Genomic DNA, 142,472 nt, shown 5'->3' on the forward strand with positions numbered 1-142,472 from the left:
ACAGGTTATATGAACCTGTTTTTAAAATACAAAAATGTGAAATTAACAGTTATCTTATCAGTATCAGCCATGAGAATCAATTTATCAGAATCAGCTGAATAAAATCCACATCATGAATCTCTAACACGGACACACAGTCAACGGAAATCAGAGAAAAAGAGAGAATTTCTGATGTTTCCTTGAAACTGGACTTTATAACCTTTACTTCTTTATATATTCTTACATTGTTTTTTATTGGTAATGAAAATCCCAACAGATTGTCTTTGTTTTGTCTCACAGCTTTTTTGTCTCTTTTAGTGGACGGTGGTCTGCAGGAGGTTTCAGATGAACATAAGATCAGTCTGAGGAGGAGATGTGAACGTGTGACTGAAGGAAGTGATGAAACAGGAAGTGAAACCCTCCTCAACAGGATCTACACTGAGCTCTACATCACAGAGGGACAGAGTGAAGAGGTTAATACCCAACATGAGGTGAGACAGCTGGAGACAACGTCCAAGAAGGAGACCCTCCATGAGACTCCAATCAAGTGCCAGGACATCTTTAAAGTCTTACCTGACCAACAGAGACGCATCAGAGTGGTTCTGACCAACGGCGTCGCTGGAGTTGGAAAAACCTTCTCAGTGCAGAAGTTCACTCTGGACTGGGCAGAGGGTTTGGAAAACCAAGATGTCAGTCTGCTGATTCTGCTTTCGTTCAGGGAGCTGAACTTGATCAAAGATGAGCAGTACAGTCTTCTCAGTCTGCTCCATGTTTTCCATCCAACATTACAGAAGGTCACAGCAGAGAAGCTGGCTGTCTGTAAACTTCTGTTCATCTTTGACGGCCTGGATGAAAGCAGACTTTCACTGGATTTCAGGAACAAGAAGGTTGTGTCTGATGTCACACAGAAGTCATCAGTCAACGTGCTGCTGACAAACCTCATCAAGGGGAATCTGCTTCCCTCGGCTCTGGTCTGGATAACTTCCAGACCTGCGGCGGCCAATCAGATCCCTCCTTCATGTGTTGACAGGGTAACAGAAGTACGAGGCTTCACCGACGCCCAGAAGGAGGAGTACTTCAGGAGGAGGTCCAGTGATGAAGATCTGTCCAGCAGAATCATCTCACACATCAAGACATCCAGGAGCCTCCACATCATGTGTCTGATCCCAGTCTTCTGCTGGATCACTGCTACAGTTCTGGAGGACATGTTGACTACAGAGCAGAGAGGAGAGCTGCCCAAGACCCTGACTGACCTGTACTCACACTTCCTGCTGGTTCAGACAAAGAGGAAGAAGAAGAAGTACCATGAGGGACATGAGACGAGTCCACAGGAGCTGACGGAGGCTGACAGGGAAGTTCTTCTGAAGCTGGGGAGGCTGGCGTTTGAACATCTGGAGGAAGGAAACATCATGTTCTACCAAGAAGACCTGGAGCGATGTGGTCTGGATGTCACAGAGGCCTTGGTGTACTCAGGAGTTTGTACAGAGATCTTCAAAAGAGAGAGTGTGATCTTCCAGAAAACAGTCTACTGCTTTGTTCATCTGAGCGTTCAGGAGTTTCTGGCTGCAGTCTACATGTTCCACTGTTACACCAACAGGAACACACAGGTACTGGAGGACTTCCTGGGGATATACAGAGACTCAGGCCGTGGAAAGAACTTATCTTTGGATGAGTTCCTGAAGGGAGCCATAAAGAAATCCCTCAACAGTAAAAATGGCCACCTGGACCTGTTTGTCCGCTTCCTTCATGGCCTCTCTCTGAAGTCCAACCAGAGACTCTTAGGAGGCCTGCTGGGTCAGAGAGACTCAGGAGGCCTGCTGGGTCAGAGAGACAACAGTCCAGAAATCATCCAGAGAGCCATCAACAACCTGAAGGAGATGAACAGTTATAAGATCTCTCCTGACAGAAGCATCAACATCTTCCACTGTCTGACGGAGATGAACGACCACTCAGTACATCAGGAGATCCAAGAGTTCCTGAAGTCAGAGAACAGATCAAAGAATAAACTCTCTGAGATCCAGTGCTCAGCTCTGGCCTACATGCTGCAGATGTCAGAGGAGGTTCTGGATGAGTTGGACCTGCAGAAGTACAACACATCAGATGAGGGACGACTGAGACTGATTCCAGCTGTGAGGAACTGCAGAAAGGCTCGGTAAGTCCAGATGTGATTATCAACATTATAAAGCAACAAAAAGCTGAAGCCTTCAGTATTAAAGAGACTTTACACACATGAACAATATAAAACTTCTACACTGTAAAAGTTTTCTTCAACTAGAATTAAAATAATAATAATGAATACAAATGTTTAATAATAATAATAGAAATAATTCAACATGTGTTAAACTACAAATATCTACAAAAGTCATTTTTTGTGTTTATAGTCATCAAGTCAGTGAAACAAGTTTCTTCTGTCGTCTTCTGTCTTTCTTTGGGTGATGGAGGTTTGATACAAATTCAGCAGGTGTCATAAATGGATGGTTTCAGATGTGAAGTAATGTTGACAGTTAACGGGGGGGTTCCGGCAAGATGGCGGACTGTGTGGACACGCTGTGAACAGCTCCGAGTAGCAAAACCTCTAAAAATATAATTATGGACTCAACGCTCACGTAATATAGATTCAAACTTCACAAAACAGCTCCCGATTGATGTAATTATTGAAGCTAAAGACATTCAGCCTCTGTAAGTAACGCTAACCCCCGAATTCTTAGCAACTCGTCAAGCCAAAAACTACATGGCTAACGCAAAAGCTAAAGCTAGTCCTAACGCCCGTGCTCTCCTACAACATGACTACTGCGACTCAGCAAGCATGGAGACAAACGCCAAAGGCACCAAAAACTCTCTGACATCACCTGCTAAACCACCAGCCTCGCAGAAAAGACAGAAAGTGGAAGAGAACACGCCCGTTGGTCCACATACTGGAGCTGTCTCAAATGATGCCATCCTGAGTGCAATCGGGTCACTTAAAAACATGATGGAGGAATTTAAAGAGGATCTGAAACAAAATACAATCACTATAAACAGCATCACAAAGTTGGTTGAATACAACTCAGCTGAAATAAAGGAATGCAAGGAAAAAAACAAAGAATTGGGGAAAGAAATGAAACAACTCAAGGAGAAAAACACTGAGCTGGAAAAGAGAGCTGCAGAGTTGGAAAGGTACAAAAGAAGATGGAACTTGAGACTCAACGGCCTGAAGGAGGAGAAAGAAGAAAACACATGCCAGATCATCAAGGACATTGTCGGGAAAATTGTGCCACACTGGAAGGAGAATATGGATTTTATCATAGACTCTGCATCGTCTTGGCCCATACAACGCCATCCGTCCACGTCAGATCATCATGCAGTTCACTGCAAGGCACTTCAGGGATGAACTCTGGTGTACCACCAAGAATCATTCCATCTGCAATGAGCTCAACATCCGCTTCACTGAAGATCTCACCAAAGAAGACAGAGAGGCACGAAAAGCTGTTTGGCCTAAGATCGAGCAAGCAAGGAGAGCAGGACTCAAGACTATGTTCCGAGGCCCACATGCCTTCATTAATGGACAAAGAGTCTTACCTTAATTCAGGTAACACATGAGTCTTGTAATCCCAAAAATATATGAGTTTTGAGGAAAAAAAAAAAAAAAAGTTTCACACTCAGGTTTTGCTACTTAATGGTTCGTATCCTTAGATAAAACCTATTCCTGTTTTGTTAAAAAAAGAGAGTGAAAGTTCAGTTAATTCATCTCTTTTTTTGTTCTGTATTAAATGTTACAGTTTAAAAATGACATTTCTCTATTATCTGTTAATGCAAGGGGTCTAAGAGACATAACTAAAAGAAAGAGTTTTTTTTATTTTGCAAAGGGAAAAGCGTTAATATAGTTTTTCTTCAAGAAACACACTCAAAGATAGATGATATTACTTTCTGGTCTAAGCAATGGGGAGATGACATTTACTTCAGCCATGGCACTTCAAGATCAGCAGGGGTCGCTATCTTACTTAAAAACTTTAGAGGTCAAGTTATCTCTCAGATGGCAGATGCCAATGGTCACTGGTTGTTTCTTATAGTAACCCTTGATGATCTCAAACTCATTCTAGTCAACATATATGGATACAACGGGAACACTGAAAATAAAAACCTACTGGAACAAATTTCTCTACAATTAGATAATATCAAATTAACTCACTCTACGGATAATGTTATTATAGGTGGTGATCTCAATCTTGTCCATGATGAATTCTATGATAAGTTCCCTACCAGATTCTCGGCCAGTCACCTAAACAACGGAATATTTAAATTCTCGTGGTTCAATTCCAATTATAAATCCAGAATTGATCACTGGTTAATTGCAAATCACTTACTCTGTTATGATCTCAGCTCTGATATTTCTGCTGCTCCACTAACTGATCACAGTGTTATCTACTTGTATGTTAAACCAAACAACAGAAGAAACTGTTCAAATAAATACTAGAAGTTTAATTCCAGTCTAATTAAAAATGATGATTACTGTCAAATGATTAAAATACTAATTAAAGAAATTATAAATTCAGAGGATATAACAACTCCTGTTAAAAAATGGGAATTAAAATAAAATTCGTCAAATTACCATTTCATTCAGTAAACAAATTAAAAAAGACCTTGAGAAAAAGGAACTAAACATTATCAAACAATTAAATTTATACAGCAACAAACTCAACCCTACTGAAGACGATAAACAGAAAATACTTGATCTTCAACCTAAATTAGACCAAATTTATATTCAAAGAGCATGAGGGGCCTTTGTCAGATCCCGTGCTAGGTGGATAGAGGAAGGGGAAAAAAACTCATCTTATTTCTGTGGGCTAGAAAAAAGAAGACAAGGGAAAAATGACATCAAATCCTTGATAATACATGACGTAGAAATTACTGATCCCCAACTAATTTCCTCAGAAATGCTTAAATTCTATAAGCAGCTATACAGCTCTAAATTGTCTAACGAGGACTGTCATGCCTTTTTGAATGATATAAGAAAATATACTCCCAAGGTTGAGGAAAATTTTAGACAAATATGTGACGGCCAAATAACAATGACTGAACTGGACAAAGTAATTGGTCGCCTCTGTCTTAACAAGGCATCTGGATCAGATGGCCTCACAGGAGACTTCTATAGGCATTTCTGGGAAGATATTAAGAAACTGTTACTTCAGGTCTTCCAAGAAATATTCGAAACTTGCACACTTCCACCTACAATGAGGCACGGGCTTATCATTTCCATTCCTAAGCCTGGCAAAGATCCCAGACTCATTGAAAACAGAAGGCCAATTACTCTCAGAAACTCCGACTATAAACTACTTACCTACATCTTTACCACCCGTCTTCAGCTAGGAATCTCAGATCTTATAGCAGAAACACAATCTGGGTTCTTAAAAGGTAGATCAATTCACAATAACATAAGGTTGGTTATGGACATTATTGAATATAGAGATCATATTGAACAAGATGGATTTCTCCTCTTTTTAGATTTCTACAAAGCGTTTGACTCTGTAGAGCACAAATTTATATTCCGAGTGCTTGAACTCTTAGGGTTTGGTGCCAAATTCAGGAATTTAGTTGGTGGATTATATCAAAATGTCAATAGCAGTATCATCCTACCCAGTGGAACCACCCCCAGTTTTAATATTAATGTAGGGATTCCACAAGGTTGTCCCATTTCACCATATTTATTCATATTAGTTACAGAAATGTTATCGATTTACATAAGAAATTGTAATGATATTAAAAAACTTAACGTCTTAGGCACCGAGGTTGTCATCAGCCAACTAGCTGATGACACAACATTGTTTTTGCAAGATAAAGACCAAATTCCAATAGCAATTGAAAAAATCAAAATATTCTCCAAAGCTTCAGGTCTTAATCTAAACTTAAATAAATGTGAATTATTCTCAATCCATGAGACATCTCAAAAAGAAATCTATAATATCCCCATTAAATCAGAAATTAAGTATCTTGGAGTCTATATCACAAAGGACCAAAAACAAAACCAACTCTTGAATATAGAAAAAAAAATAAAAGCGAGTAAAGCCAAATTAAATTCATGGCTCCAGAGAGACCTCTCAATACTAGGCCGAATCTTTTTAACTAAGATGGAATTCCTATCAAGATGCATTTACCCAGCCTACTCAAATGCTATTCCAAGTAAATTGATCAAATCCATTAACCAAATAAACTTAAATTTTATATGGAGAAACAGGCCACACTATATGAAAAAAAGTAATATGGTGAAAGAATTCAAAGACGGTGGGTTAAAAGTTATTGACTTTGACTGTCTCAATGGAACTTTAAAAATAAATTGGATAAAATCTTGGATCAGACATAGCAACTCGTTTTGGTACTGTGTTCCCAATACTCTATTTAATAAAATCGGTGGTTTGAAATGTCTTCTCATAGCAGACTTCTTAGATAAATTACCCATCTCATTATCAGAGTTCCACAAACAAATACTCTTATATTGGAAAATGTTATTTGTACATAATTTTTCACCCCACACTACCATGCTATGGAACAATAGATACATTCTACACCGAAATAAATCACTATACTATCAGGATTGGAATGAGAGAAATATATGGTCTATTGTTGACTTAATGGATATCGATGGTAATCTTTTGGACTATCAACAATTTTGCCTTACACATAATTTCAATCCCTCTAAATCAGACTTTACTAAACTCCATAAAGCACTTCCTAAGGAATTTGTATTTTTAACAAAAAATTTATTGGTCCACCAACCGATAACACCACAACTAGGGTCATTAGCAATAAAAGGAATGCTAATCATGGATAAGAAATGCAATAATCATTTCATAAGAAGTTGCCTCACGGAAAATTTATTCCCTGGCAGACAAAACAGAAATGATATATTACATAAATTTGATCAAAAATCAACCAACAAATTACGAACAATGTTTCTAAAATTCCCAATACCTCCCAAAACAAAAGAAACTCACTTTAAAATTATGAATGACATCTACCCCTCAAAGGATCTACTCAGACGGCGATTTAATATAGAAGACAACCTGTGCACCTTTTGTGAAAATAATAATTGTGAAACGACGGACCATATATTTTTCTCAAGTAACATAACACAAACATTCTGGGGTAATATTCACAAATGGATTAAACAAAAAATTACAGCATTTCCACAATGTATTTCTCTAGATTATGTTACTTTTGGAATGATACTACCAGATAAAAACAATGAACTCTGTTGCAATGTAATTTTATGTCTTTCCAAATTTTTCATTCATAAGAATAAAGTTATGAGATCATCCCCTAGATTTGCTGTTTTCATAAACGAATTTAAATTGTATTTAACATCTCTTAAAACATTAACTGGTTTGAAGGAACAAAAATTATATGATAACTTAAAGAATTTCCCACTGATATGACTGTTTAAAATGCCTTTTAAAAAAAAAAAAAAAAAAAGAAAAAAAGAAAACCCTTGTAAATTTTTGCATTGCATAATTTATTTTTTATTTATTTGAGTTATTTTATGTCTCTGTTTGTTGTTGTTCTTCCCTGTTTTATTTTTTTTACCTTGATTTCAAATATTGAATTTTGTATTGAACTGTTTTTACGATGTTTGGTATTGTAACTTTGCCAACTATAAATAAATTAAAAAAAAAAAAAAATGTTGACAGTTAACGACAGTTTACAGCAGTTTACGGCAGTGATGTTTTTACGGGGAGCATGTATTTTTTGGCGGTTAGTTGTGAGACCCCACTGCTGGCTGTATGTTGAGGTGTGTCAGTGAGAGCTGAGAATAAAGCTGATAAAACGGAGAAAGCCTTCCCTCGATCATTCTACATGGTGTCAGAAGCGTTTCGACGCACGGTGAAGAAAGACTAAAAGACGTGCAACGATATGGCGAAGTTTAATCCCCCAGCGAACTTTCCCTTTGATAAGCCGACGGAGTGGTTGGACTGGAAGCAGCGCTTCGAGCGGTACAGACTCGCTACTAAGCTGCATAAAGATGAAGGTGAAGTGCAAGTGAGCTGTCTGATCTACGCGATGGGCAGCGAGGCAGAGAACATTTACAAGTCGTTCACATTCGCTGAAGATGAGGACGGTAATGACTTTGCCATAGTGATGGGGAAGTTTGACGACTACTTTTTCCCGCGGAGGAATATTATCCATGAGCGGGCATGTTTTCATCAGCGAGTCCAGCGGCCAGGGGAAAAGGCGGAGTGTTTTATCCGAGCCCTGTATGATTTATCGGAGCACTGTGAGTTTGGTGCGACGAGAGAGGAGAACATCCGCGACCGCATTGTTGTCGGGATACTGGACAGAGAGCTCTCCCGCAGGCTGCAGCTGATGGAGAACTTGACGCTGGCGCTGACGATACAGACCGTCAGGCAATCGGAGGAGGTCGCAGCGCAAGTGAGTCTGCAGGGGGACACAGTTTAAGTGGAAAAACACACACCGGAAAGCACAACACCAACAAAAAGGCAGGTCTAAAGACAGAAAATGGGGAGAAAAAGATAAGAAATGTGGACGGTGTGACAAAGCACAACATAACAAAGATGAAAAGTGTCCTGCAGAGAGAGCCACATGCCATAACTGTCATAAAGTTGGACACTGGGCGAGAGCATGCCGCAGCAGCAGATCAGTGAATGAGGTGTCAGAGACTGTCGGGGCCGGGCAGACATCTTACTTTCTGGGCTCAGTGAGTAATGCCGATGAGACAAATGAACAGTGGACTGTGCAGCTACACATGGATTCCATTCCAGTGCAGTTTAAAATTGACACAGGAGCTGATGTCACTGTCATAAACGGAGACACCTTCCACACATTCACTCCTGAGAGGACGCTAGCGCCACCCGACATCCCTCTGGACAGCCCTGGAGGAGAACTGGTGTGTCTGGGCCGTTTCAAAGCTACAATCAGGCACAAAGAAAAAGATTACCCCCTCACAGCCTATGTGGTCCGTGGATGCCGAGTCAACAACCTACTCAGCCGAAGCCTATCAGTAAGGATTAATCTGGTGAGGCGAGTGGATGAAGTGAGGCCCGACACCAGTCACCTACAAGCCTACGGTGAGCATGGCACATTAAAAACTGAACCAGTCAAAATTGAGTTAAGAGACGATGCTGTACCGTATGCTGTGCATGCTGCTCGCCGTGTGCCCTTTCCCATGCTTCAGAAAGTAAAAGACGAACTGAAAAGGATGGAGGACAACGGGATCATCGAGCCGGTCACCCAACCAACTGAATGGTGTGCACCCATGGTCCCAGTTTTGAAAAAGAACACAGGCAAAGCCAGGATCTATGTGGATCTGACAAAACTGAATAAGTCAGTTAAAAGGGAGCACTACATCCTGCCAGTCCCAGATGAGATAACAGCCAAGTTGAGCGGTGCGACTGTGTTTTCTTCTCTGGACGCTGCCAGTGGATTTTGGCAGATTCCACTGCATCCAGACAGCTGCAAACTGACAACATTTATTACGCCATTTGGCAGGTACTGCTTTAAAAGACTACCTTTTGGCATAACCAGTGCACCGGAGATCTTCCAGCGGAAGATGCTCGAGACTCTTGAAGGACTGGAAGGCGTGGAAGTCTTCATGGACGACATCTTAGTGTATGGGACTTCAATGTAGCAACATGATGCGCGGCTCGAGAAGGTGCTCCAGCGCGTCGAGTCAGCAGGTCTGAAACTCAACAGAGAGAAATGCTCCCTCCGACAGAGCCAACTACGCTTCCTGGGTCATCTTATTGACCAATCAGGGGTCAGGTCCAACCCCGACAAAGTTGAGGCCATAAGCCAGCTACCTCCACCTGAAAATGTGCAGGACCTCAGAAGAATCCTGGGTATGGTGAACTACCTTGGGAGGTTCGTCCCAACTCTTGCAACAGTAGGCCGACCACTGTATGAGCTCCTGAAGAGCAAGAACGTCTGGTCCTGGGGACACTCTCAGCAATCAGCTTTTGAGGACATTAAAATGATGCTGACCAAGGCTCCAGTTCTTGCCTTTTGTGATGTCACACGGCCCACAGCTGTATAAACACAAATCAGCTGTTCATCAAAATAAGACACGTTTACGTCACAGTCATTTGGACACTTGTGTCCAAAAACAGCAGTTTGTGTTTCCTGATGTTGTTCAGGAAAACTTTGACATGTGGACAGAAGGAGCTCAAGTTTCAAACCACAAACCTTGTGATCAGTGACTGACCAGCTGAGCTGCAGACGCTCAGGTTCATGTGCTTTGTCACTTTATTTTTATAATAAAGAGTCAGATTTTATTATTCTTTAACTTTCATATTCTCTGTCATCACAGGTTTAATAACTGTGGACTCTCAGAGACTCACTGTGAAGTCGTGGTCTCAGCTCTGAAGTCCAACTCCTCCCATCTGACACATCTGGACCTGAGGAACAACTACCTGTATGATTCAGGAGTGAAGCTTCTGTCAGCTGGACTGGAGAGTCCACACTGTCGACTGGAGACTCTGAGGTCAGTTCATGTATTTTGCTCTTGTACAGTGTATATCTACCAAAATGAAATCCACAAGAGAAGTTTTAAATTTCCTTCAGTTCTCTTGTTTTCTGGGTTTGTTTCAGCACAAATCACAACAGCTCTTTTTTAAAGTTTGTCAGTCTGAACAGTTTATCTGTGAATTTAGTCTGAAGTCAAACTGGATTCATGTTATTAAGGAAACTGTAGGATTTATCCTTCAATGTGCTGCCAAATCAAATCAACATTTATCATTTTTGTTCCATGTGAGACATCAAGAAATCAAAAAAGTCAAACAAGTTCAACACATGTTCAGGAATGTCTTTTTATACAAAACCTTCACAACACAGTATTTTACTGGAACTGATACATAAACACACACACACACACACACACACACACACACACACACACACAGACAGAGTGTGTGAAGCACTCTTTTTATTGACTTTCATTTTGTTTGTCAAACTGTAGATTGTTTATTTGTACGTTTGTGTGTCTGTTGTATCTCAGGTAGTTATTACAGGGATTTCATGCTATATTTGATGTTTTCTTTTTATGTCTTGTTTGGGTTTATGGTCTTTAGTATTAATGATGTATTGGCAGGTTTTGTTATTCATAGGAAAATATGAGCAGTCTTCAAATGTTGACTTTGAATGTTTGAGGGTTAAATTCTCCTGTAAAAAGACTAAAATGCTCAGAATATTTCAAATAAAAGAACGTTGAAATGCTTTTGTTGAGGAAACCCCCTTCAAATCTGTTGATATGAGCAGATTTCAGAACAAACTGTAGATGGTGGCAGTTTTCTCTTCTGCCCCGACTAAGACCAAGGTGGTGTTGATATTGATTAGAAGGAAGTTCAATTTAACATGAAGAGCTTCTGGTTCAGATAATGAAGGCAGATTTTATCATGTCATTTCTGTGTTAAACAGTTCCAAAGATTCAATATATGATTCTAATGATTTTCACATCAAACTCTTTGACTCAATTAAATGAACTTTGTTAAACTTTTCAGACGCCATCTTGATTCTCGAGGGGGATTTTCAGCTGTTAGTCGAGCCTTATATTGACTCTACTCAGCTCTGCTCCAGCTTCACACACACTTTCATCTTTTTGTTTATCATCCTTTTTAAAAGATTGAAATGTTGTAGATATCTGGTGATTATTACATCCTTCCACCAATGACACTGTTTTCTCCTCACGTCATCGTTCGTTCTCTCGTATTGATGATTTCTTTGTTTCTCCATCACTTGTTAAATAAACCTCCAGAGTGACGGGACGTCATCTGCTTTTGTCTGACCCTCTCCTATTATCTTTTCTGTGGAAAACTTCTTGGGTTCAGTCAAAGTCAAAAGATGGAGATTTAACACGACTCTTTTACAAAATAATGATTTTCTAACTAACGTTACTGAAAGAGTGAGTGACTTCATACAAGACAATCGTCAGTCAGAAGTCAACCCATACATACTCTGGGAATCAACCCCGTGTCATAGAAGAGGAGTTTGCATCTCCTTTTCTTCGTATCTGAATAGAATTCATCAAGAGAAACTCGAGGAATCAGACCAGGAAATAAGTTTTCTTGAATCCCAACAAAAGTGAAATTATATTGAGGACAGGCAGAAATTCTTATCTGCTGCAAAGTCGACTTACAGATCTCTTTCTTCTGCACAGGCAGAATTTCTTCACTTCAAAACCCAAACAAAACACTATGAATATGCAGAAAGTTAAAACAATCAGAACGTCAAGCTTCTATAGACTGTATCAAAAACATTCATGGTGTACTATGAACACTTCCATCTGAAATTAATCATATTTTTACTTCTTTTTATTCTAATTTCTACAGTTCTGAAGCTGAGAAGTGCTGGGACAGCTGTTAAACATGTCTGTAAAGTTCAGGACTTGATGAAATAAATTTTTATTTGATAAAGTCTGATTTATTTCATATTGAACATTTTGAAATTGTACAGAAAACATGTGTCTGTATTTTTCATCAAATGACACATGATTGTTTGAATGAGAAGAAACAGAAGAGAATGAAAGTGAAAGTAACAACATGTCTGATTTGATGATTATTCCAGACTGGTCTGAGATCAGCAGCATGTTATTAATGTGTGTTGACATGAATAGGTGTGTGAATGTTGTGCTGACATTTGGATGATGTGTGTAGAAGGCTGACATTATGATGATCCACAATAACACAATGACAAAGTCACTCTGCTCATTTTAGAGAAAAGTTCATTGATTAGGACATAGTAATGTTGAGCTGCACATTTAAAACCTCAACACATCTGATTGGATTATAAATGGATTTTTATCTTCTTCATTTATTCTTTATTCAGATTGGAGAACTGCAGTTTGTCAGAGATCAGCTGTGCTTCTCTGGTCTCAGCTCTGAAGTCCAACTCCTCCCATCTGACACATCTGGACCTGAGAGGAAACGACCTGAAGGATTCAGGAGTGAAGCGTCTGTCAGCTGGACTGGAGAGTCCACACTGTCGACTGAAGACTCTGAGGTCAGTTCATGTATTTTGCTCTTGTACAGTGTATATCTACCAAAATGAAATCCACAAGAGAAGTTTTAAATTTCCTTCAGTTCTCTTGTTTTCTGGGTTTGTTTCAGCACAAATCACAACAGCTCTTTTTTAAAGTTTGTCAGTCTGAACAGTTTATCTGTGAATTTAGTCTGAAGTCAAACTGGATTCATGTTATTAAGGAAACTGTAGGATTTATCCTTCAATGTGCTGCCAAATTAAATCAACATTTATCATTTTTGTTCCATGTGAGACATCAAGAAATCAAAAAAGTCAAACAAGTTCAACACATGTTCAGGAATGTCTTTTTATACAAAACCTTCACAACACAGTATTTTACTGGAACTGATACATAAACACACACACACACACACACACACACACACACACACACACACACACACACACACACACACACACACACAGAGTCAGGTGTTTGAAGTTTGGTGTCTGATGTTTGACCAACGACAGGCGACACTTCAACATGTGATATATTTTCTAGATTCTCAGACTCTTTAATTTTCATCAATTTACAGACAAAATGAATTTTTTTGGTTGTTTAATTTTTAACTTTATATTTTTAATTGATGACACTGACTGATACTGTGATTTAAATGTGTGATTCTTTTGGAATCTTATTTTTCCTCTCAACCTCTGGTTTTATTTATTTATTTATTTATTTGTTTGTTTATTTATTTGTTGTATAATGACACAGTCTTCCTTGAAGAATCTGATATGACGGTGAAATAAATTGATTATCTGATCCCCTCCTTCTCTCTTCCTCCACCATTTAAAGTGTCATCATTAGTGGTTGGTTAACAATATTTAACAGTGGAGTCGAGGGATGAAGTGGAGCTGCTGGGTTCAGACACAACAAGGAGGGAATAGAAGGAAACCAGACCAGAAACAAACACACAAGATCATTTAGACAAACTGATTGATTTGAATTATAGTCGTATGATTGAAAGATCTTCCTTTTTCTGTTAGATACTGAAGATATTGATATTCTCAGCTAAGTTCTTTCTACTTTATGTTTTTTTCTTCCTTCTTTTTTTCTCTCTCTCCTTCACTCCTAACCTCCATCTTATTATCCTCTAATTAAGGAACACTTATATTCTATATGAGGGAAAGGTGATTATATATTCAGGAAAAAGGAAGACTGGTGAAAATAATTAATAAATTAAATGAAATCAAGTCTTCATTTAGTTTTTTGTTCTTTTTCTCCTCCTGCTTGTCATTTTCTCTGGTTTTTCTCTTCATTGTGTAAAACAAGTTCAGACTGAGCGTCTCCAGCTTCTATCAGGAAACTCTGGCTTCCTAATATGATCCTTCTCACAGTCACTTTACAGGAGCTTTGACTGATGCTCTCCTGACATACTGACTCTTTTTATTGACTTTCATTTTGTTTGTCAAACTGTAGATTGTTTATTTGTACGTTTGTGTGTCTGTTGTATCTCAGGTAGTTATTACAGGGATTTCATGCTATATTTGATGTTTTCTTTTTATGTCTTGTTTGGGTTTATGGTCTTTAGTATTAATGATGTATTGGCAGGTTTTGTTATTCATAGGAAAATATGAGCAGTCTTCAAATGTTGACTTTGAATGTTTGAGGGTTAAACTCTCCTGTAAAAAGACTAAAATGCTCAGAATATTTCAAATAAAAGAACGTTGAAATGCTTTTGTTGAGGAAACCCCCTTCAAATCTGTTGGTATGAGCAGATTTCAGAACAAACTGTAGATGGTGGCAGTTTTCTCTTCTGCCCCGACTAAGACCAAGGTGGTGTTGATATTGATTAGAAGGAAGTTCAATTTAACATGAAGAGCTTCTGGTTCAGATAATGAAGGCAGATTTTATCATGTCATTTCTGTGTTAAACAGTTCCAAAGATTCAATATATGATTCTAATGATTTTCACATCAAACTCTTTGACTCAATTAAATGAACTTTGTTAAACTTTTCAGACGCCATCTTGATTCTCGAGGGGGATTTTCAGCTGTTAGTCGAGCCTTATATTGACTCTACTCAGCTCTGCTCCAGCTTCACACACACTTTCATCTTTTTCTTTATCATCCTTTTTAAAAGATTGAAATGTTGTAGATATCTGGTGATTATTACATCCTTCCACCAATGACACTGTTTTCTCCTCACGTCATCGTTCGTTCTCTCGTATTGATGATTTCTTTGTTTCTCCATCACTTGTTAAATAAACCTCCAGAGTGACGGGACGTCATCTGCTTTTGTCTGACCCTCTCCTATTATCTTTTCTGTGGAAAACTTCTTGGGTTCAGTCAAAGTCAAAAGATGGAGATTTAACACGACTCTTTTACAAAATAATGATTTTCTAACTAACGTTACTGAAAGAGTGAGTGACTTCATACAAGACAATCGTCAGTCAGAAGTCAACCCATACATACTCTGGGAATCAACCCCGTGTCATAGAAGAGGAGTTTGCATCTCCTTTTCTTCGTATCTGAACAGAATTCATCAAGAGAAACTCGAGGAATCAGACCAGGAAATAAGTTTTCTTGAATCCCAACAAACGTTAAATTATATTGAGGACAGGCAGAAATTCTTATCTGCTGCAAAGTCGACTTACAGATCTCTTTCTTCTGCACAGGCAGAATTTCTTCACTTCAAAACCCAAACAAAACACTATGAATATGCAGAAAGTTAAAACAATCAGAACGTCAAGCTTCTATAGACTGTATCAAAAACATTCATGGTGTACTATGAACACTTCCATCTGAAATTAATCATATTTTTACTTCTTTTTATTCTAATTTCTTCAGTTCTGAAGCTGAGAAGTGCTGGGACAGCTGTTAAACATGTCTGTAAAGTTCAGGACTTGATGAAATGAATTTTTATTTGATAAAGTCTGATTTATTTCATATTGAACATTTTGAAATTGTACAGAAAACATGTGTCTGTATTTTTCATCAAATGACACATGATTGTTTGAATGAGAAGAAACAGAAGAGAATGAAAGTGAAAGTAACAACATGTCTGATTTGATGATTATTCCAGACTGGTCTGAGATCAGCAGCATGTTATTAATGTGTGTTGACATGAATAGGTGTGTGAATGTTGTGCTGACATTTGGATGATGTGTGTAGAAGGCTGACATTATGATGATCCACAATAACACAATGACAAAGTCACTCTGCTCATTTTAGAGAAAAGTTCATTGATTAGGACATAGTAATGTTGAGCTGCACATTTAAAACCTCAACACATCTGATTGGATTATAAATGGATTTTTATCTTCTTCATTTATTCTTTATTCAGATTGAGGAGCTGCAGTTTGTCAGAGATCAGCTGTGCTTCTCTGGTCTCAGCTCTGAAGTCCAACCCCTCCCATCTGACACATCTGGACCTGAGTGACAACAACCTGAAGGATTCAGGAGTGAAGCTTCTGTCAGCTGGACTGGAGAGTCCACACTGTCGACTGAAGACTCTGAGGTCAGTTCATGTATTTTGCTCTTGTACAGTGTATATCTACCAAAATGAAATCCACAAGAGAAGTTTTAAATTTCCTTCAGTTCTCTTGTTTTCTGGGTTTGTTTCAGCACAAATCACAACAGCTCTTTTTTAAAGTTTGTCAGTCTGAACAGTTTATCTGTGAATTTAGTCTGAAGTCAAACTGGATTCATGTTATTAAGGAAACTGTAGGATTTATCCTTCAATGTGCTGCCAAATTAAATCAACATTTATCATTTTTGTTCCATGTGAGACATCAAGAAATCAAAAAAGTCAAACAAGTTCAACACATGTTCAGGAATGTCTTTTTATACAAAACCTTCACAACACAGTATTTTACTGGAACTGATACATAAACACACACACACACACACACACACACACACACACACACACACACACACACACACACACACAGAGTCAGGTGTTTGAAGTTTGGTGTCTGATGTTTGACCAACGACAGGCGACACTTCAACATGTGATATATTTTCTAGATTCTCAGACTCTTTAATTTTCATCAATTTACAGACAAAATGAATTTTTTTGGTTGTTTAATTTTTAACTTTATATTTTTAATTGATGACACTGACTGATACTGTGATTTAAATGTGTGATTCTTTTGGAATCTTATTTTTCCTCTCAACCTCTGGTTTTATTTATTTATTTATTTATTTATTTATTTATTTATTTATTTGTTGTATAATGACACAGTCTTCCTTGAAGAATCTGATATGACGGTGAAATAAATTGATTATCTGATCCCCTCCTTCTCTCTTCCTCCACCATTTAAAGTGTCATCATTAGTGGTTGGTTAACAATATTTAACAGTGGAGTCGAGGGATGAAGTGGAGCTGCTGGGTTCAGACACAACAAGGAGGGAATAGAAGGAAACCAGACCAGAAACAAACACACAAGATCATTTAGACAAACTGATTGATTTGAATTATAGTCGTATGATTGAAAGATCTTCCTTTTTCTGTTAGATACTGAAGATATTGATATTCTCAGCTAAGTTCTTTCTACTTTATGTTTTTTTCTTCCTTCTTTTTTTCTCTCTCTCTCCTTCACTCCTAACCTCCATCTTATTATCCTCTAATTAAGGAACACTTATATTCTATATGAGGGAAAGGTGATTATATATTCAGGAAAAAAGAAGACTGGTGAAAATAATTAATAAATTAAATGAAATGAAGTCTTCATTTAGTTTTTTGTTCTTTTTCTCCTCCTGCTTGTCATTTTCTCTGGTTTTTCTCTTCATTGTGTAAAACAAGTTCAGACTGAGCGTCTCCAGCTTCTATCAGGAAACTCTGGCTTCCTAATATGATCCTTCTCACAGTCACTTTACAGGAGCTTTGACTGATGCTCTCCTGACATACTGACTCTTTTTATTGACTTTCATTTTGTTTGTCAAACTGTAGATTGTTTATTTGTACGTTTGTGTGTCTGTTGTATCTCAGGTAGTTATTACAGGGATTTCATGCTATATTTGATGTTTTCTTTTTATGTCTTGTTTGGGTTTATGGTCTTTAGTATTAATGATGTATTGGCAGGTTTTGTTATTCATAGGAAAATATGAGCAGTCTTCAAATGTTGACTTTGAATGTTTGAGGGTTAAACTCTCCTGTAAAAAGACTAAAATGCTCAGAATATTTCAAATAAAAGAACGTTGAAATGCTTTTGTTGAGGAAACCCCCTTCAAATCTGTTGATATGAGCAGATTTCAGAACAAACTGTAGATGGTGGCAGTTTTCTCTTCTGCCCCGACTAAGACCAAGGTGGTGTTGATATTGATTAGAAGGAAGTTCAATTTAACATGAAGAGCTTCTGGTTCAGATAATGAAGGCAGATTTTATCATGTCATTTCTGTGTTAAACAGTTCCAAAGATTCAATATATGATTCTAATGATTTTCACATCAAACTCTTTGACTCAATTAAATGAACTTTGTTAAACTTTTCAGACGCCATCTTGATTCTCGAGGGGGATTTTCAGCTGTTAGTCGAGCCTTATATTGACTCTACTCAGCTCTGCTCCAGCTTCACACACACTTTCATCTTTTTGTTTATCATCCTTTTTAAAAGATTGAAATGTTGTAGATATCTGGTGATTATTACATCCTTCCACCAATGACACTGTTTTCTCCTCACGTCATCGTTCGTTCTCTCGTATTGATGATTTCTTTGTTTCTCCATCACTTGTTAAATAAACCTCCAGAGTGACGGGACGTCATCTGCTTTTGTCTGACCCTCTCCTATTATCTTTTCTGTGGAAAACTTCTTGGGTTCAGTCAAAGTCAAAAGATGGAGATTTAACACGACTCTTTTACAAAATAATGATTTTCTAACTAACGTTACTGAAAGAGTGAGTGACTTCATACAAGACAATCGTCAGTCAGAAGTCAACCCATACATACTCTGGGAATCAACCCCGTGTCATAGAAGAGGAGTTTGCATCTCCTTTTCTTCGTATCTGAACAGAATTCATCAAGAGAAACTCGAGGAATCAGACCAGGAAATAAGTTTTCTTGAATCCCAACAAACGTTAAATTATATTGAGGACAGGCAGAAATTCTTATCTGCTGCAAAGTCGACTTACAGATCTCTTTCTTCTGCACAGGCAGAATTTCTTCACTTCAAAACCCAAACAAAACACTATGAATATGCAGAAAGTTAAAACAATCAGAACGTCAAGCTTCTATAGACTGTATCAAAAACATTCATGGTGTACTATGAACACTTCCATCTGAAATTAATCATATTTTTACTTCTTTTTATTCTAATTTCTTCAGTTCTGAAGCTGAGAAGTGCTGGGACAGCTGTTAAACATGTCTGTAAAGTTCAGGACTTGATGAAATGAATTTTTATTTGATAAAGTCTGATTTATTTCATATTGAACATTTTGAAATTGTACAGAAAACATATGTCTGTATTTTTCATCAAATGACACATGATTGTTTGAATGAGAAGAAACAGAAGAGAATGAAAGTGAAAGTAACAACATGTCTGATTTGATGATTATTCCAGACTGGTCTGAGATCAGCAGCATGTTATTAATGTGTGTTGACATGAATAGGTGTGTGAATGTTGTGCTGACATTTGGATGATGTGTGTAGAAGGCTGACATTATGATGATCCACAATAACACAATGACAAAGTCACTCTGCTCATTTTAGAGAAAAGTTCATTGATTAGGACATAGTAATGTTGAGCTGCACATTTAAAACCTCAACACATCTGATTGGATTATAAATGGATTTTTATCTTCATCATTTATTCTTTATTCAGATTGTGGGACTGCAGTTTGTCAGAGATCAGCTGTGCTTCTCTGGTCTCAGCTCTGAAGTCCAACTCCTCCCATCTGACAGATCTGGACCTGAGCAACAACAGAGACCTGAAGGATTCAGGAGTGAAGCTTCTGTCAGCTGGACTGGAGAGTCCACACTGTCGACTGGAGACTCTGAGGTCAGTTCATGTATTTTGCTCTTGTACAGTGTATATCTACCAAAATGAAATCCACAAGAGAAGTTTTAAATTTCCTTCAGTTCTCTTGTTTTCTGGGTTTGTTTCAGCACAAATCACAACAGCTCTTTTTTAAAGTTTGTCAGTCTGAACAGTTTATCTGTGAATTTAGTCTGAAGTCAAACTGGATTCATGTTATTAAGGAAACTGTAGGATTTATCCTTCAATGTGCTGCCAAATTAAATCAACATTTATCATTTTTGTTCCATGTGAGACATCAAGAAATCAAAAAAGTCAAACAAGTTCAACACATGTTCAGGAATGTCTTTTTATACAAAACCTTCACAACACAGTATTTTACTGGAACTGATACATAAACACACACACACACACACACACACACACACACACACACACACACACACACACACACAGATTCAGGTGTTTGAAGTTTGGTGTCTGATGTTTGACCAACGACAGGCGACACTTCAACATGTGATATATTTTCTAGATTCTCAGACTCTTTAATTTTCATCAATTTACAGACAAAATGAATTTTTTTGGTTGTTTAATTTTTAACTTTATATTTTTAATTGATGACACTGACTGATACTGTGATTTAAATGTGTGATTCTTTTGGAATCTTATTTTTCCTCTCAACCTCTGGTTTTATTTATTTATTTATTTATTTGTTGTATAATGACACAGTCTTCCTTGAAGAATCTGATATGACGGTGAAATAAATTGATTATCTGATCCCCTCCTTCTCTCTTCCTCCACCATTTAAAGTGTCATCATTAGTGGTTGGTTAACAATATTTAACAGTGGAGTCGAGGGATGAAGTGGAGCTGCTGGGTTCAGACACAACAAGGAGGGAATAGAAGGAAACCAGACCAGAAACAAACAGACAAGATCATTTAGACAAACTGATTGATTTGAATTATAGTCGTATGATTGAAAGATCTTCCTTTTTCTGTTAGATACTGAAGATATTGATATTCTCAGCTAAGTTCTTTCTACTTTATGTTTTTTCCTTCCTTCTTTTTTTCTCTCTCTCTCCTTCACTCCTAACCTCCATCTTATTATCCTCTAATTAAGGAACACTTATATTCTATATGAGGGAAAGGTGATTATATATTCAGGAAAAAGGAAGACTGGTGAAAATAATTAATAAATTAAATTAAATCAAGTCTTCATTTAGTTTTTTGTTCTTTTTCTCCTCCTGCTTGTCATTTTCTCTGGTTTTTCTCTTCATTGTGTAAAACAAGTTCAGACTGAGCGTCTCCAGCTTCTATCAGGAAACTCTGGCTTCCTAATATGATCCTTCTCACAGTCACTTTACAGGAGCTTTGACTGATGCTCTCCTGACATACTGACTCTTTTTATTGACTTTCATTTTGTTTGTCAAACTGTAGATTGTTTATTTGTACGTTTGTGTGTCTGTTGTATCTCAGGTAGTTATTACAGGGATTTCATGCTATATTTGATGTTTTCTTTTTATGTCTTGTTTGGGTTTATGGTCTTTAGTATTAATGATGTATTGGCAGGTTTTGTTATTCATAGGAAAATATGAGCAGTCTTCAAATGTTGACTTTGAATGTTTGAGGGTTAAATTCTCCTGTAAAAAGACTAAAATGCTCAGAATATTTCAAATAAAAGAACGTTGAAATGCTTTTGTTGAGGAAACCCCCTTCAAATCTGTTGATATGAGCAGATTTCAGAACAAACTGTAGATGGTGGCAGTTTTCTCTTCTGCCCCGACTAAGACCAAGGTGGTGTTGATATTGATTAGAAGGAAGTTCAATTTAACATGAAGAGCTTCTGGTTCAGATAATGAAGGCAGATTTTATCATGTCATTTCTGTGTTAAACAGTTCCAAAGATTCAATATATGATTCTAATGATTTTCACATCAAACTCTTTGACTCAATTAAATGAACTTTGTTAAACTTTTCAGACGCCATCTTGATTCTCGAGGGGGATTTTCAGCTGTTAGTCGAGCCTTATATTGACTCTACTCAGCTCTGCTCCAGCTTCACACACACTTTCATCTTTTTGTTTATCATCCTTTTTAAAAGATTGAAATGTTGTAGATATCTGGTGATTATTACATCCTTCCACCAATGACACTGTTTTCTCCTCACGTCATCGTTCATTCTCTCGTATTGATGATTTCTTTGTTTCTCCATCACTTGTTAAATAAACCTCCAGAGTGACGGGACGTCATCTGCTTTTGTCTGACCCTCTCCTATTATCTTTTCTGTGGAAAACTTCTTGGGTTCAGTCAAAGTCAAAAGATGGAGATTTAACACGACTCTTTTACAAAATAATGATTTTCTAACTAACGTTACTGAAAGAGTGAGTGACTTCATACAAGACAATCGTCAGTCAGAAGTCAACCCATACATACTCTGGGAATCAACCCCGTGTCATAGAAGAGGAGTTTGCATCTCCTTTTCTTCGTATCTGAACAGAATTCATCAAGAGAAACTCGAGGAATCAGACCAGGAAATAAGTTTTCTTGAATCCCAACAAACGTTAAATTATATTGAGGACAGGCAGAAATTCTTATCTGCTGCAAAGTCGACTTACAGATCTCTTTCTTCTGCACAGGCAGAATTTCTTCACTTCAAAACCCAAACAAAACACTATGAATATGCAGAAAGTTAAAACAATCAGAACGTCAAGCTTCTATAGACTGTATCAAAAACATTCATGGTGTACTATGAACACTTCCATCTGAAATTAATCATATTTTTACTTCTTTTTATTCTAATTTCTACAGTTCTGAAGCTGAGAAGTGCTGGGACAGCTGTTAAACATGTCTGTAAAGTTCAGGACTTGATGAAATGAATTTTTATTTGATAAAGTCTGATTTATTTCATATTGAACATTTTGAAATTGTACAGAAAACATGTGTCTGTATTTTTCATCAAATGACACATGATTGTTTGAATGAGAAGAAACAGAAGAGAATGAAAGTGAAAGTAACAACATGTCTGATTTGATGATTATTCCAGACTGGTCTGAGATCAGCAGCATGTTATTAATGTGTGTTGACATGAATAGGTGTGTGAATGTTGTGCTGACATTTGGATGATGTGTGTAGAAGGCTGACATTATGATGATCCACAATAACACAATGACAAAGTCACTCTGCTCATTTTAGAGAAAAGTTCATTGATTAGGACATAGTAATGTTGAGCTGCACATTTAAAACCTCAACACATCTGATTGGATTATAAATGGATTTTTATCTTCATCATTTATTCTTTATTCAGATTGAGGGGCTGCAGTTTGTCAGAGATCAGCTGTGCTTCTCTGGTCTCAGCTCTGAAGTCCAACCCCTCCCATCTGACACATCTGGACCTGAGCTACAACAACCTGCAGGATTCAGGAGTGAAGCTTCTGTCAGCTGGACTGGAGAGTCCACACTGTCGACTGAAGACTCTGAGGTCAGTTCATGTATTTTGCTCTTGTACAGTGTATATCTACCAAAATGAAATCCACAAGAGAAGTTTTAAATTTCCTTCAGTTCTCTTGTTTTCTGGGTTTGTTTCAGCACAAATCACAACAGCTCTTTTTTAAAGTTTGTCAGTCTGAACAGTTTATCTGTGAATTTAGTCTGAAGTCAAACTGGATTCATGTTATTAAGGAAACTGTAGGATTTATCCTTCAGTGTGCTGCCAAATTAAATCAACATTTATCATTTTTGTTCCATGTGAGACATCAAGAAATCAAAAAAGTCAAACAAGTTCAACACATGTTCAGGAATGTCTTTTTATACAAAACCTTCACAACACAGTATTTTACTGGAACTGATACATAAACACACACACACACACACACACACACACACACACACACACACACACACACACACACACAGTCAGGTGTTTGAAGTTTGGTGTCTGATGTTTGACCAACGACAGGCGACACTTCAACATGTGATATATTTTCTAGATTCTCAGACTCTTTAATTTTCATCGATTTACAGACAAAATTACTTTTTTTTGGTTGTTTAATTTTTAACCTTATATTTTTAATTGATGACACTGACTGATACTGTGATTTAAATGTGTGATTCTTCTTTAATCTTATTTTTCCTCTCAACCTCTGGTTTTATTTATTTATTTATTTATTTATTTATTTGTTTATTGATTTGTTGTATAATGACACAGTCTTCCTTGAAGAATCTGATATGACGGTGAAATAAATTGATTATCTGATCCCCTCCTTCTCTCTTCCTCCACCATTTAAAGTGTCATCATTAGTGGTTGGTTAACAATATTTAACAGTGGAGTCGAGGGATGAAGTGGAGCTGCTGGGTTCAGACACAACAAGGAGGGAATAGAAGGAAACCAGACCAGAAACAAACACACAAGATCATTTAGACAAACTGATTGATTTGAATTATAGTCGTATGATTGAAAGATCTTCCTTTTTCTGTTAGATACTGAAGATATTGATATTCTCAGCTAAGTTCTTTCTACTTTATGTTTTTTTCTTCCTTCTTTTTTTCTCTCTCTCTCCTTCACTCCTAACCTCCATCTTATTATCCTCTAATTAAGGAACACTTATATTCTATATGAGGGAAAGGTGATTATATATTCAGGAAAAAGGAAGACTGGTGAAAATAATTAATAAATTAAATGAAATCAAGTCTTCATTTAGTTTTTTGTTCTTTTTCTCCTCCTGCTTGTCATTTTCTCTGGTTTTTCTCTTCATTGTGTAAAACAAGTTCAGACTGAGCGTCTCCAGCTTCTATCAGGAAACTCTGGCTTCCTAATATGATCCTTCTCACAGTCACTTTACAGGAGCTTTGACTGATGCTCTCCTGACATACTGACTCTTTTTATTGACTTTCATTTTGTTTGTCAAACTGTAGATTGTTTATTTGTACGTTTGTGTGTCTGTTGTATCTCAGGTAGTTATTACAGGGATTTCATGCTATATTTGATGTTTTCTTTTTATGTCTTGTTTGGGTTTATGGTCTTTAGTATTAATGATGTATTGGCAGGTTTTGTTATTCATAGGAAAATATGAGCAGTCTTCAAATGTTGACTTTGAATGTTTGAGGGTTAAACTCTCCTGTAAAAAGACTAAAATGCTCAGAATATTTCAAATAAAAGAACGTTGAAATGCTTTTGTTGAGGAAACCCCCTTCAAATCTGTTGGTATGAGCAGATTTCAGAACAAACTGTAGATGGTGGCAGTTTTCTCTTCTGCCCCGACTAAGACCAAGGTGGTGTTGATATTGATTAGAAGGAAGTTCAATTTAACATGAAGAGCTTCTGGTTCAGATAATGAAGGCAGATTTTATCATGTCATTTCTGTGTTAAACAGTTCCAAAGCTTCAATATATGATTCTAATGATTTTCACATCAAACTCTTTGACTCAATTAAATGAACTTTGTTAAACTTTTCAGACGCCATCTTGATTCTCGAGGGGGATTTTCAGCTGTTAGTCGAGCCTTATATTGACTCTACTCAGCTCTGCTCCAGCTTCACACACACTTTCATCTTTTTGTTTATCATCCTTTTTAAAAGATTGAAATGTTGTAGATATCTGGTGATTATTACATCCTTCCACCAATGACACTGTTTTCTCCTCACGTCATCGTTCGTTCTCTCGTATTGATGATTTCTTTGTTTCTCCATCACTTGTTAAATAAACCTCCAGAGTGACGGGACGTCATCTGCTTTTGTCTGACCCTCTCCTATTATCTTTTCTTTGGAAAACTTCTTGGGTTCAGTCAAAGTCAAAAGATGGAGATTTAACACGACTCTTTTACAAAATAATGATTTTCTAACTAACGTTACTGAAAGAGTGAGTGACTTCATACAAGACAATCGTCAGTCAGAAGTCAACCCATACATACTCTGGGAATCAACCCCGTGTCATAGAAGAGGAGTTTGCATCTCCTTTTCTTCGTATCTGAACAGAATTCATCAAGAGAAACTCGAGGAATCAGACCAGGAAATAAGTTTTCTTGAATCCCAACAAAAGTGAAATTATATTGAGGACAGGCAGAAATTCTTATCTGCTGCAAAGTCGACTTACAGATCTCTTTCTTCTGCACAGGCAGAATTTCTTCACTTCAAAACCCAAACAAAACACTATGAATATGCAGAAAGTTAAAACAATCAGAACGTCAAGCTTCTATAGACTGTATCAAAAACATTCATGGTGTACTATGAACACTTCCATCTGAAATTAATCATATTTTTACTTCTTTTTATTCTAATTTCTTCAGTTCTGAAGCTGAGAAGTGCTGGGACAGCTGTTAAACATGTCTGTAAAGTTCAGGACTTGATGAAATGAATTTTTATTTGATAAAGTCTGATTTATTTCATATTGAACATTTTGAAATTGTACAGAAAACATGTTTGTATTTTTCATCAAATGACACATGATTGTTTGAATGAGAAGAAACAGAAGAGAATGAAAGTGAAAGTAACAACATGTCTGATTTGATGATTATTCCAGACTGGTCTGAGATCAGCAGCATGTTATTAATGTGTGTTGACATGAATAGGTGTGTGAATGTTGTGCTGACATTTGGATGATGTGTGTAGAAGGCTGACATTATGATGATCCACAATAACACAATGACAAAGTCACTCTGCTCATTTTAGAGAAAAGTTCATTGATTAGGACATAGTAATGTTGAGCTGCACATTTAAAACCTCAACACATCTGATTGGATTATAAATGGATTTTTATCTTCATCATTTATTCTTTATTCAGATTGTGGGGCTGCAGTTTGTCAGAGATCAGCTGTGCTTCTCTGGTCTCAGCTCTGAAGTCCAACTCCTCCCATCTGACAGATCTGGACCTGAGCTTCAACAACCTGAAGGATTCAGGAGTGAAGTTTCTGTCAGCTGGACTGGAGAGTCCACACTGTCGACTGGAGACTCTGAGGTCAGTTCATGTATTTTGCTCTTGTACAGTGTATATCTACCAAAATGAAATCCACAAGAGAAGTTTTAAATTTCCTTCAGTTCTCTTGTTTTCTGGGTTTGTTTCAGCACAAATCACAACAACTCTTTTTTAAAGTTTGTCAGTCTGAACAGTTTATCTGTGAATTTAGTCTGAAGTCAAACTGGATTCATGTTATTAAGGAAACTGTAGGATTTATCCTTCAATGTGCTGCCAAATTAAATCAACATTTATCATTTTTGTTCCATGTGAGACATCAAGAAATCAAAACAGTCAAACAAGTTCAACACATGTTCAGGAATGTCTTTTTATACAAAACCTTCACAACACAGTATTTTACTGGAACTGATACATAAACACACACACACACACACACACACACACACACACACACACACACGAAGATGAAGTGCACAGTGATCCAACACATCTGCTTCTGCTTCCTTTACTCTGTATTGATCCTTTTTGTTGATCAAAAATAGTCAGTTCCATCATCGCTGTCATTAGAGGCTCAGTAATGTGTGTAGTCCCTTTTAGAGGGATGCAGTTCTCTGCAAATATCAACTAAATCAAATTCTTTAAGTGTTGTCTTGATCATTTTAGTAACATGGTTGGTATTTTTCTTGTTGTTTGTTGTATCTAGACGACTATTCAACACAATATTGAAGTCACCCCCACATATTAATATTCTGTCCATCTCTAAAATTATCTTATCAAGCAGGGTGTTAAAAAATGTTTTCCACTGTTAAGTGGGACATAAACATGAAGCAAAGTCACTGTTTTGTTTTCCAGTTTTCTTTCACAATAATAAATCTTCCTTCCTTCTCACTGATTTCTTTAGTAGATTCAAATGTCAGTGAGTTGTGAGCGAGTTTGGTCGCTCCTCTTCTACAACCATGACTGAATGAACTGTAGATGTATTTGTGCAGCCAAACCTCTTGAGCTTCTCACTTTCCTGCAGAGACAAATGTGTTTCTTGAAGTATATAATCTGTGATTTGTTCTTCCTTAATTTAGTCATTACTTTACCAGGTTTAACAGGGTTATTCAAACCGTTAACATTTAACCACAGTATCTTAATATTATACTCTTTCATTTCTATTTATTCAGTCGTATTGCAATCCAGACCCAAACATGAAAAAATAGATGAATAATGGAACATCAGTGGAACACTGAACTTTGTGACTTCTGAAGAAAAGGATGTATTTTTCCTTCCTTTATGTTCCCTGTTGGTGTGAGGAGGGTAAAGTTCCTCAACACTGTAGGGCTCCTCCCTAGTAGTGAACAAATACACACTTATACTAGACATGTCCAACATTTAGCTCAAACTTAAACCACTTCCTCCATCGCTTTCACAAACTTACAGGATTAAGTCATAAGTCTTTTAAGATTTGTGACCCAGAGTTAGAATCTTCTCAAATCGTTGTCCACAACAAAAAAACACACAAAAAAACAAAACATAGTGTGATCTTTGTCATTGTAAATAAAACTATAAAGAGGCACAATCTTAAACGTTTTGTATTTCATAAAGCACAGATTTTTACATCTTAATCCAAATTGATTGGTGACATTCAAATTTAATTTCCATAGATGGTTCTAATAACTCAGATTATACCTCTGTTTCATCATGTGTCTCTTCCAAAAAGAGATGCATGTTTTAGTTTTAACTCTGTGGGCCTCGTCTGAACTCTGAGCTTCTCTCTTGCACGCTGAGCTGCACTGTCTGAAGCGTTGGTGTGTTTCCATGGCATCAACTTGTTCAGTCGCTCTTCCACGGTCGTCACGGCGCTCAGCCTTGTGTGATTTGACTAAGGCTAGCTGTTACGTTAGCTTCACCTGACGCTGATTCTTCATCGACACCATCTCCTCTCTGTTCAGCAGTCTTGGCCACATCTGAGTTTTCTTGTGTTTTATTCATCTTGTCACTCTTATGACTCCTTTGCAGTTTCTCTGCTCTCATACTTCAGTTGAAATGGTTTCAGTTCTATTTATATTGATGGGAGGTTCTTTTAAAACCCGACTATGAGGAGCTCACAGCTACACGTCCATCTTGCTGTAGCACCAAACAGGAAGTCCCTGAGCTACAGGATCTCATTTACACCTGAGATTCATAATAAGATGTTCACACCACTGTAATGTCTCCTCTCTGTCTCTACTGTTACTGGATTTAATAAAACTATCAGGATTTTCTATTTACAACTAATAGAACCACACACATACAGCATTAATAGAATCTAAATGTAAAGATTCACACATGGCATCGTCTCGTGTTGCATCATAACGTATCGTATCGTGACACGACTAAATCGTATCGTACTGAATCGTTGGATTTTTAAAAATTTCTCAGATGTATCATCTGGTTGAACTTTTATCGAGATACGTATCGAATCGTGTCAGTCAGTGAGATACACACCCCTAATGAATAGGTGTGTGAATGTTGTGCTGACATTTGGATGATGTGTGTAGAAGGCTGACATTATGATGATCCACAATAACACAATGACAAAGTCACTCTGCTCATTTTAGAGAAAAGTTCATTGATTAGGACATAGTAATGTTGAGCTGCACATTTAAAACCTCAACACATCTGATTGGATTATAAATGGATTTTTATCTTCATCATTTATTCTTTATTCAGATTGAGGTGGTGCAGTTTGTCAGAGATCAGCTGTGCTTCTCTGGTCTCAGCTCTGAAGTCCAACCCCTCCCATCTGACACATCTGGACCTGAGCTACAACGACCTGAAGGATTCAGATGTGAAGCAGCTGTTTGATCTTGTGGAGAGTCCACACTGTCGACTGAAGACTGTGAGGTCAGTAGAGGGGCGGAGTCAGTCCATGCTGGTTTCAGCAGTATTGAAGTAAACACAGTTTGAATCAAAGTAAAGATCCAGTATTTCCTGTTTTCCTCAGTGAAGCTGTGAGAGGAGAACGGTGACAGGCTTCAGGATCTCAAAGTCTTTGTTTCAACACTAAACAATTGATCAGATCATCTTTGTCACAGATCTCAGATCAGTCTGACTGAAGCCTGCAAATCACTGGCTCTTATTTCATAGAACCGTGGTTACATTTAGTAACCATGTGGTCTTTGTACAGACCAGAACCTGCTGAAGTCCAGGAACCACAGCTGATGATTTGTCTTCAGTCTTTGTATGAACATGTAGGACCTTTAACATCATAAATATATATATCTGTCCATGTGTCTGTAGTTTTGTCCAAATATTTTGAATATTCACTTGTTTATCATGTTAATATTTGAAAAGTAGATGAAATATTCAAAGTGAGACTCTGGTTTTTAACAGCTTTGAACTCTAACAGCAGTAAATCCATCATTAAAGTGAGCAGTGAATGTCTCTGTGTTTCTGCAGTCATGATGCGTTCAGGGACTCTCAGCAGGTTATTTCCACTGTGTACTTGAGTGAAATCTGCAGAGTCAACAGACCTGATGGTCTGTGAGCTTCCAGCTCAGTGTGTCGACTCCAACAGGTTAACATGAGAGCTGAAAGGAAGCAGCTTCGCTCCACAGCCGCTCCACTTGTGCTCTGAACAGGACTGAAGTCCTGCTGCTCTTTATACTGGATGTGATGAAGAAGAGTCTCTGTAAACACTGATTTATGACTCCTGCTGTCTCTCTGCTTCTCTCATCAGCTGGGAATCATGATCTCAGTCAGAGTGATGATGATGAAGGAGTTTGTGTTGAGAGGATCAGCTGTGTCCTGATGATCCACAGAGGTTGAAGCAGCAGCAGCTTGTGTGTGGAGAGACTCTGACTGGGCCGAGTTACTGGGAGGTGGAGTGGAGAGGAGAGCTTCATCCAGCACTGACTGACAGACCAATCACAACCAGTGGAGACGACTGTCAGTGCTGCAGTCCGACCTGCTCTGAGATCCTCCTCCAGATGTTGGGGCCCTGGGTACTTAGTTCCACTGTTCCCCTCATTACTGCGCCCCTGGATTCCACAATAATAGAACCAAATGAAAGAGTGCGTTCATCCAGTCCCAACATACATTTAGAAGTGTGGAGGACAGAGCAGGAATTACAGCACAGACAACCAGTCAGTGCTGTGGCTGCCCCGGAGTGTGGCTGTAATGCTCCTTCTAAAATTAACTCCCCACACCACCAGTTTGACACGTCCTGTTCTCAACTGGACCTTAAAGTTCAAAGAAAACTACAGCAGCAAATAAACAAAGTCACGTTTCCCAGCGTCTCCGTCGTCACACTGGACATCAACAGCAGCGCGAGTCTCCCACTGCCTCAAATATATGTCAACATTAACAGCTAACCTGCTAGCTAACATTAGCTAAGCATTAACGTTACTGCAAACAGCGTATATGGACCTGACTGTCTGTCTGAGCCTGTAGACATGTGAGCTGAATGCAGTCGTGTCTTCAGTCTCCTGATGCATTTGTTTTTATTCTGACAGAATCAAAACAGTCACATGATCAACTTACTTCCTGTGGCTTCAACAAATATGAACTCTGCTGTTTGTGTTTTTATCAGCTATTTGTACATTACAGATAAAAGTGGAGCAGCTGTTTGTCACTTGTGTAGTTTGAGGTTCAACATGCTGAGTCATGATAATCATGAGATAATGATGACTTAACAAGGTGGTAACGACTCAGCGTGAAGCTTTACTCTGCCGTGGAAGATGGTTTTCATTTGCTGTCTTTATGTTGCAGACGCCTTGTTTTGAAATCAGCGACACATACGGTGGATTTGCTCCACATGTGGCCGATCAGGCAGAAAGTTTTCAATGTAAAGTTTGACAAGTGAAAACATTTTGATGCTCATATTTCCTGCAGCATCAGTGAATCACAGTTTGATGTGTGAGCCTGCTGCTTTTCACATGACATGATCAACACAGACACATAAAGTCGACCTGTGGAGCTTTTTCCCCTCAGAAATCAGTGTTGAAGCAGTTGTTCATGTTGTGGAGCTCCTGCTGGAGCTGCTTTCTGCCACCAGATGGCGCCGTTTCCTCTCAACTGCTGATGTTGACGCTTTCTGTCTTCATTTGGCAAAAATTCAATGTCCTCATCATTTAGTTCAACTGGATTTAAAATGTTCAACTGGCTTTGAAATTCAACTCAGCACACAAGTTCAAACATTAAACCCTGATTTAATCAAACTGGAGGAATTTAAATAATCACTGATGATGATGATGATGATGATGATGATGATGATGATGATGATGATGATGTATTTGTTCTTTCTATTTCTTCTCATATTTTCCATTGATTGCTGTTTTTATATGAATATATTGCTGGTATATATTGTAGAATAAGGCCCATATTTACTTGTGAACTTGCTGTTGTATATATTTAGTTATTATTGTTCTATGATCTCTTTTATATATTGTAGTAGAACGTCGATATTTTGACAGACTTGTTCTTTTTCTATTCTTGTCATTTCTCTGTGCTTCTATATGTTTGTATTGTTGAATGGGAGCAGCTGTAACGTGACCAATTTCCCCCCCGAGGATCAATAAAGTATTTGTGATTGTGATTGTGAGCTACTTTGTTCTGGCAGCTTTCAAACCTGTGACATGAACACGACTAAAATCCATCAACATAAATATCAAGTTGAGCTGTGAATCAGGAAGATTTGACATTTGATCAACGTCTTCAAATCCACTTTTCTCCTCATGTTTCCCCTGAAGGAGCTTTAAGGGTGAAAAAGTGCTGCAGCTGGATTCAAGTCAAACATCAAAGCACCGTCTTTGTTTTCTTTATTTCCACTGGTGGAAAGTATCCGAGTACATTTACTCCAGTACTGTACTGAGTACATCCACTTGATGCTCCTGTTTACTTCTACTGCAGTAGATTTCAGAAGGAAATCTTCAACTTTTGACTCCACTACATTTATTTAACAGCTGTAGTTCCTGGTTACTCTTCACATTCATATTTTAAAAACAAAACATGTCGTCAGTTTATCAAATATGAAGCTTTAGTTTAGATCAGGGGTCTGCAACCTGCAGCTCTGTGTGAGTTTGGCAAGAAATTATGCAGAAATGTTATCAGTTATTTTAATTTTCATTTATCGTTGTTGTAGGTCCATGAAGAAGTTGAGACAATTCAAAATTTTAAGGCAAGTCTTAAAAAAGTTTTGCAAACTACTAATATTTTGTTGAGATAATTTACTTTAATTGTATTTTTAATTCATTCAAGTGAAAGTGAATGATTGTTAAAATTTCAATATTTTCAGTTAAAACCACTTAATTTTCAGGCATCAAAATAAAGACAAATCAGCTTCACAGCTGTTTCTATTCTTTTGAGTATCTAAAATTCAAAGATTGAAGTTTATCTACAGAAGAAAAGTAAATTATCTCAACTAAAGATTATAGGTCAGCAAAACTTTTTAAAAAGAGTTTGAGTTGAGTTTGTCATCAATCTGGCAAATATTTTTCTACTAATCAATCAGTTGTTTGCTCCATAAAATGTCAGAAAATGTTGATCAACGTCCAAGATGACGTCCTCAAATGTCTTTTGTCCACAAGTCAAAGATACTCAGTTTACTGTCAGCGCACAGACGTTTGCTCCACCTGGATGTATTTTAACTTCTTTCACAAAAGTTAATTAGTGAAAATGAATATATTGATCACGTTACATTTTGCCCCCTGATCATGTTGTAACAGACCCCGCCTGTCCAGAACCAAACACATCATCAAAGACTGTCCACACTCTGGTAACCAGCTGTTTGACCTGTTGACCTCCAGCAGGAGCTGCAGGTCCCTAAAAACTCGGATCACTGGACTCATGAACAGTTTCTTTCCCAAAACTATCAACACCTTAAATCAACATTTAAAACATCAGTGTGTAATAATATCATTTATTTATTCATTTATTTAATCAGTGTCTTTTTTCAACCTGAATGCACCTCACAGAATGGAACTCTGTTGTATTGTTGCATAATAGAATGACAGTAAAGATGTTCTGTTTTTATTTTTGTCTCCAGGGTTCGGATCAGTTGCAACATCTGACTTCTTCCTTTCAGATAAATATTGTGAATGATATGTCATATATAACTGTCTTTAAACGGCATGAGTTATTAGCAGATACAAGTTAAATATCTAAAGATTTGGTTGGTCTAGTGCAAATAGTTTCTGAGTAACTGAGAGAAATACAAAGAAATGTTGCAATCGTCCCCAGTCTCCCCTATCTACAGTATGCTTGGCAAAAAAAATAATACTGATAAAAGATTTTACTTTCTTGTCTGAAAATCTGCTCCTGTGAGCTCAAAAACAAAAGAGGAGTTTATGGTATTGATGATGTCACCTCAGCTCTTTTCTGATTGGTTGAACTGACAGTGTTACAACTAACCCGGTGTTACAACACTTCCTGGTCTCCCCTAACTAAAACTTCAGTCATTTTTTCTCTCTCTCTTTTTTTCTGTTGGTTCATGTGAGTTTTGGGAATCATGTAAAAACAAGATGATACATTATCTGAGTTATAAATCATACTTATAAAATATTATAGACATCATGTTATATGTGCATATTATCTACAATCCATCTATTACTATGATATATATGTGTGTGTATATATATATTTGTATATATGTTCACATACATATGTAAGATGTCACTCATTCTTGAGAATTGAGACAAAATCATATTTTGACTTTAATTCTTCAATTATGTTGGAAAATATTTGGCTATTAAACCTTGTAACAGGCCAGACTCTTCATGACTACATTTTTATTTAATGTAATTTAACATATTTTCTTTATTGTCTGACGTGCATTCTGTCTGGGATGAGTGTGTTTTATGGCACAGGGGCAAGTTTAGAAAAATATATTGTAATTTATATATACATCTATATATGTATAACTAATATTATATTATATTTATATGTTTAATCAAATATCTTGGATCCTGCAGACAAGGAAGCTCCTCATGATGCATGGAGGGTTTCATCTCAAGTCCTGCACCCTGAGACTGCACACTGAGGGGAGCGAGGGAGGCCGGGGACTGGTGAGCATCTGAGCCGCTATCCAGGACGAAACAACCGAGATCCACGAATATATCAGGAAGATGGTCCCCGAAGACGAGACACTCGGTTTATACCTCAGGCAGAAGGAACCCATGAAGCATGATGGAGGGACGAGCCTCTACACAGCATGTACCACCGACAGATAGAAGAAGAGACTGACTGAAAGACGGGACAGAAGCACTAATCATGGCAGCACTTTCAGATCCAGACTGACAAACTGGTGACGACTGACCAACCAGACATCGTGCTGATGGACAAACAACAGAAGAAGGCAGTGATGATGGATGTCGACAGCAACATCAGGAAGAAGGAACACGAGAAGCTCGAGAAACACCACGAGCTGAAAGAGGAGCAGGAGGAGATGTGGGCAGTGAAGGCAACAGTGGTTCCAGCGGTGGTGGGAGCACTGGGAGGAGCTGTGACCCACAAACTGGGAGAGTGACTCCAGCAGATTCCAGGTTCACCATCAGAGGGCGCTGTCCAGAAGAACACAGTCCTAGAACTGAGAGAACCTTCAAACTGTCAGGACTAACTGTCTATGAATGTATATATAATATTATATTAACAAATTACATATATGTGTATATATACATACATACACACAGTTTTTAGTATTATACACATTAAATGCCATTTTTTCTATTTTATATACATATATTATACATACACTTTTTATAGTATTATACATATTACATATTATAAGATATGCATTTTATATATACATATATATGTATATAATTCCACTTTCATTTCATTAGTATTTATTTTTAGTACTCACTGTTTTGCCACCTGTTCTTTAAGATTAATAAAGTTTATCTTTTCTCTCTTGGATATTAAACCTTGTAAGGGACCAAACTCTTAATGATTATGTTTTTTTATTAAGTGTAATTTTACATATATTTTTTAAATTGTTTGAAGTTCATTCTACATATTACATGTATATATGGATATATAATATTATACACTTACATACTATGCATATTTTTCACTATTATAAACATTACACTTTTATATTATACTTCATTTATATAGAATATTTTTTTAATATTTTATTCTATTTTCATTCCATGAATATTTATTTTTAGCACTCACTCACCATCTGCTCTTTAAGATGAATAAAGTTTCTCTTCTCATTTTATTTTATAATAAATGTGATTTACTCTCAGTTACATTCCTCCACATGTTTATTTATCTGTAAGGTAAGACACCCTGAAGCCACTGAGGCACTAATGAAAAGGCCGTGCCACCTGTCCTCCTCCTCCTCCTCCTCTTCTTCTTCTTCATCCTCTCCCGCCTCCTCCTCTTCCTCCTCTTCTTCATCATCTCCCTCCTCCTCCTCCTCTTCCTCCTCCTCCTCTTCCTCCTCCACAAAGTGCAACAGTGCGGCAGCTCCGGCAGCGAGCAGCCGAACATGGATCCTGAGCAGCGGCAGACTGAGGGCGGACCGGCCGCTCTGGTTCCATGAAGGAGAAACACAACAAACTGCTCCGCTTCTCTGCCGACTTTCATGGCGTGTGTGTGTGTGTGTGTGTGTGTGTGTGTGTGTGTGTGTGTGTGTGTGTGTGTGTGTGTACCGACTTTCTCTCCATAGAGTTTCACTGAGTTTACATCCGGGTTTTTTCCCTAGGCAATGGGAGTCGCAGCACCGCCGTTCCTTAGGCAAAGTGAAATAAATTCGCCGCACCGACACAAAAAGTAGTCCGCTTTTCGAACACACTGTGTGCGCGCCTCGCGCCGCTGATCGGCTCGATTTAACGAACTTTAACAACAAGTCGGACGCATATCAAACGGTTTGAGGCGGATAAAGACGCGTTGTTTGGCCGTGTGAGTAGTTTTTGTGCCCCTTCCTCCAGCTCCGGAGCGCAGGGATCTGTGCTGTGCTGAGGCTGAGCTGAATGAGATTGAAGAAGAGTTCTTCTTGTTTTGTAGCTTCAGTTTCTCTGTTTTTTACACAAATTTACTCAAACTAAATATAAAATACAGCAACAAAACGCAGGTGTGCGGGCAGGAGTCGGCCGGGCTGTTTATGTGCCGTTATTCCACCGTGGATCGGCTTCTTATACATATATATTTAATTAATCTAGAGGAGGACTGCTGCTGAGTAAGTGCACATTGGGCTTTTTAATTTCATAACTTTAATTTTCTGTGCAGTCAAAGTTGGCTGCAGTGTGTGTGTCGCTCGGTGTTGGTGTGTTTGTTTGTGAGCAGGTGTGTGAGGCTGCAGCCGCCGTGTGTGAGCTGTGTTCAGCGGAGCTCCTCTGTGTTTCTGTGTGTTTAGCTGCTCTGTTTCTTATTCTAGGAGTTGATATTGTGGAGGACAAGGGGCCGATAGAACTTAGAGCCACCGACGGCTGCTGCTCGCTGTCAGGACTCTGAAAGATGGCGTCTGTGGGGACTGTTCCTCTGTCAGTGTCTTTATGTGCGTCTCTGTCTGTCTCTCACCTCGTTATTTCTCTTTGATGGAAGTTATCAGCGTGGCTGCTAGCGTTAGCCACCGCAGCTAACAGCACGGTTAGCATTAGCGGCTAACTACAGCTAACGTTCTCCACTTGTTCTGTGGAACATTTTTCACCGCCGCACACGGAGCAATGTCGGCTGTCGGTTTGATGATTTTAGCAACGCCGAGAGACACTCGAGAGTTTACCGCGCTGTGAGCTGGCAGCTCCGGTGAATTTATAAGGACAGACGGCCGTAGAGGGCTCATAAGGAGGTTATAAAACATTTATTTCAGCGCCGAAACAAAAACACACTTTTCAGTATGTGAACTCCCGCAGCAGAAACACTTCACGGCTCTCATCTGGAAAACCTCCATTTTAGCTTCATTTCTCGGTTTTTCGGGGCCTCTGCAGCGGCATGTGATGCTGATGGAAGTTTATCCAGACAACTTCATGTCCCACCCAGGGAGCAATTACTCCAATTAACCGGCGGCGTTTACATACTGCTGGGCCACTGATGTAAAGAAGCACCACAGAGAGGCTGCTTATAAAACGGTACGTGTGATTAAGAGGCACTAAAGCCGCGTTTACACCCAAAATACCCAGAACTTTTAGTCCCAGGAACTACTTTTCAAGGGACTAGAACTGCATTTCGACTGATAGAACCACAAAGAAAAGGCAGATGACTCCAGTGATGTATGAAAAGGCAGCAGCTGTTTTTAATCATCATTTTTGGGAGCGTTATTAAATGTGGCCACCAAATATTTCATGTAGGTGGCCTCCAGGTTTTATTTCTACACTGTGAGCCCTCACCATCACATCGTTAGAGTTTGATCTCAGTTTTTTTGTGTTTTTTATGTTGGTGTGTTTTGGTTTGGATGAGATTAGCAACACAGAAAAACACCTGGACAGACAGACAGTCATAGTATGTTAATAAGAGGGTTATAAAACATTTATGTCACTGCCAAAGTAAAAGATACTTTTAAGAATTTCATCTCAAAAATTAGGAAAATTACATAATGTCATGAAAAATCAAAGGCTTCTTTTACGTGTCAGTGTTACGAGCATTTGTTTTGACAGTAACCATGACCCGATGGCTACCAGACATTTAATGCAGGTGGCCACCAGGTTTTCTCTCCACACTGTGAGCCTTACAGTTCAACAGAAACATCCTGACTCAGTTCAGCATGTTACAGGAACAGTCTGGCTTTATGTCTGTGTGTTGGTTTGGATGATTTTAGCAACACAGAGTGTGAGGAGGCTACTCTGATGAAGGACAGACGGCCGTGGAGGGTTAATGAAAAGTTTATGAAAAATGTATTTCACCACTAAAACAAAAACACACTTTTCAGAATCTGAACTCCCGCAGCAGAAACCGTTACCTGAAACATTTCACTTTCATTTCTTGCTTTTTTGTTGCCTCTGCAGTTAGATTTAGGGCCACTTATTTATATTTGTTTATTTATTCATGTTTATTTAACAGGAACAGATCATATTAATGAGGATCAATGTGTAAAACATGATGTAAATTTACCAGAGTTAGCAAAAATGCTAATATAATATTGATATTGACATAAGTGTTGTATTTTCCTGGTTTTTACAGCTTTATTACAGTAAAGTGATTTTATTTTCCAGACTTTTCTAGCGTTTCTATTATTTGTCTTTACCTGCTACATCATTATATTGATATTGCTGATGATTATTGATCAGAAATATCATGTTCAGACTTTGTGAAAACATCTTCATCCACCCCTATAATATAATCAATAAATATCAATATCAAGATGTTTGGTCAAAGTTATTGTGGGGTTGTATTTTGTCCGTATCCAGACGACTTCAAATTACTCCAGTTAACCAGCGGCTGAAACAGCAGAGAGGCTGGTTTTTTTTAAACATGTTTCAGAGGCACTGAAAGAACCAGTCAGTCAGTCAGTCAGTCAGTCGGTGACCTGCTGCTCCTCCTCATGTCTCCTGTCTCTGCTCACACAGGGGGACAAAGTACCTCAACAAATACTACTGTACTTTAATTACAGATACTTTTACCACATGTAGCTGGCAGTACTACTGTACTTATACTACAGATACTTTTACTTCTTGTAGCTGAGTACTTGGCTGATACCACATTACTTTAATCCCTGTGTTTATGCTTTATAATCAGTTTATAAACATGTAATAAATGTCTAATAACACACTGTAATGTTGTAATAAGCAGGTCTTAGTGTTGATGAATGTTTTGTTAACATCTATAACTGCTCCTGTTGACGGTCATATGTGTTTTCTGCTGTGTGAATGATAAAAAAATGTGTCTTCATAGTTAAAATGAACAAATGCTGTACCTTCATAAACACAAACATGTCCTGTCTGCTGACAGCAACATTATAATGTGTTATAAACCATTTATGAACCATACATTACAGAGTGCCTATGAATGCTGAGCAGAAGAGTTGAAGTAAAGTGTTGACACACCGTTTATTAATTATCAGGAAGTGATCAGCAGCAGCTGAACTCACTGTATTAATGTCAGACAGCTTCATGTGCTGTTTGATAGTTTTAACTTCAAACTTTATGAGTTTACTTTGAAAAGTGCTAATATTTATATTGAAGTGGAGTAAAAGAACAAAGTTTAATAAAACGTAAACTCTGTTACAGTTTCACTATCTTGGATTGTAACTCTGATCTGTGATGGACTGTAATTAAGTTAATTCATTGAAGTACTAATATTATTAATATTTTGAGATTTTTCCATTTTCATGTCACTCTGTACTTCTTCAGATCTCTGAGGGATATTTTGTATTTTTTACTCCCCCACATTCATCTGACAGCTTTGATTAGTTTACAGATTAAGATTTTTATACACAAAACACATGAAGAGTTTATAAAACATCATGTTTCTTTATAAGTTAAAATACCCAACAGTTTATACAAGCACAGCTGAGACCATTGGTTCATTAATCAATTAATTATCAACTATCATATTTCCTGTAAAAATACTGAATGGTTCCAGTTTCTCAGATGTGAAGATTAGCTGCTTTTCCTTTGAATGTTTGATATAATTTTAATATGTTTGTAATAATGTTGAGTTCTGGACTGTTGATTGAACAAAACAAACATTATGACGGCGTCACTTCATTGTGATGCCGTTTCTCACTATTTTCCAAATCTTTACAAACTTATCTCAGTCATTTAAAGTTAGCATTGAGCGACATAACAATAACCAACAGCTAACTTTGGCTAAACTACCAGTTAGCTATGAATTATAGAGAGTCCATAGGTAAACGGCAGCTATAGCTAAGAGTTAGCTTGTTCTTAACTGTATGAACTGTGGAGTTTGCAGCTTATAGCTAACAGCTAATTAGCAGATGGCTCCAAACTACGGTTCATACAGTCCAGTTAACAGTTAGCTTTAAGTTCATAGAAAAATGATGGTTATAGCTAACATTTAGCTACACTCAACTGACTGTTTGAATGCCTCTAACTGCTAGCTTGTCAGTTTTTGGCTAGCTAACCCAGCTCTTGCCTAACAGACTTCACAGAGAAGAGACAGCTAACAGTTAGCTAATGTAGCACTTGGCTCCATGCAGCAGTTAAAAGTACAGAATTTAGTGACTTTATGAACATCCATACAGATAAGACTATAAATCATGGCTGCCCAAAGTGTGGCCCGCTGGCCAAACGTGGCCCGCCATGAAGTTGGATTTGACCCACCAGATGTTTCAAGTGAAAAATAATTAAATTCTGAGGTCTTTAATGATGTAGGATCCTAAACTGATCACTTAAGATGATTTCTTATTGGATCTAAACTTCTTATCACGGGCTGCGTTTCTAACAGTGTGTGGTTGTTATGTCTTACAGGGCAGCACTGAGGGGTGGAGTCCAGTCCCACAGCCAGGTGGTGAGTCCTGTCAGCTGATTTATTCAAATAATAAAGTCATTTTACATGTAATAACAATCGGTGAATTAAAAGTTGTATGTAACTTAAATTATAATGATCATTTAATGCATTGGTTCCAAATCTGAGGTCCAGGACCTCCTTAGGGGGTCGCCAGAAATCCCAGAGGGTCTGTAAGACTTTGTCTCCTCTGAGCTCAACTACAGTCACAGTTTCAGGGTTTGTGCATCTTTTCCAAAGTCAGATTTAAGCACTTTTTAAGTTCTTTTTAATGTAATCCAGCTCCTTCCAGCTGTGGTCAGTAACATATTCATTAACAAAATCATTATTTCTCCTCTTCTTCACATTAAATCAGATGTTATTGTGCTTTTATCAACCAAAGTTATGTTTTGTGGTCAAATTCTATAGACAGAGACAAATTAAAGGAAAATACGACAAAGTTTCATGTTTCTAAATGTGTCACCTGTCTGTCAGACTTGGTTTCCTTTTTCTTTAACTGATAAACTAAATGTTTCTTGATTTCTCTATTTTTCTTATTTTAAGTTTAATTTTGTTTCCTTATCCAATGAACGGCTCGACCACACAAAACAATGTAAAATGAAATGCAATTAATGCCATTTCTAGACTATTGATTGAATACATGTTTAATCAGTTAAGTTCTTATTTGATAATTAATCAATTAAACATTAACTTCCTGTACATTCTGGCTCAGCAAATATCTGATTTATTTTATTTCTGTCTGGCAGCCATTAATAATCAAAGTAATGTGATTATAGTTTTGTTTTCATGTTTCCTTCGATACAAGTAGAACGTTCTCCGAGGAGAAAAGGTTGGGAACCACTGATTTAAAGGACCAGTGAGTCAGATTATCAGAATATGACAGAAATGTAATATAATATTAATACAGATGTTTTCATGAGTGTTTAATCACCTGAAAATAAGAATAATTGTGATGAGCCCTTTAATATCCACAGAGGGAGTGACACCGCTGTGTTTCTACAGTGGCCCAGAAGGGACAAACTAAACACTGGCTCAGCCTTTTGGTTTTACACAGTTTGTGGGGGAGTCAGACGAGGTGTTTGCAATCTGCAACCTCACCACTAGACGCCACTAAAACCTACATACTGGTCCTTTAATTCATCTGGTTTTAGTGAAGTTACATTTATCTTATTTATCCGTTTCAGTCGGATGATAATAAAGTGACGTAGCCCTTTATAAATATGATATAATCATGACATAAATTGAATAAATAAGTTACATGTGATGTGTTTGAAGGTACAGTTGAGCATTTTCAATTCAAAGTTACTTTTAAACTTTTTACTTGGAAAATGAAAATAATCACAATAAATTAATTCACCTCTTCCTATTGTTTAATAATATTATATTAATGTTCATTTATTTAGATTTTACAGACACTAATAAAAGTTACTTAAAATAAGTTTGAAATACATTTACACTGAGTAACATCATATATATTTATATATATGTGTATATATATAAATATATATCTGTGTGTGTGCATGGTGGAGTCCTTTGATAAATAATTAAACTATCATCGATTAATCTGTCGATCATTTTCTCCACTGATCAATGAACTCTTTGATCAGAACATGGTGAAAAACGTTGATCAGAGCCAAAGATGACGTTCTCAAATGTCGTCTTTTGTCCACAATAATTTTTAAAAATTATTTTCTTTAAAAATTACTCATACCGACTAATCAATTATCAAAACAGTGATTAATCGAATCATTGATTAATAACTGATTAACTGTTGCAGCTCTAATAGGAGCCTCATCTGCTGACAGGCAGGTGTCACATGAATCTTTGTTGTTGTTTTTTTTTTGTTTTTTTTAACTTGTCTCCGTTCTGCAGGATTCTGTCGTTAAAACATAATTTTGGTTGTTTATGTCACAATAACGTCTGATTTAAACATTTTATTCATCATCTTTTCTGTCATTTCACATCTCTTTGCAGTTGTTTTGTGTTTCTTTGGGGTTGTTTTGTGTTTCTTTGGGGTTGTTTTGTGTTTCCTTGTGGTTGTTTTGTGTTTCTTTGGGGTTGTTTTGTGTTTCCTTGTGGTTGTTTTGTGTTTCCTTGTGGTTGTTTTGTGTTTCTTTGGGGTTGTTTTGTGTTTCCTTGTGGTTGTTTTGTGTTTCCTTGTGGTTATTTTGTGTCTCTTTTTTATCCTTTTGTCCCTTGATGATCATTTTGCATATCTTTGTCTCTCTTCTTCAGGATTTTGTTATAATACATCATTTTAGTTGTTTATGTCACAAGAACATCTGATTTAAACATTTTCTATCTACATTATTTCTGTACATAAATATCATTTATCACAACTGGAAGCTGCTGGAAAAGATTTCAGAGTGAATTTGACTTCAGAAAAAGTGCAGGGACCCTGAAAGTGTGTTATGTGTGAGTGTGTATTAATATTAAGGATTGATTGATTATTAGTGTTTTTAAATAAAGTGCGCAGACGTAATTTAAAACAAAACTATTTTGCCTCTGTTACATTTCTTTTCTCACAACCATTGATGAGCACATTTGAGCGATCATTGTGATCAAAGTCCAGTATCAGTCGGGTCCCATTTTAAATATTTAACACAAAATAAAGACAAACTCAGAGTAATGTCAGAATTTCTAAAAGTAAAAGCTGTTTTGTGTAAAGTTGTTTAATTGTAATTATAATGGAGGTTTTGTGAACTTTATTTCAGTTTAATAATGAAAAATTAAAGTTAAATGTTTTGTGTGGTTTGTTTTTGTCTTCAGCGGCACTTTAATGCTTCAGTTGGATGGTTTTCCTACTGGAGACGGTGTTAAGGTAAAATATTTTATCATCTATAAATATATGTTGTTGTATATAATCCTGACAAGTTGATGTGAGAGCAGTTTCAGTGGTTCAGACCAGTGACTGTATATAAAGATGGACGACAGGACAGATTCGCCCCCTGCTGGCTGGTTGCAGTATAGGTCATAAATCCCGCCCCCTCCATGATAGCAGATGGGAGTTCACGTCACGTTTCTGTCACTTTAGGTGGTTCCTCACACTGATGTTTGTTTGGTTTTAATTAATTATTTGAGGATATATTCATGTTGTGTTCATCATATTTTGACGTTAGTTTTGTACCGTGTGAGGAAGAGGAGACACGGCGTCCATCTTTATTTACAGTCTGTGGTAAGGACTTCCTGTGACCTTCTTTGACCTTGACAGGAAAGTATTACCGTCAGCATCACATAGGATATCCTTATATGGTTGTGCCTCATGTTGCCATGACAACAGCCGTGGACCCCAGCCCCCGATGCGTCTGATTTCTGTTGAACGGGCTGTTCAGACCTTTTCTCTGTGTGCAGGCTGATCGATCGGCTGGCAGACTGACTGGATCCATGATGGAATTACAGACGTTACAGGAGGCTCTGAAGGTGGAGATCCAGATCCATCAGGTAACCGAGCAAAGCCTTGGTCTCACTACATGACCTTTGACCTCACTTGTCTGCTCTAAACTACGTTTAGTCGAGAAAACAGGTGTGAATCTCCAGGTACGAGTAAACGACTCGATGTATCTACAAACCTGCAAACTAGTCGCTTTCAGAAAACCTTTTGCAGGTCGCCATCTTTGTCGCAGTAAAGTTTTGGCCAATTACAATCAAGACACCCACATCAGTGTCCTCTCCCTCTTAAACATGGACAAGTTCAACCACAGAAAACAGTTCAGTCTCATTTGATGGCGACTGCATTATATGCTGGTTAACTAACTTCACGTTAGTTAACTAGTTGCTAAAATAACGTTAAACTGACAGATTTTCTTGTATAAAGGCAGCAAACACACAATAAGGCAAATAAAACCAGATAAAAGCTGCTTTTACTGTGATCATACAACCATACAGAAACTTTTTAGCTTATAAATATGACTTTGTATCACATAAGTTTGACTTTTTATCTCATAATTTCCACCTTGTATGTCATAAATATGACCTTTCAGCTCAAGATTACAACTTTTTATGCTATAATTTACTTTTTGTTGTTGTTGTTGTAACTTGGAAATAATTACTTGATATGTTGTTGTGTTGTTTTACATCCTGTATAAACATTTGCAGCCCTCAGGTTGCAGTTTGTCATTTTGTCCAGCAGGTGTCACTGTGATTTGTATTTTTCTGACTCTCGCTCGTCTTCTTCTGCAGAAACTGGTTGCCCAGATGAAGCAGGACCCTCAGGTAAACCACCACGTGTTCATGTGATTAAATAATCGTGATAAATGTCCGTCCTCATGTTCACCACAGTGACTTTACACAAGTTTACATCTTCAGTTTGTGTTTTTTTAACTCACTCCTGTTTCCAGAACGCAGATCTGAAGAAGCAGCTCCACGAACTTCAAGCAAAGATCACAGCACTCAGTGAGAAACAGGTACTGCATCGTCTAACACACACACACACACACACACACACACACACACACACACACACACACACACACACACACACACACATTTAAAAACTATTAGAAATCCAAATTCAAAATGTTGTCATTCAAGTTTTTGTTTGTTTGAATCAGTTGTGGTTGTTTATTATGAAAATTAAGCCATTCATTTGAGGAACCAATCATAAAATATCCATGTCAGTTTCTATGTCATGCGATTATTAATCACCATTTTGATAATCAATTAATTGTTGCGGTTGTTTTTTCTTGCTTTGGCAGATGTTGTGTGTCTCATTTTGGTCCTTTTGTGTCTCTTTGTGGTCTGTTTTGAGTCTCTTTGTGGTGCTTTGGTGTCTGTCTGCAGTCATTTTGCATGTCCTCTTGATCCTTTTGTGTCTCTTGGTTCTTTTTTGTTGTTGTTTGGTGTCTCTTCAATTCTTTTATCACTTTTGCGTATCTTTGTGATCATTTTGCTCTGTGGTTGTTTTGTTTAAAAAAATGTTACCAACAGTCACTTCAAACAAAGGCTCTGTGGTGTCTGGGTGTACCTGGTTTGGTACCTGGTTTGTACCTGTTTGTACCTGTTTGTACATGATTTGGTACCTGGTTTTATACCTGGTTTTATACCTGGTTTGGTACCTTGTTTTATAACTGGTTTGTACCTGGTTTGGTACCTGGTTTGTACCTGTTTGTACATGGTTTGGTACCTGGTTTGTACCTGGTTTGTACCTGTTTGTACATGATTTGGTACCTGGTTTTATACCTGGTTTTATACCTGGTTTGGTACCTTGTTTTATAACTGGTTTGTACCTGGTTTGGTACCTGGTTTGTACCTGTTTGTACATGATTTGGTACCTGGTTTTATACCTGGTTTGTACCTGGTTTGGTACCTGGTCCAGACAGATGAACCTGTCGTCTCTGGTTCATGTTGCACTCTCTGTGAATCTTGTGTTTTTTGTCTTGTGTGTTTATTTTTAACCACTTTGAGCGAGCTTGGTACCTGGTTTGGTACCTGGTTTTATACTTGGTTTGTACCTGGTTTGTACCTGTTTGTACATGATTTGGTACCTGGTTTTATACCTTGTTTGTACCTGGTTTTATAACTGGTTTGTACCTGGTTTGTACCTGGTTTGGTACCTGGTTTGTACCTGTTTGTACATGATTTGGTACCTGGTTTTATACCTGGTTTGTACCTGGTTTGGTACCTGGTACCTGTCGTCTCTGGTTCATGTTGCACTCTCTGTGAATCTTGTGTTTTTTGTCTTGTGTGTTTATTTTTAACCACTTTGAGCGAGCTTCCTATTTTTATCTCCTCTCTACATACTTACTGTTTGTTTTCATGTCTTCCAGTGAAACACTGCTGCTTCCAGATAAGTGCAGAATTACAGCCACTGCTTGTAGAAGAAGAATTATTGCTTTTAAAGCTACTTTGAAGAACCCTAATGGGATTTATAAGGTGTGCAGATGCAGGCGGACGTCTCTGAATGTTAGTTTGAAATTTGCTGAGAACAAATGAAGCAGATTATCAGTAAAAGTAAAAAGCTGGTTTGTGTTTGTGCTCCTGGATGTTTTCAGACAGATGAGCCGACAGGACGAGACACACAGACTGTTCTGTAACACATCGCAACTTCCTTTGCTTCCAGATCGTTGGCGTCCTCTTTATTAGAGCTGCAACAAACGGTTATTCCTGATTAATTGATCAGTTGTCACTTTTTGATCAGTTGTTTGGTCTATAAAATGTCAGAAAGTGGTGTGAACTATCTGAGTGTGTTTCTGAACGTGCTGTAGTTTGTGATTTGTGTGCAGACTCAGTCTTGTATTGGAGCGTCTGTTGGCCGTCTGTGGCTTCATGCTGAACGTGTCTGCAGCGGGCTGCAGATCCACAGACGAGACAAAGTGAAGCAGGTGAAACAGTCTGTGGACGACTTGCTGAAACTTGGTGAGAGCCTGGAGGAGCTTCTCTGAGGACGAGTTTCAACTGGTCAAATACCTGCAGACTGTTGGACTGCAACAGTTTCAGCTGAGGGAAGCTGCTGTCAGACCACAGTTATAACCTCTAAGCTTATAACAGACGAGTTATAACAACTCAGTGAAATGTGGACATTCAGGGAGACTTTTTGATAAAGTTTCCTTCAGTATCAAAATGATCCACTGATGATTTTCTGTACAAACTTTTAATGGCACAAATATAAACCAGTAGAGGTCACTGAGCAGAGGTCAGATCTTCAGCAGGCAACAGATGGTGAAACACCTACTGCAATGACACCACAACTGTCAGCAGAGATTTGTTTTAATAAAAGTTTCACTTTCAGTTTTCTTTAAGATGTGTAGAACAGTGTGATGGTGCTGGAACCGACTGTCCTGGGTTCATCTGACTGAACAAACTTAACAAGGAAACAGAACATTTGTCATTTATTTAAAACATTTTATTTATTTAGAACTTTTTATTTATTCAGAACATTTTGTTATTTATTTTAAACAGTGTTTGTATTTAGAACTTTTCGTTATTTATCTAGAACATTTTTTTGAGAACATTTTATTATTTGGAGCAATTTATTTATTAGCCCTGCGATGAACTGGCGACTTGTCCAGGGTGAACCCCGCCTCTCGCCCAGTGTCAGTTGGGATAGACTCCACCCCCCACGACCCCTTGGAAATTAGTGGTTACAGAAAATGAATGAATGAATGAATTTATTTATTTAGAACATTTTGTTTTGTGTTTAGTACAAGCTGTCAGGACTCTTCTGGTGTTTTAATAGAGCAGGGATGATTTTTAACTGACAGGTGTTTTCAGGTTTAAACTCTTGACCTCACAGACTCCACAGTTTAGACTCATGATTCCCAAAGTCTGCCTGCAGGTCGGCCTTGAGAGGTTATGAAAAATAAAAATAAAACATTTTTATAATTTTTGCAGTTACCATAAAGTACTTGATTAATTAGAAACAATAATCAGAACTACTAAAACTGTCTTCAGGCCTCTTTATGGTCGTGTGTCACTGCATGAAGTTGCTGCCTGAGAGTCAAGTGTTGCTAAGCAACAGATGTGCTTTATCTCTCAGTCCTGACTCCGTACATCAGGACCGACTCACTGTGTGTGTGTGTGTGAGTGTGTGTGAACTCTACATCACAGTGTGTGCTGTGACTGTAGCAAAGCTGAGCGTTACAGCTGCGGCGATTATTGATTATTGACCTTTTCAAAAGAGCCACTGATGATTTTCTGCGGGTTTGTCAGGTGCAGGTTTGTCTTTTCAGAATGGCTGAGTCAGCGGTTCTGCGAGCCTTCAAAGTCCAATTAATCAATTAATTAATCCTGTTGCAATCTTGCCTGTAGTAGTGATCAATCTGGCAATAATTCTTCCACCAATCAGTTAGTAGTTTGGTCCACAAAATGTCAAAAAATGTGTGTGTGTGTGTATATATATATATGTAAACTATATATTATACAGTAATATTAATTGTTTAACCTCCTCCTGCAGAAAAAGGTGGTGGAGCAGCTGAGGAAGGAGCTGTTGGTGAAGCAGGAGCCGGAGGCGAAGCTGCAGCTGCACGTCCAAACTCCTCCAGCAGGCGGCGACATCAAGCCGGCCAACCTGCTGCAGAGCCAGCAGATACCTGGAGGACTGCAGCAGGTAGGAAACACACACAATGTGGATTTAACATCACTGCAGTGAACTTATAGCTTTATTAATTTGAGGTGACTTTTATTTACTTTTATTTAATTGGCCTTGAACTGACATCCAGTAAAAGCAGGAAATGTTATCAGAATCTTTGGGCATCAAGTCACAGTTCGGTATCTGATATTGAAAATCAAATTCAGTTCATCACATTTTATTTACATAACTCAAAATCACAGTTTTGCCGCAGACATCATTATCAGTCATGCAGCATCAGTTTCGTGGGTTAAATTTTCCCTCAACAGACCCTGACAGTCACGCCGGTCCTCACCACAAAGACTCTACCTCTGGTGCTGAAAGCTGCCGCCACGCCCGCCCTGCCCGGCTCTGTCCTGCCACAACGCCCGCCCACTGTCGCTATGGTAACCACAGCTATCACCAAACCCGACTCGCAGAATGCCCCCATCAACCTGCAGGTGGCCAGCAAGCTGACCAACCAGAGCTCGGAGCCCGTGCGACTGGTATCCAAGAACGCCATGGTGGTAAGACCCTCTGGTTCCCGCCGCTGTGCATCATCATCGTCTTTCTTGAATCTGACTTATTGTACAGTTTGTGTTGTGTTGTTCATCTGTAGAGCTGAGGAGAGTTACTGAGTGTAGACGAGCATTTTGACAGCTGTCTGTTGACCTGTGGGTTTTTAAACTGCCTTCAGGGGGTTTTAGAGAGTTGAAAAGTGTCCCTGCGTTTCTCTAATCCAGCAGGCTGTGGTGTGAGTGGTGGCCTTTTAGCAGCCAAACTGACAGCAGCAGTAGCAGCTCACTGACCAGTCAAACATTACTGTGGCTCGTTTATCTCATGTTGCCACATTTTCATGTAAAACAAAAGAAAACGAGAATTTGAGTTCAAACAAAACGGTCATGTAACCCCAACGTCCTGATTATGCAAGTCTCCAGGTCACAGTCGAAAGAAGCACAACGAAATTCATCCACAAGCTGCAGACGTGTCAGTGTAACAGCAGTGTAACAGACATGTCAGTGTAACAAACGTGAAACAGACGTGTCAGTGTAACACAACTGTTGCTGTAACAGCAGCAGATACCGTAGTGTAACAAACGTGTAACACCAGCCAGCAGACATGTCAGTATAACAGCAGTGTAACAGACGTGTCAGTGTAACAAATGTGAAACAGACATGTCAGTGTAACAGACATGTCAGTGTAACAGACATGTTAATGTTACAGCAGCAGGCGTGTCGGTGTAACAGACGTGTAAAGTTAACAACAGCAGGAATCAGTGTAACAGATGTGTCAGTGTAACAGACGTGTCAGTGTAACAGCAGCAGACATGTGAGTATAACAGACGTGTAACAGCAGTAGATGTGTCAGTGTAACAGACGTGTCAGTGTAACAGACGTGTCAGTGTAACAGCAGCAGACATGTGAGTATAACAGACGTGTAACAGCAGTAGATGTGTCAGTGTAACAGAAGCAGACATGTCAGTGTAACAGACTTGTCAGTGTAACAGACGTGTCAGTGTTACAGCAGCAGGTGTGTCAGTGTAACAGCAGCAGACGTGTCAGTGTAACAGACGTGTCAGTGTAACAGCAGTAGATGTGTCAGTGTAACAGACGTGTCAGTGTAACAGCAGCAGGCGTGTCAGTGTAACAGACGTGTCAGTGTAACAGCAGTAGATGTGTCAGTGTAACAGCAGCAGACGTGTCAGTGTAACAGACGTGTCAGTGTAACAGCAGTAGATGTGTCAGTGTAACAGACGTGTCAGTGTAACAGCAGTAGATGTGTCAGTGTAACAGACATGTCAGTGTAACAGCAGCAGACATGTCAGTGTAACAGACGTGTCAGTGTAACAGACATGTCAGTGTAACAGCAGCAGACATGTCAGTGTAACAGACGTGTCAGTGTAACACACGTGTCAGTTTAACAGACGTGTCAGTGTAACAGCAGCACAGATCCACATCTGCTGTGGTTTTGTCTCAGGTGCAGGCCACCACCACCGCCCAGCCAATCAAAGTTCCTCAGTTTGTCCCTCCTCCTAGACTGACGCCTCGACCCACCTTTCAGCCACAGGTGCGTCCCTGTAAGACCCGCCTCCAAACCCTAACCCCCTCAGACCTGTGTGTGGCCCACATGAGGTGACTCGCTCACTCTCCAGCAGGGGGCAGGAGTGCACCAAAGCAAACACTCATGCCTTGCTCCGTGGCACTAAAACATTGTTTGCTCTGTGCTGCCTCTACTCATCTCTTCTCCTCTCGTTGTGCTTTTTTAATTTTCCAACTGACCTGTGAACGGGTTGTTTTGAAGGTTTCCTGCCTGTGAATGTGTGTGTGTGTGTGTGCGTGCGTGTGTGTGAGTGTGTGTTTGACCTTCTGTGGTGAGAGCTCGTTTTCCTGCAGCTTCTTGGTATTTTGTGTTCCTGGCTGTTGGTGTGTTTTAACCCTTTATAAGTGGAAACATGTTGATGGTGTTTACCTGAGCTGAGTAATGCCACTGGGAGCTCTGACTGGTTCAGTCGAGGGATCATTGTTAGTACTAGTTGTAGTATCAGTCATATAAACACCATAAAATAAATCTATAAAACTAACAGAACAGACCAGGTCACCAGGGGCAGTACACAAGTTCATACATAATAAGGTTGGATTTATGTCAACGATAAAGTTCTCAACATTTTGTTCTTTAAGTCCTACTTTTGACTGTTTAAAAAAATTCTGAGGTCCACCTTCCCAAATAAATGAAGCTGTATTGAGTTAGAGTAGCACAGCCCACCTTTAACATACAGTCCAGCAGATGGCGATATTGTAACACTTGTGGATGAACTCCCATAAAACTCAAGAGAATGGATGGAAGCTGAATGTACAACCTCTGTTCCAAAAAAGTTGGGACGATGTGTAAATTTAAAAAAAAAGAAAGCAGTGCTGTGTGAAAACTTTTCAAAAAACGTTTGTGAAAGTTCAGTTTCATTTGGCTGCAATAAATGTATGTTTAATTATGTTGTTTTTCTGCGTTAAGGATTATCAGATGAAAATAAAAATAAATGTATCCCCCAAACAGCTCATGAGAAATGACTTTAAATCAAACTGTCTTCTTTTCGCCACAGTAACAGCAGCCATCTGTGTTCTTTAAAATACAGACGCAGATACCTGTTTGCATTTTCTCCTCTTAGTCTTTTGGGCAGTGGGGTAGAAACGCCACATACTGTATATTTATTAAGGCAAACAAACTAGAGGGACAGTGTGTGCTGCCATGCACATTTCAGTGCACACCATCAGTAGAACAGTTCTAAAATGTACTGGCAGCCAGTGTAGCCTCAGCACAAGTTTTATATTGTCAATTTTTGTTTTTCTAGTTAAAACTTGCGGTCGATCGAAGTGCTTTGTAGATATTCGTTACAGCAGTTGACAGGTTTTTCAGCGTCATTCTGGAATAAAAAGCTCCTGACTTCGGAGATAATTCTCTAATGATAAAATCCGGTTTGAACTCGTTTTTTTTTTGGTTCTGAAACGTGAGGTCAGCGTCCAAGATGACGAAATTATTTCTGATCTGCGTGCTGTTTTCCAGAGTCCTCTGTGACAATTTAAAGGAGATTTCTGTCTGTTAGCCTTCTCCCCGATGATAATAATCTCTGTTTTATCATTTTAACTGCAGAAAATTGCTGGACATCCATTCATTCATGTCCTTGAAATTGATTGATTGATTGATTGATAAACTGAGTGTGTCAGTAGGACTCAGATCATCAGGGGAAATGTAGTCGTAGAGCAGTCAGAGGTCCACAGTGGCGTCGCCCAGCAGTGTCTGGTCATTTTGCAGCTGTTTTCTGATTGGCTGTCTGCTGTCACCAGGTCAGGCCAAAACCGGCCACGCCCACCAACGTTCCCATCGCCCCGGCCCCTCCCCCACCCATGATGGCGGCCCCCCAGCTGCTCCAGAGGCCCGTCATGTTGGCCACCAAGCTGTCGCCCTCGGCGGCTCCCATCCACCAGGTCCGCATCGTCAACGGGCAGCCCTGCAGCAAGACCGGCTCCACCCCGCTGACGGGCATCGTCATCACCACGCCAGTCTCCGCTGCCCCCACCCGCCTCGCCAGCCCCGCCCAGGCACCCAACCCCACCCCTATCCCCACCCCGACTCCCGCCCAGCCAATCCAGATCAGCAGCCTGACCACTGAGCCCAAGGTAGGACCTGAACACAGCCTTTATTTAACCCAGCGGTTCTCACACTGTATTTGGCGTGCTCCCCTCTCAGAACCCAGAAAAACCCCCCAACTCCACTTTTTATCAGTCATTAATAATAACTGGGGATGGAACTGATTTTAAAAAATGATTCAAAAGTTGAATTTTAGTGAAATAAATCTTTGCAGGATAGAATCAGAAAACTCTTTTGTTTATTTCCCCTGAACTGATCACATTCATTCAACTTTGTTTCACTCTTCATTTCTTTATTTGTGGGATTATTGTTAGTGTGGATTTTTACAGGCCTGTTTGTGACTGAAATCTGTTCTTACTGCTGCCATTGTCTCCTCCTCCTCCTCCTCCTCCTCCTCCTCTCTCCTCTCAGCAGACTGTTAAATCAGGAGGTGGAGCCGAGCAGAAGGCCGTCGTCAGCCTCCCCTCCTCTTCCACTCCTCCGCTGTCTCCTCCTCCCAGACCCAAGAAAGAGGAGAACCCAGAGGTAGAGCGGAGAGACGACTAACAGCTCATGTGTTCTGTGTCACTGACAGGTTCTCTAACAGATCTGTTTGTCTCTTTTAGAAACTGGCCTTCATGGTGTCTCTGGGCCTCGTAACACACGACCACCTGGAAGGTGAGTGACTGTTAGAACAACTGGAGGATCCTCCAGGTTCCTCCTCCTTCTCCAGGAAGGTTTCTGCATTAAAACCTCTGTTCTGATTACAGAAATCCAGAGCAAACGACAAGAGAGGAAGAGGAGAACGACAGCTAACCCGGTGTACAGCGGCGCCGTGTTTGAACCTGAGGTACGAACACCAACAGAAGGATCTTTAAAACAAACTTTTTATAGTTTCAGATAGTTTTGCCAGAATGAAATACTGAAACAGAGCAGCTGCAGGTCTTCAGAAAGTCTTACATTGTCTTAAATTGACCTGTCGCTAAGCCCCGCCCTCCTTAGTTACTGTTGCTATGCCTGCCAAGCTTTCCACCGCACTGTATTTATGCAGTTAACTGTTCTAACAGTTTAACATCAGATGAAGTCTGTGGTTCCTTAGAGAAGTTAAACAAAAGCAGATTCTCTTTTCTAGCTGACGACGGTGGACTTTGTTGCTAAAATATGACTCACAAGCAGATTTCATAAGAGTAGCTGGCTGATGTAAGCTAATGCTAATGCTAGCTTGACTTGAGTCAGCTGAGAGTCTCCAGCAGGCAGAGGCAGGAGGAGGCAGTGAGAAACAACTATGGATTATGTCTTAAAAAGGATTTCAACCTATTTAAAATATAGTTTATTGCTCAAACTCACTATTTGGTTCAATTTTTGCAGGCTATTTGCTACGTATTGCTCCTTTAATAATTGAATTTACATATTTTGTGTTTAATTATTATTCACATCAACATGTTTTTCCTCTTTTCTTGTTTGTGTTCCAGAGGAAAAAGAGTGCAGTGAGTTACCTGAACAGCCCTCTGCACCAGGGAACCAGGAAGAGAGGTCCGTATGAAAAACTGATGCACAGGTCACAGACCAGCAGCTGGTACCTGCAGACCAGTAAGAACTGGGAGAAGCAGACCAGAGACGGTAGAATAGACTCAGTAAAGACAGACAGGGAGTAGAATCAGGTGGAGATACGACACAGTGCAGCAGAAACTAGAGAGCAGGAGAGGAGGAGCAGGTTCACTGAGGCTGGTGGAGATTCAGCAGATTCAGTAGATTCAGTAGAATCAGTAGAATCAGTAGAATAGAGACTAATCTGTTGCTGCTAACAACATGCTGTGAAACAAGTCTTCTTCCCTCCTTCTGCTGCTTTCTGTCGCTTCACTCGGGTTTAATGTGTAAAGCCGGATTTATACTTGTTGATGACATGAACCACCTGAGAGATGAAAATACGAGAGATGCAACCAGAAATATGATATTTCCTGTTTCTGCCATATTTTAAAGGGACAGTTCAGATTATTTGAAGTGTGTTTACATGAGGTACTGATCCATGGTCAGTGTGTTACCTGCAGTAGATGGAGGGTGACTGTTAGTCAGAGCTTAATTAATTAATCAACAATTAATAACAAGCTTTTCAATTTGAAGAGTGCACAAGTTTTGAGATTTAACTTTTGCAGCATGACTTTGAAAATAATGTGATGTAATATCAAATATCACAATGAAATCAGGTTGCAGATTGTTGGGGATATTGAGACAAATCAGAAAAAAATGAAATAAATGTATTTTTTGCTAGAGTTAGGGTTACAGGCCTGATAATGATCAACTTTAAAACATCTAATCATCATCTAATGTTTTTAATGTTTTCAGTGGCCATAAGATTTTTCAGGGACTTGTTTGGTGGTATAAGGATAAAAATGTGATATATTGTCAGTATAGAATTTGAGATATATTACCTAAGACCTTGTTTTGTTTTGTTTTTTAATCAGACAACCTTATTTATGTCTTTTTCCATGTTTGAAATCTTTGAAGAGAGGAGAGGATCAGCAGCAAAACATATTTTAGATATTAAAAAAATATATCTAAGTGTATGATGTATTTAGAATATTTCACCTCTTTACCTTTCTGTCAGACAGACTTTTCTGGCAGGAAATTGATGTTAAATAATCCAAATATCACTGACCAAACTCCATTGACAAAAACAGTCATTTTAAGTCTCTGAACACAGGAGTTCAGCTCCCTCTGTCTGATAGTTTAAGTTACTGTGTGACTTCACTGAGTCTTAACTAACCCTTTAAAAGACAGAAGTCACACAACAACACAAACAGCAGCAGACCAACAACTCCTGTGTTCTGTCAGATAAAATTACTGATTTTATCAGTGGAGTTTGGTTGATTTGGACAGTCATATTTGTCTTATGTAACAGTGGTTTCCTGTCAGAAAAGTCTGTCTGACAGAAAGGTAAAGAGGTGAAAATATTCTAAATACATCATACACTTACATATATTTTTTTTTAATATCTAAAATATGTTTTGCTGCTGACCCTCTCCACAGCAGGACTCAGACTGGGTTATTCTAGCAGATTTTTTTTTTAGGTGTCTAAAATACACGTTGCTTCTGACCCCATTTACAGCAGGACATAACTTAGCATCTGTTCTCCTGCTGCTTCTCCAAACTGCTGCTGTAGGTGATACACTGACTGTAACTCATGCAACCACACTTCAAATAGTCCGAACTATCCCTTTAATGAAATGTAAACATGATTTCTCAGGGTATAGATTAAATATAGGACTGGACGCAGTTAGTTTACTAAGACATTCTGAGATGTTTTTGATGTTATTTATGAACAGTTTCATCTAAAAGAAATGAGAATAATCCTCTGTAGCTGCAGCTGAGCTCTACATTAAACCACCTCCTGCGCCGTGGCTGGTTTATAACCTCTGGAACACCTTGATGAAGAAGTATAAATCCGGTTGAACCTTCACACCTGTTGTCTGTCCTGGGAATTGTAGGGATTTACAAGTGAAAGCAGAAGCACCTGAAACAGATGAGTCCTCACCTGAAATCTGACGTTAATAAATGAAAACGTCAGACACCAGAGAAGCAAATTTCATCATTTTCATTTGAAGATCCTTAAAAATCAGAGTGACTTGTGTGAATGTTGACAAAACTGCAGGGAATAACACGACTAACATGAATTAGCTTTTGTCACGTAACAACTCAAAATACTAAGATTGATTCTGTGAAGCTTCCAGTCACCAGGTGACCTTCTGTTTCATGGTTTAATGGCACTAAACGCTCTCTGAACAACCTCCATCTGACTTCACTTTTGTTTTTTTCAGGACAAAACTCTAAAAATTTAAATCACCTGTAACTCTCAGTGTCACGTTTTATCACATCAGTAGCCTGAATGTCGCGGTCAGAGGGCTGCAGCTGTTGAACCTGGAGTTTACATGAACCTGTTCTCACCTGCTGCACCATCCAATCACAAGAGAGGAAGTAACTAAGTACAAATACTCTGTTACTGTACTGAAGTAGAGTTCTCAGGTATCTGTACTTCACTTGAGCTTTACTTTACATTTTCAGAACAGACTCGTTACTTTAGTTTTAATGACTTTGAGGTGAATTATTATTATTATTCATTTTTATTAGAAGACTAAAAATGATCATTACCTCTAATATCACAATTGCAATTAGATATTTTTCAAAATCGTAGAGTTCTGTGAAAAATGCATGACAGAAATATGTAATTTCACAGTATCAGTTAAGAGAAGTACACACTGTACACACACACTGTAACACGAACATGTTGCAGTATTGCACATGACACATTGCACATATTTGCAGTCTGTATCCTCAGCGCTCCTTTAATAAATATAACAGGCCCTCCAGGATTTTGCAGGCTGTTTTAAAATGCCTGATTGCGTGGCAGTGTTTCTCACAAATTGTGATGCATGTTGTGATGTTTTTAGGTATTTTTTGCAATTTTGAAAATTGCAGAAGATATGTTGTGATTTATTTTGAAGGTAACTTGTTCCAGTGAGAATAAAACTGCACACTGTTCCAAATCTCACCAAAAAACGACTCAGGGTTCCAGAAATTCTGACAAAATCTGCTTTATGTGTAAATGAAGAGATGCACCTGAGGGGTATTTCACAAAGAAACAAAATCTTTTTGAGCACAAACTCAGTGAACAGCACAAAATTTAAAAAGATATACATTGTGGGTAAACTTCGGCTGCAGCCCTGGTGACGGCCTTTAATAAACTCAGTCTGATGCGTTAACACGCGACACAGCTTCATAGACGACTGCAGCAGGTTGAACTGGTGCTCGGCTTCAGCTCGCGCTGAGCCAGTCTCCTGCACTAACACTGCTATCTGTGCTTCTGACTCCTCCTCTTCCTCCTCTTCCTCCCTGAACGCTCCCCTGTCTCACGCTAGCCAACGAAGACTCCCTTTCCAAGGTATGTCATACAGACTGTTTGTTTTTGTTTTCTTCCCCCCTCTCCATCTTTCTTTTTTTTCTTTGTTTTCCGTCTTTGTCGTCTGTCTCATTTCACCCAGGTCGCCCACCCAAATACAGCAGCGTCCCGGAGCTGGGCAGCCTCACCCCGACCTCCCCCTCCAGCCCCGTCCATCCCCTCCCCCTGCCCAGCCCCAGCTCTGGGGATGTAAGTAACGATGGGGGAGACGGACAGTTCAGAGGGTTGGACACCCCGTCACACACAGTCCTATTGGCCCAGTAGCTCTGTCAGTCATTTGTACCCCGAGACCTCCACAAACACGTCCATTAGTCTGTTGTCTCCATGTGATTATCATCAGTCATCAGTTGGTTTTACTTTGATTCAGCCTTACAAAGTGAACAGTGTCCTGTATTAACTACTACTCAGAACACATGCTAACGTCTCTGTGGGTTAATTAACACACCATGTCCATTAGACACTCAAACCAGGCCAAACTAAACCAAACCAGATGAGGGTGCCTCCCCCCGCCTCTCCACACGTGGTCGGTGGGGCTCAGTTGGGCAGGGAAACTGATTGGTCCAATTCTTCCTCACAGGGAGACATCCATGAGGATTTCTGCACTGTGTGCAGACGCAGTGGCCAGTTGCTCATGTGCGACACGTGTTCTCGTGTTTATCACCTGGACTGCCTGGATCCACCCCTGAAAACCATTCCTAAAGGCATGTGGATCTGTCCAAAATGTCAAGATCAGGTAACCGCAGCAGCCGTGACGGATCCTGAGTCAGGGGGAAGTGGGTACCGCAGTCCAGACAGAGAGTAGCTGTACTTGACTGTAAGAAGTGCTGACACTGTCCTGAACGTTAGGACTGTTCAATCCTTTGTAAGCATTTGTACACATGATGCAGTATTGTTTTTTTTGTGCTTCTGTCCCATTCATTGTGTCAGTACAGATTGGCATCTCACATCCATCCACCCCATTGCTTGTCTCCTCTCGGCCTCACCACAGGGTGGCGCCTCAGTTTGTTCCTCCCCTGATCTTTTCTGAGCCTCGGCCTCTGTGACAACTGCCAGTTTCTCTCTGCAGATCCTGAAAAAAGAAGAAGCCATTCCCTGGCCCGGTACTCTGGCTATTGTTCATTCCTACATCGCTTACAAAGAAGGTGACAGTAGATTCTCCTCTTCTCTCAAACGTCTGCTGGGACACACGAGGACCGAAAGTTTTTAATGTCATTTTATTCTCAGTCTTAGTCACATTTAAGTCTTTGGATGAAGTTTTAGTCCAGATTCACTGATGAAAATAAAACAAAGAGATTTCTGCAAAGATCTGAGACTTTATTAGTTCACGGATGGAGCCTGATAGATTGTTAATAACAATAATATAATTAGCATCCTGCACAAAAAATGCAAATGCTGGAGAAACAGATGTTTTTTTTCTTGATCAGTAATTTAACCAAAACATCAACAAAATCTGACTTATTTGTAAATGAAGAAATTCACCTGGAGGTTTTCCACAAAGAGGCAAAAATCTGTTTGAATATCAACGGTTGTGTTTTCTTGTTGTCCGCTGCAGCTAAAGAAGAGGAGAAACAGAAGCTGATGAAATGGAGCTCCGAGCTGAAACTGGAGCGAGAGCAGCTGGAACAGAGAGTCAAACAACTCAGCAACTCCATAACGGTGAGAAACACAATCAAAAAAGTGTCTTCAGTAAAATGCAGAGGTAAAGTCCACCTGTTCTGAACCTCAGCGTTTCTCCACCACAGAGTCTCTGTCTCACATTTTTAAAGACGATTTCATCCTGTTGCATCTTAATGTTTTCGTCTTGCTACGTGTTTTATGGCATTTTTGTTTTGTAACTTCTTTTCTGTTGTTTTCGTCCTGTTACGTCTTAATATGTCTCGTTACACCTTCTAACCTCTTACGTTGTTTTTCCTCTTGCTACATCTTTTGCATAGTTTTTTTCTTGTCACATTTTTGTTTTCTCTTATTATGTCTTTTACATTGTTTTTGTCTTGTTACGTCTCTTTTCTCTTGTTACTTTTTTATGTAGTTTTTGTCTTGTTACGTCTTTAATGTTGTTTTCATCTTGTTATGTCTTTTACATAATTTTTGTCTTATTACGTGTTTTGCGTTTCCATTCTGCCTTGTCTTCTACATCATCTTCATCTCATGTTTTCTTACATCTTTTACACTGTTTTTCATCTTGTTACAGCTTTTTTGTCGTGTTACATCTTCACATTCCTTTTGTCTTGTTATGTCTCTTTTGCTTGTCACATCTCTTTTTTTTAGATGAGGTCGTCCCACAGCTTGTTAGTGTATTTATACACTCCACCTTATTTAAAGCTTCTACAAGGGACTTCTATATTTTGTTGATTTTGTTGCCTCCCTGTGGACAAAAGCAGCAATGTTTCCAACGCAGTAACCACAAAATAGTAACATCAAAAATAAAATTTAAAAAAATGTAAATAAAAATCTGCTTTGGTTTAAGGAGAATCTGGTGACAGAGTGGGAGTTTTGAGGGGCCGGATCAAAATCTAACCCTGTTGTTCTTCTTCCATCAGAAATGCATGGAGACCAAAAACACCATCCTGGCTCGTCAGAAAGAGATGCAGCTTTCCCTGGAAAAAGTCAAACACCTGATTCGCCTCATCCAAGCCTTCAATTTCAACCAAGCTCTGGCAGAGACAGAGGGTAAGGACATCAGTACGAGGGTCCAGGACAAGGCTGAAGGTGCAGTCGGCTCTGAAGCTGCACCAGAAGCCAACTCTGTGGAGAAAGTGAAGGCTGGGAACTCCTCAGCCAGCAGCAACACTGATGGAAACGACAAACAGGAGGAGCACGGAGCCACAGGGAACAACCAGACACCCGGAGGAACAGGAGGAGACGCCGACAGCCAGGTTGTCCTAGAAGACAGCGCAGTCCTGACAGCAGATAACAGCCCCGGTGTCGGGGCAGGGGGTAAGGCAGAGCCCGGTGTCGGGGCAGTGGCAGGGGGAGGGGGTGACACAGGGACTGGCGTCCAGCCGGAGGTTGCGGCCAAGCCTGAGACTGAGGCAGCTTCGGTGGTTGACATTCCTGCTTCCTCAGTGGTCGCGACTGTAGCCACCACCAACGGTACAGCCGAGCCGGCCTGCCCCGATCGCAGCCCCGCAGGAGGCTGCACCACCAACGCCGCCACCACCAACTCTGAGAACAAGATGGCTGCCGTCAACCCTCCAGAGACATCGGTGGAGAAGAAACAGGAGGAGATCACTGACAGTGACGGCAGCAACAACAACAACAGCAAAACCTCAGAACCCTCCCAGCATTCTTTGCCAGCTCTTGTCAGCAGTTTGGACAATAAAAAGTAATGCTATGTCTCTTGAGTTGCGGGAATTCAAACATATATATTGAAAAAAAAAGACTTTTGCTTGCACCCAATGGTGCCCTGAAGTTGCCAATCTGTATAAATGTTGTTTGTTTGCATTGTATTGTCAGACTGTGTCAATGGTAGATATACAGCCCAAGTCACATGACTCTGGGAAGACGTAGGCTGCTCCACCCACAGAGCTGGGCTACAGGATGGCTTACGTACCAGTGTCATCATGCCAATTAGTGATAGACGTCAGTGGAGGGAATGCTCAAAGGGAGATTTAATTCATCATCACACCAGTGTGTGCCTGTTATAGTGGCCCCTGTGTTCTCTTGTGGGGTGGGGAGTTGGGTTCACATGGGTACGGAGAAAACTGAGAACATGAAACCAAACATCTGTCAGGGGTTACTGGTCTAAAAAGCAGTGTTGTGATAGAGTGCGCGTACTGAAAAGAGAACCTGTTCATCCCCTCGTCCCAATGAACTTAATGTGAACAACCTTCAGCTCCTGCAATCCCACGACCCTGACCTCCTCTTCCTTTGAACAACCCTAAACTTAAACCAATTCTTTCCTGTCCTTTCCCTGTCATCGCTGCGCCTCCTTATCTTCAGCTGACGCCCCTGACTTCCCCAACTTCTCCATTAACCAACAACTTAAAACCATCAGTCAAAAAGCCTTTAGTCTTTCCAACGCTTCCTCAGGCCACCAACAATCCAATGTGGCCTCCAAAAGGTTCAGTACACTTCAAACAAACTATGTGTCTAAAGAGTTTGAGGGGGAGCTGTCATGAATTCAAGAAATGGCACAACAGCGCACAGTTTCAGTCTGTCCTTGAAGGAATTCATAGTTTGGCACTTGTTTGTACAGAAAAGAGAAGAGAAGTTGAAGCCTTACCCATGAACAGTAGCTCATCTGGCCAATTGCTACGCTAAGCGGGTTTGACTGTTGGTTTCTGCTGCTGTAAAATCTGGTGAGAGACGATATTAGACATCCAACAAACACTTAATTTGAAGCATACTGACGCCTTTACATCAACTTCCCAAACTTCCCCAACAACTCAAACCATCATCAGTTGCCCTAAAACCAAAACCAGCAACATCACTTTAGTGACTAAAACCAAAACCTGGCTTCCACAATCAACCAACGATCAAACCTGACCTCCCCCCCCTTTAATGCAAAAACTTTAATTATGGTTCAAATTAACCAGTTTGTACAAAGTGTCATCTGAATGCTTACTTTGAAGGTGTGGTGAAAACCTTGTTGTTGTAGAGAAGGGCAAGGTGTGATGAATCCAAGACACACCTTCCCCAGTCCTCCGTCAGTCCAATGAAACTTAACTCAACAACCTTAACCTCATAGATTGAGGACCCTTCTTTTCCCAAGAAACCAATGACTGTAGTATTCCCCAAGTTGCCAACAATTTACCTTGACTTACCCTTCAAGTGAAGTAGTTTGTACAAAGTGCTTAACCTCTCCAGTCCTCCAACAGATCATCAGTTGGCCATCCAGCAAGTACTTCATTTGAAGAATTCTGGCATTATAACATCAACTACTTTAACTTTCTCATCCACCAATGACTTTATCTGTCCTCAGACAAGATCATAACTTCCCCTGCTGACCAAGAGTAGTAACTTTCCCTTCTAATCTAACGCCCAAACTTACCTTCCCTGGCCCAGTTTATCTTGACCTCCCCCTTAACCATCCGAGTGTCCACACTAGACGGTGAGACAAAAAGCCTGCCATTGTAGCGTGTATGCAGTGACACATTTGGACAGTGTCTCATCAAAGACATTCTTGGTGTTCTGCTTGGTTGTTCACAATCTCAACACTTTGTTAGCTTGTCGGTGGAGGAAAGCTACATAAGTTGACAGACACGCCCCCCTCTCAATTGGCGAAAAGTCACCATATGACACCATTTGGGCAATTAAACAAACTTCACTGGACCCATTCGGGCACCTTTAAACCAACGTCCCTAAATCAAAGGTATCTTCTCTCAGTCCACAAACAAACTAATGTATCCTGAAACCCAAAAGGGTTTGAAGATACCTTGACTCCTGCTCAGTAAGATGCTTTTGGACGTTCTAACAAACACTGTGTTTGAGATGTACTGACACCTTTAAACCAACGTCTCTAACTTCCAAATTATCCTACGACTTATTCAACAGAAAACCACCGACCAGCAGCCTTCCCTCAGCAGATAAACCCCCCTGTCCTCCAACGGCCCATTTTGACCTCCTTATGGAAACCCAAACCCAAGTACCTGGAGACTCATCCCTCTCCCACTCAACCAATGACCAAATAACCAACCAACAATCCCAGTTAACTTCCCCTCCCCATCTCTTTCCCCACTCGTATCCCTGAGCTCAGGCAGAAAAGACGCTGAGCGTCGCGTTCAGCATGTATGGAGGACGAGGTCGAACAGGCGCGGTAGCCTAACAGATGTTTTCAGTGGTGTCGGTCAAGTGTAGTGATTGAGTTTTCATTCGTGAGTTAAGTGTGTCAACTGTGAGCACTAAATGTGAAATTGCAATATTGCAATGTCAACACACACAAACTATATCTGGGCTGTGTTTCTTTTTTATAGGAAAAGATATTCAGGTCTTCCTAGTCTTCAGAATAAGTGCTTTCTGTTCCTGAACCTGCTGGACTGGCATTATCAACACAAAAGGAATCCTCTTTTTGAAGTGGTGATCTTTGCATTATGTACATTTCTGTTGAATCCTGAACTGCCAAAATGATGTTGTATCCAAATTCAGCAGGGACAAGTCCACTTACTGTATTGAAAGATCAAATCATTGGCGTTGTAAGATATTCACTAGATGCTACCATTTCAGAAATTGGAAGTCCCCAGATTGAGACAGGAGAGCTTATTAAACAATAACATGAAAGGAACTTTTTTTTCCTTGAAACGGAGGGATTTGTTGTATGAACCTGCTCCTTCAGATGGATCTCAAAGGACAATACCACAAATCCTGAGATTAAAGCACAAGCTTGCTGCATTACAAAGAAGTGCTGAAGAGCTTTTTGTATGTTAATATGGAATTAAACAGAGTATGCATCTCTTTGTTGTGATGTGACTTATCCCCACATTGCCAATATTTTTCTAGGAGGAAATACAAACCTCTGTCTGACATTTAGGCTCAAGTCTAGTTCATGTTTTTGGGGAGGAATCGCCGGTCTTCTGTCTCAGAAACCTCTTCATCCCCTCACAGTTAGACTAGTGCATCTCTTTTCTTTCTGGAGCATGTCTGGGCTGAAATGTGATGCTGTTATTCGTTGGCTTGGTGGCTGTCAGTTCGGGTCTGTCTTTGTCTGGTGAACTGATCATGACTTCTGGCTTCTTGTTGGGTACGGGGCATTAACAAACTCTGGTCTGTTCATTAACGGTGCCTCTGGTTGTGCTGGAATGTTTTTGTTTCTTTCTTTATTGTTGCAATATTGGAGCATTTTTGCTTAAATTGTAGTCGTCCAAACACGTATTCACCCCTGAGTCAAAGATTATCTCAACATGTTTTTATCTGGTCTTACCTGTTTTTATTGATGAGAGATTTGTAGCCATGCTGGCGGCACGCCTTTGGAAATGTCCATCTTTAAGGATATTTAAAGCGATTTTACCTTTTAAGTTTTACTCGGTTTTTATCCAGCACCATTATGAGGTTCAGAATTTTGCCATTTAGTGGAATATCTCAACAACTATTCAGTGGTATTTCATGAAATTTAGAACAGATAACTGTGGTGCCGTGATGATTTTTGATCTCTTGACTTTTCATCTAGCGCCATCATCAGGTCGACATTTTAATGTGTCCAGAACTTTGGTTTATGATCAGAAACCTGCAGAACTAATGAATGAATTCCCATCAGCCTCAGCTGTGCTTTGCGTTTACTGCTCATTAGCAAATGTTAGCATGCTAAACTAAGATGGTAATTATTATACCTGCTAAACATTAGCATGTTAATGTTAGCGTTTAGCTGAGCTGCTAGCATTGCTGTTGGCTTTTAGTGTGGTTCAGTACTGATGAGGCTGAATGAAATTCTTGAAAATGAAAAAAAAAAAAAAAAAGCCTCATGATGAAAATTTTTCGAGTTAATTTCTGCACAGACCTGCAGTGACTTCCTGCAATATCAAAGTAAAAGGTCAAACTAATCGTGGGGGTGAGGACGTTGTTGGGCAGCTATAAAATAAGCTGCTAAAGGTGTCTTTTTTTTCATATCATATGGACTCTTGGAACTGAATCAACATATCTGATAAAACACCTAATTTTCTGACATCAGCTGTACAAACTGCCTTCATTCAGAAGATCCCAGAAAAAGTAATCGGAGGAAGTCTCTGTAACATTTCCACGTGTTTGGCCACAGTGTTGTCTGATAAATGTAATTTGTCTCTTATGAAGAGTTTAGCCATTCGAACATGGAAGGAAAAGACTGAGATTTCTAACAGAAAATGGCAACTGATATGTCCCCAACTCCTTATGGATTCCATTCATTGTGTGTTTTGTTCTTTGTCTGCTTACTCGGGTGGATGTTCTTCTTCTTTCACATATTAGCCTGTGTTCACTCACGGATCGAGCAGAGTAGTCATCCAGTCGCTTCACTCGACAAGTTTTTCTTTGAACGAGCCCGAACTTGTGTTCCAGACAAACTGGACCTTTCCCTCTGTACAGTAGGTACCTAGAGTGCCTTTCTTCAAACAGCAGATAATATTTGTCTCTTGACTTGCACTGTGACTTGTAGAACCTTACTAACCCTCCAGATAATTCTCCCACCCAACCCGCCCTCCTCTGGCCTGTCCCATCCCACCAAGCTCCCCGAAACTCCGGAGCACAAACCCGGTCCCTTCACCTCAGGCTGCCAGTAGTCAATGCAAGTTGAAACTACATTTCATATTATGCCGTTTAGATTGACCAGATAGTGTTTTGTTGTTGTTTATTATAGGAGTTGCCTTAAATGTGTTTTATTTTCCTTTTTACGTGATTAACTTTTACATTAAGAAAAAAAAAAATCGCTGCAAGACGCTGGCGAAGCTCAGAGGTCGTTTGGTGAAAATCTGGCGTCTGGCGCTCAATAAAATGCTCCAAAGAGGGATAGTTGATGATGAGATCTCGCTCGGTGTGACAGCCAGTTGTTATGTGATGCACTTTTGGTTGGACCAGTATTATTATCAGAGTGTAAAAATGGGATCCATCAGAAACACGAATCACAGTCATGAATCTCGCTCCGGATTCGAGTCCCTGTGTTGGTCCTGACCGCTCTGCGGTCGGGACTCGGGGAGCTCTTTGGTTTTCCTTTGACTCGTTCATTGTTCCCTCTGTGCTGTGGGTCGTCTTCTTGTGTTTTGGAGGAGGGATGAGTTTGCTAAATCAGGTCATGTGAGCCGGAGCCTGTGTGCATTTGGAATGAACAAACTAACCTGCACCCTGATGGGCAGACGTAGACCCAATTAGCAACATCTGTCCACTCAGTCTGGTGGAACGCATGCCTTCTTATGCAAATTTTTATACAAGATTTGTCAAACCTTTTTAATATGCATTTGCTTTTGTTTTTTAAGTTTTTATTATGTGAAACTCAAGTCACCTTTCTTTTCTTTGAACATTCTGGCATCCTGATGCCAAACGTGTGCAGTTTAGGTGTTCAACAGAGCGGTAGCCATCCACGTTAGAGCGGAAGGACGCGAACGTTTCTTCTAGACATCATGTTTTATGGACGGAGCTGCGAAGGTTTTGGCTCCTGAGTTTAAATTTTAATTTGAACTTGGCTAATGCACCATGCTGAATGTTGGGATCCCAGCAGGGCTGTGGGGGTGGGGTGGTGTGGGTGGGTGGGGGCTCGACCGAGTCTTAATGTCTAAATTGTGTCATTGTATTCTCCTAGAGAAAAAAGTCCTCTGTTTCTATTCAGTCAAGCTCTAAAAGTGAATTTATCCAAAGAACACTGCAATTGTGCATTTCTGTTTGGAAGCCTTTTGTGTAGTTTATTCATATCATTTGGAAATCAATTTCTGCATCCATGGCGAAGAGTCAGGGACAGAATTAAGACCGCTGAGGCGTCTTGCCAAAACTAGCTACTGATCTGGCCAGTGATGAGACAGTGCTGGTAACTGAGAGGCTGGTGGTGGGAAATGAGAAGCCAACCAAGATGGTAACTCGTGTGTCTAAACCAGTGGACTGTAAGTAAAGATGGACATCGCGTCTCCTCCCACTGTACAAAAATTAAATTAAATCTATCCTGGATACAAGGGCTGCCTCGCTGTCTCGTTCTGGTGACGTTATTTGGAGTTTTGTTACCAAAAACCAAGAAAAGTTCTGTTTCTCTTTTGTTACCAACGTCTTCAACTTTGTCCTTTCCTGTTTCCTCTGCTTCGCTCTGCTCTGTGCTCAGGTAGTCTGTGCTGAAAAGAAAACCACATTCAAGATGGTTAAACGTCACTGTGGGACCTGAAGAAGTGTATTCAGGTGATTGGCTCACCCTGATACTCTAATCCCAACCAGTCACTCCCAGTTATTCTACATAAAGGGCATAAATGAGCCCTGCAACATCTTTAAACCACCTTTCAACACAATCGAACCGAAAACAGCATATCTAAGTACAGGGAACAGGATAGGAGAACGTTGACCGTGGTTGCCCCGGTACCGAGCTCGCTTAGAGGAAAAAGGGGTGGGACTTAGGAGGGGTCACTCATAGACTGCATTTCAGATCATACAACCAAGACCGTGTCATGTTTAAAAGGTAATAAAGACCATTATGTGCACAATTAAACCTACCATCAGAGAAATCGCCCATTTTGCTCCGGTCCACCAATAAAATACAACAGAAGAAGACGACCAGCCAAATCAATTGAGTCTAGCAACCCTCTGCGTGCTAATGACCAGCCAAGCTAAAGTTAAACGCACCGGTTACCACCTTGGTCAAATGAACAATCAGCTTCTCAGTTACTGGCGCCGTCTTATCATTGGTCCGATCAATAGGTGGCTTCGGCAAGGATACGCCCTCCATCGACATCTCGGTAGTGTTAAAGGGATAGTTTCAATTCTCTGAAGTGGTGTTGTATGAGGTATTGATTGATAGTCTGTGTATTAGCTACAGTAGATGGCAGTCGACATAACCCCAGTTTGGAGAAACCAAGAGGAGCATACGGCTGTGGACGTATCAGTTTAAGTGTAAGCTGTATTTAGAATATTTTCACCATTTTACCTTTCTGTCAGGCAGACTTTTCTGACAGGAAACTGCAGTTATATAAGACAAATATCACTCTTCAAACCAGCCAGACTCCACTGACAAAATCACTAATTTTACCTCACAGAACACAGGAGTTGTTGGTCTGCTGCTGCCTCCGTGTGTTTGTTAGCTTTGTGTTATTTTGTGACTCCAGTGAAACTGAATTAGCTTTTTAAAAACCCAAAGTCACACAAAAACACAAATAAACTTACTGATCGAGGCAGTGGTAGACCAACAACTCCCATGTTCTGTGGTTTAAAATGGCTGATTTAGTTAAAGGAGTTTGGTTGGTTTGGAGCGAGTGATATTTGGCTTATATAAGAGGGTTTTCCCGTCAGAAAAGTCTGTCTGACAGAAAGGTAAAGTGGTCAAAATATTCTAAATACTGTGTTCACCTAATCTGAGATGGATTTTCATAGGTGGACATTGTTTTAGATGGCTAAAACATGTGTTGCTGCTGACTCTGTCCATAGCTTCCTGCACCAGTTCTGGAGGCGTGTCGACCTCCCATCTTCTGTGGGTTAAACACTGACTACGAAGAACTACCTCATACAACCACAGCTTATATAAAACAAAGTTTCCCATTAATTTTGTCCCTTACCATGCGCCGTACTACATCAGCATCGTGTGCATTCACCAAGCTGGGAGAGGACCATCGTGTCGTCTTCTATGCATCAAAACGTTTGTGTCCTGTGTGCTGAAGTCGTTCAGTCCGACTCGAGTCTCGTCAGTTTTTACTTTGAGAACGATCAAGTCATGATTGTGGCCTTCTAGTATTCTGTCAATACATGACATCAACCTGTTGTTTCCGCTCACCATCCATCCTGTCCGGACCCAACTGTACACCTGAAGCTTCTTACCTCATCCACAGCTGATTCCATTGGGGGTGTGTTGAGTGCAAAAAAATAAAATAAATAAATAAATAAGTGAAATAAAAAAAAAAACAAAAGAAGTCTTTTTTTATCTTCCATTTGGTGAGATGCATTGTAGCGATATGAATAAAGAAAAAGTTCACCTGGTGTGCTGAATAATGTGTAAATTGGTAATTACACAATCTGAATATTTGTATAATTGTTTGTATTTTTTCATAATGATTTTGGAAAGGAATGTGTTTATTTTTTTGACTTCTGTTCCAGATGTGTCTTCTGTTGGCCTGACATTGTGACTGGTCTGGTGGGATTCTTACCTCTGTATTGAGCCTCTTCTGTGATGAATTCTTTGTATGCAGTGTTTAGGAAATACTGTAGGGAACATGGGGAGGAGTTGATATTAGGAGCATTTGATCAATTTGTATTTATTTATTTTATCATTTTGTTAATAAATTGTGAAAAGCAGCAAGTCTCATTCGTTGACTGATTTTTTTTTTTTAATTTATGAACAGCCTGGAAAAGAAGCTTAAAATTCACTGATAATCAGACCAAACGGTCATTTAGTGTTCATGATTTCAACCACTGACATGTGACTCCACATTCTCATAGCTGACTTTATTTGTTATTCCTTAGAACCTCCTGAAATAATACAAGAATTTAGAGTAAAAAATGCCGAGAACCCAGATATCAATGATAAAAATTAAGAACCCAGGTATCAACACAAGAAAATGTCAAGAACCCAGTTATCAACACTAAAAATGGTTAAGAACCCCGAAGTAAGCAGTAAAAATTAAGAACCCAGAAAACTGTGCTAAAAATTGATGAGAACCCAGATATCAACACTCAAATTAATTAAGAACCCAGATATAAATGGTAAAAATGGTAAAGAACTTCAATACAAGCACTTGAAATGGTGAAGAACACAGATGTAAACAGTAAAAATTAAGAACCCAGATATCAATCAACACTAATAATCATCAAGAACTCAGATATCAATGATAAAAATAGTTGAGAACCCAAATATAACTGCTTGAAATGGGGACAACCCAGATATCAATGCTAAAAATCACCAAGAACCAAGATGTAAGTGATAAAAGTGGTAAAGAACTTCGTTATATTTGTTAAGAACCCATATATAAGCATTTGAAATGGTTAGAACCCAGATATAAGAGCTAAAAATCATTTAGAACCCAGACATCAACACTTACAATCATCAAGAACCCAGATAATAGTGATAAAAATGGTTGGGGATGCAGATATCGATGCTCAAATTAGTTAACAACTCAGATATAAACACTAAAGTGGGATCTGTAATAATATCCAGCAGAGGACCTGCTCTTGTTATCAGTGCGCCTCCTGGTGGACAAATCAGACATCGCAGTGCATTTTATTGAAAAAGTGGAACTAATGACATCTGTACAATTTTTACACAATTTTGCAAAGTCATCCAGCGGGCCAGACTGGATACTGTGGGGGCCGGTTCTGTACCGCAGGCCATATTTTTAACACTCTTGTTGTAGAACATTCTCTGTTTAAAGCAACATTGCAATCTACAAGATCTTCCTTATATAAGTTATTTAAAAATATACAAGATTAATGTGATAACACCTGAAAACACATATAACACAAACTACTTAACACATTAAACAATCAGTTCATCAGCACTGACAGGATAATAAACCTTGTTTATATGTTTTTGTTCATTTTATGTACTGATGTACAATCTGGATGAAATCAGTTCAACCTCCATACAGAGAGAAGTCTTGCGCTGTCCGGGAATCGAACCACAGACCTTCATGCTGGGAGATGACAGAACTAACCACTCGGCTATATAAGGAAGAAATGCCAACAATCAAATGCAACTGTCCCCATTAAGCAGAGTGGCGCAGCGGAAGCGTGCTGGGCCCATAACCCAGAGGTCGATGGATCGAAACCATCCTCTGCTAGGAGCTTCATTTTTTGTCTCTGAGAGCAGCGTTATATTGTACATTTTATTTGTAAATGTAAACCACATCTTACAAAATAGATAACAGTGCATATTAATTTAGGGTCTTACAATACATATTGATTGTACAAAATGGCTTTAATGTTCTATTTGGTCTAATTTTCAATTTCAAAAAAGATCTTTGTAGCAGTTAGATCTTAATAATACGCTTTGAGCGTGTATAAACCCTAAGCAGGTGTTCCCTGTTCATAAACCATTCTGGACCTCAACCACAGCGAGAGTCACATTATAAAACTTAATTAGTTCACGAATGTGAACAATTAATATCGCGAGAGGTTCCCTTCTATCCACGACCACAGAGAAGGGTGCCAGCGGTCATGTGTAGAGGGGATCCCTTGTTTCGCGAAAATATTCTGCGAAATTTTTACGCTTCTTTTTTCTCAGCGCTCAGGTTATGTGGTTAAGGTCTGGGTCTGATTCGGGACAGAAACTCCTTGTTACGGTTACTAAAGGATGATGGTTTGGGTTAAAATGACCACTCTCGCGAGATCTTGCCCGGGTCCGGGGTTCCCTTCTGTTCTAGACACGACCCTGCTTCGTTTGTGTTTGTAAACGTTGTGTGACGTCACGCCGCGGTGTGTTGTGGGGGATCAGCCATAACTACTGGCGGTTGTTTGTTATCGTGTGTCCGCAGTTGTTACCCCGTGTTACTCGTCTCTCTACGGGAATGGGGGGCAGACACTGCTGCGTGAAGAACTGCCGCCGCAGGTCTCACGACCACCATGGCCGGAAGATCCCGAACGGGCTGACGTTCCACTGTTTCCCCGCCTGGAGGAGGAACGAAGGCGGTCAGATCTCCGAACTGACCAGCAGGAGGAGGTCAGCCTGGGTGGCCGCGGTCGGCCGGAGTAACATCACCTTCAACAACATCCCCAGCTCCATGAGAGTGTGTTCCCGCCATTTTCACTCCGGTCAGTGTCAACACAACAGTTACACCCAGGGGAGGAAAGTAACTGAGTACATTTACTTTCCTACCCTGCTGGATTACTGCCCTCTCTATTAGTTACCCCCAGGAGAGGAAAGTAACTGAGTACATTTACTTTCCTACCCTGCTGGATTACTACCCTCTCTATTAGGTACATTTGGGGGTGAAAAGTAACTACGTACATTTACTTTTATGCTCTGCTGCATGTCTAGTTTATTAGGTACATCCAGGGGAGGAAAGTAACTGAGTACATTTATTTTTGTACTCTGCTGCTACTTTTTAATCAATAAATAAAATGTTTTTTCTTTTTTACCACTTGCCTGGTTTGACGAGAGAGTTGTCAGGTCTTCCTGCCTGGGGGAACCTTATTGTTGAGTCCTGAGAACCTGATACACAGCCGTCACTTCTTTACGTCTGTGAAGTAACCTGCCTGAAGTTCATGGGTGGAAACAGACAACGGTGGACCAAAGGAACCTTTTAGTTTCATGAAAAGTTGTTCCCTGGACTAACAGTTCTGGATACTTTGGTGGCTTTTGAGTTTTGGAGCGTTAGTCAGACAAAACGAGACATGAAGTGATTAAACGATTAATCTGATGTTGATCCGGTCAGTGTGTGATATTAAAACACCGTGTGTGTTTGCAGGTAAACCAGCTTATGAAATGCTGGAATCTGATCCAGACTGGGTCCCGTCGCTGCACATGGGTCACGGTGACGGAAGGAGCAGGCGCGGCGAGCGTCTCCTCCTGTCCGAGAAGTCAAAGACGCAGAAAGAGAAACGTAGGGAGAAACAAAGACAGACATCAGAGACGAGACGTTCTAACATGTCCAAAGATCCTCCAAGAGAACCAGAGGCAGCAGGAGGAGGTGAGACAGAAACACACACAGAAACAACAGACCAGGTGTTGATTGGAAGAGAGGAGACAGAGGGGCTCTGTGGGTGAACAGATTTCTTTAATTGATCCTCCTTAGTTACTGTTGCTATGCCTGCCAAACTTTCCATTCTCACGCTGCAGTTATACAGTTTACAGTGATAACGGCGGCAGATTCAACATCAAACTTCTCATTTCCAGCTGACGACGGTGGATTTTGTCACTAAAATAAAGACTCACAAGCAGATTTCATGAGTGTAGCTGACTGATGTAAGCTAATGCTAACGCTAACTTGACTTGAATCAGCTGAGAGTCTCCAGCTGATGTTTTACTGTTTTCATCTGTTTTAAAACAAGAACCCTGTGAAAGTCTTTATGTAAAGTTAGCTAACAGCTGCGTACATGATATAACATTAATGCTAACAGGCTGAGGCTAAAGCTAGCTTACATCTCAGCTAACACTGGTCAGATGGTGAAATACAGCAGGTATATTTACATGATAGATGACAGAAATACACTCATTAACGTGGGAAAAGGAAGCGCAGGGACTCCCTTTGAGAATCTCTGAACTAAACCTCCTGTTGTGTCGCAGGTCCACCGAGGTCAGCTGTCCGTCCCTGGAGGGACATTCAGTCTGTGCTGAAGTCCGTCCTGCAGCGTCAAACTGTCATCAGCAGGCCGCCTGGAGACGAACCTCAGGAACAACCAGCTGCTGAAGCTGCTGAGAAGAGGACAGAGCTCAGCTTCAGAGTAACAAACACTTACATCTTACAGATTATTTCTCTTTTTTTTATCTAGACTGTCGTCATTAAACATCTGGCTAAAAGTCGGTTATTTCCTTGATTAATCAATTAAATACTTCTGTCACAATCTTGTACTTGTGCTGTTTTTCAAGTGTAAAGATCGTGACAGGATTAATTAACGGAGAAAATAATTGTTAGTTAAAAGTTGTTCTGATGAAGTGACAGGTTAAATATTTGTTTCAGGACTTCTTCAGAGAATCTCTGGATGCTTCTCTGGAGGCCTCCAGCAGGTCCAGGGCCCTGTCAGCCCGACAGCCCTCCACCTCGTCTTTGTCTTCATCCTGTCTGGACTGCGTCAGACTCCAGAGGACAGTTGTGGAGCTGCGGGAGAAGCTGTCACTTCTCACGGGAGGACAGAAGGACACAGAGGCCTCGGCTGTCTTCAGCAAGACTCCGCTCCAATCAGACGAGGACGTGCAGAGCCCTGAGACGGTCCACGTAGAGGAGGAAGAGCCTGAGTGTAAGTTTCAGGAAGGTTTAAGGGTCATTCCTGTATTTTTTTGACCTATTTCCATGTTTTGTTTTGTTTTTCCTAATGGGAACAACAGTTTTTGGTCTGGTGTTGATGGAGAGCGCTGCAGCCGTCAGCTGTGACACAGGCTGTAATGGAACCGTAAATATACGTCCACTAAAAACATTTGTTTCACCACCAACAGGCTGAGATTGTTGCTCTAAGAGTCTGACACCATTATGAAAGGATCGGAGCTTTTTACTAAAGAGTGAGATCCTTTTTGTTTCACTAGAAACAGACGATTCAAACAGGACAGAAACAAAATTAAACTCACCAAAACCGTCTCGGTTCGTCTTTATGCTGTTCCAACAATCACCACCTCTGGTTTGGTCTAAATAAACTCTTAATTCACAGTTAGATGTGAAAATATCAGGAGAGGAGCGAGCTGGAATACAGCCTGGCATAGAGAATACATCTAATTTTCAAAATAAAAGACTCACGATCATAAAAACAGACAAAAAGGAAACTTTTTAACTACGTAGCCCAGAGGTCTGAAACCTTTATGGAGAAAAGAGACATTTTAGGCCAAAACAAATAATTAAATAAATAATCTGTCTGGAGCTGCAACTTTTAAATTCTCTTGTTCTTTTATTTTTGGGATTCAGCTCTGTAGCTCACTTGTTGAGAGTCGAGACTCGCCACCTTCAGAATATCCAGGAAAAGATGTCAGGCTGCAGCTGTACGCTCATTTTAGTCAACAAAATATTGAACTTAGGCTACACATGTCTACACTTGCAGAATGTAAGAATCACTTGCAACATTAATGATCAATTAATCGATTAATTGTTGTCAGAAAAACATAAAAACTTATATCAAACAATTCCAAATGCATTTTTCCCTCCTCATTCAAAGCTTTATTTTCATGTTGTTGGTTGTCTGACAGCCTCTGAAACACAAAAACAAAAGATAAAATAATCTGTTATATTTCAGATCTTTATTTGATAGAAGATCGATTAAATTTAACTTGATCGACCAAATTCTTATCGTCCCTACTTCAGACCTACAGGAATCAAAAATGAAAATTCAAATGTTAATGAAGCAGCTCACATTTACATATTATTTGTCAAAGTCACATGGAGTCAGTGGAGAGGAGCTGAAGAGCTGCAGGTTACAGGCCGCCGCCGCCGCCGCCTGAAGGTCTTCATGATCCTCACTAAAATATGAATCACAGTTTCTCTCCCTGCAGATACAGATCATCATTCTCTCACATGATACACGTTTTAAAAAGGACAACAGGCTGGGCAACAGATCAATATTATATGATATCGTGATATAAGATTAGATATCGAGTTTGGATGTTGCATCATCTTTTCCTGGTTTTTAAAGCTGCATCACTTTACTTTGAACTGATCAAACTGTTCTGTTATCTGCCTTCAAACATGTAGTCATATATTTATCAAAATATCTCTCTGGGTTAATATTTTGTAAAAGCATCATGATATTTGGAGAAAGTCATCTGTACATTATCGTCACAGTATTTGGTCAAAAATATTGTGATTTTTACTCATTTTACCACCTTAGTCTCTTACAACCTGCACGATCAATAATGATCTATACTGACAGATATGAAACTTCACAATCATGACTGTTTTTTTAGCTGTAAAACATGAAGGTACACTAATATAAAGCTGATCAATATAAATACAAAGCAGTGAAGTGAGTTTATGTCTCACTTATATGTGGGTCTGAGTTTATTTGTGTATAAACAAACAGTCCCAACACTTTTTACTGTTTTTTCTTTTTTTGCATCACCTTATTATCTTAACACGTTACTGAATACACACGTTAAATCTTTAATAAATGACAAATAAATGAGTTAACAGGCCATATCATGTTATTGTTTCCTCTCATCAGGAAATCAAGAGGCTGTAGGACGTTGGCCTCCATCATAAATGCATTTGGGCAGAATTAATTTTCCTCTCATCATCATTGTTGATGAAAATTAATACGAACGGTGAGAAAATTGTTACAAGAAAGGACGGATCAGCTCATCACTGAGTCAGTTTTAGTAAAGTTAAGTTTTAGTAGTTTTAGTTTTTTTTTCTCTTGGTTTGTATTTACAGTAGGTCATTAAAAAACATAAATAAACTTAAACGGTGTAACTCTGATGGCAGCTACATGTTTTATGGTCCCATTGTCATTAAATGTGTCCGTCTGTCTTCACAGGGATGGCGCCCGTCTCATCTCCTCAGCTGGTCGCCCCCGTAAGTGACGAGGACGTGTACTCGAGCGAGGAGCCAGATCCCGTCAGCCCTGCAGGTTCTCAGGACGGCTCAGCCAAGAGCAAGTCTCGCCGGCGTCCTCGCTTCCAGAAGGGATGGCTGAAAATGTTCTGGTTCCTTCGATATAGTAAGGAGCTGGATGAGATGTGGTGCCACGTGTGCCGCAGCTACGCAGACAAGTCCCACCACAACCTGGCGCTCATCAAAGGCTCCAGGATGTTTAAGCTCCAAACCATCAGGAAACACAGCTACAGCAACTACCACAAAGACAGCGTGGAGCGCCACCTGCTGAGAGTGTGCGACCTGAAGCTCTGAGGCCTTTTCCACCAACATGGAACCAGACCTGATCGGTGGAACCGTTCAGAGCATTTCCACCAGGAACCAAAGAGTTGCACATTCGCCTTGGAAACCAAAGTGGGCGTGTCATATTGTACAAGTTCAGCGCCCTCTGTTGATGACATCCTTGATTACAGTGGTTCCACGCAAAACTGGAGGAGATGCAGGCTGGTTTTTGAGAAGGAACTTGAATGGAACCATCTCAAGAAGCAGTGTCAAGACAAAAATGACTTTACCAGCATGTTGGGACAGACAGGTTTTCACACCAAGACAGAAATAACCTGCTGCAGCTTTTCACAGAGTTTATCAAGTTTCTCTTCACTCAACTTTTCACAAAAATGTGTGATTTATTTATTTTTTTAAGGGATTCTGGGGAAGCAGCCTGTATCGGTTACTGTTTGCTGTATTTTGTAAAAATTCAATAAAATGTCCTTTTTCATAAATTTAGTGTAAATGGTGAAATCAGTCTAAACTGTTTTTTCAAACAGCTGTTAAATGTGGACAGGTAGACGGACTCCAGACACGGATTGGCCAGCAGATCCTGTGACAACCAAGACGCTACGAACAATGAAATGTGAGTGCTGTCAGGACAGAGTAAGTATGACAGAGGACATTTCTTTCTCTTAAAACAGTATATTGTTTGTTAGCTACTGTAAGCTTAAGAGTTAACAACTTTAAAATAACGTCAGCTTAAAAGAAGTTAACTAAACACTGCATTGTTTAATAACTGACATTAGCTTAAAATGTAACTAAATATTGTGGCTTTTAATAACTAATGTTAGCCTCAACAAAATGTTGCATTGTTTGCTAGCTAGCTAAAAGAAGAAATATTAAATGGTTGTTAGCTAGCTAAACACTTGGTTAGCGTAGTTGGTGTACGTGTGATGGATCAGCAGAGAATTATTTTGCTCAGTCCATCTCCTAAAGGTCAGCTGTTTAGCTTTTATTAAGAAACAATTAAAAATCATTTTAAATGCTGTCAGAACCAAGGAAGCATGAAAGGGTGGAAAAACGTTTGGCTGTATTTCTTAATAAAATGTTAGCTTGCTAGCTAACATAGGCTAAAATGTTAACAAAATCGTGCATTGTTTACTATGTCACATTAGCTAAAAACGTAAAAGTTGTGTTGTTGCTAGCCAACAGCTAAAAAAAGTTAACAAAACTTTTTTTTTTTTCGATATCAGGCTAAAAGTTCATGGCTGAAGTAACGGAAACTTCTTTATTTTGCTGAGTCCATCTAAAAAAAAGCAAAAACCATTTTAAAATTTAAACCTTCACAGGTGTAAAGTTAATACCGGATCACAGTATAAGAGTAATTTTTAAATTTAAACTGGTTTAAAAGTTTGGTGCAGCATTATTTAAACTATGATTTTAAAAATCAGTCCCTGTTGTTGCAGCCCAGCTCCAGATTAAACAGCAAAATAAGATATTATGATGATTTTATATCTTGAATGCAGGGTTGGATTTATTGTATATGACATTACATGTATATCACATGGAGGCTTTCATGTATATTTTTGTTTTGTACGTGTTAAATGTTTTTCTCACCACAGAAACAGTGAAAGTTTCCAGATCAGAAGGTTAAACTCGGCTCTCATTTTCTCTGTTTAACTTTAATTTTTGCGCACTCTCTTTCTTCCGTCTTCCATGTCATTTCCTGTGATAAATAAAAATGGTGGTCACAGCTCGGAGCTCAGGAGGCGACTGAGTCGCTGCAGAAATTAACGGGAAACTTTGCATCGGTGGGCAGCCGCGGAGCCAGCGGCCGGGGGTCGGTGCTCGGCGGCCGGGGGGGCCGGAGAGTCCCTTCAGCCGGGAGAGAGGCTCCGTGTCCCCGCTGCGTGTCTGCACAAGGTGGGTCTGTGTCAGTAGCCACTGTGGCCACGAAAATGGCTTCCGAAAACAGCAGGCAGATTGCCAGCAGTCTGCAGAAAGGAGCCGAGCAGAGAAAGAATGGCGCAGATTAAAACTCCGCCGCTAATTATCCTCAAATCCGCTAATTTAACGGATTATGTAACGACACGGACACTGAAAGTTAAAGACAAGTTTAGTTTTTCAGTGTTTGTCAAGTGTTTGTGTTGTGAGGAGGAGGAGGAGGAGGAGGAGGAGGAGGAGGAGGAAGAGTCCTGCAGCCTCCTGCTGAGCTGCACACACTTAAACACTCAATATTCATATACACACATTAAACAGCATAAAGTCTGCAGAGGAAACGTTATAACCACCTGCAATAACTAGTTATTATCTATTAATACTGTGTGTGTGTGTGTGTGTGTGTGTGTGTGTGTGTGTGTGTGTGTGTGTGTGTGAAGGGGTCATATCTCTATTAACTCCTGAAAATAAACTTTTTCTTTATTAATTCAGGTGAAGAATACACAGAACACATGTCAGCATGAAGACACTATGAAATAACCTTAAAGAGAAAAATTCAAAAACAATATGAGAAACTCAGGCGACAGATATTGGATGTTTGAGGACGACACAGATGTTAGGGTGTAAAAAAAAATTCTGATATCAATATTCATGCACAGTATAATATGGAGTATAGAACATTTACATAAACACATTTTTTCCCCCCAGTAATCCCTAAAAGGCCCTACAAGGGAAAAGGGCAGGAACTTCCCAGACAAAAATAACTTTAAAGTTTTCCTGTTGAGCCAAAATAATTGTATGTCATTTTTATATCTTTATATCAGGTTATTGTTTCTACATACTAATCCTGACCTCTGATTTGACCTTTGACCTTATTTGGAAGTTCCTGTTTTCTGCCTTTGCAGAGCGAACCAAAAAATATGAGGTCATACAAAACAAAAGGCAGGAACTTCAGTTTTATCTGATCGCTTTAGGTTTAAAAAGCAGAAAAATGACAGATATGATCAAATCCTTTCACTGTTATTATTATCATTATTTATTTACATTTATTATGATATTACAGTACACTTGTGATGTTCCAAGTAAGATCAAATTATTTCAATGGTTTCGAAATGTTTCTGAGCATTTGAAACTACTAAATAAAATAAAAAAAATTGTAATTATAAAAGGCAATATGCCGCAACAGAAAAGTGTGTGAGTGCATGTATGTACACCTGTGTGCTACACCTGTTTTCACGTGTTGTATAATAATGTTTCTACGAACTGATTAGTCCTTTGGTCCATAAAATATCAGAAAATATTGAAAAAATAATCCTGTCACCATCTGTGGATCCACCTGTTTCACATGTTTGAACCTGTTTTTCAACCAATGATCAATCTGTCAATAATTTTGTTGTTGGGTCCATAAAATAAGTGTGTAGGAACATACGTCATGTTCCTGTCCACCTTTGTGCTAACAGACTGCGTGTTGTTGTTTTACAGACATGGTGACGACCTGCTGAGGTTCTACCAACATGGTTCCAACATGAGCGAGCAGTCGTTGGACCTCTGGTGTGAGTTCTTCTTCTTCTTCTTCTTCTTCTTCTTCTTCTTCTTCTTCTTCTTCTTCTTCTTCTTCTTCTGCTCTGAATCTGTTTATAAAGATGGACGACATGAAGCCAGAGCTGTTTTTACTGATGACGGTTCTCCAAAGTGTTCCTGAGCCTGTCTAGTATCCTTTTAGGGATGATAACAGTTAATCAATGATTGATTACTGGGTCGTTAAGAATCTCATCGCTGATGTAAAATTTAATTGATCTTCTATCAAATAAACATGTGAAACGTAGTTTTTTATATGTTCCACAGGCTACAAGGGTTCCAGAAGGGTTCTTCCTGAAGGGCTGTGGTCCTGCCCAGAACTGCTTTTGCTTCTGGAGAACTCTTTTTGGAAGGAAGTGTTTGTCAGGGGTTCTTTGTAAGACTAAGGGTTCCAGAACCATTTTCATCCAAAGAACCTTTTTTAGAAGAAAGAGTTCTCTCCTCTTTCAAGGAGTTCTTTGTACCATAATGTGAAATGGTTCTCAGTAGAACCCTATGGATGTGTTGTAGATAAAATCCTTGAAATATAAAAAGGATCTCGGTAGAACCCCCAGTTTGGTTCTAGATTAAACCCTCGGAATATTAAAAGGTTCTCGGTAGAACTCCTGGTTGGATTCTTGTCAGCGCCATTAGAAAGGTAGAACGGTTCTGGATAGAACCTCCAGAGAGGGTTCTAGGTGGAACCATTGCACCATAATAGGGTTCTCTGTAGAACCTCTCACAGGGGGTTCCAGGTGAAACCTTTTATAGATAGTTCTGAGTATAACCCCTTATTTTGGGTTCTATGTAGAACTCTTTGAAATGGTTCTGCTATTGGGACAAGCCGAAGAACCCTGTTCTAGTTATCAGGCTTATTTTTAAGGGAGTGTGTAACACTGTCGATCAATATATCAGCTGGACTCTTGTGTTCCTCAGTTCCTCCTTCAGACATTCGTTGTAAAGGTGTCGTCCATCTTTATAAACCGTCTGTTCTGAGACACAGTGGTGCTGCAAGCTAAATGCTAACATGCTAACATTTAGCAGATATAATGCTCTACATGTTCACCATCTTAGTTTAGCATGTTAGCATGCTAACGTTAGCTGTTAGATAGTGACTCTGTAATAGCTGACGTGGGGGCGGGGCCTCACAGTTGGTAAAGATCAGATATCTGTCCTCCAGTCTGCGAGGAGTGCCAGGACTATTTCCAGAAGGAGTGTCCGTCCCACGGGCCCCCGCTGTTCGTCCAAGATACCCCTGTGGCCCCGGGGTCGGCCAACAGGGCGGCGCTCACTGTCCCGTCGGGCCTCGAGGTCTTCACCGAGGGAGACGAGGTGGATGTTCGCTGCGTGGATCCAAACATCCCCAGGGGGGCGGTGTTCGGTCCGTATGAGGGAGAGCTGGTCCCCAGGGACAAATCCTCTGGCTTCTTTTCCTGGATAGTAAGTCTGACCAGTTTAGAACCAGTTCAGACCTGCTCCATATCTGAACCAGACCAGTTCTGAACCAGTTCTCTGACTTTTTCTGTTCCAGATCGCTGATTTTAACAACACATATCAATCCATCGATGGCAGCGATGAGACCAAAGCCAACTGGATGAGGTGACACTTTTTATTTTTCATTTGATATTTCTGTCAGTCTCTGCCTGTTTCTGCACGAGGGCTGCAACTTTTAAGCACTTTCCTTAATCGATCATTGTAAACATTGAAGATCAATTAATTGGCATTTAAAAAAAACGTGTTCCTTATACCAAATAATTTCACTGCAGCTTTTCTATAAAATTGGGATTCATGTTGCAATGTTTTATCTGTGATGTTTTTAAGTAAAGCCGAGGCAGAAGTGCCTCAAACCTGCACTCTGTCTTCTGGCCAGCAGGGGGCGACTCTGCTGGCTGCTATAAAAAAAGGTCTGATTGTCTGTAACTTTTTGAGAAAATGTGTTTCCTGATGACTTTATGGTCTCAGTCTCTACTTTCAAGTCCTCTTCAACCCACCATGACGTTCATTTAGTAAATAATGACCCTGTTTAAGGTAAAAAAAAAAGACCTTAAAGCAGGGTTTGATTTAGGGCACAAAAATGTTGATAACAATATTGTCAGTTGGCGTAGCTCCATGCACTCCACCTGTGTTACATAATAACTTTTCAACAAATTAATTAGTTGTTTGGACAATAATAAATCAGAAAATAGTGAAAAATTAACCCTGTTACAATGAGTGATCAATCTGGCAGTAATTTTTCCACTCCTCCAAAATATGGAGTAAATAAGACGACATTGTGTTAAAAGTTTTTGTAGATTGATGCTGAATCCCTTCTGATGTTTGTGACCCGCAGGTTCGTCCGGACGTCCTCGGAGGAGAGCGACAGGAACTTGACGGCGTTTCAGCACCAGAAAAACATTTACTTCAGAGCGAGTCGCACGCTGGTGGCCGGAGAGAAGCTGAGGGTGTGGTACAGCGACGACTACATCCGACGACTTCACAGCGTCTCTCAGGAGAGCATCGACCGCAACCTGGACGACACAGGTGAGCTGGACAGACAGGGTCTGATCATTTTACCACCGATCAGGTCTGACAGTTTGGAACCATAGAAGAAGTAATTTAACTACTTGAATCGCTCTGATTTTAAACGGGTTCTCTGTTCCTCCTCACTGTGTTGTGATTCATCACAGCTGTTAGTAAATCTGATTTAGTCAGAACAAGTCTGTGATGGAACAAATACTCAGATCGTTTACTTAAGTAAGAGTATAAAATGTATTTAGTTACTTTCCACCAGTGGTACAAGATAAATCTCTTTCTTCTTCTTGTGTTTTTCTTGTTTTATTTCTAATTTAATACGTCACTCTGTGAGCCCTACACTCAGCTCTCCAGCAGGTGGTGCTGCTGTCACACTGACAGCTGTCGTGTCCTTCAGAGGGAAAAACAGGAAACAGATGGAGGAAATATTCATATCATTTATTGAAGTTAAAGTAACACCACGCCGTACAAATACTCTGTTACAAGTAAAGTCATATCAGTAGGATTCTGTTTGGTTTCACACAGTTCCTCCTTTTCTGTTTTTTCAAAGGAACATATGAAATTTTCATCCTGAGTTTTGTGTCTATGGTGACAAATAACCATTTTTCTCCAGGGGGCGCTATATTGAAAATCAGATAAACATGTTAAGGTGTCACATTGGTGTATTTTAATCTATGAAAATAGCCTTTATTTGTAGTTGCTGAGCTGAATAAACACAGAAAATATTGTATTTAAGTTATAAAATGACAAAACAATATGTAATACTACTACTACTACTACTAATGATAATAATAATAATAATAATAATAATAATAATAATGATAATGAACTCAAAAATTAACAATAATAACAATATTAATGTTTTAATTGAAGAAAAGGAAGAAAATTCTAGACACACTAAAACCTTTTAGAAAATAAAATCCACAATCCGTGAAAATGGTTTGAACAGTGTTTCGATTTTAGATAAAGTGCTTGAAAGTGCAATAAATCACTTTCTGACTGAATAGTTTTAGGTTGTTTATGTGAAGGATAATGTACAGTGAGCAGTTCATTATTGTGAAATAAACATTGGCAGTGATTATTTCACAATAATTACCTTCTCACTGTACATTTTCCTGCTTATCATACAGTTATGTACCAAAAATATTGATTTGAAAAGGATTTTGTTGATTAAAAAAGGATTTTATTGTTCCTCTAAAGTCTGTGATCAGAACTGTGTCCATAGCAACAGTCTGATGTACAGAAAGAAGACCAGATCAGAGTCAGGTGTTTAACAAAGCTGTGTAATAACACACAATAACATCTGACTTAATGTGATCAAAAAATGAAATAGGGTCTAATCATTTTGAACATATATGTTGTATGTATATGTAATCTACCAAGGCTGGAAGGTGCTGGGAAAGCTTGAAAATGCACCTTGAAAGTGCTTGAAAAGTGCTTGAATTTGATTTTGTTAAAGGTACAGGAACCGTGTATAAAGTATTTAATTTGTTCAGTTACCACCACAAACATGAGCTCAGTGTGTTGATGTCCTTTATGCCATTTTTGCTTGATATAGCTAAGAAAATTGTTTAATTCCAGATACCGGGAAGCCGACAGTCCTGCCCAACATTCAGAAGGACTTTAAATCTCCGTGCCTGCAGTCAGCTCTGCAGGGCAAACCCAGCGCCTGTAAACAACCCAGCGAAGAGCCGGACGGGCAGCCTCCCGCCAAGAGGAAGAAAATCGACCTCATCTTCAAAGACGTCCTGGAGGCCTCTCTGGAAGACTCCAGCAAGTCTTCCCTCCCCAGCGAGTGTAAAAAAGCCGCGCTCGCGTCGGGGTTCAGTTCCTGTGAGAGCAGCTTTAACGTTCCCAACCTGAAGGTGGAAGAGAAAGAGGAGGAGAACCAGAGCGGCGAGGAACCCTCCACCTCTTTCTGCCCCAACTGTGTCAAACTGAGGAGGAGGATCGTGGAGCTGGAGGAGGAGCTGTCCCACCTCAGAGGAGAACAGGCGGCTGTGGTCGGTCCAACCATGTCCGAGCAGACCCTCCCCCAACACGATCAGGCCCTGCCCCACCCGGAGCAAGGCCCCATCGAAGATTTTCAAGGTATGTTCTGAAAAAAAAAAGGTTACTCAAGGGTTGGACGATATGTTTAAGTTTTCCAACTTGAACCATCAACAGACCAAAATATTCGTTTTCCTCTTGTCTTCCCGAGTCTCGGCTAAGAGAACTGAGTTTGCTGCATTACGTATGTTCACTACGTCCAGTAAACAAAATAAACTCGCACAGGATCAAGAGAGGAAATATTCTTAAAAATGTTTTCCCGTTTTAAACAGAAAGATGCAAGCATACATCTGAATCTAAATTTCTCCCTTTTACCAACGTAAGGGTCTGATTTACTGAAGGTTTGCACATTTAAAAATGTGTGAAAATTTGATATCACCTGCAAACAAAAGTGCAAACTGATCGATTGAAAGATTGAAGGATTGCGTCTTTCAGAGGTGCAAGACAGCAAGCACTGTCCCTTTAGTACATTTGTCTTAATTAAATGCAATATGGGGCATTTTTAACCTGATTTACTAAGCCTGAAAATAATTAGCGGTGACTGTGTCTGTATTTGAAAGGAAGTTGCTAATCTGTCCAGCTGTGCACAGATGGCGGCTGTTACTGTGGCGAGGAGGAGACACTCTGATTTAATCCTCATGAGCTGTTTGGGGGGGTACATTTATTTTTATTTTCATTCAATAATCCTTAATGCAGAAAAACACCATGATTAAACAAATTTATTGCAGACTATTTGCAGCCAAACAGAACTGAACATGCACAGTCACTGTGCGAGACGAGTCGTTTCGATGGACGCTTCTCGCTGTCGGCGCACCTGAATCCAGTAGTTCCTTCCATGATCCTGATTGGCTGCACCACTTTTGGTGCAGACACAAACGGATCACTTGTAGTCTGTCAAGATGGATTCTCGCGTGTTCTCGCAAATTCAGCTGCCTCACAAGGTAACAGAGCTAAAGTAGCCCACTATGTTTGAGTGAAGACAAACTTGACCAAGTCATCCAGGAAGATCTTTAGTCGAGGGCAGCCCTGACCCATCCAGTGGTTGGTTGAGATATTTCAGTGTCGGACCAATGACATCACATCACCTATGAAAACAACCTTTACCTGGTTCTGTACATTGCATGTTTTGAATATATGATAATCTATTGTTTATTTTAAGTAGGAAATACTTTAAGCTGGTTGCAGAAGTTTGAGTGTGTTTTTCTTTGCAGGGATGGAGCCTTTGACTCCCACCCAGGTGGGTCTGGATGAAGACGACCAGGACGTGGACTCGGCCGATGAGTCGATTGCGGCAGATCTTGTGATTTCTCCAGAAGACCCCTCAAAGCTCTCCTCTGCGGGAGGCCGACGGATTCGCCGTTTCAAGCAGGAGTGGCTGAGAAAGTTCTGGTTCCTTCGCTACTCGCCAACCCTCAACGAGATGTGGTGCCACGTCTGCCGCCAGTACACCGTCCAGTCATCTCGAACCTCCGCCTTTATCATCGGCTCCAAGCAGTTTAAGATCCACACCATCAAGCTCCACAGCCAGAGCAACCTCCATAAGAAGTGTCTGCAGCTCTATAAGCTGCGCATGCACCCAGAAAAGACAGAGGAGATGTGCAAGAACATGATGCTGCTGTTCAACGCGGCGTACCACTTGGCCCTGGAGGGACGGCCCTTCTCCGACCTCCGTCCACTGGCGGAGCTTCTGAAGAAGTGTGAGCTCAAAGTGGTGGACCAGTACATGAATGAAGGAGACTGTCAGATCCTCATCCACCACATCGCCCTGGCTCTAAAAGAAGACCTGGCTGAGAAGATGCGTCTGTCTCCCTTCCTAAGTGTCATAATGGACGCTCAAAATGATGACCTTTTCTCAGACATGGTGGCGGTCTACGTCCAGTTCATTTCCAATGAGGGCTGTCCGAACACAGAGTTCCTGTCCTTGCAGAGACTGAGCATGGCCAGTGTGGACGGATATCTCCAGGCTATGGATCGTGCCTTCGGTGTCTTAGGCCTCAGGTTTCAGGACTTGATGGTCGTGGGTCTTGGGGTCGACGGCACCAACATCTCTTCAGGAATGAGAGCCAACCTGTACATAGCTGTGCAAAAGACTTTTCCTTGGATCCTCTGTCTTCCCATCATGATCCATCGGCCACATCTGGAGGTGCTGGACGCCATCAGTGGGAAGGAGCTCTCCTGCCTGGAGGATCTGGAAAACAACCTCAAGCAGCTCCTCAGTTTCTACCGCTACTCGCCTCGCATGATGGCTGAACTGCGATCCACTGCTCCGACTCTGTCAGAGGAGACGGAGTTCCTCGGAGACATTAGAGCCATTCGATGGATCATAGGAGAACCAAACGTCCTTAACGCGCTCATCAAAGATTACCTGGAGGTAGTCACCCATCTTAAAGAGATCAGCAGCCAGACGCAGAGGGCTGATGCTGCAGCCATCGCCCTTACCCTCCTCCAGTTCCTCATGGATTATCAGTCAGTCAAACTCATCTACTTCCTTCTGGACATCATAGCGGTTCTCTCACGATTAGCCTTCACTTTCCAGGGAGAGTACCTGCTGGTTTCACAAGTGGAAGCCAAGATAGAGGAGGCCATTCTGGAGATTGGCCAGTTGGTGGACTGCCCCGGAGAGTATCTGCAGGAGTTTGAGGAAAATTTCCGTGAAAGTTTCAATGGTGTCGCTCTGAAGAACCTGCGAGTCGCAGAGTCCAAGTTTCAGTCCATCCGAGAAAAGATCTGCAACAGGAGCCAGGGCATCCTGTCTCAGAGGCTGGACCTGCAAAGCCGTGCATTTGTCAAAGCCTGCAAGGTCCTGGACTTGTCCACCTGGCCACAAAACAGGGAGGAGCTACAAGTTTACGGGGAGGAAGAAATCCAGATAATATTCAACCACGTGGAGTCCATTCCTGCCGGGGGTCAGGAGTGCTCCCAGGCCAGGACAGAGGCCAGGTCCAGTCTGGTGGTGGAATGGAAGGATCTGAAAGCAGACTATTACAGTATGAATGGCTTCAAAGAGGTCATCAGTCACATCTGCAAGTACAAGCAGCGTTTTCCTCTGCTGAATCGGATCGTGCAGGTTGTCAGGGTCTTGCCCAGTTCCACGACCTGCTGCGATAAAGGCCGAGGGTCTCTACAGAAGATGTGTAAGAACAATCGTTCCCGGCTGACTCTGGAGCAGATGAACGACCTGCTGACTGTGGCAGTTAACGGACCGCCCATCGCTAACTTTGATGGGAAGCGAGCGTTGGACAGCTGGTTTGAGGAGAAGTCTGGCAGCAGTTACTCTCTGTCAGCTGAGATGTTGAACAGGATGTCAGCAGCTGAACAAAAGTCTGTCTTGCACAGCGTTGACGTCAACACAGAGTTCTACCCTGACATCTAACAGGCAAACCCAGCAGTCTAGTGCTACGATATAAAAATACTACAACAGTAAGTGAGGCAGCGTTGCTCATCGACGCCAATGATTCCCAACAAGGCGCTCTTGTACAGTATGAGAGCGCCTTGTTGGGAGAGAGCAAAATTAACTTCTTAGTCCATCAGCTGGTGAATGTTCAAACTTTATTAATCACTCAATAAATCATCATTGTTTCTTCTGGCTGGTCCACCAGCATATTTTACCAGCATTTGGTTGGTAACTGGTCATAAGTTTGTGCCACAGGAACCACGTCTGCGGTTACCAGAGGGTCCATGGAAAGATTTGAAAATTACATTAAGTTAGGATACAACAAAAAGCTAAATCTGTTTCTGCTGCTCTGAATGACACTAGTACGAATTCAAACACTAAAAAAGAAATTAAGACGAAGCCTGAACACAAACAGTTGGTGTATGTCTTGATTTACACACAGCAGTGTTTTATCTACAGTGAAACACTGAAACACTACACATCATAAAGTCATCACATCTGTCACAGGGGAACTTTTCTGGTAGGGCTGTGAGGACGAACAAAAATCATAGAACCACTCTTCAACACCACGAGGTAAAACCTGTCTCTAAACCAAGTCCCCGATCAGCTGGATGGATTATAGACCGGGGTGTCAGGGGCCCCTGGACTCCCATCTGCAGACGTCACTAAAAAAAACACAACACAACCACAAATATGAGGGACACAAAGTGATGCAAAACAAGGACAAAGATACACAGAGACCAGAGGAGGCAGACATAAAATGACCACAGAGAGACACAAAACGACCGCAAAGAGACGCTAAATGTCTACAAAGAGACGTAAAACCGCTACATAGACACAAAACAACCCAAAATGACCGCAAAGAGACAGAAAACAAGGACAGACAGACAAAGCAACCACAAAGAGACACAAAACAACCACAGATAGATGTAAAATGACCACAATGATAAACAAAATGCCTCCAAAGAGATTCAAAACAACCACAAAGAGACACAAAAGGACACGACAGAGATGCAGGACAACCACGAAGAAACCCAAAACAACTGCAGAGATGCAAAAGGACTACAAAAAGACACAAAAAGTACAACAAAGATACACAAAACAAAGACAGAGACAGAAAACAACCACAAAGAGGCGCAAAACGACTGCAGAGATGCAAAAAGACACAAAAAGGACAACAACAAAGAGGCACAAAACAACCACCAACCACTGCAGCCACAAACATCTGCGCAGCTGGGTCGTTGTTTGGTTTTTCCACGTGCGTCCAGCCGTCCACTGTCTCATAATCCGTCCATGTTCAGCTGGAGATCGTGCTGAAATCTTCCTCCTCTGACTGACTGACTTCTTTCAAACTGAGGGCCACCGAGTGGCTCTGCACTTGTTATATAGAATAATTAAGCACTTGTTGCCAGAATAAAAGTCAGTTATTCGTTGGAAACAATCAGTTAGTGTCAAACTAAATGTCTGTGCTATTGAGCCGCTCTCTGCTTCAGCTTATATTCAGTCATGTCGTGCCTGACGGAAAAGAAAAAGCTCGAGTGTGAGGATGTACAAAGGCTTTATATTTCTATTAGAAATGCAGACACACTGTATATATTGTATAAACTGTATATATTGTAAATGCTTTTGAGCCTGTTTTTAAGGAGAGTATTTTTCTCTTGAATCTGATGATTGTGCCATAACGATCGAATGCAAGAACTGAAAGAAAAAGGTGCTATCCTGCTCTGCCATACTGTATTTTGCCATATTTGTTTAGATATTTACTGCTGCAAATGATTTATCTGAAATATGTTCTGTTTTTTTTTTTACTGATGCATCAGCTTCATGTTTGGGTGTTTCTCGCAGGGTAACTTCAGTCTTGGCCAAAGCTCAGGCTTAAAATAATTCAAAAACTGCATGATGATAGTAAACTGTTGCTTTTAGTGCACATTTAAGTAATATTTTTTCATTATTGTAAAGATACCCGTATTTAAGGCTGAAATAAATGTTTAACGGTGGCGAGACAGTGAGCTGAGACAGGATGACCTCAGCAGGCAGAGGCTCGATTTTGCTTTATTTTATTTTATTTTTTATTTCTTTGTGTCCTCAAGTTAAAGGAATAGTTAGACATTTGGGGAAATATGTTTATTCTCTTTTTGGAGGAAAGTTAAGATGAGAAAATCTGATCTCCGTGTTAATGCCAAAGAAATGTTACACTGAGGAATCTCCTAAAAACTTAAAACATAATACATTAATTTAAAAACATGTAATCAAAATGCAGCAACATTTTTTAATGGAAATACTTAAAGGAATAATATGCAACGTTTTTCTAAAAGGCAGCGCTTAGACTCATGAACATGAGTGGTTGTATGTGCAGAGACTCTGTCCTCTGCCTGTATTTCCTCACTTTTTTCTCATTATTTTGCTGCTTGGGACATTTTTCCAATCCAAAACGTCTGTGTTCAACGTCCTGGGATGTTGTGCTGCGTTTACAAACAGCTCGGACAAATCCTACTGATTCTACCTTCTGATAAATCCACTTTTTACTCCCAGTAGTTTAAAAAACAAACTGAACTTTCCTCTCATCGGTAAGCAGGTCCTCGGCTCCTCCGTGAGTCGCTGCTGCAGACACGTTAAGAAGCAGCAGCATTTTCTGTTTCCTCCCGGCGGCCAGTATTTATGCTAAGCTAAGCTAATCTCCTCCCACAGTCGCTCTGGGTCCAGACTTCTTATCTAAGAAAGAAAGTGAATAAAAGTATTTCCCTGAAATGTCTGCGGTGTGATTCGCTCCACGCTGCTTTGAGTGACAGATGAAGCCTGTCTGCCTTGTTTTCTTTCTGTATCGAGCACGTTTGTATCGTATGCATGCAGCTGCTTCTGTATTAACAGACCTGGTTTTTAAAGGCGTCATGTTTGTAGCTGCAGGACGCTGCCTGAGCTGTTTTAGTTGTTTCTGGTTGGACTCATGATGGATAAAGACTTGAGTTCAGCTGCAACTCACGGTTATTTTCATTGTCGATTAATCCTGTCACTTCATCCTTTCACAAACTCTGCTGATTAGAGCTGAACGATTTTAAAAAAAATATAAAATACGTCCTTGATTAGTAAGTTTTGATCAAAATCAGACGTTTCTTAGATCTTCTTCTTTTCAACCAGACTTTGCTGAGCAGGTTTTCTGTCAGAGGAATAAAGAAACCAGAAAATATTCACATACTGACTCAAAATGATTAATCGATTATCAAAATAGTTTGTGATTCATTTAATAACTAATTGTTGCAGCTCTGTACTTGACTTGTTCTGGTCACATTTAATTTCAGTCTGAAAGCATTTGATCTGACGATGCCAGTGTTTAGTGCTGGGCTTTATTCTGTACGTGTTTTTAGCGGCTTGTCATCTTTATACCGACGTTTGGCTGATTGTACTCTGACTCCGCTGCGGACCGGAGTCGGCTTTAACTTGTTGATGTTTGATGTTTGCTGAACTGTGAGATTTTTCACTGCTGGACTTGGATTTGCATTTTGGTTACAGATGAAGCAAAACAAATATTTGTGGTTACTTGATTTCTCTGTTCACTGTTTTTTTTTTTCTTCCTGTTTCAAAGGCTTTGAAAATACACTTTAAAAGACATTTTATCTGAAGTTGTTTTGTCAGATGAAAATATGTTTATAATCCTTCAGTTTATTTAAAACCCTGAAAATCCTGAAACAGTGGAGCTGAAAGAAAATCTCACGAGTCCAACCGTGACCTAAAACATGCAGGAGTAGATTCCTGTTCACATCGTTTGGGAAAACGTCCCGTGTAGTGATGTCACGATACGGGAATGTCTCATTTCAATACGATATTTTGAAAAATATTATATATATTTTATATATGTTCAGAAGAATTTTCAGGAAAAAATTGACATCAAATTTTAGACAGAAAATCTAAATATAACAAGACTATAACATGACAATGGATGTAGCAAATCAGGATTGCAACTAATCATTATTTTTATTGTTAATTAATCTCCTTATCATTTTCGTGATTAATCAATTAGTTGTTTGATTTACTTTAAAAAAAAGTTCAGATCAATTTAATAGTTGATCAATAATAGATTAATCATTGCAGATTAAAGTGTTTTATGTTTGGTTTATTAGTTTGTTCCTTTGTTTAACACAATTTATTGATTTAAAGACAAAAAATGGTACAGTATTTTTTCATATTTAAGAAGCTGAAATCAGAGAATTTAAACTTTTTTTCTCTAAAAAACCTCCAAATTATTGATTGATCATCAAAATAGTTGGTTATTAATTTAATAACTGATTACTGGATTAATGTTACAGTAAATGAGACGAGTGATGAGAAGAAGACAGAACTGAGTGAGAGGAGAGAAGAAAGAGCAGAAGTATTGATGCAGAGAAAAATGATTATTGAAACCAATTCAAATGATCAGTTTCAAGATTTATCCAGAGGAAGTTTGTCCACAGTCTGTACTGAAGAAGACGTACAGATACAAAAAACAAACAAGTAGAAGTACTGATTCTACTTGTTTACTGCAGTAAAAGCTCTGACTGTTTCTGTCCAAAGGAAACTGAACCTCAGCTTTTCTCCGTCTCTATTTTTTATCTCGTCTTATTGTTCTGTCCATTTAGGTTGAAATCAGTCTTGATGTTGGACGGCGGCGCACGATGACTTTATACTCTGAGGACATTTCAGAGCCTGAACTTTTACTGCAGTAAACAAGTTGAATCAGTACTTCTACTTTTACCAGAGTCTCTTTTTACTCAAGTATCTGTACTTGTACTTGAGTACAGACTGTGTGGACTTTTCACCAGAAGTTATTTTGTATGTGGGAGGACGTGTCTGTCTCCAGGAGACGTGAGAGTGTGGACAGATTTTCGGTCTCCTGCAGAGTTTGACAGACTCTTGGACTCGAGTGTAAAGAAAAGGAAGGAAATGTGTCAACAAGCAAAAACAGAGCAGAGCAGGAAGGGACCTGACAGCCCATAATACTCTGAATATTTTCATGTCCGAGGAACCAGAACTGTTTCTGAGATGAACTTTTACAAACTGTCTGTGAGGCGTTCGGCGCTGACCGCTCTGCTGTCAGACAGCGAATGGCTGCTGGTCAAACTGTGACCTCTTTGTCCTCTGATGAGGCTGAATGAAATGATCTTTGTCCTCGGTCGTCTGCTCAGAAGCAGCTGCCTGCAGGCTGACATCACCTTCATCCACGCTGTTCTCACGTCTGCAACACAAACTCTGGTTCACTGGGTTAAAAAAAAAAATCTGAATCGGTTCCTGATTGGCTCCTGTCCGTCCAATCAGAGCAGCTCTCAGCCTTTGACGTGAAGAAGCCTTCATTCATTCAACTGGGGTGAGTTTTATGTGTAAATCTTTAAAATGTTAATACACAAAAAAAAAAAACATAAAATGCCTCCATAGTAATCCAAGTCTCCGTAAATCCCAACATGCCGTTTGCGCACCGTCACACCACACACACACACACACACACACACACACACACACACACACACACACAGTTCAGACAGTGTGCACGTGGATCCAAGCTAAAGATCTACAGTGAAGATTCAGCATGGAGGCATTTTATGTTTTTATTCTGTTTTATTACGTTTGAAAACTGGTCACCATTCACTTCCATTGTTTGGGAGATTCTGCAACACTGTTTTCCTGCAAAACTCCAGCAGTTGTGTTCATTTTGGGTGAACTATCCCTTTAAGGACTGTTGACTTCTGTCTCCAACTAAGTTTGTATTTTTGTTGTTGAATCAGGTTTGCTGTCCAATATGAATATTTCTGATGATTCATCCTGTGTTTTTTCAGTTAAGTGCGACTCAATAGACTCGGTTCTGCTGGAAATTCTTGAAAACACTCGAGTTTTAATGTAGTGTTTTTTTAACCTTTAAAAATAACTCAAAACAATTGATTCATTAATCCTGTCACAATCTTGTCAATTGAAAAATAAAAATAGATCTATTTTTCAATTAGTGATCAATCTGGCAATGATTAATTAACTAATCGATTAGTTGTTCGGTTTCGTTACGGCTCTAAATGTCGTCCTGATGTGAGCGAATCAGGGGGAAACTATAGTGTCAGTATCTGTCTGTAGTCGTGTGCTGTGGATTCATTCTCTCTGCGCTGCGAGGAAAGTGAAGTAGTTTAAATGAAAAAACGAATGTTTGGACAAAAGGCCTCAATGCAGCTTCAGACGGCAGCTGGATGCAAATACAGTCACTCCTCTGTGTGCAGCAGCAGCTGACCGTCCCGTCTGTCACACCCTGGGACTGATACATGACACACACATCCATCCGTCCATCAGCCATCCATCCATCCATCATCCATCCATCCATCATCCATCCATCCATCATCCATCCATCATCCATCCGTCCATCAGCCATCATCCATCCGTCCATCAGCCATCCATCCATCATCCATCCGTCCATCAGCCATCCATCAGCCATCCATCCATCATCCATCCGTCCATCAGCCATCATCCATCCATCCATCAGCCATCCATCCATCATCCATCCATCCATCATACATCCATCCATCATCCATCCATCCATCCATCTATCCATCCATCATCCATCCATCCATCCATCATACATCCATCATCCATCATCCATCCATCCATCAGCCATCCATCAGCCATCATCCATCCATCCATCATCCATCCATCCATCATCCATCCATCGGCCATCCATCCATCATCCATCCATCCATCAGCCATCCATCATCCATCATCCATCCATCCATCATCCATCCATCCATCCATCATCCATCATCCATCCATCCATCAGCCATCCATCCATCCATCCATCCATCCATCATCCATCATCCATCCATCCATCATCCATCCATCCATCCATCCATCCATCATCCATCCATCCATCAGCCATCAGCCATCATCCATCCATCCATCCATCATCCATCCATCCATCATCCGTCATCCATCCATCCATCCATCCATCATCCATCCATCAGCCGTCCATCCATCCATCCATCCATCCATCATCCATCCATCCATCCATCCATCCATCCATCCATCCATCATCCATCCATCCATCATCCATCCATCAGCCAGCATCCATCCATCATCCATCCATCATCCATCCATCCATCAGCCATCATCCATCCATCCAGCCATCATCCATCCATCCATCATCCATCCATCCATCCATCATCCATCCATCATCCATCCATCCATCAGCCATCCATCATCCATCCATCCATCCATCCATCCATCCATCCATCCACAATCCATTCATCCATCATCCATCCATCATCCATCCATCCATCATCCATCCATCCATCCATCCATCCATCCATCCATCCATCCATCATCCATCCATCCATCATCCATCAGCCATCCATCATCCATCCATCCATCCATCCATCCATCCATCCATCCATCCATCCATCATCCATCCATCCATCAGCCATCCATCATCCATCCATCCATCAGCCATCCATCCATCATCCATCCATCCATCCATCCATCCATCCATCCATCCATCATCCATTCATCCATCCATCCATCATCCATCCACCCATCAGCCATCATCCATCCATCCATCAGCCATCCATCATCCATCCATCCATCAGCCATCATCCATCCATCCATCAGCCATCCATCATCCATCCATCCATCATTCATCCATCCATCATCCATCCATCCATCCATCATCCATCCATCCATCCATCCATCCATCCATCCATCCATCCATCATCCATCCATCCATCCATCCATCCATCCATCCATCCATCCATCATTCATCCATCCATCATCCATCCATCCATCCATCCATCATCCATCCATCCATCCATCCATCCATCCATCCATCCATCCATCATCCATCCATCCATCCATCCATCCATCCATCCATCATCCATCCATCCATCCATCCATCCATCCATCATCCATCCATCCATCCATCCATCCATCCATCATCCATCCATCCATCCATCATCCATCCATCCGTTCATCATCCATGTTGACCAAAGCTCTGCAGAGAAAACTCTTCAGTCTGTCTGACAGCACTGAGAGAAAAACCAAGAGCCTCAACACAAGCAGTTATTTTACTTTGACTTCATTCAGTTTGACATTATACATATATTATATAATAAGTAGCCTAAGATTAAATCATTGTTTTTGTCCTTCCAGTTAATCAGTTCTGTCCTGTAAGAAAAAAAAAAAAAAAGAAGAATTTCAAGGTTGTTGCCTTCACTAGATTTTTCAAGTTTTGACTCAAACTCTCAAAACTTTGAGAAAGTTATGAAACAAACCAAATAAAGAAAAAAACCCGAAAATTGTATTTTAAAAATGTTCAGAGTGAACTATGAACCTGATTTGAACCTGAACAGTGAATTGTAAACTCAAATGTTTAGTGTAAACCCAAAGTTAGCTAAATTAAAACAACTGAGGCAAATGTTTGCCACAAGTTTTTTGAGCTGATAAAGTCAAAAGTTGCAGGTTATCAGAGTTTAAATACAGACAGTGTTACATGTACTGTTTGATTACAGTTTAAAATGTTTGATTAAGCCAGATGCAACTCTCAGTCTTTTTGCAACAAGTCAACACACTGACACATGACAAACCCCGCAGGCTTGGAGAGTAATAGATTACATGTGACAGGATTATGTAATCTGGATATAAAAAAAAAAAGTTGAGAAAACTAAATGGGAATTTCACCCGTTCTCATGTGGACATCATAATGTGGCAATTGGTCACTGAGTGGTGTTTTTACAGAAAGTTACTAATATATAAATAATATACAAAACCTACGATGTGTTTTTAAAAACAAATGTCTCAGATCATCAACAATCAGTCTGTTAATGTGACACTACTCACTGAAAATATGAATAATTACAGGTTTGAAAGTGAGTTTCAGTAAAATGTTGCAGACATAAATGAGATGCTGAGTGAAAGTTCCACATCAGCACTTTGAACCGGTTCTCTCAGTTTGTTCCTACATGACATTTAAATAAAGTTCTGAGCAGAGCTGAGAACCAGATTTAAAGGTTAGGACTGTGGTGATGACGTCAGTACGCTCCTCTGGTGCCTGTGAGGCGTCTGCAGCAATAAAACACTCACATGCCAAACCAACGCCAGAGTCTCCCACTGCAGAGAGAGGAGGGAACACTGGGAACACTGGGAACACTGGGAACACTGGGAACACTGCACTGTAAAAGAGTGTATATCAGTAGGAGCTTCAGATTTGATCCCTCACCTTTAACCTGCTGTTGTCTTTTCTGTAAAACACATCAGTTTTGTTTCTCTCTGATTTGTTTTTTCCAGATTTTTGAGTTGACATTTTCTCTTAGTGACTCAGAAAGAAGGTTAAAGTCTAAATAAAAGTGTAACAGAGTTGTTCTGTATTTCATTCCACTTCCTGTTATGGCTGTAATGTTCTGGTGGTTCTTCTGTTCTGGGCTCGTGAGCGCCGCCTCTCAGAGGTCAAAGGTAAAATCCGCTGCAGGCTGTAAAACACGGTCAGTTCCTGACAGACGAGCCCGAGGTGAGCACAGCACCGTGTACAAATACTGTGTACAAATACTGCCTGCGTGTTCACTATATGAACCGTGAGTTATAGAGATGTTACCGCGGAAAGTTCTGAGCAGGTCGCTGTACGTTTTGAGTGATAAAATATCTGAATAACGGTAAAATGCACTTTATGAACAAGCTAGTTGGCCTTTGTGCTAAACAACCGACCAGAATTTAATCTGATCCTGTCCAGAAATAAAGATATTAATATCTACACAGCGCAGATTCAGAGTTGATCAGAGTTTTCACCGTCATCGTTTGATCACAGAATATAATTTGCGAGGAATCTTAAACGTAAATGTTTATATTGTTTGCGAGCTAAAAGTATAAAAGAGGAACTGTTACTGTTTGCTAGCTCGATAAAACAGGAAAAAAGTTTTCTAGCTATCTTAAAAATAAAGTGGTATATTATTTGCTGGCTGGATAAACATTATGAAAACAGTATGAAGCACAAATAGAACATCAGACTGTGGACTGATGAGAACCTGAGGTCAAATATCAAACAAGAACTTCAACAGTGTTAAAAGAAAAGCTGATGCATCACAGTCAAGTTTATGAACATTTCTCAACATTAAATATCTGCTATTTGTGGAAAATCATTTTGCAAATAATATCATTCTGGTTTCATTTACATTTTCCACAGTTTTTATTTGTGTTTGTGTGCAGAATGTGGATGATTTCTAAAGGTTACTCAGGGTCAGAAAATCATATAAACTGCAGGGCTGGACTGTGTGAAAAGACCTTTAAATAGACCAGGAACAGAGAACATAAGCAGAACATAAAAAGAACATAAATGGAACATAAACAGAACATAAATGGAACATAAACAGAACATAAATAGAACATAGAGAGCTGCAGCCAGAAGAAAAGCCTCAGTGAGGCAGCAGCCAAGTGATTGTTGGAGGAGGAGGAGGAGGAGGAGGAGGACGGACAGGGAGTCTTTGTAGTTCTCCGGGACAAAGAGTCGTTCTCAGTCTGCTGCCGTCTTCTTCCTCGCAGGGTCACGGTGGACGAGCTCGGACGCCGCCAGCCTGACTCCTTCTCCCGTCTGCTGCCACCTCTCATCTGCAGGGAGACGACATGAAGCGCTGCCTCGGACCGGTTCTCCTCCTGCTGCTCCTCTGCTCAGGGATGCTTCAGCTGGGTGAGTGGACACTGTTGATTACTGTCTCAATTAATTAATCCATTAATTGATCCTGTCATGATCTTGTCAATTAGAAAGAAAAGGAGTAAAGAAACCAGAAAATATTCCAACATTCTTTGTTTTGGAATATTTTCTGGTTTCTTTCCTCTCTGACAGTAAACTGAAGATCTTTGAGTTGAGGACAAAACAAGACATTTGAGGACGTCGTCTTGGACTCTGATCAACATTTTTCAACATTTTCTGGACCAGAAAACTAATCGATTAGTGGAAAAAATGACCAACAGATTGATTGATAATGAAAATAATACTTACAAGAAAGATTTGAAAACAAGATTGTGTCATTTTTTAACTAGAAAAGTCCAAATTTCTCTGATATCAGCTTTGAATGTGAACATTTCAGTCTGTCTGTCCTTCTTGTCCTCAGAACCAACTGTTATAGTAACAGATAATAACCAGCTTATACCTGTATGTAGTTTTATATACTTATAGCACATACTTTTATCTAGTTTTTGTCTTTGTCTTTTTATCTCGTTGTGTCTTTTGTGTCATTTTCATCTTGTTACGTCTTTTTTTTGTAGTTTATTTCTTGTTATCTTTTACATCGTTTTTGTCTTGCATGTTTTATGTCCTTTTTGTTTTGTCACGTCTTTTGTGTCATTCTCGTCTCGTTACATCTTTCACATCACTTTCATCTTGTTGTTAAGTTAGCGATGTTGGCAGAACCCCGGCTAGCTAGCTTATCTACACAACCCATCAGCTGGCTAGTTAGCTAGCGTCTGGCTAATATTAGCTAACAGTAGATGTGGTCCTATTTGTCACATTTACAGGAAAAGGAGGAAGTTGATTGAGGCACAGTTAGCAAATGTTAGCAAGGCTCTAGCTAACTAACAAGCTAATCTACATAAATGTTATGTTTTTGTTTGTTTGTTTATTTTGTAGTCCTGGTCCTCCCTCATGTGTCTTGACTGTACTTCCTGTCTTTATCCTTTTCCCGCCCTTTTGGATTACCGTTTGTTCCACCTGTGTGCGATTCGCTGCCTGTCTTTTTAGTTCTTGTGTTTGTGTGTCCTTCACGATTTCTGTTTCATTTGTTGGACTTTCGATTTGATTTCTTGGACTTTGTGTTCCTTATTTTGTCGACATTGGATTTGTTTGATTTTGACCTGCCTGCATTCATGTAAGTTTTGTCCATTTTTTTTCTTTATTAAAACACATTTGAACTGTTTTTGCTTCGATCTCGACTGCGTCATCTGGTTTAATTCAACAACAAACATTTTCTCCTGTCTCATTTTAAAGTGTCGTGTCTTTAAACGTGTCCTTTATTGTATTGTGTTTTCATAAAAGCCCTATTAGCTAAAAAGTGCTTTCGATGCCGTGGCCTCTCCTGACATCTGATTATACAATATAAACTCAATAATCACCGGATGCATTAAGTCTCTGAGCGTTTCCTCGGAGTGAAGATGAACTTTGTTTTCAGCTCAGCTCTCAACATGTTTTCATCAAGGCCCCATTGTCTGCATAAAGAGAGAGACCGAATTTCACATCTTAATATTTAATAAAGAGAATAATGGACCCCAGAACAATCCTCTAATGGACGCCACATTAGAAAACATTTGATGAAATAAAAAATGCCCTTTTAACCCTTTTAAATCACGTCCCCAGTCATACTGTGCTCCGATTTAACAACACGCCAAAAAGTATATTTTTAAAAATCTTTTATATCAAAATCATGTTCTCTTCATGTAAAACAAAATATGTTGTGTGCTTAAGAAGGCCGTATCACAGCATGACATCCAATCATCAATCAGCCTGTAACCTTTAGCGATACAGAGCTAAGATTCAGTTAACAGTATGAGAGTGTCTTCAGGTGTCCACCTCCATTTACCCAAAATACACTGCTGGCTAAATAATTAGTGGACGGGGGGTCTGTGACATCACCGTCTCCGTGACCGTTTCTGAGGAGCCGTGTGTTGGATCTGGGCGTCGCCATCTTCACAGCTCTTGACTCGGCTGATTCAAAAGACCCTGAACCTGACAGGGAACACAGAACTTTACATTCACAGAGTCTCCTGGTGCAAAAATAGCTTTAGTTGTTGCTAAAATAGCTAACTGCTAACTGCAGTGCTGTTAGCTTGGTTAGCAATGTAGCTAACAACAAAAAGATTTAAGAAAGCAAAAAAGACATAAAAGGACAAAAATAGAGATGTAGTAAGACAAGAAACAAAAAAACATAACAAGACAAAAAAACACATCATGAGACAAAAAGACAATGTAAAGCTGTAATAAGACAAAAGAGATGTAACAACAACATAAAGTTAACAGACTCAGTCCTTTACTGTCAGCAGATATAAATGTTTATTCATTTATTTGTTACACGTTTACCTTTAATACTTAAAAAACAGGGTTTTTGTGAAGGTATCACCTTAAACAGTGAAAGTATTGTTGTATTATTTTGTGATTATGACAAAATAAATTGGTCACACTTGACTTGATCTGAACAAATGAATAAATTCAAACCAGTTTCTTCTTCTTCTTCAGGTTCTGGTCTTCGCTGCTACAAGTGTGCTGATTACACCGGACGCTGTCAGAACGTGCAGGAGTGCACGTATGAAGACTCCTGTATTTCTCTGAGTGAACGAGGTCAGACATCACGCAGCACGTCATCATCATATCAACATACTTCAGTTTCAAAACCAAAGAAGGCCGTCTGAGGGTCCTGACTAGACAACATAACAATATAATGTCAGTTAATTTATCTGGACTTGCTAGCTTTCTGTGTTCACGTTAACTTATCAGCTAACGTAGCTCAGTACGGCTAACTAGCGAAGCTCAGCAACAAACAGTTGCTATAAATGAATGTTAACATGGAATCAAGAAATGTTTGTTTGAACTTAGAGCTGTGAACCAAATATAATGCAAATTACAAACAAACCCAGAATAATATGTCTGTTAAAGAAATACATGATCAAATTATGACTCAAGCATGGTTAAACAATATGGCAGCCTGAAAAATGGGGACAGATGGTTTGTTTTCACTCATTTTGTCACATGAAGCTGAACCCTTGACTTTAGCTCAGTTCTCCTGCTGCTTCTTCAAACTGGAGCCACGTTGACCTCCGTCTGCTGTAAACAACACACTGAACTACTGATAAGCACCTCATACAACCACACTGCTAATAGTGTGAACTGTCCCTTTAAATGGACATTTTATCAACCAAACAATTAAATTGAGACAAAGATTCTTATTAATTAATCAATAATGTGTGTGTGTGTGTGTGTGTGTGTGCAGGTGGGAAGACCATCCGTCAGTGTATCAGGTACACAGACTGCGATAACTCTCGCCTCATGCAGATGTTCCCGGCGATCTCTGGCTTCACCTACCGCTGCTGCAGCAGCAACCTGTGCAACTCTGGCGCCACTGTTACCAAGGCAACGTCTGTCCTGGCTCTGGCGGGGTCCCTGCTGAGCGTCTGGTGGTGTCGGATGTAAATAACTGCAGGTTATTGTAGTTTCAGGGTTTAAATTAACATGAACTAAACGCTTTGTTTTTTAGTCACCTGTGTGTTCTCAGGTCGATAACGAATGACTTTTTCACCTGGTTTGCTAATTTTTAATTTCATGCACTTAATTTCATTAACAATAAATCCAAGAAAAAAGGAAAATAAGTGGATTTGTATTTTGTTTTTACATTAAATTCATATTCTGGTTTCTTCCTGGCAACTGAAATCTGTTTAATCAGTCCCTCCAGGAGTTAACAGAAATTCAACCCGGTGAATTTATGATGTGATCACTGCGACTTCATGCAAATTTGACCAATCATCGTAATTTCCTGTGAGTTCCACCAATCAGTTCCCCACGCAAACGTCACACTGACAGAACTGAAAACATCGTTACTGACGTTCATCAACGTTCTGTGCAAAGGTTCTGCTTCTTTGTGGAACAGCCACCAGCTGCACGTCTTCATAAAAACTTCCTGTAATCCTTTTTGGCAGGTTTACTCAGAATAACCAGAATGTGCCGTTTTATTCTCACCAGAACAAGTTGTGCTCGATTTTTAATCAATTCTAACATTTAAAAAAAATGCAACTTTTTTTCTGCAGAAAAAAAAGACTAAAAACATCGTAACATGCATCACAAGATTTTTAGAAAGAAATCAGAGATTTTAAGCCGCAAAAATCCCCCCGAAAAAAACTTGTGAAATCCTGGAGGGACTGTTTAATAATCTGATAAAATCATAAAGTATTTCTGAAGTATGTTTTGTTTCTAAAATATGTCAAACTGTAAGTGTATTCTCTCAGATGTTTTAAATCAGACGTGTCTCTGTGACATATTGATTATTTGATTATCCTCCATTATTCTGCAATGATTTATCATTGTTATAGGAGGATCTTTCATATTATTTGTAATTAATTTTTTTATATTAAAATAAAACAAAGCTGGTGAAAATTGGTGTTGCTTTCAATCCATTCATGTCCGCGTCAGATTTTTGATTAAAGATTCTACAGATTGTAGCTTTAAAGGTGCTATGAGAAGCAGTTTCACATGTATTGATCGTACTGGACTCGGGACGTTTTTTATGAGAAAACAAAAGAAATTTGGCACCAAAAGACCGAAAGAACAGACAGAACATCTGGAATGTTCCCTCAACACAACGTGAGACTAAATACAAAACAAAAAAACAGATTTATTTAAACATCATAAATATTAAATACATCATAAATAACACTTATAGACTGAGAGACATTTCATCTAAAACTAAAGAAAAAAGAGTCACAGTGAAAATCATGTGCTGTAGGATTTAAACCACCTTTATAACACCTAACACCAGGCTTCATATGACATATATACAATAAACTATATACACACTGGGTTTATGAGAACAGGATATAATGTGTAATAAACAGACGGTTGTTTTGCTGCCACACCTCTAAAAGAAAAACAGCTGTTCTGTTATAACAATATATTGTCATAACTTCTATTTTATTGTGTAGAACAACAGAAGTCATGAAACGTTTCATGTTCTAATAACTTAAGAATATGTTGTTATAACTTGAAATGATCCTGTTATAAACTTAAAATATGTTGTAATAAAATGAAAATATGTTTATCAGGAAATGTTTTGTTATAGCAGTAAAAAACATCTTGTTAAACAGATTATAACCTCATATTCTTTCTCTGGCAGGGCAGCAGTACACTTCCTTACCTACACACCAAATATAAGCGTGTTGCGTGTTCAGACTCGATAATCGAAAAAAAAAAGTTCACATCAAACAGCTGCAGTGCAAAAATGAAGGTTGGAAACAACAGAAAATCATTTACATCCTGCATGAAAACATCTGTGACGTTTCACTGGCGGTGACTTTGGCAAGATTCAGTTCAGTGTGTCATTTCCTGTTTTTTCTGGGTGACCTTGTTCCCTGACTTCCTGCTGTTGTTTCACTGAGTCTGTGTGGTTCTGCGGGAGAACACAGTCAGAGTCCTCAGAGGAAAAGTTCAACATTCAGTGAAATCTTCTTCTTCTTCTTCTTCTTCTCTGTCTCTGAGAGTCACATGGTACAAGATTGATTCCTGTCTCACATCTGTACAGTAAATCAGAAGCTCCAGCCAGCAGCTGGTTAGCTTAGCTTAGCATAAAGACTGGAAACAGAGGGAAACAGCTAGCATGCCTCGGTCCAGACTGAGAAAGATCCACCTGCCGACGGCTCTAAAGCTCCGTAGTCTCATATGAGAAACTGACAGAACATTAAACTATCGTTTAATAACCTGAAAATATCATTATTTACTGTGAAAACATACTGTGAAAATATTTTTAGCACTCTTATGGCATCTAGTTGAGAATTGTTGATGATGCAGAGGTCAACTAATGTTCCATGAGGTTTGTATGGCGGCCATCTTGAATTAATGTCCATGTGAACGGGGGAAAAAAACATTGATTTTCATAACACACAATGTTCAAAGACAAATGAGTTTTGACACAATTCTGACACCAGGAATCAGATGGAAACCAAACACTATTGGTGAAAAGCAGGAAAATAATCTAATAACCTTTAGGCTCGTAAAAAATTTTAATTTTGCTATTTTGTTTCGCAACAGTTTCCTGCATTAGCAAAATAAACTAATGTAAGCGTTAACTAAGGTGAACTAATGTTAATGTCTGGGAATATGGGATAGAAGTCTCAGAATATTCTGACTTTGTTTCCCATTATTTCTGACCATCATTTCATTTTCTCAGACTTTTAATAAATTGATTAATAATAACCTTTCAAATGATATAAAAGAATAAACGTTCATCTGGCTAAAGCAGAAAAATACTGGGAAGCAAAATATTAAAAATTACGTTGTTACTTAAAGTCAACTTCAGTTTTATCAGCGACTCCAGGTGCTTTTATGAGACAGGAAGTGAAAAAATCTGCCGCTGTGTGACTTCATCCTGGTACGAAAACACACAGAGATCGTAGCTTCAGCAGCTAACGTTAGCTTTTAGACGTCTGTCATGTGACTTCCAGGTGTGTCGTCTTTCTAATTTAAGAATCTTCACAGTCTGATCCGTCAAGTTTTTACGACAAACTGAATTTCTTGAGTTGAAAAAATTTGTTTTAAATGAACAAACATCATGTTTGTGATTTATGACATAATTCAAACTGAGTCCAAAAATAATTTGTCTCTTGCAGTCGAGGTTTGGTCCCACAGTGGTTCCACCAGAGGGGGCGTGACTTCGCCGTTCCACGCCCTCAGACTGTAAAGACGCTCCGTCTGTTTCCTGGTTTTCAGTCGCTCATCTCTCCCAGTGCGTCCTCTTCAATCTGTCGTCCAATCACTTCCAGCTGAACCTTCTTCTTCTGGCCTTTCCTCTCTTCCTCTTTCTCTGCTTTCTCTGATTGGGCGTACCAGGGCTGAGGGGCGGAGCCGTCACAGGTCCGGCCTCCTCTGCGGAAGCCTCCTCTGCCGGCCCGGACGAGCCCCCAGCCCTGCAGCTGGCCGTCGGAGCCGCCCTCCTGGACGCCCCTGGTCTGGTCCAGCTCCTTGGCGCTGAGACACGACATCCTGACGGGAACCGTGTTGCCGAACTTGGAGTAGTCGACGCAGTAGCGCCCGTCCTCCTCCGTTATGATGGAGACGAAGCGCCTCCCCCACAGGATCTCCTCAGGAATGTAGGAGGTCCGAGCCTGCATGGTGATCCCCGTTGTCTCCACCACACCTGATAGAGAGGACGGACACACGGCGAGGCTTTGGTCACACATACGTCTACTAACGGGACGGTAATGGGGGAACTACTTTCTCTCTACGACAAAGAAAGTAGTTCTGCAGACAGAAAGTAGTTCCAACATGAAACGGCTCACAACACAGTCTGTGGATTTTCTAGATTAACTGGGTCATAGTTTTTGGGAAGAGACGCTGGTTTTGAATTCTTAAAATGTATTTTTTGGCTCTTTGAGCTCCAAAAGCTGAGGGACATTCAGTTTCATTAATTAGAGAGAAGACAAAAATAACGTAAGAGACGCAATAAGACAAAAAAGATGTAAGAAGACAAAAAAGACAGAGTACATTTCAAAACCTGTTAACTTTTACTTTTACTGCAGTAAACAAGTTGAATCAGTACTTCTACTTTTACCAGAGTCTTTTTTTACTCAAGTATCTGTACTTCTACTGGAGTAAAGACTATTACAAATAAAACAGAACATGTTCAGTTAAAAAGACAAACACTTGGACAGTTGTGTCTTAACAGTCTATTTGACTGACCTTCCAGGATGACGATGATCTCCAGGTCCTCGGAGGCCAGTGATTGGGCGGAGAGCTCGTACAGAGGACTTCCTCTCTCCATGGTGTGGCTGATGATCAGAGGAGAAACCAGGAAGATGCCGTTACTCCTCAGAGGGTTCTCCACCTGGATGTCCAGCTGGGACACAGGGATCACCTCGCCCTCCGCCGTCACCGTCCGCCGGATCACCTGGAGGGGAAGCATCAGTCAGAACAAACAAACAAACAAACAAACAAACAAACGAACAAACAGTTTGTTTACCAGCTTTGGTTCAGGTGGACTGAGAGACACTGAAGGTTTGATTTTGACGTTTCTGCTCTGGAGATGCAAACTAACTTTATATGAGTCAGAATCTGTTTGGGGTCATTTTCTGTCTCTTTCTGGTCTCTTTGCACCTCTTTGTGGGATTTTTAAAAATCTTTTTGAGGCCCTTTTGGATCTCTTTAGGGTCATTTTGCATTTCTTTATGGTCATTTTTGTCTCTTTGTGGTCCTTTTGCACCTCCTTGTGGTAATGTTTTGTCTTTCTGTGGCCCTTTTGCATCTCTTTGTTGTCACATTTGTCTCTTTGTGGACTTTATCCACTATTTTTGAAAAATTACCATAAAGACTTGTGGTCATTTTTGTCCCTTTGTGGCCCTGTTCCATCTCTTTGTGGTTGTTTTATGTCATTTTGTGGCCTCCTTGCATCTCAGCAGCTCTGTGTTGTTCCTTTATGTCTATTTGCAGTCACTTTATGTCAGTTTTTGTCCCTAAGTGGACATTATTTTGTCTCTCTGAACGTCTCGCTCAGATGAAGTGTAGACGTCACCTGCAGTTGGATGGTGGCAGAGATGATCATACTTTTCCTCAGGTCTCCGACTCTGAACATGAAGGTCGGACGACCGTTTCGTTGAGCGATGACGGCGTTTCTGGAGAAGATGAGCGTCTCCGCTCGGCGGTTGGCCTGCGCCGTCTTCATGAACACGCAGCCAAGCATCACGGCGTTGATAATCAACCCCACAATGTTCTGGACGATCAACACAGTAATGGCCAGAGGACATTCCTCTGTCACCATCCTGCCGCCAAAACCGATGGTCACCTGCAGCACACGGGACGTCAGGACACAAACAACAGCACCTGGACGAGTCAACAAGACAGACGACGGCTCTCACCTGCACTTCAATGGAGAAGAGGAAGGCCGAGGTGAAGGAGTGGATGGCCGTGACGCAGGGGACGGGGCCCGGCTCGCTGCTGGGGTCACGAGGCTCCAGGTCTCCATGAGCGAAGGCCAGGAGCCACCAGATCATCGCGAAGAGCATCCAGGAGCAGAGGAAGGCCGAGGTGAAGATGAGGAAGGAGTGCTGCCACTTCAGGTCCACCATGGTGGTGAAGACATCCTGCAGGAACCGACCCTGAACGCCACAGAGGAGACAAAGGGAAGTAAATCTAGACAGGCAGGTAAGGTTAGGATTAAGTTCAGATTAAACCAGTCTCAGATTTACTTTTCTTCATTTTTATCAGTGCAAGAGCATCTTTGTTATTGCTAACGTTAGCTACACGGAACAACCGCTAACGTTAGCTACACAGAACGACCGTACCTGTTCCCTGATGTTCTTGTGAGCCACATTACAGGATCCAGTCTTGGTGATGAAGCGGGCTCTCTGAGATCTGGAGCGGCTGCGGTTCCTCTGGTTCTGATCCTCCGCCAGACGGGTCAACAGGAAGCCGTCTGGCAGGAGACCTTTCCTGGCCAACATGATGCTGAGCACACAGATTATTTGATTTATTTTATTCACTTATTTCATTATAATTCTATTGTAAAGAAAAAGAAAAAAGAACTATAAGGGTGCTAAAAAGAACCCACTCAGGTGTTTTTACCGAGAACCCTTTTATATTCCAGTACTTTTATCTAGAACCCATTTAGGATCCATTTAATGTCCCACAGGTTTTATCTAGAACTCATTAACGAGGGTTTGACTGGGGTTTTCACTGAGGGGGTTCTACTAAGAACCTTTGTATATTATGTTACAAAAATTCCTTTCTTCATAAAAGGGTTCTTCACAAGCAAATGTTTCCGAGTAGAACCTCAGCCCTTGAAGGAGAACCCTTTGGAACCCTTATTTCTACCTTTAAAGTAAACTATAACTGTTTGTTTACTTCCACTTTTTGTTTTTACTGTATTTTAAATCTAAAATAAATTTTTAATGTCGTCTTAATGTCTTATTTTAATGTTTTTCTGTGCTCCACTAAAGCACTTCGAGCTGCCCTCTGTCTGATTGGTTGCCTTGCCTTAGAAGTATTGATTAATTATTGGGTTGCACAGACACAGAACGGGGAGCAGAACCTCTGATGTCATCATAGAGAAATCATAATCCTGTAATTAACCTTTAAGATTCATTACGAAAATAAATTCACATGAAATATAACAGACAGCAGGATCAGCTGTTCTACATTGTTTACTCAGAATAATCAACATCAGCTGATCACAGCGTGACGACAGTGAACACACCAGGTAATAAACACGTCATCATGTTACCTGTTCAGCTCGGACACCAACAGATCTCTGATTTATCTGATCATCACTTTGTTCTTCATGTCGACATCAAACACAACACGGCCTCCATCCACCGTCCACCCATCATCACATCCTCCTCAGAACACCAACACCGCCCGACTGTGTCGAGTTATAACGCGACACAAGGCAGGGATTCCGGTCCAGACCTTCAAAATAAAATACTGACGCGCCCTTTCTCTCCCACAATCCATGTATAACAGCCTAACGTTCAAACGAAAAGAAAAGAAAAGGAAGACAAGAGAAAGACAGATACGATAGGATAAAAAAGAAAGGAAAAACAAGGAGACGAAAAGGGGAAGGAAGAAGAAAAGAAGCAGAAGCAGAAGGTGAAGTACTTGGACTTTATTTGACGGAGAAGTGCCATAAAAAGGAATACATCTGCAAAAGAATAAGAAAAGAAATGTGGAAATATAAAGACAAATAAAACATAGAAGAATAAATTCATTTAACTTTTGCAACTTTTCCTATATCTATACTTATTATATATATATGTATATATATTACTCTAGACTATTAATAAATGAACAAATAAATGAAATTCTAATTTTTTTAACCAGAGGTTAAACACAGAGACATGTGAATTTTTGGAACATGGTTTCCACCTGTTTCAGAGCTTCTCATTGGAACAGACTTTAATTTTGAAATATTGACATGGGTTCCGGTGTGATGTGTTGAGTTTGACGCAGCTGCTGCAGGATGCTGAGCAGGTTCAACTCTGCAGAGGCTTCCTGCTGCCTGTAGGGGGCGACACTTTCACACTGAAACATTAAACATGAACCAGTTAATGATTCAGATTCAGTGAATTATTCATCAGATAAAAGAGTCGATGTAACATTTGTTTGCTTCGTCGAAATTCTGCGACTTAAGGGATTCTAAAAACATTTTGCTCATTTTTATAGTTAACACGAGAAGAAGTCAGAGATTTCTGATTTATTTTCTTTATTTGTCTTTACATTTATTGCCATTTGTCCACTTTTGTGCAACACATTAACACATCATGTAAATAAAAAGTAAAAGTTATCATTATATAAAATTACACTATCATTTTATCGATTTGCACTAAAAGAAAGAAAACTAACAGTACAGAAAAACTAAATACATTTAGATCAAGAAAATAAATTAAATTTGAATTTGAAATCATATTTAAAAAATTATTATATTTTAACAAAAAATGTTTTATATTATTTTCCCCTAATAATTCATAACGCCTTGGTTTTGTATTATTTAACCAAATGTAAACAATGTAAGATGATTTTCAGAAATATGTTCCTTCTCCTGCCTGTGTTATTGTTAAGCTTTCTCTGGTTTCTATATTATTTTTTAATTATACATTTACACAGATGCACTGGTACTAAAACCTTCATTTTCTGTTGAAAATATTGAATCCTTTGCTAACAAAAAAGGCCTAAAAACTTAAGCTGTCTGTTTTAATAATTTTTTAATATGAAACTTAAAGATTACTTGATAAAGTTGTTGATTAAGTTGTTAAAAAGAAGGTGGTCTGTAGGTAGCAGAAAAGCACCAAGGTCATGTTTAGAGCGAAGGGATCCCTTGATTTGTGAAACTCTCGCGAGACATTTACGCGGTATATCTTAATTGTTCAAGTTGTACACATTATGTAACAAACACTGTGATTAGACAGGGTTATAAACAAATAAACAAACAAACAAAAACCCCGCTTGGTTAGGGTTAGAAAAAGCTCATGGTTTGGGTTAAAATCTCCACTCTCGCGATATCTTCTGAGGGTTCCCCTCTCGGCATGACAACAGAGAAACAGTGGAGATCCAACAATCGTGTGAATATTTTCTGGTTTCTACGTACACTGAATATATTTTAGGTTGTGGACAAAACGTCATCTTGGGCTTTGGGAGACACCGATGTGGCCAGTGGCCAGTGTTTCTACCTCCGCCGGACGGTAGGTGGCGATATGCTAATGACAGCAAAAACGCGAAGAAGAAGAAGAAGAACACAACGTCAACAACACAACAAACATGGCGGACCAGGGAATCCCGTCAGTAACGCTTCAGTTTAAATGTGAGTATAAACTTTAACTCTGTGGTTTTTGATATATGTTTAAATTAGAAAAAGAAAATAAAAGAGTTTATCTTTTCGTCACATGATTTCTGTGGGTGTAATGTTGAGCAGAGTTCACAGAGCAGAGAGCTAACGCTAATAAAGAAGCTAACGCTAGAAACGTTATTTTTATTTATTTATTTTTTAATTGTTCAAACAGGGAATGTGCAAACATAACAAAGGCAAATATTACATATTAAATATTAAAGTTTTATTATTTTCTGTTACAAAACACATAGACAACAACTACAAAAAGGAACAAAATAAATTCAGGATAATAAAATGTTAACTAACCATCAGTTAAGCAAAATAAAATAAACACCCACCCAGACACACACACACACACACACACACACACACACACACACAAACAAAAAACATAAATAAGGATTGAATAAGCAATTAAAAACATTACTTCATTACCAAGTATTCTATAGAAGTCTTTGGCACACTTGGAATTTATTAATTTAATGTCATTACGATGAACAAACTCTTATTTTGATTCCAAAAGAAAATATATGTAAAATTAAAGTAATACTCTTAAATATGTCTCAGTATATATGACATATATCCTATAAATACATACTTTTTTGTATCACGATGCACATTGTATACATAATTCGTATATTTCTTATGTCTTATTCTGTATCTCTACTTCTGTAACAGTGTTTATGCATAATAACAGTATATTACTGTTTGGGAAAATAAGGTACATAACTTTACTGTATATATTTAGCTTTATTATCTATTATTTGCCATTTTGTTTGTCTGTATATTTGGCAGACTTTCCATATTTTTACACATGTTTTTATATGTTTTTCTTCTAATTGCATTTTTGTACTCTTGAAAAGGAGCATATGTATCTGTGGTGTGAATAATCTAATCTATATGAATGTGAATTAAAGCCCATGTCAATTCTTCAGGGACAGAGAGGCTGACGGAAAAACTTATCCGTTGGCGAGCAGCCAATCAGAGCCGGTTCACAGGCAGGCGGAACGCCGCCATCAGAGGATTTGAGTAAGTTCAAAGAAGCAGCTGTTCTCTGTCAGGGTTCCTGTGGCCCCTTAAAAAGTCTTAAAAGGACAGTTCACCTAGAAATTAAAATTCTGTCATTATTTACTCCAAAAGTCCAAAAAAAAAAAACACTGCTGGAAAACAGTTTTGCAGAATCTGACCAGTTTTCAAACTTAAGAAAACAACAGGAAAAAACACAAAAAGTCTCTGTACTGTTTGTCTGGTGTAATCCAAGTCTCCTAAAGTCCCAACATGCCAAGTTGACTCGACAGATGTCATTTCCATGTTTTTAGACTAAATCTGTACTGTAGATGCTTCACTTGGAGCCACACTGATGTGTGTGTACACACACCATCTGAACTGCTAATAAGATCTTACTGTTTTAAATAAACACTAATTATAGGAGAACGCATCATCTGAAATACTGTGGCTATTCCCTCTGAAGAACAAGGTTGACAAAGATCAGTTATTTTGGGAAATAAGCATGAAGCTGTCGACCTTTACAGCTGTGAAGTAGATCTTAAATTGCTCCTGAAACACTTAAAATTTGACTTGTTGGTCCCTGAAGGCACCCTGCTCTTTATTGTGTTCTTCATTCAGCACCTTTAAGTACATCTGATCAACTCTGCTGTAATAACTGTGAGCATAACTGTGTTTGCTTCAGGGCATTCGTGAAGGAAACTGGCCTGCAGGGAGTACTGAGCCCTGCCATGGCGAAGAAGAAGTGGGAAAATTTAAAGCAAAAGTATAAAGTAAGTTGTTGTAACTTGTAGAAAAGCCTTTTTTAATGGTTGTGGGACTTGAAATGGGTAGTGAGGCTAAAACAGCATCATGACTCAATAGGAGTCTGAAATAAAGAAGGAGCAGGGAAACCATCAGGGCTGTTTGTCAGTTGAATGTCTGTTGCTGTCCATTTGGCAGGTTATGTGTTGCTCACTAAACTCTTTTACAGGAGCCTCATATTTTACCTGCGCTGTCAGCAGCCCATCAGGAGAGAAGCTCTATGGTGTGCTGGGATTTTATACCTGATCTATGATGCACACTTTGACTTTCTACTACCATAAATCTGATGTTTTCAAATCACAGATGATGAAGAACGACATTATAGAAAAGTCAGAGAAAGATAAAGTTTGTGTCCCAGTGCACCACAGAGCCTCCCTGCTGTCAACATTATGTTTTTTTACAAGGAAAAAACAACAAATGTTTTGCATTTATTGCTGCAGTAGGTAGAAAGCCTAAAAACAGTTGACTGTTATCTTATCAGAGCATCCTGAGCCCCTCCCACTAGACGAGCAGCATCAGTTTAAAGATGCAGTGAGCGAGCATGGACCGACAAACGTCAGCTGTGTGTAATAAAGGAGATACCTGGAAATACAAACAGTTGAAGAGGAGAGAAACTACATTTAAAAACATAATGATTCAGTTAGAAGCTAAAGATACTGAGAGCTGAACATAAAGAGACTTGAAATGTCTTTCTCTCTGCTCTGCTGCACACACACGGGGTCAGTATCACAGTACTCACTTGTTCAAGGGGAAGAAAAGGAAGCTGGTCACGGTTTGTCCGCAGTCCGCTTGGTGGCGAGTCGGGCTCAGTTTGGCCAAAGTAAGTCCATTTTGGGTGTGGCTCAGCACAGTGGTAAAAAAAATGAAAATCAGCACGACGCAGTTTGACTCAGTGTGGCCAAAAATGGCAGTGAAGTAATAATTCAGTTTTAAGGCAACTTTTCCTGCAGGAGTTTCAGACATTGATTCAGGGTCTCACTGAAGAAATGTGCACGCCCAGCTGCACGAGGAGAGCAGCCAATAGGAGCCCCTGGTCTGAGATGACCTGTGATTGATTTAAGTCTACCATCATGGTCCAGATTCCCTAAAGCCTGAAAACAGAGCCCAGAGGAGGTGCAGAAGTCTAGTTCTGCCTCAGACCAGTTGAGTTACAATATGCTGAAAGGTTATTATGAAATTGTTTTGATATCACTGAGAAATAATGTTGCCAGCTTTAAACTTAGTCTTAAGATAATTTCTGACAGTTTGCAGAAGTTCATAAAAGATACTGAGCATAAAAAATGTTGCTTAAGCAGGTTCTAAGAAGAAAATTTGCAACTTAAACACCTGTGATCTATAATCCTTAACTTGTTGACGGCACCTTCCTTACAATCAGTGATTTCTCCTTCAATAATTAAGTACAAATGAGGGTTTAATTAGGAACACTTTAAAAAAGAAAGCTGAGAAAACTCAATTTCAAGGCAACTGTATTCACAAAATTGTTGAGTTTTAAGTCAAACTCAAATTTTTGCATTTTGAAATAAATTTCTCATTGAGGCACATTCTTCTGGTTAAATAAAGTTTTATACACTTGTGATAAAAACACCACAAGGTACCTTTAAATTTGTATGTCCTTTTCCTGTGTAGGTGCTGAAGAACCCTCCAGAGGGCATGGAGATCTTTTGCCAGTCCACCTCATGGCGGTGGTTTGACCTGATGGAGGAGGCCATGAGCGGCCGTCTGGCCGGGGGCGCCGCCGTCGTTCAGCCGTCCCTGCTGGACGAGGAGCACAATCCAGCTGTGCCTCAAGACTTTCCTGGAGGGAGTGTAGTTGAAATGGGAACTGTGGAGGGTGTCGGGACGCTCGGGGAGGTCCTGGAGCTGAACGGAATAAAAATGTGCGGGGAGGTGAAGGACAGAGCGGACGTGATGGAAACTCAGCCAGTGCTAAATGCTGCTGGACTGTACGCCACCTTACTGCCTAACTGCACCGACCAGACCAACAAGACCTCCTCCTCCTCCTCCTCCTCTTCCTCCTCGTCCAGAAACGTCGTCAGGGAGGTCGCAGCTGTCAACAGGAAGCTGGTGGAGCTGCAGAGAGAGAGGGAGGCTCTGGAGAAAGATCAGGCCGAGTTTGACACGGAGTTGATATCTTTAGAGAGAGACAGAGCGCTGCTCAACAAAGACATGGTCACTCTGGAGAGAGACAGAGCGACTACAGAAAGAGACAGAGCGGCAGTGGAGCGAGACAGAGCAGCTCTAGAAAGAGACAGAGCAGCTGTGGAAAGAGACAGAGCAGCTTTAGAGAGAGACCGAGTGTTTCTGGATCGAGACCGAGCGTTTCTGGAGAGGGACCGAGCGTTTCTAGAGAGAGACCGAGTGTTTCTGGAGAAAGCCAGAGAGGATTTAGACAGAGAGAAGAGAGCTCTGTCGAGGAGGGAGAGGGCGTTGCTGGAGACGGAGGGGATGGCTGTGGATGGAGATCCGGCTGAGATGACGAAGGACAGGGAGGTCGTTTTACAAACCAGGTTCTACCAGAGACTGATGGCAGCAGACCTGGCTCCAGACCAGCTGGAGACCAGACAGAGACTGGTTTCTTTGTTCCAGAAGCTCATAGAGAAAATGTGAGCGGAAGATGTTTTGTTTTGTGTTTTCATGATTCATGTTGTAAAGGAGAACTATTTCTGTCAGGTAGCTCCTTCATGTGCCAATAAAGACTCGTCTGAGAGTCCTTCCTCTCCATTGGTGTACAGACTTTCACTTTACCGTCTGATTTTGGGCTGCCTGATGTCGGCCTTACGCCTGAGACTTTTGAAGTGATCTCACGGTCGCAGAAACATTATCAATATGGAAGTAAAATCATGAGAGTTGTGTAGGACACAGGATTCCTGCAGGATAGGAGTCAGTTTCACTATTCATAACAGGACTTGGAGGGGACAGGAAAAAAAGTTAATGGAAGCAGGAATCATAAAAACAATAGGTCAGTTTTTTATAAATATGAAAACATGTTTGGACTGTGGGCTGGACGACTTTGAAAAAATATCTAACTGTGATTATATTTACTGATATTGCAACTATGATATGATTTGCAATATTAAGACTTTAATTAAGGTCTGATTTTTTGCGACAATCTGCACCAAAAAATGTAGAACTGCAAAGATTAGTTGATTAATTGGTCAGTTGTCAACTATTAAATTAATTGGCAACTGTTTTCATAATTGATTAATAAGTTTGGATCCTTTTTTGTCCATTTTTTCTGATTCCAGCTTCTTAATTGAGAATATTTTCTGGCTTCTTTACTCCTCTCTGACAGTAAACTGAATATCTTTGAGTTGAGGACAAAACAAGACATTTTAGGACGTCGTCTTGGACTTTGGGAAATATTGATCAACAATTCTCAGCATTTTATGACATTTTATAGAGACAACAACTAATCAATTAATTGAGAAAATGATTGACAGATCAACAAAGATGTTTTCTTCTGAGGAAGTCTGAGTAATCTGATTTAATGTAACGTGGTATTTTGAAATATTTTGAGACACATTTTATCTTTAACAGATATTCCACCTGCGATGTGAAAATTGCAGTGGGTCATATTGTGATTTTGATAAAAGTTTGATTAATTGTTCAGCCCTGCTGTGGACTGACGGGACGTGAATCATTCTTCTGACTGATTGAAGACCAATTTGTTAAACACATTTTTCATTCAAATTGCCATTGGTGTTTAAATTCTTTAAATCCTTTTTATCACGGAAAAGTAAAACACCTTGTATTTTAATTTTAATTTTTGTATTTTTAAAACAAAAATCAAATAACCACCACTTTGTTTTTTAATAATTGTTACTGAGAGGAAAATCCAATTACCAAAATATACGCTGACCTAAGACACACTGAGGAATGAATAAATAAATAAATAAATATTGCGAATGAGTTTTAAAAAAAAACTAAGTTAATAATTTTCAACATTAAATATCTTGTCTTTGTGCTCTATCGTTTAGACATAAGTTGAAAAGGATTTTTAAATCATTGCATTGTTTTATTATTTGTTTTATTTTTACATAACGTCTGTTAGTTGGAAAAAGAAAAATTAATAATGTTTTTTAACATCTTTCCATCAAAAAGTGATTGTATCTGTAGAATAATAGTGATGGATTCAAATAAAATTTAAATTATTAAATAATTTTTTTTGACTATTTATGTTTGCGTCGAACCCCGCCCTCCCGAGCTGTCGGTCACGTGACAGAGGGCAGGCCAGGGTGAAGTAATCGAGCGCTCTCTCCTCTCCTCTCAGAGGAAACGGGATGCAGTTAGCTCTCGTTTAACGGTAACGGTTTGACTTACCGTTTAATTCACCGCGGTGGCGATGACGTGAGGTGACGTCAGACAGCGGTGGTCAGGATCAGCTCGGGCTCGCGGACGCCGGTGTGTTTGTGTGGCGGGAAGCTGCTCGGGGTCGGTTTGTTGTTGTGTGTGTGTGTTAGCTTCCTGAGCTAGCTGTTAGCAGGCTGCTGCTGCTGATAGCGGTGCGCTGGGAGTCAGTTATCCGCTCACAGGGAGAGCTGCACCGGGACATGATGGACGGAGGAGCCGCTGGAGGAGGAGTGGCACAGCCGGTAAACCTGCTCCTTCGGCAGGCCTGAACACCACCTTCCCTCCTTCCCTCTTTCCTTCCTCCCTAGCTGCCCCAGGACTACAGACCCTCTCTTCTTTTTCTGTGGTCACAATGGAGTCCGTCCTGAACCCGCTGCCTCAGTTCCCAGAAAACTCTTATAAGAGTAAGTGAGCACAGTGTGTCCTGTTACTGTATGTGATGAGGCTTTAACCTGCCCGCTGACCTTTGACCCCTCCTCTTCCAGTGACCGAGGAGGATGTGAAGAGGCTCATTGAGTTCAGGGCGTCCAACGAGGCTCTGTTCACTGGGAAGAGGAACTCTGCCAAGATAGCCTGGAGGTATGAGCTGCTCCAGTGTGGTCTGCATGTTTGAAAAAAACAAAAAAACAGTGAAATATCCCTTTACTTTCAAACAGTCTGTAGGAGATATTTCAGGTTTTTTGAAGTGTGGTTGTATGAGGTACTTCTTCATGATCAGTCTGTTACCTACAGTAGACGGTGGCTGACACGCCCCCAGTGTTCTGGACAGTGTCAGCAGCAAAATGCATTTTATTTAGACACCTAAAAAATTATATCAGTTAAAGAGTGTGAACTAACAAAGTAGACCAGCGACTCCTGTGTTCTGTGAGGTAAAATGAGTCAGTGGAGTCTGGCGGTTGCTATGACTGTGTTTTCCTGTCGGAGTTTGACGGGTAAGATAAAGTGGTGAAAGTATTAGTGATGGGCAGCTGACGCCTCTGTTTCTGCCAAAAAAGTTTCAAAGCTTTGATTCTTCAGACTGAGCAGAAGTCGTACCACCCGTCAAGACCGGGGCCGAAGCACCGTCACATCTCGCTGAAATGAATAGTGTTCATTTGATATGTGTGTAATAAAAGCCCTGTGTTCTATTAAATCTGCAGGCCTACTTTTGATCAGAAGTGCTGCATTAAATATAGACGTTATTGTCTTGAAATTTTGAGTCGATTGATCCACCCATCTATAGAAAATATCACGATATCACGATTTTCACAGTCAGTTAATCTGTCAGTTATTTTGTTGGTTAACTGATGAGTTGTTTCGTCTACGAAATTTCAGAAAATGGTGAAAAATGTCAATCATTGTTTTCCAAAGTCCAGGATGACGTCCTCAAATATCTTGTTTTGTCCACAACTCAAAAATATTCAGTTTACTGTCAGAGAGGAGTAAAGAAACCAGAAAATATTCTCAATTAAGAAGCTGGAATCAGATAAGTTGGACTTGGGTTACCAAAATAGTTGACAATTAATTTAGTAATCGATTAATAATTGCTTATTCGATTAACTCTAGAGCATATACTTAAACTGACATTGATATTTTTAGGTATCTTAAATACGTCTTGCTGCCGACTCTGTCCACAGCAGAACATTGCTTCACTTCATACACCGGTTCTCCTGATAATCTAGTCCAGATTTGACCAGTTTTTATTCTGTGTTGAATGTTTTTCAGACGTGGAAAAAACAGGGAACCCCCCCTTTTTATGTTTTCACAAAAAAGCATAAAAGTTTCATAGATTTGAAAATGGGTTTTCAGATACCATTAAAGCTTTAACCAAACTGTTTAACACACGTTCACCACAGTAAAAAGTAGAAATAATGGAGGACTGATTGCTCAGCAGTGTAAGTTAGGTTTCTCTTACCTGCTGAATCGAAAGCTAAGTTTACTGTGAGCTTTAAAACGTTCTGTGTTGGTGAGTTCCCTCTGTGTTCCTCAGCACCATCCTGAAAGGCCTGGGCCTGGAAGGGAAGTTGACAGCAGACCAGATCGCCAAAAAATGGGACAACCTGCGGACAAAATACAAGGTAACGTGATGCAGACACAGGTAAACACGTCGTGTCGGAGAGGAGTTTCATCCACCGACATTTAGATAAGACGTCCAGAGACGAGAGACGTAAGACACCTGAGTAAAAGTCTGATTTCTGTAATGACATTAATGAATACTAACCTCGTTCAGGATGTGTTCTCACTAATCATTTTTAAACTCAGTTAAGATTTTTCTTTTCACATACAATATGTTTGCTTTGATATTTTGATACAGAACAATACAGTGCTAAGAGAAAATAAAAAACTCAAGCTGTATAAATATAATACAGAAATGTATAATAGAAAATATGTAAAATATAACTAAAAGAAAGAAGCTGAACAGAGTTTAAAGGTCCAGTGTGTCAGATTTCAGTGGGTTTATTGTATAATATTCATTAATATGTTTTCATTAGTGTATCATCATCACCTGAAAATAAGAATCATTGTGTTTTTGTTACTTCAGAATCAATGAGCTCTTTATGCAAAAAAGTTCAGACTGAAATGTACTCAAAGTATAAAAGTAAACCTTTTTCAGCTTGTTACCTCTTTATTGTCTCGTTATGTCTTTTCCTTTTTATGTTTTTGTCTTTCACATTGATTTTAGTCTTGTTACATCTTTTTGGTCTTATTATGTTTTTTGTCTTGTTTTGTCCCTTTTTAATTACTTTTTTAGTTTCCTTTTTAATATTGTTACATCTTTTTAGTCTTTCATCTCTTTTTGTCTCTTTACATCTTTTTCATCCTGTTTAAAAGAAAATACAGTAGAATATACAAGTATGAAATAAACAAACACAAGTAACAGATGAACTTAACAGCAAACATTCATCAGAAATAAATAATTCATGTCCAAAGAGGAGCAGGACAAAGTGGACGCTCCACTTTTCACCAAACACAAACGCAAACATCCATAACAGAGTGCGAGCCAATCAGCAGAATGAAATAAACCAAACTGCACCAATCAAAATCAGCTCCACGTCTTGTCCGCTCTTCTGTCTGTTAGTTCTCTCCTCTGATCTCCGTTCCAGATGCATTCAGTGTGTTATTATTAAACATTTGAAGATCAGAGTCCAGGTGTTTCTGAGTGTGTTTGTGTTGTTCAGGACCTGAAGCAGCCCTACCAGGGCCAGGACAACATCGGGGGTGTGGTCGAGTCGTGGCCCTGGTTCCACATCATGGACGAAGCCATGCAGGGTCGCCTCTACAACAGCAACCTGGTGCTGAGTCCGGACACCGCCGGCCACCCAGGCCACCGCTGCAGCAGCCAGCAGAACCAGAGCCAGGAGAACACCGACATCCTGGAGTTCCTCATCAAGACGGAGATGGAGGACACGGTGGCAGCGGAAACCGCAGAGGATGATGGGACAGTTCACACGGAGGCTGCTCCTGCTGAGGGAGTCCCCATGGGCTGGAGGAGGATGAGCGAGTGCTCCTATAAAAGTAGGTAGATGCACCTGCTCAGAGTCCAGACCAGAGGATTCAGGTGCAGGATCATCTAATTAGCTACACAGACAAACTGTTTTAACTTTAGCAACACACATACAGCCGGCTTTTTTTTTTTTTTTACCAAGAACATGTGCTGTTAAATTAAAAATAATAATAATAAATGAATCATTGTTCTTATTCCAGCTGTTTTAGTCCAGTCACATCCGTGTCCATAGTTAAAACCTGTTTTCTTGTCGTTCACAGTGACTGAACCAGAAACTGAGAGGATGATCAAACTCCGAGCTGCGAACGAAGCTCTCTTCACTGGCAGGAAACATTCGGCCAAACCAGCCTGGAGGTGGGTGAAGGTTTTACTTTGGTTCCTGTCAGTCCTGCAGAGATCTGAGACAACAAGTACAAGTTAGTTCATATGGATGTAAACAACAGATGTAAACATGATGCTGTCCGTCAGGTTGGGAGGGTTTCTGATACAGTGACTGATTACCTGTTGCAGAGCCATTCTGTACGAGCTGGGTCTTCAGGGGAAGCTGACCACAGATCAGCTGGCAAAGAAGTGGGACAACCTGAAGAGGAGATACAAGGTAGGTCCAACCGCCTCCAACTCCAGAACCGATCCACGACTCGTAGAGACGTCTCTACTCAGGCGACTCATGCGAGAACCGCTCGTACCGACAGAGTCATTCATCAGATCAGTTTTAAAAGACTTCACCAGTTTTCTACTCAGGTACTTAAAAAGTAGAGCCTGAGCTTCCTGTGAAGAGATGATCACTTTATTTAGGATGAGAGGAGGAGGTTCTTGCTCTTGGCCTGAAGTTCTTCTCCTCATCATTACTCTGTAAGGCTGCACACGGTAAACGTGTCGGGCAGCGAGTTTAGATAAAACGATGCAGAGGAGCACTGATGTGTCTGTGAGTTGTGGACAACAGGAGCTGGCAGTGGTGTTGACAGGACGATAAAGTCCCTCTGTGGACGATCTGCAGAGTTCTCTGTCTCTACCAGGAGCTCAAGTTTCCCGCTCGAGGCGTCGAGACGAACCCGAGCTCCTGGCCCTGGTTCTACCGGATGAACGACGCCATGGAGGGACGTTTCGCCGGGGCGGCGCCCATCCTCACGCCCATCGTGGAGGACGAAGACGAGGACTGTGAGCCGCTGTCGCCGACGCCCAAGAAACGAGCCCGCCGGACCCGAGGGGGCATGACCGAGTTCCTGACGGAGTCGGAGATGGACCTGCTGGTCGATAACGAGGAGAAGAACGGATCCACGGCTCTGGGAGAGCTGCACCGCATGGCCGAGTTCACCTACAAACGTAAGAACGGCTGGAAAACTTTATGTAACATGGAACTGTTGACAGTTGAGTTGCATTGTGGGTAATTTAGCTTTTAACAAGGAAAAAAGATGACAACTCTGTTTCTGCTGTTTACATTATTATTATAATAATAATCATTTAAAATGTAAATTGTTCCTGTGTTTGAAATGTGTTGTATAAATAAATGTGTTGCAGTGACGGAGGACGACACCAGACGACTGATCGAGTTACGAGCTGCTAACGAGTCTCTGTTCACCGGGAGACGGAACACTGCCAAACCAGCCTGGAGGTCATTTATTTTATTTTATTTATTCTTATTTGATTTGACTGTTTGACAGGAACAGTGCACCAGAGTTCGCTTTAAGCTAATTTTCTATTTTAATTTGAATCATTTCACAGCGTAGTCGTAGTGAGCAGACATTTCATTTTTAGTTTTTATAAGTTTTAATAAGAAAGTTTGCTAGGGTATAGCTGTCCCTTTTAATGCCTGATTAAATCATCTGGGACACAAATTTAAAGGGACAACATTTTCATAAAAATATATATTTTAAAAATATAACATTTGTCCACCTGTGTTATCAGTGGGTGTTGTTAGTTTTAGATTTTGTAGGATTGAACAGATTTTTAAATTGTTTGAAGTTGTGAATTCTGTTTTCTGACTCAGAGACTCAGAGTAGAAACAGTAAACCAAAACATTTCATACATTACATTTATTTGATATATATAAACCTCTAAAGTATAAAATTTCAGTGTTGGTATTAATCATTTTTGAAGTATTTTGTAGTATGACAGTATTTGTACCAGTTCTGATGAATGTGTGATATCTGCAGCACATTGATTCATTCATCGTTACCACAGCTGACCGGTGTGTAACGTGTCAGAACCCTGAATAAAAACAACAAGAGAGAACATATTCACAACACAACAGCAACTTGACGATGACGAGATTTCACAACTTTAGATAAAAGACAACAAAATAAAATCTATAAATGCTGATCAAGCTCTGAAATAATCTGTTCTAAAATCTCTCAAACTCTGAGCTCAACATCCGTCACAGTCACTGGTGGGTTTGTGTTTCGTCCTCAGAGGGATTGTGAAGGAGATGGGTCTGACCGGGAAGATCACACCTGACCAGGTGGCCAAGAAGTGGGACAACCTGAAGACCAAGTTCAAGGTGACGACGACCTTCGACAGTCTGAACTCGTCCTTTTCCAAACGTGATGCATTTATCACGTTTCACAGTGTGTGCAGTTTTTCTTACGTCCGCTCCAAACAGAAAATTAATCTGCAGCTATTTTGATTATTGATTACTTATTAAAGTCAGCAAAAGTGTCTAAAACTTGATGGTTCCAGGTTCTCAAATGTTCAGATTTAGTTAAGTCGTCTTCTCCTCTCTAACAAGCAGACCTCTTACAAATTAGAATAATAATGATTAACTTTATTTATAAAGCATTTTTCTCTACAAGGCTACAAAGTGCTTCACAGAAAAAGGACGATAAAAACAATAACAAAGAAACAGAAGATAAAATCAACATAAAAATACAGAAAGTAAAAAGTCACCAAATAAGAAATATCACAAAGATCTCAAATTCTAAATTTAATAAATAATAATTAATAATATAATTAATAATAAATAAATGTATATAAATTTGTAATCTATCACAGCTACAAGGTGCTGGAAAACCTTGAAAGCGCTTGAAAAGTGCTTGAATCTGATATTGGAAAAGGTTTCTGGACCCCTGGCTGTGAAGCTGCTGTGAAAATCATCTATCAGGAGGAGGAAGTGTTGACCATTTGTGGTTTTGTTGTTTTGCTGGTTCTGTGCAGGACCTGAAGTTTCCTCCCCGGGGGATGGAGGGCCAGACTAACCCCGCCTCCTGGCCCTGGTTCCAGCTGATGAGCGACGCTCTGGAGGGCCGACTGGCGGGAAAAGCTCCCAGAGTGACGCCCGTGTGGAGCAGCGAGGAGGACGGCGCCTTCGGCTCGTCCCCGCCTCCCGACAGAGACTGCTTAATGGCCGAGAGGAGCAGCGTGTCGGAGCTGGAGAGCATGGTGGGCGGGGACGGCGCCGAGGCTGACGGGAACGTCACCTACATCGACGCCAGCGGAGAGGAGTGTTCGACGCCCTCGGACCTCTCTTATAAAAGTAAGACGGGCTCTTCTTGACGTCACTGTGACATCAGCATGTTGTCGTCACAATCTTGTCAATTGAAAAATAGGTGCAAACATGTGAAAGCAGGTGGAGCAGACGGACGGACGTCCGTCTGCTCCACCTGCTTTCACATGTTTGCACCTATTTTTCAACTAGTGATCAATCTGGCAATAATTTTTCCACTGATCGATTAGTTGTTTAGCCCTTCAAATGTCAGAAAATGTTTTAAAATTAATATTTTGTGTCATAAATGTGTTGTGTAGTTAATCTTTCGTGTTTGTTCCACAGTGACGGACCAGGACACCAGGAGGATGATTAAACTCCGTGCTGCCAACGAGGTGTTGTTCACCGGCAGGAGAAACGCCGCCAAGGCCGCCTGGAAGTAAGAATATCACCCCACAGCCGACGTGTCACACGTTCCCGTAGGTGCCTCCGTCTCACCTGTTGTCCCCGTGTCCACGGTGTCTGTCCTCACTGTCTCTCAGGGCCATCCTGAAGGAGCTCGGGCTGCAGGGGAAAGTCTCCACCTACCAGATGGCGAAGAAATGGGACAATCTGAAGAGGAGATACAAGGTATTAACACGGTCTCGGTTTAATCCTGCCGACCTCTGTAGATTTTGTTCTGATTATTCTTTCTCTTTCTTTCTTTTTAAAAATATTTTTCTCCGGGAAAAGTGTTTGTGCTGCAAAAACTGCACGACAAAAATTCACCAAAAGTGTGAGTTTTTGGTGTCATGTTGAAAACAGCTCGGCTCCGTTCACTTTCAACACGAAACACCTGAAACCAGCAGAATGACGTGTGATGCTTTTTTTTTTTTCCCCAGAATTTTTTCACCATCTTTATATTGAAAGAGGGTTCTAATTGGTCAGGGTTCTCATTATGTTCTAATTAGGTTCTAATTGTCTTTATTTATTAGAGCGTATTGAACAAATTTAGTCGTCATTTTTTTCAGTTACATCAACAGATTCTTATTGTCTCCTCCTCCTCCTCCCCTCTCCTCTCCTCTCTTCCTCTCCTCTCCTCCTCACCAAATCTTCTCCTCCTCTGTTCCTCCTCATCTCCTCCTTTCATCCTCTCCTTCTCCTCCTACTCCTCTGCTCCTCCTTCACTCCCTCCTCTCCTCCTCCTCCTCGTCCTCACCCCTCCTTTCTTCCTCTCCTCTCCTCTACTCTTCACCTCCTCCCCTCTCCTCTCCTCGTCCTCACCCCTCCTTTCTTCCTCTCCTTTCTTCTCCTCCTCCTCTCCTCTCCTCTCCTCTCCTCCGCCTCATCCTCACCCCTGCTTTCTTCCTCTCCTCTCCTCCTCACCTCCTCCTCTCCTCTTGTCTCCTCTTCTTTCCCTCCTCTCCTCCTCCTCGTCCTCACCCCTGCTTTCTTCCTCTCCTCTCCTCCTCACCTCCTCCTCTCCTCTTGTCTCCTCTCTTCTCCCTCCTCTCCTCCTCCTTGTCCTCACTCCTCTTTTCTTCCTCTCCTCTCCTCGTCCTCACCCCTCCTCACTTCCTCTCCTCTCCTCTCCTCTCCTCTCCTCTCCTCTCCTCTCCTCTCCTCTCCTCTCCTCTCCTGCTCTTCCCCTCTCATCTCCTCTCCTCTCCTCCTCCCCTCTCCTCTTCCTCCTCTCCTCCTCCTTGTCCTCACCCCTCCTTTCTTCCTCTCCTCTCCTCTCCTGCTCTTCCCCTCTCATCTCCTCTCCTCCACCCCTCTCCTCTCCCTCCTCTCCTCCTCCTTGTCCTCACCCCTCCTTTCTTCCTCTCCTCTCCTCACCTCCTCCTCTCCTTTCCCTCCTCTCCTCGTCCTCACCCCTCCTTTCTTCCTTTCCTCTCCTCCTCCTCCTCTGCTCCCCTCTGTAGGACCTGAAGTATCCTCCTGTTGGGATGGAGAGCGTGGCGGACGGCTCCTCCTCCTGGCCGTGGTTTCACCTGATGAATGAAGCGATGGAAGGCCGCCTGGCGAGCAGCGCCCCACTCCTCACCCCCGTCACTCAGGACGATGATCAGCATCCCGATCCCTCCCCTAGACACCGGTCCCGCCCCACGCCTCCTCCTCCTCCCCCTCCCCCCGCTGCCTCCACGGACTACGGACAGGAGACATTTGGCGACGGCGGCGGCGGTGGTGAGCAGACCCAGCGGAGCTCAGAGGCGTGCGATGGACCACTGGGAGGACTGGAGAGGGAGTGGGAGATGGTGGAGCGGGAGCGGGCGGCGCTGGAGCGAGAGAGGGAGATGGTAGAGAGAGACAGGGCGTCTGTGGAGAGAGAGAGGGCGGCGGTGCAGGCAGAGCGGCTGTGGCTGGAGCGCGAGCGGGCGGCGGTGGAGCGGGACAGAGCCATGGTGGAGCAGGAGAGGGCCACACTGGGACGAGAGAGGGAGGTGCTGGACCAGAGAGCACTGATGCTGAACTCTGTGGGACACTCGGGACACCTCAACGCCCTCATGTAGACCATGATGCTCTTGGGGCGGAGAGCGTCCCCGTAGAGACGTCCTGTCTGTGGTGGAGGCGTCTGGACCTGCTCCGCCATCGTGGTTTGGACAGAGACGTGGTGGCTGACGGTCGTCCACACGGAGCCGAACTGAGCTCGCTGGGTAACTGACTGGTCCTGGAGCTGTTCACCAGCTGGGCAGCAGCGGTGGCGGTGTGGGCGGAGCTAACAGGAGGGCTGCACAGTTAGAGATTAATGACCTCAATCAGGACAATTATTAAAAAAGAGATTTGGATTTTTAAAGTCGATACTGACCGACAGATATTTGGAGGGAAACACTTTATATTGAGGTGTATCTAATAAGCCTTATAGGCCTCATAAGATACTTATTAACATGAATATGTGTTAATAAGACTGTTATAGATAATAATAACATAATAAGCATGTTAGATTATAAGGACATTTATAAGCACTTTTAAGAAACTTGTTAAGTTTATAGACTGCTTAAAATGTTAATAAAAGTTTATAACAGCATTACAAACATTTATTGAGTTTAACTAACTTTCCTGTTATGTCATCATTAAACCTTTACTGAGCTTTTCTTGTTGCTTTATTAAGATTTCTACATGCTTAAGTCATGGTTAATAACTGTTAATTAGTGGATAATAAAGGATTAATTAACCTTAATAAACACTTCTCACACTCCAGATTTGGTCTGATCTGGTTAACTGTTAATAAATGTATAATTAAGTATGTAGAAATCTTTAAAAAAAAAGATCTTAGTAAAGGTTCAATCTTATAATAGGTTAGTCAGTTGATTTTGTTTGTAATATTATTAGTAACAATTATAAGACAGTCATAAGGCATTTATTAACATTCTCAAGCTGTCTGTAAACTATAGACAAGTTTCTTATTAAACCTTTATAAATGTATTATAACATGTTTATTATATGATTATTAACACTTATACAGTCTTATTAACACATATTAATGTTAATAAGCATCTTATAAGGGTCTTATTATCTTTTAACTGACACTTATTTCCAGCACCTCAATCTAAAGTGTTACTGTTTGTAGATCCACTAACTATATTTTATCATATAGTCGTTCTCTTTTAAAACCACTTTTCTGTCATTTCTGAGTCTCTTAAATCAAAACAATAACAAAAGACGTACTTTGATGACATCGTGAAGCAGCGTGGGATCATGGGAGTTGTTGTCTGCATTGTTAAACAACCACCAGCGCTGATGAAAATCTGTCTGACGTGAATCAGACAGAAATTCTGATGTTTTAAAGTTTTATTCACGTTACCTTCAGTCACGTTCATCGACTTCTGTCCTCGCTCTCCGATGAATCCTGTGTGTTACAACAGCTGACAGGAAACGCACTGTCACCTTGAATACATGTTTTTTGTCCTGTTTGGGCCTTGTTGGAAACATTTGGTGGTTGAAATGAGTTAATTGGTTAAGTCTCTTTTACACTCGACAAAAAACCTGCTGACATGTGGCTTTTTCCTTCAGTGGGAAAAGGTACAATCAGTATTCAGTCCAGGGTCGAGTGACTCTGCAGTAACGTGAGTATTTATTGTCTGAACACAGCACCCGGGTTGATGTGTTATTTTCAGCCCTTTTTGGTGGAGTCAGTGAAGGTTTGTCGCCTCTTTTGCTCCGTTTTGCTACTGGGTTTGACTCAGTTTGACTGGGTTTGACTGGGTTTGACTCTGCAGCCTTGTGTTTACTGCTGAAGTCTTTTGTATTTAGTCGAGCAGCTCACTGACTTCACAATTCTTCACATCAAAAATCTCCCGTTATTGTGTTACCTAGGAGACTTCATCAGGAAATGTTTCCATCAGCTGAAAGTGAACAAAGACAGTAAAATACTGCAGAAAACTAACAATACGAACAGCTACACAGAGAAAAAACTCAACTTCAAACCACAGAGATTCGGTTAGAAGCTACAAAAGTCCTGAGAGCTGAAGACAGACATGTAATTCTTCTTCTGCCAGCATTTTTAAAAACAGTTGTTGCTCTGACGCTGCCTCCAGCTGTTAGTTAGTTTGTGTTAAAACACCAGAATCACACAATAAAACAAACTAATTAACAGATGGAGGCAGCGTCAGAGCAGCAGCTCCTCTTTAACATTTATAAATGAGCTGATAAATGATTTTACTTCTGACTTTTTAGTCCTGACTGTGCAGCTCTCTCTGTTCAGACGTCTGAGTGTCGATGAAGAACCCTGGAGGTGAACACCAGTGTTCCCAGTAGACTAACCTGAGGATGGAGACCAGTTTGGACTGGAGGAGAACTTTAATGTGCATTCAAATGTTTCCCACACGCAGAGTTTATCTGGGCGGACAACCCAAACAGAGCTTTTTGTATTTATTTACAAAAATCATTTATTTAAGATTGGTGACGGCAGGCGGAGCAGAGTCACACTTCGTTTGTTACAGGAGGTGGTTTAACCGAATGTCCTGATGTTCTGAAGGTTTTCCCAGAATCCTCAAAGAAAAAATGTGTTTGCTGCAACATAAGTAAGATTTTTAACACTCTGATTCCTGAGCCACAAACAGCTGGAGCTGACAGATGTTTCTGCTCAGTTTGTACAACAAGAAAATGAGATTAAAACATTTAATCATCAGTGATATTTTTTCATTTTTTATTCTCCTATTTTCATGCAGGATGGCGCTCCGCTTCAGATGTTTCAGACGTTTTGTGCAGACGCTCGTCTCTTCCTCAGTGTTCAAACTGCCCACAGTGTTACAACCAATCACAGGCGAGACGCTGAAATGTAAACATTATTTATGATCACAAGTTAAGGATAGAATGGGTAAGATTTGTCTGTTTCTGTTTCTAAATGCATCAGACAGAGATTTGATTGAGTTTTATTCCCGGGATGTGAAATAGTGACGTCTTGGCTCGGTGAAAGATCCTGAGCAGCAAAATAATGAGAAAATGAGATGATTGACAGGGACTGTTTTCTTGTTTGAGTCGATATAGTTTTTTATTTTCTGAGGAAAATCCTGCAAAATTTTTCTTTAAGTCATGTTTTGTTTTTTCAGCATAAAGTAAAAAGTTACACACACACACAGTTCAGACAGCGTGTGTGTGTGTGTGTGTGTGTGTGTGTGTGTGTGTGTGTGTGTGTGTGTGTGTGTGAACATGGCTCCAGGCTTAAGATCTACAGTAAAGATTCAGATATGGAGTAAAAAACTAAACCTGACCTTCAGTCAGAACGATTAAAGAACAGTCACTGAACATCAGTCTCAGAAGAATAAACAGCGTGAAAAAAATACTTTCAGATCTGTTTTTATTCTTTTTATTTTTCTAACTGGGCAACTTGTTAAGAAAAATTCTCCAGCAAAAGACGAAGCCTCTTCAGGAAACGATAAAGTCTAAGTGCGGCGTGAAAAACCTGTAAGAGAGAAGAAAGTCTGCCATGTTTGCCACAAAAACAATCCTCGATTAAATTTCTGTCGATTGATTAATTGATTGATTGATTGTTGCAGCTGTAGTTGATCTTGTCCAGATGTGACACATGCAGCAGTTTGGTGTCTGATTGTTGACTTTGAGGATTCACCATCAACTTCAAAACTTCAGTGTTCTCTTAGAAAATGTTTCTTGAGGGTCGACCCCCAGAATAAATTCTGTTCCTGTTGGAAACGCCGAGTTTTGTCCTGAAGTTGGACTCTTCTGTCTTCTGTCTTCTGTCTCTGCGTCGTGATGATGTTGGAAGCTGAAGCTCCTCTCTGAGACTCTGAGCTGTGCATTAAATCATGTGAATGCAATAACTGTGTCGTGTCATCGAGCCAAAACTCTGAATGTGTCTCACACGTCACGTCCACGCAGCGCCCAACACGTTTCATCGATTGAAAACAGCAGTATTGACATTATATTGATTGTCTTCAGACTGATCGTCAACCAAAGTTCATCTGTTTGTTTGTAAATCTATTTTTCAAGAAGCGCCTGACGACATGTTCATGTTGTAGCCTTCAATAAACAGAACAGAACCACTAACGGCACAAACAGCATTTACTGCACCGATCATGTCTCTGGTTTCCACAGGGAGGAAAAAAACAGCTGCTGATCAATATGTTTGTTTCTTTGTTGTTTGTTTTCTACTATATTTATTTGTGTCATCAGTTAAAGCAGAAATAAAAACATTTGTTTTGGAGGGTTTTAAAAAGTTTTTGGAAGTTTTGGAAGGCTTTGTTAAAGTGTTGAAAAAGTTTTTTTAAAGTTTTTAGAGAGCTTTGGGAGGTTTTGAAAAAGTTTTGGCTGTTTCATGTTGAGTCCCAGGGACGTCGAGGACTCAGGGTGGACCTGGGACAGGTCAGGACGGAGTTTTCATTTGTTCATTTTTCTTTTCTGTTCCAGGTCAGATCCCTTCTTCCTCAGCCGCCACAGGGAGGCGCTGTCGGGTTGAGCAGGCTGCAGCGCATCACGTTAGAAAACACGTTGACCTCTGTGTGTCTCAGTGGTTAAATAGTTCAGAGTTCTGTGTGTGTTTTCATCACAGAGGTGTTGAAGTTCTCATCTTCTGCTTCTCTAAACTCTAAACTAGGGACACAAAAAAACAGAACTGTCCCTTTAAACTGAAGGCAGTGAACACATCAGTGAACAACAGCAAGCTGTCGTTAACTTTTTACTCTTTAAATATTCAGAGCAGTTAAACTTTTACACAGTATTTTACTTTACAGAACATCAGGGGTGGAAGTAACTAATTACAAATACTCAAGTTACTGTAATTAAGTAGGTTTTTGGGTACTTGTACTTTTATGAGTAGATTTTCAAGTCTACTTTTTCTTGTAAAGTCCACATTACACCATGTAATCTACTTAGTTACTTTTAAAATCATAATTGAATACTGAGTACAATTTGAATTTATGTCCAAACCTTTTATCTGCATTTTAGTAACTAATCAGATGATCTGATGACAAACGGACCAATGAGAATAATCAATCACAGATGGAAAAGGAAACGCAGCAGCAGCAGGTTTAAAGTGAGGATTTCAACGACTTAATAAATTAGTTAACGATTAAGAATGTACTAATCAATATTTAATCAATAGTATAAAAACAGCAGTAATTTCACTTCATTTAACATCTCGTTGTTTTTGGTGTCATCTTACGTCTTTTACGTCTCGATACGTCGTTGTTGTCTTGTTAGGACTCGTCGTGTTGTTGCGTCTTTTACGACTTTTTTCATCTTGTTACACGTTTTTGTTTGTTACATCATTTTTGTCTTTTGACGTCTTTTATGTATTTTTTGTTTGTTGTCTTTTACATTTTGTTTGTCTTGTTACGTCTTTTTTTGTCTCATGTGTCTTTCACCTTGCTCAGTCTTTTTCATCTCGTTACATTGTTTACGTTGTCTTTACTCTTGTTACACGTTTTTCACCTTTTAACCCCTTTTTCATCCTGTTTTGCCTTTTTTGTAATTTTACGTTGTGTTGCGTGTTTTCTGTCTGCGCCATCCAGGCAACGTTTTTTAGAGACTTTTACGTTGTTTTTCATCTCGTCTTTTATTGGCTTGTTAATTTTTATAATTTCAGTTCTCCTGTTACGTTTTCTTGTTACGTTTTTTTGTTGTTAAATCTTTTTCATGTTATTATGTCTCTTACATTATTCTTGTTATATTGTTTTTTGTCCTGTTATGTTTTTTACATCATTTTTTGTCTTGTTACGTAATTTTTTTATCTTCTGGCATCTTTTTTGTTACATCTTTTCTGTCTTATGTCTTTTGCTAAGCCTTGCTAAGTCTAAGCCTTGCTAAGTCTAAGCCTTGCTAAGTCTAAGGCTTGCGTCTTTTTCGTTGGTTTTTGTCTCATTACGTGTTGTTCATCTTTTTGTATCTTTTTCATCCTGTTACATCTTCATTAGTGTTTTTCGTCACGTCATGTTTTATCATCTTATATCTTTTTCATGTTGTTTTTTCTACATCATTCTTTTTACATTTTTTTTTGTCTTGTTTCGTCTTTTACGCCATTTTACATGTTTCTCATCTTTTTACATCCTTTTTGTCCTTTTATGTCTTTTTCGTTGTTTTTCATCATGTTTCATATGTTTTCTTTGTTGTGTATTCAGTTGAAAATCAGCCAAAAATGATTTGTAAGTCATTGCTTTGTGTTCTTTCTGTTAATTCTGTGTAGGTGTTGAACAAACCGAGTCAGCTTGCTGCTCTGCTCCTGTGTGAAATTCCTGCGTGTGAAGCTTCTTTGTCGTTCAGCTCTTTGTTGACGAAGCGTCATGTCTGTTAAACAGGCTGTCATTGTCTTTATTGTCTTATCTCCAGGTGACTAACCTGGACTCTGGCCCGACGGCTGCAGCTGATTGGCTGTAACCAGGTTATCAGGCTCAGGGAAGCGGAACAGGATCTACCTGTTTTCCCGGCAGCTCAATTAACTGAACGCCTCCCCGGGACTCAGAGTGGAGCGCGGCCGGACGTCAGAGACATGCTCACAGTCAGAGTGGGTCGGTTCATTTTATTTCTTTTATTTTGACTGTGTGTTTCCTCAGTTCAGGCAGAATTCAGACAAACAGCTGCGTCTTCTGTCAGTGAGTAGAACATAAATAATGGTGAAGTGAGGAGCTGTGATTCACCTGGACAGGTGTGTTAGGAATGCAGATACTTCAGATTTCAGTTCAGACGTACTTGGTGACCTTTTCTTTAGATTTAAACTCTCAGTGCACATTCTGCTTTTCTTCTTCTGTTTAAACTGAAAACTATTTTGATGATCAGTTAATTATCTGAGGATTTTCTTCTCGGTCTCATACGACAGTAAACTTTGGGTTTAGTTGGATAAAACAAGTCACCTGATTCTGTGACTTTTCTTCGTAGGAATTGTTTTTCTTATTTTTGAAGTCTAAACACAGAACTTTTAAATCTATACAAAAAGTACTTTGACTTTACTGCAGTAAAAGTGAAAAAGTTCAGGTTCTGAAATGTCTAAAATAAAATGTCTAAGTATAAAAGTAAAAAAATTTTTTTTTACCGACTGTCTCTGTGCAAAGACAACTGAACCTCAACTTTTCTCCACCAGAGTGTCCGTCTCTGTCTGAGATTTTTACGTTGTTTTTTAATTTTGTTAAAACTTTTACGTTGTTTTCAGTGCTGTTACGTCTTTTTGTCTTGTTAAGTTTTTAATGTTATTTTTCGTCTTATCTTCTTAATGTTGCTTTTACATCGTTTTCATCCCGTTACATTTTTCGTCTTGTTACGTCTTAATATGTTATTTTTTGTTTTGTTGCAGCTTTTACGTTGTTTTTGTTTAGTTACGTCTTTCATGTCTTGATTGGTTGTTTTTGTCTGGTTACAGCTTTTATGTGGTTTTTCATCTCGGTGCATCTTTTTGTCTTGTTAAGTTTTCACGTTGTTTTTTGTCTTTTTCATGTTTCTACGTCTTGTACATCGTTGTTCTCCTAGTTCTGTCGTTTTGTTTCATGTCTTTTCGAGGGGGGTTGATCTCACTACATCTTTTTTTGTCTTGTTACGTCTTTTACTTTGTTTTTGTCTCACTTTGTCGTTTTTGTCTTTTTACATCATTTTCATTTCCGTCTCGTCCCGTCTGTCCTGTGTGATGTCCTCCGATGGATCCACCAGTGAATCGTCTTTTCTCGTGTTATTGTTCCGTCCTTTTAGGTTGAAATCAGGCTTTATGTTGGAAGGCGGCGCACAATGATGCAAAATAAATTTAGGTTCAAATGTTTGGAGGAAAAGTTGTCAGAAAAATAAAAAGATAAATAAGTCCAAAAAAATAGAAACCTAAAAACTCTACTTAAGTAAAGTAACAAAGTATATATGAATAAACAAGAGTAAAAGATAAATAAAGAAATATGGTAAATAAAATGTTCTTGCTTTAATGAAATGTGCAGGATATGACTACTAAATAAATAATGTTATATAAAAATAAATATTTACAAATAAAATAAATACAGACAAATATATTAAAATGCACAGTATTGCATTGTATATATGTATATATTTTAAAAATATATACAAACATAAACGCACCTGTATTCTGTTTGTACCTGAACAAACAGTGTGTGAGGTTTTAACGTGAGCAGAGCTGCTGAAACACCGACACTGACGCCTGTCTGTTGTTTTCATTCTTAAAACAGGAAAAATGGGAAGACGACAAAACTGGAGAGGAAGTAAGTTTTTCATTCTGAAAACTCAGTGTGTGTGTGTGTGTGTGTGTGTGTGTGTGTGTGTGTGTGTGTGTGTGTGTGTGTGTGTGTGTGTGTGTGTGTGTTTTATTATTACTGTTTACTTCCTCGTTGATTGTTGACTCACCGGTACAGATGGTTTTGTTAAGGAGTGGTTTTTCTGCTTCATTGAGTTTCTTCTGTCACACACTGAACTCCTTCACACAACTCAGACATCAAACATCAGACATCAAACACTAAACCTGCGTTTAGTTTGAGTCTTACTTTAGTCTGATTTGTTAAAAAAACTCCAGCGAGGAGTCGGAGCTGTGAGCAGGAGGGAACAGTGAGGAGGTGACACACACACACACACACACACACACACACACACACACACACACACACACACACACACACACACAGTGTGACTGACTGATCAAAAAAAAAAGAAAAAATATATATAACAATTTTAAAGTGAACATATTTGAAAGATGTAATCAAAAATGTAATCAAGTAGCTGGAATTTTAAATTTTTAAATTTTTTTTATTTACACATTTTTTCAAATAAAATCTTGGCTGATTATATTTACTTATTTTGGTAATCTGATTACATAATTCCGAATTGCATGTAATCCATTACTACCCAACCCTTTTCATGTAATTTGAATATTTAATAATCTGTTTGGTTTAAATCTGACAGTGGTGAGAGAATCTTTCAAATCTAAGTTCAGTTTCTAAGTTTAGTGACATAAACCAAAACTAAAACAGAATTTAATCAATGTGGAGATGCTAGAAAATTTAAATACAATAATAAATAAAAGTTTAAAAGAGGGAAAAAGCATCAACTTTAATCTGTATTCCTTAACAAATTGCTACATGGTTTGGAAGCTAACTTGAGCTAAATAGTTAACAAAACTTTACATTGTGTGCGAGCTGTTAGCTAATAAACTGCCAAATCATTAATCCTATATTATTTAATAGCTAGCTTAAAGGTTCATTAGCCTAGTTAGCCTACTCATGATGACTCAGCAGTTATTTTGCTCAGTCCAACTTGAAAATTCGCCTTTTTGATACAACAGAATGAAGTTTGATCTCAGTTTAAAGTAAAAACTAAACTGCAGTTTAAAGAGAGTTTTAAATTGAATATTTCTGAATTTACAGTCACTGCTTTAATCAGGAGATTTACAAATATCATTAATGAAATGTACTCAAAGTATTTATTAAACTTAATTAATTAATTAAAAAAAAATCCTGATGCATTAACATGTTATTGTTGTGACGTCAGTGGTTGGGATTTATTAGAACCAGTCTAACCAGTATCCTCTGTGTTTTACGCCTTGATTTGAATGACGAGTGTCATAACCCTTCATTACTTTATTCATTAACGTGACCTTTATTTGTGAAGGGCGGCTCAGTGGGATCTGTTAACTCTGTTCTTGAATGTGCGTCACGTCGAGAAGAAATGAAAGACACACATTCAACATTCAGACAAACTTTAAAATAACAAGACTGCAAACAATCAAACCAGCATGAAAGAAAGTCTGAACCCAAAGACACGATGAGATAAAAGTTTCACCTCACTCACATTAAACTGAACAACAGTTCAGACCACTCGTCGCAAAAACTACAATATTCATGTAACCAACGTCTTTATTTCACAGTGGATTCAAACACTCAACTACTGAGTCTGTTTCTGTTGTATTTATTATTTTGATTATTCTCTCATGTTTATATCTTTCTTGTTTATTTTTTTATATCATGTCGTTTACTGTTTATGTAATAACTTGCATTTCTTGCTACTGTTTTTATTTATTTACGATACATGTTTTCCTGTCGTTGGTTTAATAAAGGACTTTTTTAAATCTGGTGTTTTTTCAAAGTAATTTCTTAGTTTTGCAGTTCTTTAAAAACAGCTGCATCTATTAATCCACCTGTTTCCATTTTTTTAGTCTCATCACCCTTTAAAACAAAAAATGAACTCAGTGTTTTTCACTGTTAAATTGTTTTCAGAGGCATGAAGACTTTTTGACACTTTTTGCTAAAGAGAAACAAACACATCTGAAAAAGACGTGTTGTGTATCCAGTCATGAGTCTGTTGTACTCATGTCATCTTGTGTGTGTGTGTGTGTGTGTGTGTGTGTGTGTGTGTGTGTTTGTTTGTGTGTGTGTGTGTGTGTGTGTCCTGCAGGAGGTTTGCAGTGTGTGTTGGTGTTGGTGCCAGTCATCATCTTCATCATGTTCATCCTGCAGAAATACAGCAACACACTGGAAAACACAGGTACATTTTATACTTTACTTTCTGTAAGTGATGAGTTAGTTGTTAGTTAACATCTCTGATTGTTTACCTGTTGTTGTTTGTCCAGTTGAACTGCGTCGTGCTCTGGTCGAGGGTTTGATCATGCCCAGTCACACGTCCAAGACGCCCTCTAAACACTCAGGTTAGTGATCAAACCTGATCGGGATGATTATCGACACCGATCTGACGGGGGATTGATCGATGTTGTGCGTTTCCTCTTCAGCTGGATCGTGTAGTTCGGAGCAAAACTGTCCAGATGATCACTTCAGCTTCTACATCCAGAGTGGAGCCGCAAACGTCGTGGCTCCAAAGATCTGCCTCCAAAACAAGCTGTAGGTGTCATAACGTCACGTTATAACCAGATAAAACAGTATGTAGACACGTAACAAGACAAAAACAACGAACGAAACGTAACAAGATGAAAATGATGTAAAAGATACGACAAGAGAAAAACCACATTGTTTTTTTATCCAGACTGTTTGTTCCTTCTGTTTGTGTTGATGTCAGCTGATATTTACAGCAGATCAAACGTTTCCTCAGGGTTCTTGGATCAGTGCTGAACAACGCTGGAACTGGAATAAACATTGTTGTAATAAACGGTGAGTTTAGTAACAATGAACGTCTGTGTCTCTTGTGGTTGTGGTGCATTTAATGACCCTCACAGTAAATTCTCTTTCTTTAACAGGTAAAACAGGTGAAGTCCTAAAGACCAGCCACTTCGACATGTACAGCGGCGGTACGTAGCGACACGTGATTAATATAATTGAACGAACATGTGGTTAAAAGCATTTGAAAACTCAGTGTGTGTCTAATGTTCATGTTGCAGAAGTGAAACCTCTCATTGAATTCCTGAAGAGCATTGAGCACGGCTCCATCGTCCTGATCGCATCCTTTGATGAACCTTCATCAAAGTAAATTTCTTTCCTTTTACATCCACAGAAATGATCTCCAGACCCAGAGATACTGTTCGGTGTCATTCAGTTCCTGTTTATTTTTATATCTATTAACTGTCTGCGCTCACATTTTCAAAACAGGCTTGTTACTTTATTCTTAATGCAAGAAAAAAAAAACAACACAAAAAGGCACAAGAAGATAAAAATGACAAAACAATAATGAAAATAATGTGAAAACTGAAAAAAGACAAATGTGGCATAACAAGACAAAAACGTGATAACAAGATGAAAACAACATCACAGACGTAACCAGATGAAAATGGTATAGACCATGATGCATTGCTGTAGATTAAAGTAGCCAACATAAACATGAATGCAGCTGTAACATTAATGTGAAAACACGGACAGGGATGTTCTTGAACGTCACACGGCTCACGCTGACTCGTTTTTACAGGTTAGACGACGAGGCGAAGACGCTGATGGCTGAACTGGGCAGCTCTGCTGTCAGATCACTGGGATTCAGAGACAACTGGGTGTTTGTTGGTGGGAAAGGAGCAGCAGTGAAGAGCAACTTTGAGAAGGTAAAGACCACAAACCTCTTTAATCTTATTTTTATTCACTGTTTTTGAAGATTATTTAACAAACAACAGAACAACAGCAACATCAAAAAATAAATAATAATTATAATAATCAAAATAATCTTTCACATCCTGTTCCTTTAAAGGGACAGTCCACCCTAAAATAAAAAATATATGGACTGTTATTTCTCTCTAAATAGTTTTGGTGTGAGTTGCAGAGTTTTGGAGATATCAGCCACAGACTTTGCTGATTTATGGAATTTACGATGATAACGGCGGCAGATTTAAGACTGAAACTGGATTAATTGTTGGAACACGAGGTCATGATGTAAACAAAAGCAGATTCTCATTTCCAGCTGACGACGGTGGATTTTGTCAGATAAAAGAATGACTCACAAACAGATTTCATAAGTGTAGCTGGTTGATGTAAGCTAATGCTAATGCTAACTCGACTTGAGTCAGCTGAGAAGTTTGAATGTTTCCATCTGACACGTTTTTAAACAAGAGCCCTGTGAAAGTGTTTATGTAAAGTTAGCTAACAGCTGCGTACATCACAGACATATATACGTAGAAGTAGACTGATTGGACAGTTGTTGTTTGGAGGCGGGGCTTAGTGAGGGGTCAGTTAATGGATTAATCAATGCAGCTCTGCAGGGTCACATGTCTTCCAGCGGTGATCTGGTTTCCTGTTTATCTGATTTACTCACATCTCCTTTAGCTCATTGGCTAATCCTCTCAGAGTCCACGTTAATGAAGAACTGTGTTTGTCTGTTTTAGTACCTGAAGAACGACAAAGCCACGAACAAATATGACAACTGGCCCGAGCTCATCGACATACAAGGATGCATCCCCAAATACCTGGAGTGACCTGTGGCTCCATCCTAAAGGAATATTTCAACTTTTTAAAGCCGTCTGCAGGCGTATAAAGCAGGACGATGTGTTTGTGGGACTGAGTTTGTGAACCAGAGTTGTCGGGCAGCAAGAACACAGAGAAATCCACGTATTCTCTTCCTCAGGTGAAAGTTTGACGAAGCCTGAATCAGACTACAGAGTCAGTCAAAGTGTTCCTGTGGCTAAAAGGAGGGGAAAGACTGATGAACATTTCCCCAGAAAACGTTTATTTTTCTTGGTTTTAAATATTTTTTATTGGGATCTGAAGGACAGGTTGGGATCAGGATCATCTACCTTCGTTACAGAAGAACTCAGGGACTGTTGGGACAATCGAACTGGGGAACTCGTGCCCTCTTTAATGCCTCTATGGTTTGAGCACTAAGTGTCATTAATCAGTCCCTCCAGGATTTCATGTTTAGGCCTTTTTTGTGATTGTTGCGGGGTAAAATTCCTGATTTCACAGCAGCTTTTCTAAAAAAAATTGTAACATATGTTGTGATGTTTTTAGACTTTTTTGCCAATTAAATTGCAGGACTAAGAGAGAATTGCAAAAGAATGTTGTGATTTTTTTGTATAATTCATTAAAAATCAAAGGCAACTTGTTCCAGGGAGAACAAAACCGCCCTCTGTTCTGAGTGTTCTAACTAATCTGAAGAACCCTAAAAAATCTGGTCGATCGAAAAATAGGTTCACATTTGAAACAGATCCACATTTGAAAACAGGTGGAGCGCATCTGACGTACGTCTGTGTGCTCCACCTGTTTTCAAATGTTTGATGGTGAAAAACTAATCCTGTCATAATTTTGCCAATTAAAAATTAGGTCCAAACACATAAAAACAGGTGGAGCGAGCGGGCGGGTGGGCAGGCAGGCAATGGGTGGCGGGCGGCGGGCGGGCAGGCGGCGGGCGGGCGGGTGTACATCATGCACTCCACCGTGCAGTGTTTCCATGAATCAATTAGTTGTCCATAAAATGTCAGAAAATGTTAAAAATTGTTGATGAAAGTCAAAAATAGTGAATAACAGTCAGTTCAGTGAGACATACATGTGGACTGCTGTCATTGGTGGAACTCGCAGGAAGCTACGATGATTGGTCAAAGGTCACACAGAATTCACAGAGATTAGTTGAGTTTATGTGAATTGTTGCATCTGTTTGTTTGAACTGTTGCATTTTTCTGGAGGGACTTTTCTGCTTTAGATAAATTTCTTTGGGTTTCAGAAACCCCAAATTTCTATATTTCAAAAACCTACTCTCAGTGAGCTGTGAACCTGATTTGTTGTTTTTTGTTTGTTTTTTTTTTTTGCAGGTTTCAATAAGTTAATTTTGAGACTTTCAAAGACATTTATGAATGTAATTTAAGACTCATTCCACAACTATAATGAAAATAAATAAAGCAAAGGATATGAATGAACACTAGTAGTGATTATTGGTTCCATGTTGGTGTCATTTTGTTGTGTAATCAATACAGATATTTCTAAAAAAAATACACTTAAAAATGAGACTTAAGTTAATGCCACTTTATAACTAATGTCAACTTAATAAATAATCTAATTGATTTTTAAGACCAATCAAAATTACAGAGCATGCAGACATACGTCATGTGCTCACGTGTGCTCTCCACATGTCATTTTTCATCCATGAATCCTCTCACACTCTTGAAACATGTGAAAACAGGTGAAGCGCATGGATGTACGCCGTGCGCTCCGCTAAACCTGCTGGTTCTTTGGTCCATAAAATGTCTGAAATTAAAAAAAAAAAATGAATGAAATAATGAAAAATGACTCAAAATGATTAACTGACAATCAAAATAGTTGGCAATTAATTTAATAGTTGATTAATACTTACTTCTCATAACAACAACAACAATATAATAATAATAATAATAATATTAATAATAATAATAATAATTTGGTTGTCTTTCTGTTGAAATATATTCATATGTGAGGACTCCAACACATCCAGTCTGTTGACTGAACAAACATCACATCAGGCCAAGCTGGTTTAACAGGAACTGTGTCTTTAGATGTACAGAAGAGAAGTGTGTGTGTGTGTGTGTGTGTGTGTGTGTGTTGGGGGTTTCATACCTGATATTTTTGTCTGTTTTTGCTCACACCTTCATTTGTTTCTACTGCTGTGACTTCACCCGACACTGTTCACATCTGAAAGTGAAATTTGAAGGTTTTGTTGTAACTTGTTCAGAGATTAAAAGCTGGTTTTTGATCTGTACACGTGATCCTGACAGTATTCAGGTGTCTGATCACCTGCAGGCTCAGGAAGATTACTTTAAAAATACTAATTACCTTTTAAAAAATGTAATCAGCAACCTAATCCAAGTAAGATATTAAAGTAA

General features: G+C 39.8%; 9 protein-coding genes and 1 non-coding gene across 18 annotated transcripts in view; 9 read left to right on the forward strand and 1 right to left on the reverse strand.

Annotated features, from left to right (window-relative positions):
• The window catches only part of LOC146317134 (protein NLRC3-like), a 7,333-nt gene extending 5,198 nt beyond the window's left edge, over positions 1-2,135 (forward strand). Inside the window, exon 5 of the mRNA XM_084733637.1 lies at positions 298-2,135. Within this exon, the coding sequence (XP_084589763.1) occupies positions 298-2,135 (1,838 nt within the window). The remainder of the gene's footprint in view (positions 1-297) is intronic.
• Positions 2,136-36,380: 34,245 nt separating this feature from the next.
• On the forward strand, positions 36,381-64,677 carry phf21ab (PHD finger protein 21Ab). Of its 6 annotated transcripts, none has more exons than XM_084733619.1 (19): positions 36,381-36,944; positions 41,131-41,170; positions 43,937-43,988; positions 44,519-44,608; positions 45,347-45,379; positions 45,505-45,570; positions 49,059-49,211; positions 49,502-49,738; positions 51,189-51,278; positions 53,048-53,380; positions 53,763-53,876; positions 53,957-54,008; positions 54,101-54,180; positions 54,803-54,863; positions 58,244-58,473; positions 58,862-59,017; positions 59,351-59,426; positions 59,837-59,940; positions 60,825-64,677. In XM_084733619.1, exons 3-19 carry the CDS (start codon positions 43,947-43,949, stop codon positions 61,611-61,613), a joined length of 2,706 nt encoding a protein of 901 aa, XP_084589745.1. In that variant the 5' UTR covers positions 36,381-36,944; positions 41,131-41,170; positions 43,937-43,946; the 3' UTR covers positions 61,614-64,677. The 6 variants fall into 6 exon arrangements, with proteins under 6 accessions (XP_084589745.1, XP_084589746.1, XP_084589748.1 ...); XM_084733620.1 differs by having other exon boundaries at positions 53,766-53,876; XM_084733623.1 differs by having other exon boundaries at positions 36,393-36,944; positions 58,367-58,473.
• Positions 64,678-71,570: 6,893 nt separating this feature from the next.
• Positions 71,571-71,642, forward strand: trnam-cau (transfer RNA methionine (anticodon CAU)). The gene has a single exon. It is a non-coding gene; the product is annotated as a tRNA-Met (tRNA).
• Positions 71,643-72,266: 624 nt separating this feature from the next.
• On the forward strand, positions 72,267-77,809 carry LOC146317137 (uncharacterized). The gene is made up of 5 exons (XM_084733677.1): positions 72,267-72,612; positions 73,269-73,490; positions 74,087-74,244; positions 74,481-74,757; positions 76,975-77,809. The coding sequence occupies exons 1-5, from the start codon at positions 72,369-72,371 to the stop codon at positions 77,343-77,345; spliced, it is 1,272 nt and encodes a 423-aa protein (XP_084589803.1). The 5' UTR covers positions 72,267-72,368; the 3' UTR covers positions 77,346-77,809.
• Positions 77,810-78,809: 1,000 nt separating this feature from the next.
• Positions 78,810-90,847, forward strand: prdm11 (PR domain containing 11). The gene is made up of 7 exons (XM_084733598.1): positions 78,810-79,220; positions 80,718-80,788; positions 81,973-82,232; positions 82,324-82,391; positions 83,122-83,312; positions 84,885-85,394; positions 86,564-90,847. Exons 2-7 carry the CDS (start codon positions 80,761-80,763, stop codon positions 88,723-88,725), a joined length of 3,219 nt encoding a protein of 1,072 aa, XP_084589724.1. The 5' UTR covers positions 78,810-79,220; positions 80,718-80,760; the 3' UTR covers positions 88,726-90,847.
• A 7,271-nt stretch (positions 90,848-98,118) lies between these two features.
• cd59b (CD59 molecule (CD59 blood group) b) lies at positions 98,119-103,028 on the forward strand. 2 transcript variants are annotated; one of them, XM_084733721.1, is made up of 4 exons: positions 98,119-98,242; positions 99,268-99,412; positions 101,951-102,052; positions 102,702-103,028. In XM_084733721.1, exons 2-4 carry the CDS (start codon positions 99,349-99,351, stop codon positions 102,899-102,901), a joined length of 366 nt encoding a protein of 121 aa, XP_084589847.1. In that variant the 5' UTR covers positions 98,119-98,242; positions 99,268-99,348; the 3' UTR covers positions 102,902-103,028. The 2 variants fall into 2 exon arrangements, with proteins under 2 accessions (XP_084589847.1, XP_084589846.1); XM_084733720.1 differs by lacking the exon at positions 98,119-98,242 and having other exon boundaries at positions 99,155-99,412.
• Positions 103,029-105,966: 2,938 nt separating this feature from the next.
• On the reverse strand, positions 105,967-110,043 carry kcnj11l (potassium inwardly rectifying channel subfamily J member 11, like). The gene is made up of 6 exons (XM_084733676.1): positions 109,689-110,043; positions 108,751-108,913; positions 108,325-108,564; positions 107,982-108,251; positions 107,153-107,360; positions 105,967-106,610 (listed from the first exon to the last, which is right to left on the reverse strand). The coding sequence occupies exons 2-6, from the start codon at positions 108,907-108,909 to the stop codon at positions 106,180-106,182; spliced, it is 1,308 nt and encodes a 435-aa protein (XP_084589802.1). The 5' UTR covers positions 108,910-108,913; positions 109,689-110,043; the 3' UTR covers positions 105,967-106,179.
• Positions 110,044-111,591: 1,548 nt separating this feature from the next.
• LOC146317141 (uncharacterized) lies at positions 111,592-116,270 on the forward strand. Of its 2 annotated transcripts, XM_084733683.1 has the most exons (4): positions 111,592-111,761; positions 112,724-112,817; positions 113,479-113,566; positions 115,224-116,270. In XM_084733683.1, exons 1-4 carry the CDS (start codon positions 111,719-111,721, stop codon positions 116,202-116,204), a joined length of 1,206 nt encoding a protein of 401 aa, XP_084589809.1. In that variant the 5' UTR covers positions 111,592-111,718; the 3' UTR covers positions 116,205-116,270. The 2 variants fall into 2 exon arrangements, with proteins under 2 accessions (XP_084589809.1, XP_084589810.1); XM_084733684.1 differs by lacking the exon at positions 112,724-112,817 and having other exon boundaries at positions 111,695-111,761.
• A 1,443-nt stretch (positions 116,271-117,713) lies between these two features.
• Positions 117,714-128,118, forward strand: LOC146317142 (uncharacterized). 2 transcript variants are annotated; one of them, XM_084733628.1, is made up of 13 exons: positions 117,714-118,351; positions 118,433-118,526; positions 119,917-120,004; positions 121,106-121,442; positions 121,692-121,785; positions 121,942-122,029; positions 122,448-122,754; positions 122,950-123,043; positions 123,841-123,928; positions 124,582-124,900; positions 125,195-125,288; positions 125,392-125,479; positions 126,754-128,118. In XM_084733628.1, exons 1-13 carry the CDS (start codon positions 118,300-118,302, stop codon positions 127,339-127,341), a joined length of 2,331 nt encoding a protein of 776 aa, XP_084589754.1. In that variant the 5' UTR covers positions 117,714-118,299; the 3' UTR covers positions 127,342-128,118. The 2 variants fall into 2 exon arrangements, with proteins under 2 accessions (XP_084589754.1, XP_084589755.1); XM_084733629.1 differs by having other exon boundaries at positions 118,080-118,351; positions 121,942-122,033; positions 122,407-122,754.
• Positions 128,119-133,667: 5,549 nt separating this feature from the next.
• On the forward strand, positions 133,668-140,882 carry LOC146317143 (protein FAM3C-like). The gene is made up of 10 exons (XM_084734184.1): positions 133,668-133,791; positions 135,439-135,471; positions 137,654-137,743; positions 137,829-137,903; positions 137,964-138,093; positions 138,302-138,360; positions 138,447-138,497; positions 138,588-138,672; positions 139,109-139,235; positions 140,010-140,882. Exons 1-10 carry the CDS (start codon positions 133,773-133,775, stop codon positions 140,097-140,099), a joined length of 759 nt encoding a protein of 252 aa, XP_084590310.1. The 5' UTR covers positions 133,668-133,772; the 3' UTR covers positions 140,100-140,882.
• Positions 140,883-142,472: the final 1,590 nt, after the last annotated feature.

The sequence above is a fragment of the Lutjanus erythropterus genome, chromosome 13, assembly GCF_056507025.1.
Source record: "Lutjanus erythropterus isolate fLutEry1 chromosome 13, fLutEry1.hap2, whole genome shotgun sequence".
NCBI lineage: Eukaryota > Metazoa > Chordata > Actinopteri > Lutjaniformes > Lutjanidae > Lutjanus > Lutjanus erythropterus.

Excerpts from the sequence above, each read along its gene's own strand:
- phf21ab (XM_084733619.1), top strand. The coding sequence starts at position 43,947 with ATGCTTCAGTTGGATGGTTTTCCTACTGGAGACGGTGTTAAG. Across the intron at positions 43,989-44,518 it reads CTACTGGAGACGGTGTTAAG|GCTGATCGATCGGCTGGCAG; the intron begins GTAAAATATTTT and ends CTCTGTGTGCAG. Across the intron at positions 58,474-58,861 it reads CCAGCCCCAGCTCTGGGGAT|GGAGACATCCATGAGGATTT; the intron begins GTAAGTAACGAT and ends TCTTCCTCACAG.
- LOC146317137 (XM_084733677.1), top strand. The coding sequence starts at position 72,369 with ATGGGGGGCAGACACTGCTGCGTGAAGAACTGCCGCCGCAGGTCTCAC. Across the intron at positions 74,245-74,480 it reads GGACAGAGCTCAGCTTCAGA|GACTTCTTCAGAGAATCTCT; the intron begins GTAACAAACACT and ends TATTTGTTTCAG. Across the intron at positions 74,758-76,974 it reads AGAGGAGGAAGAGCCTGAGT|GGATGGCGCCCGTCTCATCT; the intron begins GTAAGTTTCAGG and ends CTGTCTTCACAG.
- prdm11 (XM_084733598.1), top strand. The coding sequence starts at position 80,761 with ATGAGCGAGCAGTCGTTGGACCTCTGGT. Across the intron at positions 82,233-82,323 it reads CTGGCTTCTTTTCCTGGATA|ATCGCTGATTTTAACAACAC; the intron begins GTAAGTCTGACC and ends TTTCTGTTCCAG. Across the intron at positions 83,313-84,884 it reads CCGCAACCTGGACGACACAG|ATACCGGGAAGCCGACAGTC; the intron begins GTGAGCTGGACA and ends GTTTAATTCCAG.
- cd59b (XM_084733721.1), top strand. The coding sequence starts at position 99,349 with ATGAAGCGCTGCCTCGGACCGGTTCTCCTCCTGCTGCTCCTCTGCTCA. Across the intron at positions 99,413-101,950 it reads CTCAGGGATGCTTCAGCTGG|GTTCTGGTCTTCGCTGCTAC; the intron begins GTGAGTGGACAC and ends CTTCTTCTTCAG. Across the intron at positions 102,053-102,701 it reads TATTTCTCTGAGTGAACGAG|GTGGGAAGACCATCCGTCAG; the intron begins GTCAGACATCAC and ends GTGTGTGTGCAG.
- kcnj11l (XM_084733676.1), bottom strand. The coding sequence starts at position 108,909 with ATGTTGGCCAGGAAAGGTCTCCTGCCAGACGGCTTCCTGTTGACCCGT. Across the intron at positions 108,252-108,324 it reads TCTTCTCCATTGAAGTGCAG|GTGACCATCGGTTTTGGCGG; the intron begins GTGAGAGCCGTC and ends CGTGTGCTGCAG. Across the intron at positions 107,361-107,981 it reads CTGCCACCATCCAACTGCAG|GTGATCCGGCGGACGGTGAC; the intron begins GTGACGTCTACA and ends CTTCCCCTCCAG.
- LOC146317141 (XM_084733683.1), top strand. The coding sequence starts at position 111,719 with ATGGCGGACCAGGGAATCCCGTCAGTAACGCTTCAGTTTAAAT. Across the intron at positions 112,818-113,478 it reads GCCGCCATCAGAGGATTTGA|GGCATTCGTGAAGGAAACTG; the intron begins GTAAGTTCAAAG and ends TGTTTGCTTCAG. Across the intron at positions 113,567-115,223 it reads ATTTAAAGCAAAAGTATAAA|GTGCTGAAGAACCCTCCAGA; the intron begins GTAAGTTGTTGT and ends TTTCCTGTGTAG.
- LOC146317142 (XM_084733629.1), top strand. The coding sequence starts at position 118,300 with ATGGAGTCCGTCCTGAACCCGCTGCCTCAGTTCCCAGAAAACTCTTAT. Across the intron at positions 120,005-121,105 it reads ACCTGCGGACAAAATACAAG|GACCTGAAGCAGCCCTACCA; the intron begins GTAACGTGATGC and ends TGTGTTGTTCAG. Across the intron at positions 125,289-125,391 it reads GCCGCCAAGGCCGCCTGGAA|GGCCATCCTGAAGGAGCTCG; the intron begins GTAAGAATATCA and ends ACTGTCTCTCAG.
- LOC146317143 (XM_084734184.1), top strand. Across the intron at positions 138,361-138,446 it reads AAACATTGTTGTAATAAACG|GTAAAACAGGTGAAGTCCTA; the intron begins GTGAGTTTAGTA and ends TTTCTTTAACAG. Across the intron at positions 138,673-139,108 it reads TTTGATGAACCTTCATCAAA|GTTAGACGACGAGGCGAAGA; the intron begins GTAAATTTCTTT and ends TCGTTTTTACAG.